The sequence below is a fragment of the Phalangium opilio genome, unplaced genomic scaffold (assembly GCF_054372755.1).
Source record: "Phalangium opilio isolate 3A_F unplaced genomic scaffold, DU_Popi_V2 ptg000009l_1, whole genome shotgun sequence".
NCBI classification, from domain to species: domain Eukaryota; kingdom Metazoa; phylum Arthropoda; class Arachnida; order Opiliones; family Phalangiidae; genus Phalangium; species Phalangium opilio.
In genome coordinates this window covers 2,866,889-2,973,732 of record NW_028324146.1, presented here as the reverse complement: position 1 = coordinate 2,973,732, position 106,844 = coordinate 2,866,889, and the positions used below count along the sequence as shown (strand labels likewise).

At 38.6% G+C, this 106,844-nt stretch overlaps 5 protein-coding genes across 20 annotated transcripts; 2 read left to right on the top strand and 3 right to left on the bottom strand.

Moving 5' to 3' along the window:
* Positions 1–607: 607 nt before the first annotated feature.
* On the bottom strand, positions 608–10,109 carry dmpd (F-box protein dampened). Its single transcript, XM_089846797.1, has 6 exons — positions 9,845–10,109; positions 8,787–9,078; positions 6,809–7,057; positions 3,353–3,548; positions 2,581–2,791; positions 608–1,549 (listed from the first exon to the last, which is right to left on the bottom strand). The coding sequence occupies exons 2-6, from the start codon at positions 9,048–9,050 to the stop codon at positions 793–795; spliced, it is 1,677 nt and encodes a 558-aa protein (XP_089702923.1). The 5' UTR covers positions 9,051–9,078; positions 9,845–10,109; the 3' UTR covers positions 608–792.
* A 1,946-nt stretch (positions 10,110–12,055) lies between these two features.
* On the top strand, positions 12,056–22,415 carry LOC149713165 (stomatin-3-like). Its single transcript, XM_089846658.1, has 7 exons — positions 12,056–12,300; positions 14,022–14,140; positions 15,272–15,421; positions 17,496–17,699; positions 18,680–18,735; positions 19,504–19,796; positions 21,159–22,415. Exons 1-7 carry the CDS (start codon positions 12,129–12,131, stop codon positions 21,347–21,349), a joined length of 1,185 nt encoding a protein of 394 aa, XP_089702784.1. The 5' UTR covers positions 12,056–12,128; the 3' UTR covers positions 21,350–22,415.
* A 1,408-nt stretch (positions 22,416–23,823) lies between these two features.
* On the bottom strand, positions 23,824–47,221 carry LOC149713163 (uncharacterized). Its single transcript, XM_089846649.1, has 12 exons — positions 46,842–47,221; positions 46,760–46,786; positions 34,861–35,014; positions 32,019–34,777; positions 30,757–30,879; positions 29,298–29,428; positions 29,108–29,195; positions 28,958–29,033; positions 28,000–28,075; positions 27,279–27,326; positions 25,848–25,909; positions 23,824–24,001 (listed from the first exon to the last, which is right to left on the bottom strand). The coding sequence occupies exons 3-12, from the start codon at positions 34,890–34,892 to the stop codon at positions 23,896–23,898; spliced, it is 3,501 nt and encodes a 1,166-aa protein (XP_089702775.1). The 5' UTR covers positions 34,893–35,014; positions 46,760–46,786; positions 46,842–47,221; the 3' UTR covers positions 23,824–23,895.
* Positions 39,051–40,319, bottom strand: LOC149713164 (uncharacterized). The gene is made up of 4 exons (XM_089843660.1): positions 40,042–40,319; positions 39,730–39,808; positions 39,493–39,663; positions 39,051–39,387 (listed from the first exon to the last, which is right to left on the bottom strand). The coding sequence occupies exons 1-4, from the start codon at positions 40,187–40,189 to the stop codon at positions 39,300–39,302; spliced, it is 486 nt and encodes a 161-aa protein (XP_089699786.1). The 5' UTR covers positions 40,190–40,319; the 3' UTR covers positions 39,051–39,299.
* Positions 47,222–53,623: 6,402 nt separating the features above from the next.
* On the top strand, positions 53,624–98,382 carry LOC149713162 (uncharacterized). Of its 16 annotated transcripts, none has more exons than XR_016370760.1 (5): positions 53,624–86,132; positions 86,197–86,270; positions 86,714–91,889; positions 91,958–92,034; positions 95,886–98,382. XR_016370760.1 is itself a non-coding variant. In XM_089846590.1 (3 exons), exon 1 carries the CDS (start codon positions 91,421–91,423, stop codon positions 91,856–91,858), a length of 438 nt encoding a protein of 145 aa, XP_089702716.1. In that variant the 5' UTR covers positions 53,631–91,420; the 3' UTR covers positions 91,859–91,889; positions 91,958–92,034; positions 95,886–98,382. The 16 variants fall into 16 exon arrangements, 1 of the variants encoding a protein (XP_089702716.1); XR_016370771.1 differs by having other exon boundaries at positions 53,626–78,527; positions 78,604–78,671; positions 78,765–91,889; XR_016370770.1 differs by having other exon boundaries at positions 53,626–78,895; positions 78,990–79,044; positions 79,113–91,889.
* The last annotated feature ends 8,462 nt before the right edge of the window (positions 98,383–106,844 follow it).

The following is a 106,844-nucleotide window of genomic DNA, read 5'->3' as shown; positions in this document are numbered from 1 at the left end:
GTAACTGTAAACACGTTGGGAAAACCCAAAATTGCGACTCCGAATCTAGTGAAAGAATATAAAACCACTTCCTGATTCATGCACATCATATCATTTTGGTGACCAGAGGAACTACTAATTATTCAATGGTCAAAGTCGTAAATAATGTAAGTTTCTACCGGTGGACACAAAGTCTTCAAGCGAGTCTCGGCTGTGCTTTAGTTTAAACAAATGCCACACTCCCATAATCGAGGGATGGAGTTGACTGGCCCTCTAAGCTTAGCAAAGGCGAGTTTTAGCTCCATGCACCTCATGGACGAGTTCTGATTGGCGCCTACCTTTGGCAAGATAAAATTTAAGTGTAGAAGATCAGCCAGAATGTTAGGGGTACTCCAGGAGCCGACATTTGCTTTAAACCATGCCTAAACTCCTTAAAAACCGGGCTCATGAACGCTGTATCTCTTAAGGGACAAAAAAGCGGGCTAGATTCCTCTCTACAACAACTTTGCTTTGTAAAAGCCCAATTTAGTGTTTAGTGTCTACATGAACAAAATTTCCCAGTTACTTAAGTTGCTAATATAATATAGGCCTAGCATTAAAATCTTAAAAGTAAAGTAGCCACATGAAGTGGTGGAAAAACAACTAGACAATTTTTATAGTTAAATAATACGTGATACACTTTACGAGGGATGTCATACGACCTCCGTAAGTATAGATTATATACGGACAACAATGATCGAAACACTTAAAAGTTAATATATAATTAATAATTAATAATCACGATTAAAAATATTTTTTATAATAATAAAATTCCTAAATTAAACTCGATATTTCAGCTAATTTAACTTTGGATAAACCAGAACCGGGCATATCGCTTGACATATTTTCTAGATTACGTTTTGTAGCTCGGGTGAAGGGTTTATTTGAAGATGGCTGAATTGATTTTGTACATCCAGCAACACCGGACTCAAAGGTCAAGGCGGCAGAAGCTACTTTTCCATGACAAGCCGCTGGTACCACCAAAGGTGGCGCCGCCTGATGAGAAATTGATGAACTACAGCCAGGTTTAGCGGGAACAAGAGAAGGTGGCGCCAGTTGACGTGAAATTGACGAACTACAGACTGGTTTAGCGGGAACAACCAAAGGTGGCGCCGCCAGGTGAGAAATTGATGAACTACAGCCAGGTTTTATTTCAAATTCCTCTTTCAAATGGATGGGTTTGAATTCTTCGGAAAAAGCTTTTTCCAGTTCGTCGTCTAAAGCGTCATCAGGCTCGATATTTATTCCGTAATCAGGATTTTCCGTAAAATCTTTGGAATCATTGATGGGAGTGATTTTGCCGCAGATACAGCTGGAGTTAGCGGGGGATTTTGATCTCCAATATTGAAGTTCCGTTTTGCATCGACTAAGCTCTTGTAAAACGGCGTTCAATTTTCTGGACGTGTTTTGAAATTTTTTATCATAATCTTCGTGGTGAGCTTTCAGTTCGTTAATTTGTCTCTGTTGATTGAACATTCGCCGTTGAGTGATTTTAAGATCCTTTTTCAAGCTCGTAATTTGATTGTCATTTCTAAATTGGAAAAAAAAATTCAAATTAAATTACTGATCTTGAGAAAGAACTGAAAAGTATTTTGCACTTAGATTAATATCTGCTCTACTCCTATGACCATAAGTCTATTATGTAAGGTCCCCATAAGTCTATTATGTAAGGTCCCCATAAGTATATTATATAAGGTCCCCATAAGTATATTATATAAGGTTCCCATAAGTATATTATATAAGGTTCCCATAAGTATATTATATAAGGTCCCCATAAGTATATTATATAAGGTTCCCATAAGTATATTATATAAGGTTCCCATAAGTATATTATATAAGGTCCCCATAAGTATATTATATAAGGTCCCCATAAGTATATTATATAAGGTTCCCATAAGTATATTATATAAGGTCCCCATAAGTATATTATATAAGGTCCCCATAAGTATATTATATAAGGTCCCCATATGTATATTATAAGGTCCCCATATGTATATTATATAAGGTCCCCATAAGTATATTATATAAGGTCCCCATAAGTATATTATAAGGTCCCCATAAGTATATTATAAGGTCCCCATAAGTATATTATATAAGGTCCCCATAAGTATATTATATAAGGTCCCCATAAGTATATTATATAAGGTCCCATAAGTCTATTATGTAAGGTCCCCATAAGTCTATTATGTAAGGTCCCCATAAGTCTATTATGTAAGGTCCCCATAAGTCTATTATGTAAGGTCCCCATAAGTCTATTATGTAAGGTCCCCATAAGTCTATTATGTAAGGTCCCCATAAATATGAGTCCCCAATTAGGTCCTATACTACCGGCATTGTACTCGTATTAACATTTTGAAAATTTGCGGTTACGATAAAAGCGCCATCTATAATTCCTAGGCTGTTTGCTTATACCGGACCTTACATAATAGACTTACACTATGACGTATTGATATAGTAATATACAACAAATATAAGGGTTAAGATTATGTTCTTTCATTAGTCCAAATTGATAAAAAAAATTCAGTTCACTTCAATCTCCCTCTAAACTCAATGAAGACTTACTTTCTAACGCTATCTCGCAAGTTTCGTAGTCTCCTTCTTACAGCTGGCGCAATAGCAACCGGGGCAGGCACTGGTAGCTGAGAAAACCCGGATGTAGCGTTATCGCTATTATAAGGTGTTGGCATTGGAGATCCTTTTGTCAGAGTGACGCAGGCACTGCTGGTTGCGGGGTATTCGTCTAAACAGTTCACGGACAACGGAGTATTGGACACTGCCATAAAAAAAAGTAAAAAACCAAAGGGATTATTAGTCAATTATATTATGTACTAGCTGTTATTCCCGCGGCGTCGCTCGCGTGTAATAAGAACTTCCATCAAAATGATATAAAGAATGGGTGATGACTAATATTTTTGAAGCACCCTAGGAGCGAAGGCACTCGGCGTTGCCCGTCAGCCCGTCGGGACATTTTTTATTACTTTTCACGCGGACATTATTCCGTAAAGAAGGGTTTTTAAGTTTTTGGCCACCATTTAAAAAGATGGCAACAAATGGAACCAGAAAGACCATTCAGCCCGTCTAAAGGTTAAAGCAAACCAGTGTACTTAATATTTGCGAAATGGGTTGAAACGCGCGGACTCTGTTGCATAGAGAAGATTTTTTTAGTTTTCTGGGCGCCATTTTTTAACATGGCGGCGGATTGGGGGGGAAATCTTTCTTAGTACGCGCCTACTACTTATGAGTAACTTTCCTGCAAATTTTCAGCCTTCTATGGCAAGCGGTTTGGGCTGGGCGTTGATTATCAGTCAGTCAGTCAGGACTTTGATTTACTTACGCGAAAACGTCGGAGTGTAGTCAAAAAAATCTGTGGTTATGTAAGTAATTTCTGGTAGGGTAGGTTCAATACGGTCCTTGAAGTATTCCATGGCCATGGTCGAGAGATCAAAAAGTTCATCCGTTACCTTATAGGCTCGGCTGATGTTTGGAGTAATCTTAATATAATTAATAATGCGATACACTTCATCCAGAATCTGCCAAACAAACAATTGTTTAATTAGGAATTAGTTTGCGCACCATTTAAGCAATTACGAATAAAATTGAATATACAAGACAGCTGAGTATCATTATGTAGCTATTTTCTCAAGATACCTAGGAAGAGCTAGACTTATCATTACGTAAGACGAATTTTACCTCGCAAGTAATCTAACTCGCTGCGCGTTGCACCTTGAGCGCGCCAGACCTAACAACTACGACCAATGAAACTATGACGTCAGAAATGAGGCGTGTCGGATAGAACCGGAGCCTCCGAGATGATCTAGGCCCATGCGTGTCGATTTTTATGTGGGGAAATATCCAGTTTCATAGAGGAAATATTTTCACCCAATATGTGTACTAGATGGCGCTCTTATTACAGTTGCGAAGGGGGGGTCTTCCATAAATTGTCGTTGATATTTTAGGGGGTCTCTTTTCTAAAACGTTTTTTTACTATCCGCGACCTCGGCTTCACCGCTCTACGTCTATGCCCTGCCCTAATATTGTAGCAGTCGACGGGGTCACGAGGCTGAACTTATTTTTATTTTACGGTACTAAAGGCGCCCCCAAGCGAGAAAACACGGCGAATTAAATTAGTTAAAAAATATTCTCGCTTCGCGATTGGCACAGGCCTAGATTATCTCGGAGGCTCCGACAGAACTCAAACCCGCGGTCCAAAAAACCCGCATAGAACTTAACATGGGAGTTATGGGGCCCAATGATTCATATTAGTCGTATGTGTCCCTGAAAAGAACTATTAGCGATCGAGGATACTTTTAAGTTAAAGAACTGAACTAGCGCCATCTAATAGCGAACGAAACTTAGTATTTGGGTGAGGAAATTATCCACAGCACGATGTCCAAATTTATTTTAATAAAGTTCACCCGTTTGTAACAATCCAAATCTTAATAAGCGTAATTTGTCGTTTCACAGATGGCGCTGTGTGTATTTGATAATCATTTCTATTTTCAACTTTGTATATTCACCAACGATAGCCTTAAAGCTTACATAGGAACCATCAGCGTTGCCAGACGTACCATAATTATGGTACTTTACAATAATTTCGAGTTAAATTTATCGCTGTACCATAATTTCGTTAGCGTACTATATGGTACGCATTTGTACCATAATTTCGCCAAACTGTACCATATTTGACAATAATTTCAAAATATTTTTTGGGACTACTCAAAAATCATCATGGCTATCTTATTTTCATCTTTTCGGTTTTTGCGATGAAGAAAGCTGAACGAACTCTTAAGCACAGCTCACTGCCTCACTCAAACGTATATACGGGCGCGCGCCTTGGGGTAGTTTTCAAGTAAGTGGGTGTGGCGGGAATATTGGCGGTGCCGCGTGAGTAGGCACAGAATATTGTCCGGTTCGGGGTTACAATACGGCAACGTGTTGGAATGGCCGCAATGGCGGGAAAATGGGAACTACATACGTCCAAGTTTACAGTATTATCATTATTAATTTAATGTTTTACATTACGCTTATATTTAATTAATATGATTTAAAATATTTATTATATATATAAAACTTATAATAAAGAATATACAAATTTAAATATATTTTATATATATTCAAATTTATGTATTTAAAAGATATAAAATCTATTAGCCGTAAACGTTGCTTGAAAAGACATTAATTCAAATTTCCCGCCTAAAATTTAACATTTCCAGCCCAAAAATTCACATTTCACGCCCAAAATTTCAAATTTCCCGCCCAAAATGGTGCGTACCAGAATTTTAACAAAAAAACCATAATTTTTGAGTCTCGGTACCATAATTCCGGTTTCAAAATCTGGCAACGCTGGGAACCATTCACATCTTAGTACTGGTAACATATTCATAGGCTCGTAGGGCAACAAAAGACTGCATTCAGAATGCCGTAAAATCTATGAAACAACTTGATGCTATCCCCACGAAATTATACTTTGCGTAATATGTGGGAGGAAGTCCATTTTGGGAATTTACTACCGGCTACTTCCATTTTAAAATATTTCAAAGATAAATATTTGACCTTGCAACCCCCATATGGCGCAATAATTTATTTAAAGGCGGTACTCAGCATTGGAGGCCGTAACATGAAGGAGGAGTCTATTTTTGGGCACTACTGGTGCATTCTACTGGTTACCTCCATTTTGAGTGGAGTTTGACCTTGTAACCCCAGATGGCGCAAAAAATACGTTTACAGGCGGTACTCAGCATTGGAGGCCGTAAAACGATGTAGGAGTTTATTTTTGGGCACTACTGGTGCCCTCTGCTGGCTACCTCCATTTTGAGTGGTGTTTGATTTTTTAACCCCCAGATGGCGTAAAATATCTTTAAAGGTGGTACTCCGCATTGTAGGCCGTAACATGAGGGAGGAGTCAATTTTGGTGCACCCCTACTGGCTACCTCCATATTCAAAGGACCTTGTAACCCCCAGATGGCGCAACAAATACCTTTACAGGCGGTACTCAGCATTGGAGGCCATAAAATGACGTAGGAGTTTATTTTTGGGCACTACTGGTGCCCTCTGCTGGCTACCTCCATTTTGAGTGGTGTTTGACCTTTTAACCCCCAGATGGCGCAAAAATATCTTTAAAGGTGGTACTCAGCATTGTAGGCCGTAACATGAGGGAGGCGTCAATTTTGGGGCACCTCTACTGGCTACCTCCATATTCAAAGGTATATGTTTGACCTTGTAACCCCCAGATGGCGCAAAAATGTTTTACAGGCGGTACTCAGCATTGGAGGCCGTAAAACGACGTAGGAGTTTATTTTGGGGCACTACTGGTGCCATCTACTGGCTACCTCCATTTTAAGAGGTGTTTGACCTTTTAACCCCCAGATGGCGCAAAAATATCTTTAAAGGTGGTACTCAGCATTGTAGGCCGTAACATGAGGGAGGAGTCAATTTTGGGGCACCCCTACTGGCTACCTCCATATTCAAAGGTATGTGTTTGGCCTTGTAACCCCCAGATGGCGCAAAAATATCTTTACAGGCGGTACTCAGCATTGGAGGTCGTAAAACGGCGTAGGAGTCTATTTTAGGGCACTACTGGTGCCCTCTGCTGGCTACCTCCATTTTGAGTGGTGTTTGACCTTTTAACCCCCAGATGGCGCAAAAATATCTTTAAAGATATCAGGAGGGGTCTATTTTGGGGCACTACTGGTGCATTCTAGTGGCTACCTCCATTTTCAAAGGTAAGTGTTTGACCTTGTAACCCCCAGATGACAATAGAATCAACTTTGAAAGTTTTTTCTGTTCTTACTTCTCCAGCAAAAAAGCAGCAATGTTTTCTCTCAATGTGTTTGCCGAAGGTCATGTGCAAGAGCGTCAGTCTCATATGCATAGTTTCAACAATATCACTTTCTTGAGCCAATTTATGCTTTCGCCTGGCTGATTCTCTTCGAGGCATCTGTCTTTTTATAGTTTGGAAACGTTGCTGCATCAATGTTCGCACTTTCTGAAACTCCGAATTTAGAATCGATGAACAAACTTCATTGAAACCACGAGAGACCTAGATCGGAAAATAGAACCAAATTACAATCATCATGGGGAAATGAATGAAATTGACCCTTAACCTTTTTTTTAATAGTTTTTAATGATAATTATAAAAAATCATCAAAATCATTAAAGGAAAAGTTCTGGCCCTTTTCTTAATATAAAAGGAAATAATAATTATCTCTTATTACAAAATAATTAGCATTTAATTAGCCTTAACGACCGCAATTAGTATAGTGGCGTCTGCTAAATCGAACCTCTTACTCCTACAAGATTGGTTGAGTTATCACAGCGTGGGAGATAAGGCGGTGGCACAGGGCAAATGACCAGTTTAAAAATTGCCTGGTCCATTTTAAAAATTAAATTGGAGGTGGGTCAGTGGTCCACGGGACCATTAAGAAAATTCAAGGGTAACCAGAGTCCAGATATAACCTAATTTTAACTATCCACTTCTTAAGTTTTAGCAGACGACATGCCCTGGTCAATGGTCATGGACCAGTTTATTTATTCCAGGTCATTGAGTTGAGAAAATTACCACTAGAGTGGCCTTTCATCTGCTAGGATATAAGACCCAACTAACCAGTCTGAGAAATAAGGACATTATTTAAACTAGTCCTTTGGACCAGTGACCCCCTACTGTCCTAAATAATAAACTGGTCTAAAGACTGGTCCCAGCCTTTGTTCTCCAATGAATTTGCAATTAATAAACTGGTCCCGAGGACCAGTAACCCCATGCACTTCTTGAATTTAAAAACTAGTCCAAGCAATTAATAAACTGGTTTTGGACCAGAGGAAGTGCACTGCTATTTCCCAGACTGCAACTAACTATATCACGCGCTTATGGCGCCATCCCGGTATAACCAAGGGAACTATAAGAAAAGGCGGGATATTTGACTGATTTCAAGAATACATGTATTTATACATTTCATATCTAGGCTTAGGAGATGGCGACACCATCGAGTGATAAACTTGGTAGCTGTCCGTTCGTCCCAATGTTTTCAAAAGTGTCACACGTACCCCAATAGGCATGTTAACGCAAATGCCACTCTAGTCGTAATTTTCTCAACTCAATGTTCCAGGTCATGGGGTCGCTGGCCTAATGCCCAGTTAAAAAAAAATCCTTATCTCCCACCCTGGCTGAGAAGTAAGGCCAAGGGTGAGGTAGGGCATAGCCCACTCGATCACGCGCGCAAGAGGTTCGATTTAGCAGACGCCACTAAATCAATGGCGGTGTAGAAGTCCTCGTTTTTAAGAGCGATTAAAATAAATGATAATTATTTTGTAATAAGAGATCATTTATTTGTTTTTGTCAGGGGTGTGCGGGTACCCGACCCGATACCCGAAACAGATTTTTTAGAACCCGAACGGGTACCCGAGTCCCAATTTTAAGCCTTTGCCAATACCCGCTGCCGAGTCTGACAAAATCCCCACGGGTCCAGTTCATGACGTTACCGCGCATGTTTCAATACTTTCACAATTAAATAATTTAATTAGTAATAAGTTATTAATTAATATTGTTTAAAGAATTACACTATGGGATAATTATTTTATATATTTTAAATACGTTGACTCCTCCCGGATTTCCCTGACCAGTAAACTAAATTCCCTCAATTCTCCCTGACCAAAAAGGTCCATTTAAACGGCTTCAATTTTCCCTGAGCTGTGGTAACCCCTCGCTCAGCTTGGAATAACCGAAGTAATCCTCGAATTGCTTCAATGATTGTCCGCATCATTTCAATACTTACAATCCGAATTTTTCCAATATGTTCAAAAGGTAAACAGCGTAGAATATTCTCAAGCAATTCAATGGGTAAATCTAGAATCTGGAGATCGGAAGTCGAAGGAGTGCTTTTGGACGTATCTATACTCGTAGCAGTGACCGATTCATTTTTAAGCTTTCTGCGTTTGGCCAATGGATGACTTGGTCCACTGCTAGTACTACCTTGAGATTCTTCTGAACTCTGGGATTCCCGTCTTATGGCTTTGCATTTTCTCGCTGGTCCAGGCATCGTAAGCTCGCTGATGAAATTGGGAATTCTGAACGATATTAAATAAGATGAGAAGAGAGTATGCTTTACATTGTCATAAGTAAATAGCAAACATAATATAATAATTATTTCTATATTCCTTTAATTATACCAGAAGTAAGATAAGAGACTAGAAGTATTGAGGTAACCAAATGCTTCACTTGGCGAAAGTGAATATTCTTGATAAGACACCAACGGTTGGCCCTCTGGTAGCGGTTTCTGAGTTTTCCCTCCAAAACGTGAGACGCTCGTGGCGGCAGACGGCCGAACTAGATTCAAGCACCCGCGTCCGTGTTCCGCGGCTTTAGGTTGAGGGGAAGGGGGTAGGAAATGTTTTTGGAACTCGAGCAATTTTTTTCTCAGTCTAGTGTAGGCGCGATGGAAGCGGCATAAAATCCTCAAATTTGTTCACTAATGCCAGGATCTACTATCAATGCTAGAGCCCTTCACTTCTAGTCTCATCTCACTTCTGATTATACTAATAATAATTAGCTCTGGTGGTCAAATCATTATCTACAACAGGCTATTGCATAATTGCACCCTTTAATCCTTTATGTACATAAGCATCTACATCGCTCAAGGTTTTACTAATCTAATAGATTGCAGTGTTTATACTGGCCCTAATATTTACGGACTATAACTAGGCTTTGCGATTCACAATGATTCAGATTCACATGACGACAGTTTAACCTAAGACTGTGTAAACAAACAAAGATACAAAACTTATCAAGTATATTTAAACACATAAAATCAATTTTACATAAATAATTACTTACATTTCTCATATAATAATAATAATAATAATAATAATAATAATAATAATAATAATAATAATAATAATAATGCAATTTATTGAAATAACGTAATGCTGAATGGACAAAAACAAAATGCTATGATGCTAGTACGTATAATCAGGAACAATGCAACTCTTGGGTTAGAAACGTATCTACTATCAAGGCGCGACTGCAGTCACTGCCATAGATATTAGAATACTGGTCACTGCACTGCACTAAACCACTAATTTTCTGCGTGTAAGACTGTCGTCTGCTTTAGCTTTAGCTTTGTGTTACATCATAGCCTACTGGATTACGCGACTCCGCGCGTCGCGGACTCCGAACCAGCGTTGCCAGATTTTGAAACCGGAATTATGGTACCGAGACTCAAAAATTATGGTTTTTTTGTTAAAATTCTGGTACGCACCATTTTGGGCGGGAAATTTGAAATTTTGGGCGTGAAATGTGAATTTTTGGGCTGGAAATGTTAAATTTTAGGCGGGAAATTTGAATTAATGTCTTTTCAAGCAACGTTTACGGCTAATAGATTTTATATCTTTTAAATACATAAATTTGAATATATATAAAATATATTTAAATTTGTATATTCTTTATTATAAGTTTTATATATATAATAAATATTTTAAATCATATTAATTAAATATAAGCGTAATGTAAAACATTAAATTAATAATGATAATACTGTAAACTTGGACGTATGTAGTTCCCATTTTCCCGCCATTGCGGCCATTCCAACACGTTGCCGTATTGTAACCCCGAACCGGACAATATTCTGTGCCTACTCACGCGGCACCGCCAATATTCCCGCCACACCCACTTACTTGAAAACTACCCCAAGGCGCGCGCCCGTATATACGTTTGAGTGAGGCAGTGAGCTGTGCTTAAGAGTTCGTTCAGCTTTCTTCATCGCAAAAACCGAAAAGATGAAAATAAGATAGCCATGATGATTTTTGAGTAGTCCCAAAAAATATTTTGAAATTATTGTCAAATATGGTACAGTTTGGCGAAATTATGGTACAAATGCGTACCATATAGTACGCTAACGAAATTATGGTACAGCGATAAATTTAACTCGAAATTATTGTAAAGTACCATAATTATGGTACGTCTGGCAACGCTGCTCCGAACAAAAATTTTTACAAGGGAGGAAAGATATCAGGCTTATCTTCGATCAGGGATAGATTTAATTTTAGAAGTAAGAATGGAGAACGGTTGGCATTTACTTCAGTCCGACTCATAGCCCAGTATAGAGCCCCTCCCTCCAACACGTAACGAAAATTTTGAATTGTCTTATTGGTTCACTTAAAGTACGTTTTGATGACGTTGCTGACGGGGACGGCGAAAATGATGCAATTCCTTTTAACCTCCGTCGCTATGACCCCCCCCCCCCCGCGGAAGGGGGTCCGGGACTTTGACGCGCGCCCACATTACTCTGTTCTCCATTCCTTCTTCTCAAATTACATCTAGCCCTGTTTCATTTTTTTCTGTATATGGCAACGTCATATCTCGTACCTTAGTGACATCCCCCTTCCGGGGACGAATAGTATTCTCTATTAGAATAGTACCCCCAACGCGGGGGATACACAGTTCACTCCCCTCTCCACCGAAATTACTCTTTTTCTAAAAATTCCTTAGGTTACTAAATAGGCTGTGATTATGCCCAAACAATTTTTTTATTAAACACATAGGTCAGAAACATTGAGAATATTACAAAGTGCAAGCGCAATGAACATTGAAACAGACAAATTGAATATCGGTATTCTATATTAAAACTCCATAAACATATTTCTTACAGTTCAGTATACTTTTATACTACTCCATGGTGGTAGATTGCTAGTGCCCGATGGAAACGCCCCCGAATCCCGATACCTTAGGTTGCCATAGAAACCACGTTTGTTTACACTATACCAAACAGAAGCTACAAAAACCGAGTGGGGAATCGCCTTTTCTAACCATTCGTAATTATCCTGAAATTACTGCAGAAACAAACTTTTTCTTTGAAAAATTGATGTAAAACTCTTAATAATTTTAATGAGATATTAATTTCCAAATTCGTTGAAAATGAACTGTCACTGTTAATAAAGTGAAATACTTCCTGTCTCACGAGAAGTCGGGGATTTTTCTCGACTAGGTTCATATTGCCTCTGTTTTTTCTCCCGGCCCCTTCCCTGTACTGGGACGAGAAAAATTTGACAATCCAAGGCTTAACGTGAAGAACAATTAACGTCCGAAGTATTGAGAAATAAACACAAATTTTTATTATAAAATGTTACCTTATAAACAAATTATGCAACATAAAAAATCAAAAGACACCAAAACTCAGGATGAAAACTTTACATTTGATTATTCATCTTGTACAACGTATTTGTCAAACTCTACAGATTATGGATCTATTTTTCATTACAATAACAACATTAATCATTCCGCAACACTAAATGGTAGGCAATTTTAGCACTAATCTAAATCGAAAATTTTAAGCGAACGAAAATCGTATGTTTTATTGAAATATTAAATTAATTAATTTAATAAAAAAAATGTTCACATACACAAGGGACATTGTGATACAGGCATAGAGTGCTGTCAGAAGCGCCGGTGTGACGTCACCCATGCTGTTTTCCCATAAAGAAAAAACAGTAACTGTCATGGCCGCCCATTGCTAAAGGCAGACTCGTGACGTTTAACCTTGGATCTGACTTCATAACTGACAGCACTCTATTGGGTTAAAATGAACAAAGAATAAGATCATAGCTTGATTTTAAATTCACATACACAAAAATGTTTTTGCTCCGTTTTATTAGCCGTCGATCTAAGACCACAATGGTAATGCAGCACCAAATGATAAATACAAAGACAATGAATAGACAAATAAAAATTTTTAAGTACATGAAAGAAAATAGGGTCTTTGCGCGTGACGTCAAGTTACCTTCCCCCTTTCCTCTCCCCTTGCCGGCTGCCCGCTCTGGCCACGTTAGGACGCCATGTTGACATCCCCTGAAAACCGGTTTTCGCCCCCTATTTCTTCTCCCTTTTTACTCTCGCGGAAACACCCTATAGAGTGCTGTCAGAAGCGCCGGTGTGACGTCACCCATAAAGAAAAAACGGTAACTGTCATGGCCGCCCATTGCTAAAGGCAGACTCGTGACGTTTAACCTTGGATCTGACGTCGCAACTGACAGCACTCTATAGGGCACTGACTAGTACATAGGACAATAGAGAGCTTTCAATTGGAGGAGGAGCTGAGTCTCGTGACATAATTTACGCAGCCATATTGGTGGGTTTAAAGCAGGAACCAAGCTAAGACCACCCAATATGGCTACCAGAACAGCGGTAAGACTTGGGAGGGTGTGACGTACTACTATCCCATCTGAAAGCTCTCTATAGGGACTTGGGAATTCTGGCTTAACTCCGCCCCTAGCGCCATTATGGTATGTTTTTTTTTACAGAATGAAAGCTATATAAGCCCCTCCTCTTGGTATGTTTTTTAGCATTAGTGGAAGGTAGCCTGACGTTGCATGACGTATGCAAACGTCATACCCTTCTATCTCTTAGCTCAGTGTCATCCCCCCTACCAGGCGCGTACAATATCCCCTCTTACAAAAGCGCGCCTAGAGGGAGGTATACACCGTCTACTCCCCTCTCTACCGACACTACTCTATAGGGAGCTGCCAGAGAGGTGTGGCTCAAAATGGCTTCTCCCCTTTCTACCAAAATGGCGGAAAACTTCACAGAGTGAAAGGCATGGGAGAAGGCTAAGTGAGGGTCTGACGCTTAGTAGGGGAGATTTCTCACTCCTTTGCCCACTTCCTTTAAGAAATTCCTAGAACAGGAGATAAATCTAGTGTAAGCCCTTGTTATAGCGGCCCTTAGTGCGCTGGTTAATGGAATGGTCTATGGTGAAATATTTCATGGGATTGCAAAAATTGCAACGTTGTACAATCAGTACTGCGTGTTACAATTAAAATGTTTTAAAACATAATTTCCTAAAGATTTGATTTGTGAATAAAAAATATTCTTAAAAATGTACTCTTATAATATTGACAACTTGACCTACTAAATATGTAAGGGTAACCTGGAAAAGTTAGCTAGATGATCTTAAAATGTTTTTTCGTCTGAACTAGCATGTATTTAATAATGAATTAAAGCAAACAAATATTTCTAGCGCAAGAATCAGCAAAGTCGGAGCCATATTATTCTAGAATAATCAGACAGATTATCGCAATACTTTGCGCAGCCGTTATTATCACGACATTACCGATTTCAATATGGTTCTGTTTAAAGGTAGATCAAAATTTATTTAATTTTGTCTATCTACATTACAAAGTTTCGCGACTGTGGAAAATCTGAGCAAACTTGTTCGCAAAAAGCAATTTTTGGCTTGTACTCCAATCGTTTGGATTAAAAGTACGCAGCGATCGGCTGTTGTTACGAGAAACGTCTAGCCTCCCAATGGCAGGGCTTCCACAAAGTTTCACGCAATTGCGGGTTCTCTTATAATGATTTATTGTGAATCAATCGCCTTATCGTAGTATTACGAAATATAGGAAGTATCATACTTATGGAAGATATCTTATAAACGTATGCTCCTGTAAATTACCGAAATATGCTCCTCCCCCATGCTTTTAAACTTATAACTTCATGGAGACTGCCTTATTTTCTCTTGACTTTCTTTTGTTATCCTGAAAACCGTATATACTAAGTTAAACCAGGGATAGATGTTATTTTAGAAGAAGGAATGGAGAACGGAGTAATGTGGGCGCACGTCAAAGTCCCGGACCCCCTTCAACTGGACGGAGGGTGTATGAAAGAAGAGGCGGGTCATAGCGACTGAGGTAAAAGGGAATTACGCATTTTTCGCCGTCCCCGTCAGCAACGTCATCAAAAGGTAGTTTAAGTGAGCCAATAAGATAATTTAAACTTTTCGTTACGTGTTGGGGGGAGGGGCTCTATACTGGGCTGTGAGTCGGACTGAAGTAAATACTAACCGTTCTCCATTCCTACTTCTAAAATTACATCTATCCCTAGTTAAAGGGATAGAAAAATAGTTAATTTAATTGATAAAGACTGATAAAGAGTGTTAAAACATGCATAAAAACATTAGTATAACTCACCACAACCTTCTCGTTAATTGGGGAGGTTTATGAGCATTCAAGTGGGGCGTGGTTGGAGAAATTTTTTGCGACCCCTAATTGGCCGCGGAAAATTCCCTTTTCAAATTTTTAAAATTTATTATAAATTAACTAGAAAGTTTTGGTGAGTTATCCTAATGTTTTTACCCATATTTTAACACCCTAAATCAATTAAAAATAATTTGATTTTCTTCATTATTCCTTTAAGTGTACCCTTTTTTCATTTAAAAAATTTTCAAGTTCATAGAAAAGAATGAAATCCTTTCACTTTTGTCTCTTTTAGAAAGTTCCCTCTTTAGAAAGACTAGTAGTCTTTAGACTAGGAGTGTTGCAAAAAGTGAAAGGTCCAGGTTACGTCATTATTCTGCCATGTCTGGATCATTATATTCGTGTGGATTTAAAACCAAAGAGTTTTCAAGTTCCTAAAAGTCAGGTAGGCTAAAAGTTAATTACAACGACTCATTTATATTGCAGGGCCTGAGCATGCGGATTTCAAACAATTTTAAATTAAACAAATAGATTTTGTCTCAGAATAATAAAATGGGCTCAAAAACGTTAACAAAACGCACATAAATATTTGCGTTTATTTTAAAGTTGCCGATACTAGCCTAGGCAGTCCTTTAAAGGGAATGAGAAGCTTCGTTTGAAAAACCTCTGATTTATATAACAAAAGATAGAATTAATTTCTGTGGATTCAAAAATATCAAGCTTTTAATTCTCCCATTTCTGCAGGTTATTTGGCCGCAATATGCATTTTAAAATGCTTAATTTGAAATTATTTTATGAAAGGCAGAAACGTTCCCCGTAGGCTGACGTCACAGATATATTTTTCACGTGAGATGGTGGCACTCTCTTCGCTATCAGACCCAGAGTTTAGACTTGCGAGAAGCTCGAGACGCCACGTATAGGATCCCCGCGCTTTTTCCCCCCTCAACATCATAGTGATGTCATCAAACGGGCGAACAAGCTCGACAAGACAAAATTATTGATATATCGAAACCGTATTTTCGTGATTTTTCAATGGATTTTAAAAATAGAAACTTTGGTTCGATTATATTAAAAACTTGATATTTTGACAGTAGAAACTCGAAAGTGTAACATAATACCACTTTCGTGGTAAAACATGATATGAAACTGTAAATTCGCGATCCCTTTAAAATACCGCCTATTCGAGCTTTCATCCAATAAACTTTCGATTTATATGCTGCTGCTGCATTTAAGCAAATATTGCCTCCTTTAGCGCCTCTAACATGCTGGCTAATCTTCTACCCATCAATTTCACATTACAAAAGGAAGGTCCCAATCCGAAAAAATTTCTGAGCCCGGGGCATCTTGTTTAAAAGGTCCAGCGCACGCGCATATCGAGCGGATAAACGTCACTGATACGACAGCAGGCGCCATCTGGCGCTGGATTATTGGGATATAGTTAGGCTTAACGGCTTTTTTAACTGTTATATATAGATAATATTTACACTATATTTTACGAAATTAAGTATAAATAATAACTAACAAAAACTGGAAACTTGAAAGTACAAAAATAAGACTATGAAGTTAAATCTTAGACAGAAAGCGGCCTTTATTAAAGGGAGCCACCGGAGGGTATGCTAGCCAGTCTGCCTATTCGTTTCAAATTTCGACGCTGCACTTTTGTGGCGCTGAATCTGCACGTCCAACTTTGTTTCAGTTTTCTGTGGGAGAAGCCTGGTTCTAGGTGGCCATGGGGGGATACTTTCTATTCACTCCCCTCGTAGCTAGAAGAGGGCTCGGAAATCCGCGGGAGGGAAATGCAAACCCTCCGATGGCTCCCTTTAAGTACTGCTCGAGCAAATTAGGTTTGATTGGCTGCTGCTAGAATTGAACTGACTCGAATGACCTGCTGTCGGACCTTTTACTCAGGATTCCTTTGGTTTTTTTCAGAAAGGCCTATTAATTTAAAGGGTCTCTAAAGAGGTCGGCGGACCGTTGGAATTTTTTTTTTTGAAAACGTCGTTATTGACGTCACAATCCCCGGGGGGTAAGCAAAACGAAAGTCTTTCCTTCTAGCAAACGCAGCGGGGGTCTCGGACTCTCGCGGGTCAGAATAGGGGAAACGCCGAAGCAGGGCCGATCACAACCAATCACAAGAGAGGGGAGGATGGGAGGGGTGAGTTTTTTAAAAGAAAAAAATTCAATGGTCCGCCGACATCTTTACAGTCCCTTTAAGAGGGCGGAGCTAAAACTATCCCTTGCTAAGCTTATAAGGTCAGTTAACTCCTCCCCTCGACTATGGGAGCATCTAGTGGCATTTGTTTCAACTAAACCATAGCTGAGAGTTGCTTTAATAGAAATGCACTTCTTCCTACACCCATTATTATTTTGATACTGCAACACCATCTAACACACTGCATGCAGTTTTGAAATTACGTCATCAACGAAATTTTCCTTTAACTGTGCAAATATTATCATTCAAAACTAAGCTAATTCTATCCTTTAGGCTTCCATTAATGCTAAATAATGATTTTCTTAAGGTTTTGACGCGAGATGGCGGTATTGTGGAAGTAGAAACAACAATTCACTACCAACTTGTAGACGTAATTCAGTCAGTTCTGCAAGTCAATAAAATTAACGACGTGGTTAAAAGTCTGGCCAAACAAAGCGTGTCTAGCGCAATCACCAGCAATGATCAAGACTATTTAGAGAAACAGAATGGTTTAGTTGAAAATGACATTAAAGTAAATTAAATACACAAAGAATGTATCGAGGATACCATAAGAATATTGAATTGTAACATTGTCCCTAGTACCATGAACTGGTACCTCTGTACGGCCTCCATTCTCTGTTTATGCCTCAAAATTTGTTTGTAGCCACTACCAACGAGATAAACAAGGCCCATGCGGGCGCCAATTTTTTTTATTTTTTTCCGGACCTTTTAAATCGCCACGATTCTCCGCTAGAGGCGCGTTTAAGTCTAAAAAAATTACGTAAACCTCACGTGACCAGCTGCCTGCTCTAAGTTTCGAACCTCTAGTGAAGGAGCGCGCGGCGGGATTTCATGTGAATTAAGCCTAATTAGTAAGTGTATTAAAGAGACTAAGAAGCGCCATCTATCAACCACACAAGTCAAATAGATATGAGTGAGGGACCCCCCCCCCCCCTTCGAAGCGAGCGTGCATGGTCCTTGTGTATCTCATTGGTAGTGTTGTAGCTCCATGGATTAACTAACGCTAGGGATAGTTCACTAACAGTGTTTCCCATGTATTGCTATTGCCAACTACATGTTCCGAATTATTCCTTGATTCCCCAAATTATTGGACCAAAACGGATGTAGATATAGTGCCATCTCTAGGCAAAATAAATCGTTTTTGCGGATTTTAAAGATGGCGGTGCCCAATTTAGGCAGGATTTCAATTTTGACGTCATAGAACACGTGACATTTGGTTCAATTTTCTTATAACTTCCTGTTAGGGATAGTAGCTGCTGTTAGGGGGCGTTCGGAACATGTAGACTTTATCTTTTAGGGGGGAAAGAACAATACCTAGCGTTAGTTAATCCATGGTAGCGCCGTCAAGGAACGACTTTTTTGGAATATTTGAAAATGGAGGTAGCCAAAATAGGCTAACCCTCATATTATTCTTATTGTATCCTAAACACCTTATTGGCAGTTCATCATAGCTCCAATAATAACGTCAAATTATTTTAAACTACGTTATAGGAACTGATAAACAAATCTACTCTTTCTTGGGGACTTGAGGTTACCAGAGTTGATATGTAAGTTTTAAAATGAGGAATGAAATGGTCAGACAACCAATTTTTAATCACTTTGGATTGATAAAATAACATCAGGGATAAATTTAATTTTAGAAGTAGGAATGGAGAACGGTTAGTATTTACTTCAGTCCGACTCATAGCCCAGTGTGGAGCCCCACCCTCCAACACGTAACGAAAAGTTTAAACTATCTTATAGGCTCTTTTAAACTACGTTTTGATTACGTTGCTGACGGGACGGCGTAAAATACGTAATTTCTTTTTACCTCTGTCACCATGACCCGCCTCTTCTCTCATACCCCCCGTCCCATGGGCGGGGGGGACTTGGACGCGCTCCCAGATTACGCTGTTCTCCATTCCTACTTCTAAAATTAAATCTATCCCTGATAACATCTTAAGTTCATAAGATATGTTCCATAAGTTTGTCACTGGTTACTGATAGCTTGTTATGATCAAAGTGGCATAGGTGAAACGTCATAGATTCTCGTAAAGCGACGCTGTCAAAGCCTTAGTACAGACTAAATGGGAAGATGGACTGCAAAACCGAGTGTAGTCAATTTCCGCGTCGTTCTCGAATTAGCTCTCAGAAAGTCTCTAGCTATACGAATTATAAGTAGTGTCATACTAATGAAACATAAACTTACGGAAGTTACGTCGTTAGTACAAAATAATTTCCCGAAAGACGTCGTCTGCCCCCTACCCCTATCCTATAAAGTACCATTACCGAAATATCAATATTTTAGTTCAATGAGCAATTGTGGCTAATTCTAGGGGTCCAATTAAAGTCTTAAAAGCTGCGGAACCAAAGACAGCCATTTCCGCGTTAGTATCTACATTGCGATCTGCCATAGGATGCCCGGAAGAAACTGAAACTGAAACTGACAGTCATTCAGCTATAAGCTTTCTTCAAGGAAACATTAACGCAACATCACCAGTGTCAGTTTTTGAAAAACTGAAACAAAAGGTGGAATACGCATCTTCCCAAGGATGTTTTCTGAAGTTGAGTGGCGTTATTAAACTGGACATCGAGGATCTGGGTGAAAAATACATCGCCATAAGTCATGGTAAGATCAGTGGAAATTATTCCAGTTCGTACCTTATTTAAAGGAAGCAATAAGGATTCAATGAAGAGGATTTTTTTCACTAGTGTGCGAGTCCCGTTTTTTTCGGGTTCGAGCCGAGTCCGAGTATCAAAACTAATTTCATATCGAGTATCAAAAATTCTTTCGAGTATCGAGTATTAGGTCAAATTTTGGTTTTTTCGAGTTATTATGGAGTCTCAAATATTTACTTGTCGAGTATTACAGGGTTCATACAACTTTCGGAAAACAAATTTCCCTGAATTTTTCCAGGTTTTTCCTGTATATGGACTCCTATAGAGCAAATGTTAAGGAAGGAGGGGGGGGGGCAAATGGGACTATTACATAATCAAAGGACATCCCCGTATCTCTAATATAACCAGAGTTATGAGCCTCCAAAGTAGTGTAATGTTAATCCTATGGAAGGGGTGTTGATGAACATTTTGCTTTATTACTCGTTTGACGCAAATTTCCCTGAGGGTTTTGTTAACTACTTATTTCCCTGATTTTTCCAGGTTTGTATGAACCGTGTATTACTAGAGTAAATTTCTAGAAAATAACGAAGATGTTCAATTATCTAATATCTAAGTAGTTCAAAAGATTGTTAGTGATCAATTAAACGCTCATGAGCTCATCGTCTGCTCAAGTTTTAAGCCCCAATTGGATTCGAGTATTTGTCGAGTATTGAAGAAGTTAAAAAGCTACTCTAACCTTTCTCGAGTATCTCAATATGTTGTTATCGAGTATCGAATTGAGTACTCGGCTCGATACTCGAACTTAACGAGTACGAGTATCGAATTGAGTACTCGGCTCGATACTCGAACTTAACGAGTACGAGTATTGAATTGAGTACTCGGCTCGATACTCGAACTTAACGAGTACTCGCACACCACTGATTTTGTTAGCTTTCGAGCCCATTTTATCATTCCAAGTGAACAACTTTGACCCCTTCACGCTTGCTTTAAAGACAAAACAGATATGTTAACTCATTGGTTAACATAGGTGAGGTGGTGAAGTGGTTAGCACTTTCGCCTCGCAGCAAAAGAGGGTCCCGGGTTCAAAACCTGGGAACAAACCCTTCTCCGTAGAGTTTGCAAGGTCTCTCCTAACTTGTTAAAGGTGTTTTCCTCCGCGGTCTTACCCGGTTTCTCCTTTCCATCAAAACTTGCTGAGGTTAGCGGTAATAGTTAGCATAGGGCGCTGTAGGTTAGCTGTGGCATAGGGGCTAGCCACCACCTCTCTATGCATTGACATCGTGACCCATTGAAATATAGTGTTATATACACACAATAAAGCTAAATTATTATTATTATTATTATTATTATTAATTCCTTAATTTGTTTAAAGGCAAAGGGTGGATGGAGGACTTTTGTGGAAGCCAAGACGTCACAGTTCACTTGTCTTTAAGTTCACTCGGTCTTTTACTTGACGGAGTGAAAACACCATATCAAGCCTACGCTGATGGTTCTATAAGAGTTGAAGGAGATTATAATCTCCTCATTGAGTTCGTGAAACATATCAATCAAACACAAGTCTAAATTAATTTAATTTTAAAAAGAATATTGGACATCCGAGTATTCACTTAGTGACTGAGATTATGTGTTTATCCTTGACCTTTGACATCGCGTTTTAGTATTAGTTCCAGCAACTAGAAAGTGGTATTATGTTACACTTTCGAGTCTCTACTTTCAAAATATCAAGTTTTTAATATAATTGAACCAAAGTTTCCATTCTTAAAATCCACTGAAAAATCACGAAAACTCAGTTTCGATATATATCAATAATTTTGTCTTGTGGAGCTCGTTCGCCCGTTTGATGACATCACTATGACGTGAGGGGGGAAAAAGCGCGGGAATCCTATACGCGTCTCGAGCTTCTCGCCAGTCTAAACTCTGGGTCTGATAGGGGAGAGAGTGGCACCATCTAACGTGAAAAATATATCTGTGACGTCAGCCTACGGGAAACGTTTTAGCCTTTCGTAAAAAGTGGAATTCAAATAATTTCAAATGAAGCATTTTCAAATGCATATTGCCAGTGAAATAAGCAGAAATCGGGGAATTAAAAGCTTGATATTTTTGAATTCACAGTAATTAATTCTATCTTTTGTTATATAAATCAGAGGTTTTTCAAACGAAGCTTCTCATTCCCTTTAAAGATACGACGCAATTTCTTACCTTTATTTTTGGAATCAGAACCTGTTTTGTTTGGTTACACATGGAAGTAGATGTATAAAGCCCTATCTCGATCGTGTTATTAAATATTTTTCTAAGTCACTTAAGTGTTCAATTAGTCTCTGAACCAAATTTTTAACCCCAAGTTACGCCTTGTTCAATATTGGACATTAAATATTCATCCGAACTACACCAGCTGCGTACGTCACAAACATTCGTGGGTTAATGCATGGTCCGCGATTCACCCCAGAACCACCAACACTAACCTATATAAACATTATGAATATCGGAGATTCGATTCTCACCTGAAATACGCCGTATTTTGGCGGCCTCTATCGAATTTTACTTTTAACTTATGATATTGCTAAAATATACAATTGTATTGATGTTAAGGGACCCATGATACTAAATAAAATACCAGCTTTTAAATATTCATGTCTGTATTCCTTTAAAATTTATTTTAGTGGTTGATATCTATATCAATAAGTGTGTCATTGGTTACAAACTGGAGCTTGTCATGAAGTGACGTAGGTCATAGATTCTCGTAAAGCGGCGCCTGGTGAGGCGCTGCTGTCAAAGGCTTAGTACAAGCAGAAGTCCATTAAATTAGCCTAGGAAGTAACCAAAAGCGGGGTTTAGGACTCCCCTCTATTGTGTAGCAATACTGAAGAAGGGCGACACATTCGCCACCTCGCGGTAATTTTTCTCAGATCTCCGGTTTAAGTGCGACTCGTACGCCAAAATTTGCCCTATCGAGAGAGAAAAAACTATTGGCCGAAAACGCCCCCTTCCACTGTAAAACAGAGCCCTCTTTAGCATAGGAGAAGGGATGGGGGTGTGAATTTTGGAATAGTCAAGGTCATTCAGTTTTTTATGAACCTATTGAAAAAAAAAACTATTTAAAGGGAGGGTGAAGTAGAAAATCAAGTGATTTTTTATCGATTCTTCAACTAATTACAAGACCAGTCTGCGTAGCCAAACATTCAGGAAATTCTTCCGAATGATTTAAAATTCAAATTAGGTTCAGATTTAAAGGATAATTTTAAATAAGGACCTCCGACCAATCGCGTAACCCCCTGCCTTTTTATAATTAGTAGAAGAATCGATAAAAAAACCACTTGATTTTCTTCTTCACCCTCCCTTTAACAACCGTGGCCGTTCCTTTTTTTATTTTTTATAAAGCAAACAATCTACCCTTTCGAGATCCAGCGTTCATGGGCTAAAGAAGTCAAGCCCCGCTCACGTCAAGAAAGACTTCCTAGAGAGAAGCTCGGAGATTTCTAACAGTGTTAGGAAAGGGGGAAAAATTTAACCCCCTATCCATGGAGCTAGGAGTTTTTATCCCAGCAGAGACGTACGCAATACCAGCCATTGTATTTGTTCACTTCCTAGGCTAATTTAATGGACTTCTGGTACAAGGTAAATAGGAAGTCCTGCAAAATCAACCGAGTGTAGTTACTCAATTCTCGCTTTTCGTTCTCAAACTAGCTTGAGCAGTAAGTCTCTAGCATTACAAAGTATAGGAAGTGTCATAGATCCTCGTAAAGCAACGCCTGGTGAGGCGCTGCTGTCAAAGGCTTAGCAATGAAGGCTAAATAGGAAGATGGAAGTCCTGCCAAATCAACCGAGTGTAGTTACTCAATTCTCGCTTGTCATTCTCGAACTAGCTTGAGTTGTAAGTCTCTAGCATTACTTATGGAACATATCTCATAAACTTACGCCATATCCGATAGATGGGCTTTATGGTTGAACGTGGCCTCCACCTCCATCTTTTAAAATGGCGGCCCGCAAAATAATCTAAATGTCCCGCTCCTAATATATTATATAACTAAACTACCAAGTTCAAAAAAGAACAAGTTTTAATTATAAGTAATAAATCTAATAGTTAAATAAAAAAGAATGTTCCTTGGGTTCTACAGAGTTATATATTCTTCAAATTGCATCATGAATTCTAGTACGAAATTTGGACCAAGCGGAGTCTTGTTTCTTTTCGCAGCTTCCAACTCTTCACGTCGTTTTCTGAAAAAAGTTTCAATATTTTTGTACCACGGATACAAACATTAAGATTTTTTAAAGGATAATCCAAGAATTTATAGGAATTAGTTTCAAAATCAAAGGATTTTATATTATTATTTTATCAGGGTTCATACAAACCTGGAAAACCGGGAAAAATCAGGGAAATAACTATTTGACAAAAACCTCAGGGAAATTTATAATTTTTAGTAAAATACAGGGAAATTTGCGTCAAACCGGGTCCGAGTAATTAAGCAAAATGTTCGTAAACATTCCCTCCATAGGATTGACATTACACTAAACTTTGGAGGCTCATAACTCTGGTTATATTAGAGATACAGGGATGTCCTTTGATTATATTATAGTCCAATTTGGCCCCCATCCAACCATACTAAAAACATAGGGCTACGACAAACAGGGGCCGAGTAATTAAGCAAAATGTTCATAAACATACCCTCCATAGGATTAACATTACATTAAACTTTGGAGGATCATAACTCTGGTTATATTAGAGATACGGGGATGTTCTTTGATTATGTAGGGGAAATATATGGGGAGAAAACCTGGAAATCTCAAGGAAATTTGTTTCCCAAAAGTTATATGAACCCTGTTTATTAATTTATTTCCAAGTGAACTTAGGATCATTTAAAACGTAGGGTTTTATCAGAAGTGAGATGAGACTAGAAGTACTGAGCTAACCAAATTCTTCACTCGGCGAAAGTGCATGAATATTCTTGATAAGACACCAACGGTTGGCCCTCTAGTGGCGGTTTCTGAATTTCCCCTCCAAAGAGACGCTCGCGGTGGTAGACGGCCGAACTAGATTGAAGCACCCGCGTCCGTGTTCCGCGGCTTTAGGTTGAGGGGAAGGGGGTAGGAAACATTTTTGGAACTCGAACAATTTTTTTCTCTCTAGTGTAGGCGCGAATAAAATCCTCAAATTTGTTCACTAATGCCAGGATCTATTACCAATGCTAGAGCACTTTACTTCTAGTCTCATCTCACTTCTGGTTTTATTAAATAGGAAATGAAATGGGAAATGTCAAGAATGTAGGATCTTATCTAAGACCATTTAACACAGATGGATTGGAATGATAAGCTAAAAATCCCCGTTCTTCTAATGGCATCGCCTGTCCCGAAACATTTCGACTCATAAATCATGTTATGGCTATGGTTTGAGCCGAAAAAGTTTCAATATTGGTCGTGGTAAGGCACTAGAGAGGCGCTGCCCTAAAAGAACCATGCGCTGTATCTACATTCTGGTCCATCTGTGTTCAATGGCCATAGATTTTACCAGGAATGTATGGAGGGGTTGGAATGGCTAATGGGGCTCTCGTTGTACCCTTGATGGTGGAAAGATAAGGCGAGTCCTTTTTTTAGGAGTGTAGCTCCTCCCCCTACGTCTGTTTAGCTGTCTACCGAAGGCGAAAAATGTCATGACTCGTTAAAATGGCATGGCAGAAGTGACCTTTTAGATTATTTAAAGTTAAACGCGCTGATCCGCCGCCGTTCGCGTTCATATTCGATTCTCTCAGCCTTGGCAGAGGACCTAGGGTAGAGGGTGAAGAATTATAGCAAACAAGTTTTTTTTGGCAGCCAATGAATGAATGAATGAAAATAATTTAAGTGGTAAATATGATTTTTACGTCATGCTATGACGTCACTAGCGTAAATTAAGCCACGCCAGTTGTTTCCAAGATCATTTCACTCCGATTAGGATTTGACCTTAGCCTATCCAACCCCTCCATACATTCCTGATTTTATAGATTGTTTTATGAATTCGTGTGTGAATATAGGATTGCATAAGAAATAAAGAACTACTGGATCCCCTATCACCGTGTAATTTTCATACTTTAATATTAGTCCGTTGCGCTGATAGTTGAGTTCCGCCAAAGCACGGTTTTGTTTTGACAGCTAGAAAAAGAAAACAAACACAATAATTTTAGAAGCATCTGAAGCGATTGTGCTTAAATCACTGTGGACCAGAATATGTCCTTTTATAATAGAAAAAGCACATTAAATGCAAATTAATACTTCCAAAATTTTAGAAGATACGAGCAACGTTTTTTTCTGGGCCTTACACATAAGGTTTTGGTTAGTTGCCTGCCAATTTTGAAAGTATGAAACAGTAGAATTTGACCTTCAAAGATTTTAAGAATCTCAATCATCTATTATGTGTAAGCTTCAATAAGAAACGTAATTGGTCGTATCTTATTTAATATTTTAGATGGATAAATGTTCCAATAATATCAGAAATATATTACTTTACACGAAGTTCACTTCTCCCTACCTCGCGCCGGCCATCATCTATGAAGTATTTTTACAGGCTAGAAACGGTACCGTTCCTCCCGAACAGCGAGGCAGAGAGGTGAAAATAAAAACACTAGCGTCGCGTAGTGAGAAAAATGTGCTCTTCTTACAATCGTATCATGGTTGTATCTTATGCAGCGGCTTCTCACTTGCGCCAAATACAGTTGAATCCCGCCGTTTCTAGGAAACGTCAGATTATCTTGGCAGTGGCCATTTATCACAGTTCTCTCGAGAGATGAAAAATTTTTCTCTTCGCGACTAGCGCACGTCGGGAGGGAGAAAAAATTCACGCCTCTTCACTCTTGCAAAGTTTTTTTTTCGGGTTTTCTCTTCATAGATGATGTTCACGGTACTAACCATTATTGAAGTGAACTTCGTGTAAGATAATATATTTCTGATAATATGAGATATTCATTCTTTTATATGCTCTTCTGTAGGAAAATTTAAAGCAAAGCGCGGGTCCAATGGATCCCCTACAAGTTGACTTTCCTTAAGAACTCCAGTTTTGGCTTGGCGAAGGCTAGTGGGCGGGATTTATAAGTGCACGTATAAATCCCGCCCACTAGCCTTCGCCAAGCCAAAACTGGAGTTCGTAAGGAAAGTCAACTTGTAGGGGATCCACTGGACCCGCGCTTTCCTTTAATATTTCTGGCATGGAGTTTTTCATAAAATATTTTTTTAAAATAGGCCAAAGTAGCGAAATTTTATCAGATATGTTCCATAAGTATAACACTTACTATACTTCATAAATCATAATGCTAGAGACTTACAGCTCGAGCTAGTTCGAGAACGACAAGCGAGAATTGACTACACTCGGTTAATTTTGCAGCTTATTCTGTACTAAGCTTTTGGCAGAGTCTCACCACTCACCAGGCGTCGCTTTACGAGAATCTATGACCTACGTCACTTCATGACAAGCACCAGTTTGTAACCAGTGACAAACTTATGGAACATAACTTATGTTAGTAGTTACCTTTGTAAGAAGTTTTTTGTTACGAGGCTCTTTTTCCAATAAAGAAATCTGAAAAACACCGAAGTCATTTAAATTATTTACTTTTCTAAAAATAAATATTGGTAACATGTTAAATTTTTACTGGCAAATAGCATCATAAAGTGTTATTAAGTTCCAGGGTTCATACAACTTTTGGAAAACAAATTTCCCTGAGATTTCCAGGATTTTCCCTATATTTCTTCCCTGAATTTTCCAGGTTTTTCCCTTATTTGGAGTATCCTATGGAGCAAATGTTAACGAAGGAGGGGGGGGGGAATATAGGGTTATAACATACTCAAAGGACATCCCCGTATCTCTAGTAGAACCAGAGTTATGAGCCTCCAAAATTTAGTGTAATGTTAATCCTATGGAGGGAATGTTCACGAACATTTTGCTTAATTACTCGGCCCCTGTTTGACGCAAATTTCCCTGATTTCCCTCAATTTTACTAAAAATTCTAAATTTCCCTGAGGTTTTTGTCAACTATTTATTTCCCTGATTTTCCCAGGTTTGTATAAACCCTGTGTTATGGATAGTTTTTTTTACTGCACATTCTAATTTGGTTGCTCATTATTATCAAATTCCTTTCAACAGAGCCACATCAACATTCATCATATTCAGTTTTTTACTGAACAGTAAGAGCTATGTGCCAGTAAAAATCCAATTTGCACGTTCACTTAAGTAAGACCAAAGAAAATTTTACCGTTTTTTGAATTTCCTGTCTTTTAATCCTGCAGTATGTCTTGAACAACTTCTCTTCTTGTTCATTTAAATCATCTCTAATTATATAAAATTTAATTTAGTGAATTATATATAACCTCCCAACTAACAACGAGTCGGGTTTAAATGTTCCCTAAGCCTGAAAATTGATGGGAAATGAACCTCCAAGACACCTAGCGAATGTTACCAAGCGTATCAGTTGAAGGTGGTTAACGTCACAGTTGGGACATGGATTAACTAACGCTAGGGATTGTTCACTAACCGTGTTTCCCATTGCTATCGCCAACTACATGTTGCTTGATTCCCCTCTTCATTCCCTAAATTTATTGGACCAAAATTGGATGTATGTATAGCGCCATCTCTAGGCCAAATAACGTTTTTGCTAATTTTAAAGATCGTGGCAGAATTTTAATTTTTACGTCATAGGACACGTGATATTTGGTCCAATTTTCTTATAACTTCCTGTTAGGGATAGTAGCTACTGCTGGGGGGTCTTTGGAACATGCATACTTTATCTTTTAGGGGGAACGAACAATCCCTAGCGTTAGTTAATCCATGGTTGGGCCTGCCAATAAACGGAGCCTCCCCTCCGTGCGGGCCACTGAAGAACTCAATGCTAAATTTCGCGCGCAATAAGGCGCCTGGGCGGGGACTGGCGAAACCCCGCCTCAAAAACTCTCCTCTCCCCCAAATTGAAATAGCTCTATTGCTTAAAATTTTGTTGATTTTGTGTTGCGAATATTGTCTCATAATTTCACACGATCTATCAACCTCGGAGTACTCAATTAAGACATGCCCAAAGCCATCTTTTAAAATATGGCAGCCCGAAATAAACTAAAATGTGAGGTCCCTATGCTATCCTACTAGTCTTAGATACGACTTCAAATAATTGACAGACTTAAGGTCGCGTTTTTCAATGCAAATTTCTAAGATTGACATACTCTTTGTCATTCTGAATTTCTTTAACAAGGGATGCCATCTTTTCTGTACTAGATTCAAATTCCTGGTATCCTTGAGCTTGACGCGAGAATCAAGAAAATTAGAATGAAGTTCTAATATCTAGTTAAAAACAAATTAGGTTAAGAACATACTTTTGCGCTTCTTTCTCAAACTTGGTTCATCTACGAGTTCATATTGTTCAGAATCATTTTCGGATAGATTAACCGCGATTTTGCGTTTCTGGTATAAATATGATTTAAAGAATAAGTTTGATATTCCAAAGTTACTTTATTTCTTTTAACTGTCACGAGATGGCACTGAAAAGTAAATTTTCTGACTTACTGATAACTTTTGTTTGACTGGTAACGTTGCCTTATTTTTCTCGACAACTTTTGGTCTTTTACTGGACTTTTTCATATCATTTGAACTGTTGTCATCCACTTTGTTGACTTTCTCCGTATTTTTTGTTGGTTCTATAGAATGAACGTTTATGTTAGTGAATCGCGTAGTAGCCACAAATTTTTTCGGTTTAAATTTAAATTTAAATTTTTTTCTGTACTTTCCCTGATTTTTTAGGCTAGATGTTGTATAATTTGAATAACATAATCATGGATAAAGAATGCGCGCGTGGAAATTTGTTTTCACTCTACAGGATAGGCAACTCCCTATCTCGAACGACAGCTTATTCTGTATATACTCTGTTACAACATCGGTTGTCAGCACGCGCAAACCCAGGTCTCTATGTAACGTAGCTTTCTGCGTGCTGAAAAAGACAAAAAACTTCAGGATCTTCAGGATTTAAAATATCCGCGAGTTTTTTTTAGCTCGAGCGCATGCACGGACCTCTAGGCCTTAGTTTCAAATACACGTATTTAAAACTAAGGCCTAGAGGTCCGTGCACTTGAGCTAAAAAAACTCGAGGATATTTTAAATCCTGAAGTTTTTGGTCTCTTGTCAGCACGTACAAAGCTAGGTTACATAGAGACCTAGCATTGCGCGTGCTGACAACCAATGTTGCTACAGAGTATATACAGAATAAGCTCCACCAATAGCATTCCGTTGTATTTTTACGTGAAATAAAGCGTTAGAAAATTTGCTTTTGCTCGCTTCTACGGGTGAACATTCCTAAACATAGGATAGCATTTCGAGTCGTTCTCAAGTCTTATGTTGCTACCTAGTACCAATTTTTATTACACGATTATTTTCGAGCCGGGCCTAGCTCAGCTCGGCTCGTGAACAGTCCTATTCATAAATCATCTCTTTGGAAGTTTGTTTTGATTCTATGTTTAGAAATATATTTATTCTAACGCGCAGAATGTCAAAATTTTCCCAATTCCCATAAATTGTTTTAACCAAAACAAAATTCCCCGACTTTTGTAAAAATTACTTTAAATTTTTGGTCAATTTTTAAAATTACTGACCATTCTTGATAAAAAAAAGCTAAATTGTGAATGCGACGTACAAAATAAGAGTTCTCTTTAGAAATACCAGGTGGCGTTTTACCATTTATCATAAACAAAAGCAGACCAATTAGCCTTATTCCTGATCAGCGCCACCTACCCATAGCGGCGACTTTGAGAACAACTGTAATTGGCAAGCCAACCAGATGTCGCTAAAATCTGGTGACGTCATTTTTGGTAAGACCCCGAGAGTGCCCGTCAGTGACGTCACCAGATTTTAGCGACATCTGATTGGCTTGACGATTACAGTAGTTCTCAAAGTCGCCGCTATGGGTAGGTGGCGCTGATCAGGAATAAGGCTAATTCAAAATCTTTATGAGAAATATTTTTTATTGGTTTACCAGCAGCAGCAGCGCGTGTTGGAGATTTTTCATTTCGTTTTAATTCGTCGAAATTAAGCCTCTTCTTCAGACCACTGATATCTGAGGAGGTCGAATTTGAAGACGTAGATGTCTCGGGTGAAACTTGGGAAATAGCATATAAAAAAATTAATATTTGTAATTGGACTGTACAACTTAGAATTCTCTCCGAAGATGACGATATAGGTTATAAAACTGCATTGAACAAACGCTTCGGGTGGTATTACTAGTCCAGTAGAGCTATCTCAGTTTTGACGTCCGTGCCTAGGTAAAACGTCACGGGATTAGCTTTGGCAGTGGGGAGGCCATGATTGGTACCGCTTTGGTTCTATGTTCAAATAGCGTGGGTGACGTCACACTAAAGCATCTAAGATAGCTCAATAGAACTTTACAACATTCGCGATTTAATTGGAATAACGAACGTAGTGTCAGTAAGAAAACTTAATTACCATTGTAAATGGATAAGTTCGTGTTTCCAATAAATAGAATGGAAATTTATTTTATAATAACCATGCAGCTAGGGTTCTGATGAAATTTTTATATTAAAAAAAATCCCTAACTTTTCCAGCTTATCCCTGACGAAATTTTGCCAATATCCCTGACAATTGTAAGGTGTTTAGGAGAGCCCACTTCATAATTACACCTGGCCCATTTAGCATTTCTCGAAGCACGCTTTTATATTCCAAAAAGGAATCCCTGACATTTTAGTAAGGAACTTTAAATCCCTGACTTCTTCCCACATTTTCCAAACCCCTGACTTCGTCCCACTCATTTTCCAAATCCCCGACTTCATCCCACTCATTTTCCAAACCCCCGACTTCATCCCACTCATTTTCCAAATCCCCGACTTCATCCCACTCATTTTCCAAATCCCCGACTTCATCCCACTCATTTTCCAAATCCCCGACTTCATCCCACTCATTTTCCAAATCCCCGACTTCATCCCACTCATTTTCCAAATCCCCGACTTCATCCCACTCATTTTCCAAATCCCCGACTTCATCCCACTCATTTTCCAAATTCCTGACTTCTTCCCACATTTTCCAAACACCTGACTTCGTCCCACATTTTCCAAATCCCCGACTTCATCCCACTCATTTTCCAAATCCCCGACTTCTTCCCACATTTTCCAAATCCCCGACTTCTTCCCACATTTTCCAAATCTCTGACTTATCCAGGTTTTCGTGGTTCCATACGAACCCTGATAACCTTAGTAAAATAATGCAGCTAAATCATCTAATTACCTCTGCGTTTTCCTTTATTATTATTATTATTTTTTCGTGATGTTGAATTTGATGAGCTACTAGAATCTAAAGGCGTATCATCAGAGACAGTACTAGTCAGTTCCGATAGGAGGTTTCGTTTGAATGTCTTAGCGGTGCCTCCTTTGACTGATTTACCCAAAATTAAAACTTGATTTGGTGATTTCTCTTCGACTAGCGGATGATTGCCGAGTCCCTTGTTGGCAGGTTGTGAGATAACGCTAGTGGGCTTTTTGTTACTATTAGCGCGAGTAACTACGGATAACTTGTTACTCGCCGGCGATTCTCTGTCTGGTGACTTGTTGCTAACTGGCGATTCTCTGTCTGGTGACTTGTTGCTAACCGGCGATTCTGTGTACGGTGACTTGTTGCTAACTGGCGATTCTCTGTCTGGTGACTTGTTGCTAACTGGCGATTCTCTGTCAGGTGACTTGTTGCTAACTGGCGATTCCCTGTCTGGTGACTTGTTGCTAACTGGCGATTCCCTGTCTGGTGACTTGTTGCTAACTGGCGATTCCCTGTCTGGTGACTTGTTGCTAACTGGCGATTCCCTGTCTGGTGACTTGTTGCTAACCGGCGATTCTGTGTACGGTGACTTGTTGCTGACTGGCGATTCTCTGTCAGGTGACTTGTTGCTAACTGGCGATTCTCTGTCAGGTGACTTGTTGCTAACTGGCGATTCCCTGTCTGGTGACTTGTTGCTAACTGGCGATTCCCTGTCTGGTGACTTGTTGCTAACTGGCGATTCCCTGTCTGGTGACTTGTTGCTAACTGGCGATTCCCTGTCTGGTGACTTGTTGCTAACTGGCGATTCCCTGTCTGGTGACTTGTTGCTAACTGGCGATTCCCTGTCTGGTGACTTGTTACTGGCCAGCGATTCCCTGTCTAGTGACTTGTTACTGGCCAGCGATTCCCTGTCTGGTGACTTGTTACTCGCCAGCGATTCCCTGTCTGGTAACTTGTTACGGGCCAGCGATTCCCTGTCTGGTGACTTGTTACTGGCCGTCGATTCTTCTCTGTCTGGTGACTTGTTACTGGCCGTCGATTCTTCTCTGTCTGGTGACTTGTTACTGGCCAGCGATTCCCTGTCTGGTGACTTGTTACTGGCCAGCGATTCCCTGTCTGGTGACTTGTTACTGGCCAGCGATTCCCTGTCTGGTGACTTGTTACTGGCCAGCGATTCCCTGTCTGGTGACTTGTTACTGGCCAGCGATTCCCAGTCTGGTGACTTGTTACTGGCCGTCGATTCTTCTCTGTCTGGTGACTTGTTGTTCACCGGCGAATCTCCATGGTAAATAACAGGCGATTCTCTGTTGGATGACTTGTTACCAAAAGTCGATTCTCTGTTGGATGACTTGTTACCAAAAGTCGATTCTCTGTTGGATGACTTGTCACCAAAAGTCGATTCTCTGTTGGATGACTTGTCACCAAAAGTCGATTCTCTGTTGGATGACTTGTTACCAAAAGTCGATTCTCTGTTGGATGACTTGTTACCAAAAGTCGATTCTCTGTTGGATGACTTGTTACCAAAAGTCGATTCTCTGTTGGATGGCTTGTTACCAAAAGTCGATTCTCTGTTGGATGACTTGTTACCAAAAGTCGATTCTCTGTTGGATGACTTGTTACCAAAAGTCGATTCTCTGTTGGATGACTTGTTACCAAAAGTCGATTCTCTGTTGGATGACTTGTTACCAAAAGTCGATTCTCTGTTGGATGGCTTGTTACCAAAAGTCGATTCTCTGTTGGATGGCTTGTTACCAAAAGTCAATTCTCTGTCTGGTGACTTCTTGTTCACCAGCGATTCTCCATGGTTACTAACAGGTGATTCTCTGTTTGATGACTTGTTACTAAGAGGCGATTTTCTATGGTTACTAACAGGTGATTCTCTGTTTGATGACTTGTTACTAAGAGGCGATTCTCTATGGTTACTAACAGGTGATTCTCTGTTTGATGACTTGTTACTAATATTTCGTTCTCTGTCAGGTGACTTGTTACTAATATTTTTCTCTCTGTCAGGTGACTTATTAAGAACACTTATCTTTCTGTCAAGTGACTTATTAAGAACACTTAACTTTCTGTCAAGTGACTTATTAATAACACTCGATTCACCATTGGGCAATTTATCGTTAAGTGTTGAAATATTGTTAGACGAGTCAGCATTCACTGGTATCTTTCGATAAGGCTGCTTATGATTATCTGGCGTTTCACTATCTTGAACAATAGCCTCGAGGGAAGCAGGCGATACCACATCATTGTGCGATTTACCAACCTCTACCAATATTCCATAGTATGGTTCGTTAGCGATGAATCGATTAGTTGAAATATCACAAGCTTTTGATGCCTTGTTCGAAGTCTCACTAAACACTTTGGATCTATTATTCGTTGACTTACTAGAAGCAACGAACCCACCATTAGGTGACTTATATTGAGATGCAATGTCATTACAAATGGGATAGGTCTCGACTCCTTGATTTTCACCACCATTATAACCTATCTTGCGTGTGTTATTGCCGGCAGGAGATGCTTTTCCCAGATAATTACTGCCACTAGCGGATTTTAAGTTCGGTGATTTATTACCACTTCTGTTTGAAGTATCTCCTTTGGGCAACACTTCACTGACTTTCACCAATACAGCTTCATGTTTCAGGGATTTATTACTCGCTGGGGTTGCCTGACATTCTGGTTTTTTAATATTCAAGCTGACATCGAAATCAAATGGCCTGATTTTCGTGGCCCTCTTGCTAAAATTGAAATGATTAGTCAATTACGTATTTAATCAGGAAATTATTAAAGTTACGTTAAGGTAAACTATGTAAAATCTTACTTGGGTCTACGATGAAAACGTAAGTTATCCATATGAATTTGAATTATGCACAGAAACTGGCTGTAAGTTTTTGACAACAATAGTCACGCTCTAATCTGCTGACAGTTGAGTAATCTTGTTTAAATCGAACGAGTGATCGGAGTGAATTCTCAGTGATGGACCCTAAAAGGCACACCTTTCACAACAGCACACTTTTCACAACGCCTAAAAATACCTATTTCGCATCACCTTTCAAAAGTTGTTTTTTATCACACTGCTAATTCCCGCAAATACAAAGAATTAACATAAGCATTAAAGTAAGCACTGAAGTAAGTCAACTAACACCGCCGGTACACACTTATTTTAATGAAATCAACAAAAACATGAAGGAACGAATTTATTTTATTAAAATCCTAAAAAAAACATATTCCTAGAAAGACCGAAGCGCGTAAGTTGGAAATCCGCGGCCGCGCCGGCACACCTTCTTTTCACAACCGGTACGGGAGGGACTCGTTTCCCCGTCGACTCCGTCGACTCAAGGCGGCGTGCCAAGGCTTAGGAAAAGGCACACCTTTTCAGCTTCGAGAATCTAACGCCAGGTAGCGCGCTCATTTCACTTAGACCAATGGGGTAATCCAGCCACTCTCAAGCGCCAAATTTAAATCGTTCAAACTCATTTTTCAAGTAAAGGAACCAAAAACTAATATTTCTCGCTTATTTTACGCTTCAAGTCGTTCTTGTACTATCCCATCACACCTGTCTTTTCTTTCACAACCTCTTCCGATACTAGCACACCTTTTTCATTTACTCCCAGCACACCTATACTTTCTTTCACAACCCCTTCCGATAGCTCACCTGGCACACTTTTTCTTAAACTATTCCAGATCACCTGTCTATTCTTTCACAACCTCTTCCGATACTAGCACACCTTTTTTATTTACTCCCAGGACACCTATACTTTCTTTCACAACCCCTTCCGATACTAGCACACCTTTTTTATTTACTCCCAGGACACCTATACTTTCTTTCACAACCCCTTCCGATACTAGCACACCTTTTTCATTTACTCCCAGCACACCTATACTTTCTTTCACAACCCCTTCCGATACTAGCACACCTTTTTCATTTACTCCCAGCACACCTATACTTTCTTTCACAACCCCTTCCGATAGCTCACCTGGCACACTTTTTCTTAAACTATTCCAGATCACCTGTCTATTCTTTCACAACCTCTTCCGATACTAGCACACCTTTTTTATTTACTCCCAGCACACCTATACTTTCTTTCACAACCCCTTCCGATACTAGCACACCTTTTTCATTTACTCCCAGCACACCTATACTTTCTTTCTCAACCTCTTCCGATTGCACACCCGGCACACTTTTTCTTTAACTATTCCAGATCACCTGTCTATTCTTTCACAACCTCTTCCGATACTAGCACACCTTTTTCATTTACTCCCAAGACACCTATACTTTCTTTCACAACCCCTTCCGATACTAGCACACCTTTTTCATTTACTCCCAGCACACCTATACTTTCTTTCACAACCCCTTCCGATACTAGCACACCTTTTTCATTTACTCCCAGCACACCTATACTTTCTTTCACAACCCCTTCCGATAGCTCACCTGGCACACTTTTTCTTAAACTATTCCAGATCACCTGTCTATTCTTTCACAACCTCTTCCGATACTAGCACACCTTTTTTATTTACTCCCAGCACACCTATACTTTCTTTCACAACCCCTTCCGATACTAGCACACCTTTTTCATTTACTCCCAGCACACCTATACTTTCTTTCACAACCCTTTCCGATACTAGCACAACTGGCACACCTTTTACTTACACTATTCCAGAACACCTGTCTATTCTTTCACAACTTCTTCCTATACTAGCACCCCTATCTCATACACTCCCAGCACACCTGTCTACTTTTTCACAAGCCGGCAAAACTCCTATCACTCCGGCGAAAAACTCTCTCCTTTCCCGGTAAAGTAATCCTTAGCTTAAGTTTTGCGACAGCTGGAAAATCCGCGCCGGCACACCTTCTTTTCACAACGGCCTGAACTTGAGCAAGCCCTTCGCCGGTACCCATCCCTATGAAAAGCCCTGCTTCGCGTAAGCGAGGCGCTTCTTATGAGTGCGCGCCGCGCACACCTACTTTCACAACGGCCAGGAACCATAAGCAATTTTCGCTCGGAATACCCGTGGAACACCGAGGCTTAGCAAAATACTAAACGGCACACCTTTTCAGCTTCGAGAATCTAACGCAAGGTAGCGCGCTCATTTCACTTAGACCAATGGTGTAATCCAGCCACTCTCAAGCGCCAAATTTAAATCGTTCAAAGTCATTTTTCAATGTAAAGGAACCAAAAATTAATGTTTCTCGCTTATTTTAAGCTTCGAGTAGTTCTTGTACTATTCCAGCATGCCTGTCGATTCTTTCATAACCTCTTTCTATACTAGCACACCTTGTTTTCTATTCCCAGCACACCTGTATTTTCTTTCACACCTTTTTCTTCTACTATTCTAGTACACCTGTCTTTTCTTTCACAACCTCTTCCGATATTAGCACACCTTTTTCTTCTACTATTCCAGCACACCTGTCTAATTTTTCACAAGGCGGCAAAACTAAGTTCTATCAGAAGTATATAATACTTCTCTCCGAGAGAGATGTACCACAAAGCGGGGTAAGTGTAACGTCACTCTTCCCCATTACTACACACTACGCCGTTTTGCGACGCGGCGTGGCGTGCCGTTTTGACGGCGTCAACGTCGGTGGTAGGTACGTTGCGCCACGCGACGGTTGCAGGGTTCACATTTTCGCGTCGTGGCGGGAAACTGTATTTTCAAAAATGGATTCGAGTGATGAGGATGATTTAGTTCTTGCCATAATTTTAAGTAGAAGAAGAAGAAGACGTAAAAATAGAGATTTATGGCTTCATCCTTATTTAACTAGGCGAAATCAGCTTTCGGAATTTAATACACTCTTGAGCGAATTTAGATTAGAGAACAAGGAATTGTATTTTCAATACTTTAGAATGTATCCATCTACAATGGACTTTCTATTAAGTTTAGTTGGCCCTAGGCTCAAAAAAATTCATACTCAGTTTCGTGAACCTATTTCTGCGAAAGAGCGGTTAGCACTAACATTGAGGTAAGATATAATATATAATAAAAATTTCCATTATTCTCTCTCGTTACTTTAATGCGTTACTTTAAAAATAGATATTTGGCTACAGGAGATAGCATGCAAACTGTGTCGTTCACAATGAGGGTAGGAAGGTCCACCACTTCTCAGATTATCAGAGAATCGTGTGGTATTCTGTGGGATGCACTTCAGAGTGAATATCTTCCTCAACCAAGTTTAGCACAGTTTTCATCGATTAGTCGGCACTTTTGGCAAAAATGGCAATATCCTAATTGTTTAGGTGCCATTGATGGCAAACACATTCGAATTCAGGTACCGATCTATTCACATAATGCTGATTCAATGTGAACTTCCCTCATTATTTTGCAGGCGCCGCCCAACTCGGGTAGTGACTATTTTAATTACAAGAAGTTCTTCAGCATAGTTCTTTGGTTTCCCACACTAATTATTGTTATTTCATGAAGGTTTTTAATGCGTCCTTATAACCGCCCTAATTTGCCAAAGGAGCAAAGAATTTTTAATTATCGACTTTCTCGAGCCAGGCGAATAGTGGAAAACACTTTCGGAATTTTAGCAGCAAGGTGTGCGAAATACGACACATAACATTATAATAATGCTGTGAAATTATAATAATGCTGCGAAATTTAAAAAAACTAGGTGGAGGATCCTACTCAGAGCCATTATTGCATCCGAAGACACAATGTTGGAAGTTGTGAAAGCTATATGCGTTCTCCATAACTTCCTAAGACAAATTGAATTGAACAAGAAGTCAAATTGCGAAAACCGATACTGTCCACCTAATTTTGTAGATCGTGAAAATCAAAATGGCGAAATCATTTCTGGTGAATGGAGACAAGAAGCGGATCTTGACGCTGTCAGGAATTTGAGAAGATTGGGTCGCCAGGGGGCTAGAAATCACACCATGGAAAGTGAAGATATTCGTGTAAAGCTAACCAATTTTTTCAACTCAGAAATTGGTAGCGTATATTGGCAAGACTCTCACATATAATTCTAATTATTTTCATTGAAAATAAACTAGTTTTCCGGAATGCGAATTATTTGTTATTTAATGAAGATGATAAGTTTTACATGGCTGATTATGAAATTTAAATGAGTATTACATGAGTATTCTTCATTCTGAACCATACTGAAGATCGAATAAAATATCTTCGATCTTTTTTCGAGCTAAACATTGTTTCATCGGTTCCAGAGCTTCAATTCTTGACACCAAAGACATACAATATAGTTCTACTGAACTTTTTGGTTTAGATTCGGTTGTAGGTTTTTTCTTGCATGCAATTGATTTAAGAATTTCCATCTCCAATTCCTCTTTTCTTTTTTTTTGTACTTGTTGGTGTTTTAACAGGCATATTGATAGCTGAAGTTTGTTCACTAAAAAGATAAAATATTTGGTGGAAATGGAGTTTACTGTAGGTTTTAAATGAGGAAGTTGACAAATTTTGGAACTGCTCAATAGGATTATACATAGTTAAGTACCTAAAATTAGAAGGTTCAACATCACATGTTACTTCTACATCTGGTGGTATTACGTAACCACCAACATTGACACCCTCTGGTAAATCCGCACCTTCTCCTGGAAGACCTTCCACTGTTGAGCTGGTGGAATTGTCATTGTTGGTGGAATTGTCATTATAGTTGGAAATTGTGCTGGAAAAATGATGAGAAGGTTGCTAGAATAATCAGTTTTTATTTTGGCTATAATAGTTAACTAACCTTTTATGTTTTATATGGTCATTTAAAAAGCTCAACTGAGCGAATAAAGGCCATTTTTGACTAGCAAATGCTTCTGAGCCTGTCGGTAGATTTGCATTTTTTTTCCCCTCGTATACCTATCTCTGATTGTTTTCCACCTTTTCTTTGCCTCACTCACTATACTCAGGCAACAAAAACAGAACTTAAAACTAGCATATTGGCTCATAAAGAAGCCATGAAAAAAATTCATACACCAGCAGTACCATTCCGATGATTCCTTAAACAAAAAACTAGCCAAGGCTTAACTATACTTTTGTACGATAAAATTCTTACCTGTTGAAGATACTGCTCTTGCTATTTCTCCCCATAAAATTTTCTTCTTTCTAAAATCTTTGAAGTCTGATCTGGTCAGATCGTATATTTGAGGTCTGTCCCTCACGGCATCGACTAGTTTCTCGTCGAAATTATCGAAGTGCGCCATATTAAAAATTACTTTGTACTTTTTTTCCAAAGAAAAAAACGACACGCACGCCACCAAAAGTTCGGAATTCGAAGCTTTGGCGTTTGTCAGCGTTGCGTTTGCGTCGCGTCAAAAGCGTACCGTTTTGGCAGCGTTTTCACAACGTTTCGAAAACGCCGCGACACGCCGCGACTCGCCGCGTCGCAAAACGGGGTAGTGTGTAGTAGGCTTTAGACCAATGGGGTAATCCAGCCACTCTCAAGCGCCAAATTTAAATCGTTCAAACTCATTTTTCAAGTAAAGGAACCAAAAACTAATATTTCTCGCTTATTTTACGCTTCAAGTTGTTCTTGTACTATCCCATCACACCTGTCTTTTCTTTCACAACCTCTTCCGATACTAGCACACCTTTTTCATTTACTCCCAGCACACCTATACTTTCTTTCACAACCTCTTCCGATTGCACACCCGGCACACTTTTTCTTAAACTATTCCAGATCACCTGTCTATTCTTTCACAACCTCTTCCGATACTAGCACACCTTTTTTATTTACTCCCAGGACACCTATACTTTCTTTCACAACCCCTTCCGATACTAGCACACCTTTTTCATTTACTCCCAGCACACCTATACTTTCTTTCTCAACCTCTTCCGATTGCACACCCGGCACACTTTTTCTTTAACTATTCCAGATCACCTGTCTATTCTTTCACAACCTCTTCCGATACTAGCACACCTTTTTTATTTACTCCCAGGACACCTATACTTTCTTTCACAACCTCTTCCGATACTAGCACACCTTTTTCATTTACTCCCAAGACACCTATACTTTCTTTCACAACCCCTTCCGATACTAGCACACCTTTTTCATTTACTCCCAGCACACCTATACTTTCTTTCACAACCCCTTCCGATACTAGCACACCTTTTTCATTTACTCCCAGCACACCTATACTTTCTTTCACAACCCCTTCCGATAGCTCACCTGGCACACTTTTTCTTAAACTATTCCAGATCACCTGTCTATTCTTTCACAACCTCTTCCGATACTAGCACACCTTTTTTATTTACTCCCAGCACACCTATACTTTCTTTCACAACCCCTTCCGATACTAGCACACCTTTTTCATTTACTCCCAGCACACCTATACTTTCTTTCACAACCCTTTCCGATACTAGCACAACTGGCACACCTTTTACTTACACTATTCCAGAACACCTGTCTATTCTTTCACAACTTCTTCCTATACTAGCACCCCTATCTCATACACTCCCAGCACACCTGTCTACTTTTTCACAAGCCGGCAAAACTCCTATCACTCCGGCGAAAAACTCTCTCCTTTCCCGGTAAAGTAATCCTTAGCTTAAGTTTTGCGACAGCTGGAAAATCCGCGCCGGCACACCTTCTTTTCACAACGGCCTGAACTTGAGCAAGCCCTTCGCCGGTACCCATCCCTATGAAAAGCCCTGCTTCGCGTAAGCGAGGCGCTTCTTATGAGTGCGCGCCGCGCACACCTACTTTCACAACGGCCAGGAACCATAAGCAATTTTCGCTCGGAATACCCGTGGAACACCGAGGCTTAGCAAAACACTAAACGGCACACCTTTTCAGCTTCGAGAATCTAACGCAAGGTAGCGCGCTCATTTCACTTAGACCAATGGTGTAATCCAGCCACTCTCAAGCGCCAAATTTAAATCGTTCAAAGTCATTTTTCAATGTAAAGGAACCAAAAATTAATGTTTCTCGCTTATTTTAAGCTTCGAGTAGTTCTTGTACTATTCCAGCATGCCTGTCGATTCTTTCATAACCTCTTTCTATACTAGCACACCTTGTTTTCTATTCCCAGCACACCTGTATTTTCTTTCACACCTTTTTCTTCTACTATTCTAGTACACCTGTCTTTTCTTTCACAACCTCTTCCGATATTAGCACACCTTTTTCTTCTACTATTCCAGCACACCTGTCTAATTTTTCACAAGCCGGCAAAACTAAGTTCTATTCAGTTTTCACATTTCTTCAATCCTAGCACACCTCGATATTATAATTTGACAGCACACCATATCTTTTAGTTTTATCTTGAAGTTTATTTTTTCAAAGGCTAGTGGGTGAGGGTCATAGGGGTGCTATCATACTATGATATGGAGATGAAGAATGGCGTGAAAACTAAAAAATAGGTGTACTGTCGTACTTTAAGCTTGAGGCATGGATAAAGAATGCGCGTGAGGGAATTTGTTTTCACGCTATAGGATAGGCAACTCCCTATCTCGAGCGACAGCTTATTCTGTATATACTCTGTTACAACATCGGTTGTCAGCACGCGCAAAGCTGGGACTCTTTGTAATCTAGCCTTGCGCGTGCTGACAAGAGACAAAAAACTTCAGGATATTTTAAACGATTTTAAATCCTGAAGATCCTGAAGTTTTTTCTCTCTTGTCAGCACGCGCAAAGTTAGATTACATAGAGACCTAGCTTTGCGCGTGCTGACAACCAATGTTGTAACAGAGTATATACAGAATAAGCTGTCGTTCGAGATAGGGAGTTGCCGATCCTATAGCGTGAAAACAAATTTCCGCACGCGCATTCTTTATCCATGGTTGAGGTGTGCGAGGATTGAAGGATGCTGTGAAAACTAAAAAATAGGTGTGCTGTCATACTATAAGGTTGAGGTGTGCGGGGATTGAAGACTGCTATGAAAAACATGAAGATAGGTGTCTTGATACATTCATATCAAACTCAAATACGTAGTAAAAAGTTTTTGAACGATTTAAATTTGGCGCTTGAGTGGCTTGACTACCTCATTGGTCGAAAGGAATAAAAAGCGCTCGTCGCGGTAGACTCTCGAAGCTGAAAAGGTGTGCCTTTTAGTGTATTGCTAAGCCTTGGTATTTCAAGGGAAAATTGCCTTATGGTGCATGGCCGTTGTGAAAGTAGGTGTGCGCTGCGCGCACTTATAACAAGTGCGTCGCTTACGCGAAGCCTGGGCTTATTATAGGGATGGGTACCGGCAGAAGTATATAATACTTCTCTTCGAGAGAAGTGTACCACAAAGCTGGGTGAGTGTAACGTCACTCTTCCCAACATCGGAACACTTAGAGCAAGGTTACTAAACCGAATCACATACACGATAAATAGTTCCCTCATCATTACTCTATTAGCGTTTAAATATTTGGCAAGACGCGCTTGTGCAATTTGTCCCACGTCAAGACGAGGTTTGTGGGATGATTGCTGGGGATTTAGTGCCAAACAACTATTGAATTCACTTTACGGTGCGATGCCCATTTGTAGATTGATGAGTGGGAAAGCAAACTAAAAGGGTTAGCCTGGGAAGAATGACGTTACATAACTAAAGCGTTAAGAGGATACAGAGTGTCATCCTTCTTCTATTATCCCCTTCTGGTACCGGCTAAGGGAAAGGTGTAGGTGTGCAAGTTTTACCCGTTGTGAATGGGATGTTTGCCGGCATTGGGATCCTTTGATAGTGTAAGATCGAGGTGTGCTAGCTTTGAAAGAAGGTGTGAAAAACCAAAAGATAGGTGTGTAGATCATATTATTAGATCGAGGTGTGCCAGGTTGGAACTTGAAAAAAAGGTCTGAAAAACTAAAAGATATGGTGCGCTGTCAAATTATAATATCGAGGTGTGCTAGGATTGAAGAAATGTGAAAACTGAATAGAACCAGAAGGGGATAATAGAAGAAGGATGACTCTCTGTATCCTCTTAATGCTTTAATTATGTAACGTCATTCTTCCCAGGCTCACCCTTTTAGTTTGCTTTCCCGCTCATCAAACTACAAATGGGCATCGTACTGTAAGGTGAATTTGGCACTAAATCCCCAACAATCATCCCACAAACCTCGTCTTGACGTGGGACAAAAATGCGCAAGTGCGTCTGGCCAAATATTTAATCGCTAATAAAGTAATGATGAGGGAACTATTTATCGCGTATGTGATTCGTTTTAGTAACCTTGCTCTAAATGATCCGATGTTGGGAAGAGTGACGTTACACTTACCCCGCTTTGTGGTACATCTCTCTCGGAGAGAAGTATTATATACTTCTGATAGAACTTAGTTTTGCCGCCTTGTGAAAAATTAGACAGGTGTGCTGGAATAGTAGAAGAAAAAGGTGTGCTAATATCGGAAGAGGTTGTGAAAGAAAAGACAGGTGTACTAGAATAGTAGAAGAAAAAGGTGTGAAAGAAAATACAGGTGTGCTGGGAATAGAAAACAAGGTGTGCTAGTATAGAAAGAGGTTATGAAAGAATCGACAGGCATGCTGGAATAGTACAAGAACTACTCGAAGCTTAAAATAAGCGAGAAACATTAATTTTTGGTTCCTTTACATTGAAAAATGACTTTGAACGATTTAAATTTGGCGCTTGAGAGTGGCTGGATTACACCATTGGTCTAAGTGAAATGAGCGCGCTACCTTGCGTTAGATTCTCGAAGCTGAAAAGGTGTGCCGTTTAGTATTTTGCTAAGCCTCGGTGTTCCACGGGTATTCCGAGCGAAAATTGCTTATGGTTCCTGGCCGTTGTGAAAGTAGGTGTGCGCGGCGCGCACTCATAAGAAGCGCCTCGCTTACGCGAAGCAGGGCTTTTCATAGGGATGGGTACCGGCGAAGGGCTTGCTCAAGTTCAGGCCGTTGTGAAAAGAAGGTGTGCCGGCGCGGATTTTCCAGCTGTCGCAAAACTTAAGCTAAGGATTACTTTACCGGGAAAGGAGAGAGTTTTTCGCCGGAGTGATAGGAGTTTTGCCGGCTTGTGAAAAAGTAGACAGGTGTGCTGGGAGTGTATGAGATAGGGGTGCTAGTATAGGAAGAAGTTGTGAAAGAATAGACAGGTGTTCTGGAATAGTGTAAGTAAAAGGTGTGCCAGTTGTGCTAGTATCGGAAAGGGTTGTGAAAGAAAGTATAGGTGTGCTGGGAGTAAATGAAAAAGGTGTGCTAGTATCGGAAGGGGTTGTGAAAGAAAGTATAGGTGTGCTGGGAGTAAATAAAAAAGGTGTGCTAGTATCGGAAGAGGTTGTGAAAGAATAGACAGGTGATCTGGAATAGTTTAAGAAAAAGTGTGCCAGGTGAGCTATCGGAAGGGGTTGTGAAAGAAAGTATAGGTGTGCTGGGAGTAAATGAAAAAGGTGTGCTAGTATCGGAAGGGGTTGTGAAAGAAAGTATAGGTGTGCTGGGAGTAAATGAAAAAGGTGTGCTAGTATCGGAAGGGGTTGTGAAAGAAAGTATAGGTGTCTTGGGAGTAAATGAAAAAGGTGTGCTAGTATCGGAAGAGGTTGTGAAAGAATAGACAGGTGATCTGGAATAGTTAAAGAAAAAGTGTGCCGGGTGTGCAATCGGAAGAGGTTGAGAAAGAAAGTATAGGTGTGCTGGGAGTAAATGAAAAAGGTGTGCTAGTATCGGAAGGGGTTGTGAAAGAAAGTATAGGTGTGCTGGGAGTAAATAAAAAAGGTGTGCTAGTATCGGAAGAGGTTGTGAAAGAATAGACAGGTGATCTGGAATAGTTTAAGAAAAAGTGTGCCAGGTGAGCTATCGGAAGGGGTTGTGAAAGAAAGTATAGGTGTGCTGGGAGTAAATGAAAAAGGTGTGCTAGTATCGGAAGGGGTTGTGAAAGAAAGTATAGGTGTGCTGGGAGTAAATGAAAAAGGTGTGCTAGTATCGGAAGGGGTTGTGAAAGAAAGTATAGGTGTCCTGGGAGTAAATAAAAAAGGTGTGCTAGTATCGGAAGGGGTTGTGAAAGAAAGTATAGGTGTCCTGGGAGTAAATAAAAAAGGTGTGCTAGTATCGGAAGAGGTTGTGAAAGAATAGACAGGTGATCTGGAATAGTTTAAGAAAAAGTGTGCCAGGTGAGCTATCGGAAGGGGTTGTGAAAGAAAGTATAGGTGTGCTGGGAGTAAATGAAAAAGGTGTGCTAGTATCGGAAGAGGTTGTGAAAGAAAAGACAGGTGTGATGGGATAGTACAAGAACGACTTGAAGCGTAAAATAAGCGAGAAATATTAGTTTTTGGTTCCTTTACTTGAAAAATGAGTTTGAACGATTTAAATTTGGCGCTTGAGAGTGGCTGGATTACCCCATTGGTCTAAGTGAAATGAGCGCGCTACCTGGCGTTAGATTCTCGAAGCTGAAAAGGTGTGCCTTTTCCTAAGCCTTGGCACGCCGCCTTGAGTCGACGGAGTCGACGGGGAAACGAGTCCCTCCCGTACCGGTTGTGAAAAGAAGGTGTGTCGGCGCGGCCGCGGATTTCCAACTTACGCGCTTCGGTCTTTCTAGGAATATGTTTTTTTTTAGGATTTTAATAAAATAAATTCGTTCCTTCATGTTTTTGTTGATTTCATTAAAATAAGTGTGTACCGGCGGTGTTAGTTGACTTACTTCAGTGCTTACTTTAATGCTTATGTTAATTCTTTGTATTTGCGGGAATTAGCAGTGTGATAAACAACACTAACTAGTTTTTAGTATGTGCGGGGGGCATATTGCATTGTGATAAAAAACGACTTTTGAAAGGCGATGCGAAATAGGTATTTTTAGGCGTTGTGAAAAGTGTGCTGTTGTGAAAGGTGTGCCTTTTAGGGTCCATCTTCTCAGTTCTCACCATTCAAATTTTTAGAGCAGGCTGGGAAATAAGTATTTTTAGAGCCCATGTATTTGAGTAATAAAAAAAATGGTACCGTTGAATATATTTTGAATTATTAAAGTGGTCACCAGGTCCAAGAATTTAATATTGATAGTGATCCAGCTGATTACAGTAAAAGTACCTTATTTTCCACTCTAATCCAGACTCCAGTGACAGCACGTCTTATCCCTTTTTTGACACCCCTGATCAAATAACAACCTGTTGGCAGGGCCGGAAATAAGAAAAATTTCTTATAGGACATCCCCTGTTTGACTGAAAAATTTATAGGGCATTGTCCACTGGAGTGTGTAAAAATAGTATCACATCTTCATAGTCAAAATACCAAAACTTCGTAAAATTTATTGGTCAAACTGTCCAGTGACCCCCTTAGTTTTAACAAAATTATGGGACATTTTTAAATTTTATTGGACAATGTCCAGTGTCCTGTACTTATTTCCGGTCCTGCCTGTTGGTCTTGTTGGATATGTTGGCATCAAAGAGGGTAGACAGTAGTACTGTCTACCCTCTTTGTTGGCATAGCCTCCTAGATCCCGGGGCTAGGCGGAAGAAGGTTGCTCGCGCAACAGAAGAGAGTTCAGAGTTATTATCCCATGCATAAACGAGTATCTTGAAATTAAAGGGCGCCACCGGAGGTTTGCGAGCGCGGTAACTTAGCTAGAACTTGTAAAAACAATTCCGCCGTTTGTACGTGTAGGTTTAGAGCTCCCACAAGTCTCTAGTGACGCCCTTTAAAAGTAGAAAATCGAAAACCTTAACATACTCGTTTGTGGGAGTGGAGGAACCACGTTTTATGGCCATTAATTATAATGAGATGTAAAAGGAAATTTGTTATTATAGTGCAAAGTTTCAAAATGTTTGTCATTCATAGTTTTTTTTCAAAGAAATTGAAACATAAATTAGTTTTAATTAAAGAATTTAGCATTAACATTGTATTCTACCGTATTGTTTCGGTTTCGAAGGTTTAAATCTCTTGAAAACTTTGTAAGATGTACATTGACGGGTTTTAATTAATAAATACAGAGTTTCAAAGTAATAACACTGAATTAAAGGGGCTATTTGACCCCCCTCCTTTTTTACCAACCCACTAAGCTAAGTTCTATGAGGAAGATCCTAGTTTGTCCCATCGTTGCCTACGCTATATCAGCGTAGGCAACGGTCCCATCGCTCGACAGGCCCCTTTAAAATCGCCGGATTTCGAAGGCTATGCTGTGGGGTGTGTCTTATGAAAACTGGTTTGGTTTGTAACTAGTTTCTCGATAGTTTTGTTCACACTAAACTTCGAAAACGTTTTGCAACCCTTCGAACGTTGCCTAGCCTACGTTGTAACTGGTTTCCAGAGTAAGTTCGACCATGTCTAAAGTCTGTCACAATTACCGGAGAGGCATTCCGACGCCAAGGTTTCATTCTTTTAGAGACGGCTGAGACGCCAGAGTCGAGGTGAAGTGATGATAGAAGCGCTCATTTAAATTTAATCAACGATTAATTGGATAAAATATGTTAAAATTAAGAGAATGGAGTTCCGAGAGAAGTGCGGACTTCTCTGAGAAGCCTTAATGCGCTCTCGGAATCGATAATCTAGTTATTTATTGGAAGTAGTAGAAAATAACTCCGTAATGGGGACGTGGCTAAAGCGAAACACTTGTAGAAGCTGCTGGGTTTGACCGAACTTTAAAAATTGTAAGTTGCATCCGCTCGGTTGCATCGTATTTTTATGATACGTGTTAAACATAGAATTTGAATATTTTGTCGTGTGAAACATGTATTCTAATGTTCCATACAATATTTTTGACCATTTAAATCCTTTCTTCGGCATTTATATATTCGTTTCAATGTCTTAAGTAAGGTTACGATGAACTAATATACAAGAGGAAGACTTTCTAGAATTTTAAAACCGGTTCATGGGATAGTACACGTACTCCGTTTTTTATCGTGGTTGAAAAACAAGTTCTGAGTTTTTTTTAAAGAAGGGTGAAAGATCTAAGATTTTTTATTGGGGAGTTGAGGAATGTTCCACTTGATTCCTATGGAACATTGTAGAATGGGGATTAGTACAATTAGGGAAAATGTCAGGAATTAGGAAGACATTTCTTAAACACAAGTCGAGAATGCTAGTTAATGATCGACCACGATGAATGTTTTTCAATTCGAAAATATCTTCGAATTCTAACCGAGAATTTTATCTTGGACAAGGGGCACGTTCCGAGAAATTCATCTCAGACAAGGGGCACGTTGCGAGATTTTTATCTCGGACTAGGGGCACGTTCCGAGATTTTTATCTTGGACAAGAGGCACGTTCCGAGAATTTTATCTTGGACAAGAGGCACGTTCCGAGATTTTTATCTTGGACAAGGGGCACGTTCCGAGATTTTTTATCTTGGACAAGGGGCACGTTCCGAGAATTTTATCTCTGACCAGAGGCACGTTCCGAGATTTTCATCTTGGACAAGAGGCACGTTCCGAGATTTTTATCTCGGACTAGGGGCACGTTCCGAGATTTTTATCTTGGACAAGGGGCACGTTCCGAGAATTTTATCTTGGACAAGGGGCACGTTCCGAGATTTTTTACCTTGGACAAGGGGCACGTACCGAGATATTTTACCTTGGACAAGGGGCACGTTCCGAGATTTTTTATCTTGGACAAGGGGCACGTTCCGAGAATTTTAAATTGGGCACGAGGCACGTTCCGAGATTTTCTATCTTGGACAAGGGCCACGTTCCGAGAATTTTATCTTGGACAAGGGGCACGTTTCGAGAATTTTATCTTGGACTAGAGGCACGTTCCGAGATTTTTATCTTGGACAAGAGGCACGTTCCAAGATTTTCTATCTTGGACAAGGGCCACGTTCCGAGAATTTTATCTTGGATAAGTGGCACGTTCCGAGAAATCTATCTTGGACACGAGGCACGTTCCGAGAATTTTAAATTGGACACGAGGCACGTTCCGAGATTTTTTATCTTGGACAAGGGGCACTTTCCGAGATTTTTATCTTGGACAAGGGGCACTTTCCGAGAATTTTATCTTGGACAAGGGGCACTTTCCGAGAATTTTATCTTGGACAAGAGGCACGTTCCAAGATTTTCTATCTTGGACAAGGGCCACGTTCCGAGAATTTTATCTTGGACAAGGGGCACGTTTCGAGAATTTTATCTTGGACTAGAGGCACGTTCCGAGATTTTTATCTTGGACAAGAGGCACGTTCCAAGATTTTCTATCTTGGACAAGGGCCACGTTCCGAGAATTTTATCTTGGATAAGTGGCACGTTCCGAGAAATCTATCTTGGACAAGAGGCACGTTCCGAGATATTTTATCTTGGACAAGGGGCAAGTTTCGAGAATTTTATCTTGGACAAGGGGCACGTTCCGAGAATTTTATCTTGGACAAGGGGCACGATCCGAGAATTTTATCTTGGACAAGGGGCACGTTCCGGGAATTTTATGGTGGACAAGGGGCACGTTCCGAGAATTTTATCGTGGACAAGGGGCACGTTCCGAGAATTTTATCTTGGACCAGATGCACGTTCCGAGATTTTTATCTTGGACAAGAGGCACGTTCCGAGATTTTTAAATTAGACAAGGGGCACGTTCCGAGATTTTTTATCTTGGACAAGGGGCACGTTCCGAGATTTTTATCTCGGACTAGGGGCACGTTCCGAGAATTTTATCGTGGACAGGGGGCACGTTCCGAGAATTTTATCGTGGACAAGATGCACGTTCCGAGATTTTTATCTTGGACAAGAGGCACGTTCCGAGATTTTTATCTTGGACAAGAGGCACGTTCCGAGATTTTTATCTTGGACAAGAGGCACGTTCCGAGATTTTTATCTTGGACAAGAGGCACGTTCCGAGATTTTTATCGTGGACAAGATACACGTTCCGAGATTTTTATCTTGGACAAGGGGCACGTTCCGAGAATTTTATCTTGGACAAGGGACACGTTCCGATAATTTTATCTTGGACAAGGGGCACGTTCCGATAATTTTATCTTGGACAAGGGGCACGTTCCGATAATTTTATCTTGGACAAGGGGCACGTTCCGAGATTTTTATCTTGGACAAGAGGCACGTTTCGAGATTTTTATCTCGGACTAGGGGCACGTTCCGAGATTTTTTATCTTGGACAAGAGGCACGTTTCGAGATTTTTATCTCGGATTAGGGGCACGTTCCGAGATTTTTATCTCGGACTAGGGGCACGTTCCGAGATTTTTATCTTGGACAAGGGGCACTTTCCGAGAATTTTATCTTGGACAAGAGGCACGTTCCAAGATTTTTTATCTTGGACAAGGGGCACGTTTCGAGAATTTTATCTTGGACAAGGGGCACGTTCCAAGATTTTCTATCTTGGACAAGGGCCACGTTCCGAGAATTTTATCTTGGATAAGTGGCACGTTCCGAGAATTTTATCTTGGATAAGAGGCACGTTCCGAGATTTTTATCTCGGACTAGGGGCACGTTCCGAGATTTTTATCTTGGACAAGGGGCACGTTCCGAGAATTTTATCTCGGACAAGAGGCACGTTCCGAGAATTTTATCTTGGACAAGAGGCACGTTCCGAGATTTTTTATCTTGGACAAGAGGCACGTTCCGAGATTTTTTATCTTGGACAAGGCGCACGTTTCGAGAATTTTATCTTCGACAAGAGGCACGTTCCGAGATTTTTATCTTGGACAAGAGGCACGTTCCGAGATTTTTATCTTGGACAAGAGGCACGTTCCGAGATTTTTATCTTGGACAAGAGGCACGTTCCGAGATTTTTCATCTCTGACAAGGGCCACGTTCCGAGATTTTTCATCTCTGACAAGGGCCACGTTCCGAGATTTTTCATCTCTGACAAGGGCCACGTTCCGAGATTTTTCATCTCTGACAAGGGCCACGTTCCGAGATTTTTTTATCTTGGACAAGAGGCACGTTCCGAGATTTTTCATCTCTGACAAGGGCCACGTTCCGCGATTTTTCATCTCGTTGAAGGGGCACTTTCCGAGAATTTTATCTTGGACAAGAGGCACGTTCCAAGATTTTCTATCTTGAACAAGGGCCACGTTCCGAGAATTTTATCTTGGACAAGGGGCACGTTTCGAGAATTTTATCTTGGACTAGAGGCACGTTCCGAGATTTTTATCTTGGACAAGAGGCACGTTCCGAGATTTTTATCTTGGACAAGAGGCACGTTCCGAGATTTTTATCTTGGACAAGAGGCACGTTCCAAGATTTTCTATCTTGGACAAGGGCTACGTTCCGAGAATTTTATCTTGGATAAGTGGCACGTTCCGAGAAATCTATCTTGGACAAGAGGCACGTTCCGAGATTTTTTATCTTGGACAAGGGGCAAGTTTCGAGAATTTTATCTTGGACAAGGGGCACGATCCGAGAATTTTATCTCGGACTAGGGGCACGTTCCGAGATTTTTATCTCCGACTAGGGGCACGTTCCGAGATTTTTATCTTGGACAAGGGGCACTTTCCGAGAATTTTATCTTGGACAAGAGGCACGTTCCAAGATTTTCTATCTTGGACAAGGGCCACGTTCCGAGAATTTTATCTTGGACAAGGGGCACGTTTCGAGAATTTTATCTTGGACTAGAGGCACGTTCCGAGATTTTTATCTTGGACAAGAGGCACGTTCCGAGATTTTTTATCTTGGACAAGAGGCACGTTCCAAGATTTTCTATCTTGGACAAGGGCCACGTTCCGAGAATTTTATCTTGGATAAGTGGCACGTTCCGAGAAATCTATCTTGGACAAGAGGCACGTTCCGAGATTTTTTATCTTGGACAAGGGGCAAGTTTCGAGAATTTTATCTTGGACAAGGGGCACGATCCGAGAATTTTATCTCGGACTAGGGGCACGATCCGAGAATTTTATCTCGGACTAGGGGCACGTTCCGAGAATTTTATCTCGGACTAGGGGCACGTTCCGAGATTTTTATCTCGGACTAGGGGCACGTTCCGAGATTTTTATCTTGGACAAGGGGCACTTTCCGAGAATTTTATCTTGGACAAGAGGCACGTTCCGAGATTTTCTATCTAGGACAAGGGGCACGTTTCGAGAATTTTATCTTGGACAAGGGGCACGTTTCGAGAATTTTATCTTGGACAAGGGGCACGTTTCGAGAATTTTATCTTGGACAAGAGGCACGTTCCAAGATTTTCTATCTTGGACAAGGGCCACGTTCCGAGAATTTTATCTTGGACAAGGGGCATGTTTCTAGAATTTTATCTTGGACTAGAGGCACGTTCCGAGATTTTTATCTTGGACAAGAGGCACGTTCCGAGATTTTCTATCTTGGACAAGGGCCACGTTCCGAGAATTTTATCTTGGACAAGGGGCACGTTCCGAGAATTTTATCTTGGACAAGGGGCACGTTCCGAGAATTTTATCTTGGATAAGTGGCACGTTCCAGAATTTTATCTTGGACAAGGGGCACGTTTCTATATTTTTTATCTTGGACAAGGGGCACGTTCCGAGAATTTTATCTTGGACAAGGGGCACGTTCCGAGAATTTTATCTTGGACAAGGGGCACGTTCCGAGAATTTTATCTTGGACAAGGGGCACGTTCCGAGAATTTTATCTTGGACAAGGGGCACGTTCCGAGAATTTTATCTTGGACAAGGGGCACGTTCCGAGAATTTTATCTTGGACAAGGGGCACGTTCCGAGAATTTTATCTTGGACAAGGGGCACGTTCCGAGAATTTTATCTTGGACAAGGGGCACGTTCCGAGAATTTTATCTTGGACAAGGGGCACGTTCCGAGAATTTTATCTTGGACAAGGGGCACGTTCCGAGAATTTTATCTTGGATAAGTGGCACGTTCCGAGAATTTTATCTTGGATAAGTGGCACGTTCCGAGATTTTTATCTTGGACAAGGGGCACGTTCCGAGATTTTTATCTTGGACAAGGGGCACGTTCCGATAATTTTATCTTGGACAAGGGGCACGTTCCGAGAATTTTATCTTGGACAAGGGGCACGTTCCGAGAATTTTATCTTGGAGAAGAGGCACGTTCCGAGAAATCTATCTTGGACAAGAGGCACGTTCCGAGATTTTTTATCTTGGAATACAATAGACTAGATTAATACAATTAAGAAGTTTGGTTTACCATATACGTAGAGTTACAGTGTATTCAAACAGGAATTTCAACGTGGATTATTCCAAAAATGACTGAAGAAATCTCGAAAATGCTGAACAACAGTAGCGTTTCTTCTCGATGATATGTTTGTGAATAGATATCTGTAAACCCAGAGTCCTGGATATTTATTTTTCTCCGAACATTTTACACAAATGTACTGATTAAAATAATGCATTCAAGACTGTGGGCTTACCGATCCGGGTACGAGGCACCAAGAAGTCACTGTAGATTTCCCCAAACTTTGATATGAATGTGGATTACCTGTAAACCCATATTAATTCTTCTCCGAACATTTTACTCAAACGTAGTGATTAAAATATTATATAGAGGGCTTACCAAGAAAACAGCACCAAGAAAGACTGCCAAAACGATTTTACTCGCGCTGATTATTACCGCAATGAGGTAGAAAATCATTGCGTTGATCCTGGGGAAACTCTCAGTGAGGAATGAGTGACTTAACTATGATTTCTTGGGGTATTTATACTAAATCTCTCCAACGTAAAATATACTGTTATTTACCTTTTTTAAATCCTATTCTGGAGATATGCGAAATTAAAAGTTTAGCATTTGCCCCTTGTTATTATGTTAACTATTTTTTATTTGGAACAGGGTGTTGATTTAAATAACGCCTAACCAGATTAATTACAGATTTTAAAAAAAAATAATGTTCATAACATTGCAATGGGACATATTTCGTTTAAATAAAAAATCTTTTTTTCGCTATTATAAAGATATTTCTACCATTGCCTTTACTCTGTGAAAAACCGAAGTGGACGAACTTGTTTTGAGGTAGGATAAGAAATACAGGCCTCCCATCTGGAAGCTGTATTTCCTGAGAAAAACAGAGCTCGTAATTGCATCTCATATATTCAACATGAGTGCTGATTTGTCTTGAGTACAAATCAATATCAAAATGATTTGACATTGGATGTTTGTTATATATTTTATATAAAGTTTTTAGGATAAAATATTTTATGGCTCGCTGGGTCATCTCCTGATCATGCACTAATATATTTTCGTATATTAGCACATGTCGTCCGCAACAAAGAGTGGCACTTTTATGTCAAAACATGTCAGCCATAATCGCGCAAATCAATTTTTGCTAGACCGAATGTAACGTGTCTGTAAGTTGTACCTGTTATTATCGTGAAGCCACGCAGATGTCTTTACAATGTCACTGATAGGAGTAGTTGGAATTGAAAGCACTACTTTTTCAAGGAAGTCAGAGGATAACTTCGAATTCCTACTGCTCCCTCCTTGTTGTTTATTAGTTCCTCGTCCAGAAATTCCCGGATTGCTAGAAAATGCTGCACTACTTTCCTGTCCCTCGGCGAGTCCCCAAGAACGACTGTTGCATTCCAGGATCGTGCCTTCCACATCTCCTTCGTCTCTTGCAACTTTTCCATCGGAGCATAATCTATTCGGAATACATGATTGCCACACTTGGGATCCTGTTTGAAGATAGTACAGGTATCTGTAAGGGTAAAAAGACTGTGTTAAGTTATGATTTATAACACAGTTTAGTTACGTTTACCTTGGCCATATACGGAAATAGTTGAGCAAATTTCCGAGATGTACTTCTCTGAAATCTTTGGTCCAGTTACCTCTACGAGGAACGGATTCGGGCTTAAAGTATTGGTTAATTTGCCCGAATCCGGGGCATCGGCAGAAACTCCGGTACCAAGGGCAGGAGTGGACAACATGGAGGTGGTTGACGTGGTGGCATATGAGGAGAAGGTTAATCTTTACGCTTTTAGCCAAGAGCTCTTGCACCAGTCTCCCCACTCGTCCAGCATCCCCGATGACAAGGATTCTGTTGATCATTCCAGCCTCTCGATAAAATGCTAAAGAGTGTGCTAAGTTCAACACTCGCGAGCTTTGGCCAGAAGGCCCATCCGTCCGGTCTTGGGAGTTTAATTGTACTTGACAGAACTCGAGGAATTTTAGGGTTAATTGGAGTATCTTCTTCATAGATGGTAGATAAATCCATTGGTTTTCTCTTAAAAATCTTATCCAGTTCTTCAACATTTGGGACTCCACTTCCGGGTAGCATTGAGTCAGTCGGTTCAAAAGACTCGAAAAATCGAGCCGCCTCTTTAGCGGCCGCGAAGGTGCATTCGTCGGTGGAGTCAACAGAGTAGTTTCTCTGGAGTCAATGTCGATTTTGGAGGAGAAGTTTCGATGCTGTCTTTGGATAAGGTCCTCTTCGGTATTCCATTGGAAGTCTTCGGTGCTACTTCCGGACTACGACATGTTAGATCTAGTACTTTTTTTCTCAGTTGAACTTGGAATATCCTCCCAGTCGGACATGATCGTCTTGAATGAATTCTACTGCGAAATGTCCGCACTTTTATACAAAACTCACTACTATCCAAGCTCTAAACCTACTCATTTGGACCGGGGGTCGTTTATACTTATGAAAGAAGGGGTTGAGCTTACGTAAACGCGACCGTGAAAAAGGTGTTAAAAAAATCAAACGCAATACGAACTGGACATTGAATTTGTCCAGGATTCTATGCTGTTGAAATAAACGTAACCAGCATAAGTCTTCCAAAGCATACGGTCATAAAGTACTGTATTTGGTGGGGGTTATATTCTATTGGAATGTATTCGTTCCTGTACGCAAAATTAATTTGAGAACCAGTTCTTGTCCGCGTTGGGCTTAAACCACCAGTTAGTGAAGATAACGTCGTTTTGGACTTTAAAAAAACATATGATCAGTGTAATTAGAGCAACTCCTGACATCGGCGTGGAGTATATGGTGGTAGGAATATCTACATTATAGGGATATTTTTATTTAAATAAAAAATATTGGAATTACAAAGTCGAGGACATTATTATTCTCGACACTAATATTTTTCTGACTATATGTAATTAATTTTTTTAAAACAACACCCTGTTCTGAATAATTAAAAAAATTGAAACAAAAGCACGGGTAAATGTTATACTTAAACTATGTATATCTGCAGAATTAAATGTAATTAACAGTATATTTTACGATGGAGAGATTTATTATAAAAAGCAAAAAAAATCTTAAAGAAAGTGTTTGGTCCTTCTGCAAAGAGGAATTTCAATGCGGATTATACCAATAAACCAAACATCTTAAATATTTTAAAGTTCAACCACACTATATTAATTTCATTAAGATATTAGATTTCCAATAACGTCTTGAAGAAATCAGGAACAACTTTGAACATCACTGTCGTTTTTCTCAATGATATGAATGCGAATAGATATTTGTAAATTCACCACCCTAGATATAAACTTTTCTCCGAACGTTTTACGGAAATGTAGTGATTAAAATTATTTATTAAGGGTGGTGGGCCTGCCAGGTGGATGGTACCAAGAAAGACTGCAAAAAGGATCTCGTTCACACTGACTATTAGCGCAAGGAGATTGAACAATCTTTAAAATTTCAACGTTTACCATTATATTGTTTCTACGATTGACTTTTACGAATAAAGGGGTGTATACCTCATGAAAAAGCTTCACTATAGCAGTGTAAAAGACTGCTTCAATAGTCGCGTTTTCATGACATACGCATCCTAAAACATAAGCCGCTTGACAGTAGTAGGGACTATACAGATAGCCACGGATCCAAGATGGCCGCCACCCCAAGATGGCCGCCAGACCCTCATCCACCAAACTTAAACCAAACTTTCCAGACAAGTCCGGACTAGCCCGAGCTCCTGCGTGTTATTTTCAACCCTCCCCCATGACATCAGCTTCTTAACTCAAACCAAAACTAAAACTATATTCAACCTTGACGTCATCCTTTGCCTGCTAATCCGAACCAGCTTTTCTCTCTGTAGGCCTAAAGTTAATAAAAAAACACCCAGATTTTAATACATCAGATATTTACTTTTTATAAGATGTATAGATATGCGTAATAAACAAATACAAAATATATATTACAAAGTAGTCAACGACAAGCAGGGATAAACAAACATGTTTCAAAGAGTTCATTGTTCACCCAGACCCCGTATCGTTATTTGACTCGGAAGCGCGATCGGTGAAGGGACGTTTGGGTTTAGTTTCTAATTGCTTCCGACTTCGGCGCTCAATTTCGTAAAGAGTTAACAAGACGTTGACTATTAACCCATAAACAAAAAAGAAAATGAGGCACTGCATATTGGGCGGGTTACGATAGTAAATGATATTTAAATAGCTAGTACATGATATATATAATATACTAGCGAGTTAAGCGGCATTTCTAATTGGTTCCTACTTGTCTTATTAGGCGGAGCGTAAGTAAAGGGATAATTTCACTGGCTAGGTTAATTAAGGCGGAGCTATACATAATTAACAAATTATATGTAAGAAAATACAAATATACGAATAAAGATTTTTTAATAACATAAAATATATAATATATACAATAAAATTAATACAAAATAACAAAAAATATAAAAACGAAAATATATACATAAAATATGGCCTGAAAAGAGACAGAGGGAACAATCGAATTTGGTCTCTTTTCACGCAACGTTTGTTGCGTGAGTCCAGGAGTGAGTCCAGGATCGTTAAAGAAAGACATCTTCGTAAAAATATTACTATTCTTTTGAAGATAATGACGTAAATGGTTTAAACATAAGAGCGTGGTTAGGCAACTGATAACTTTTTTTTTAAAACACGGCGCTTATATACTAAATATCGAGATTGTCAATGGCTCGATAGGTAAAGGCAGGGTTTACTGTTACGGTAACCAAAAGGTGACGAGTTCGAATCCTGGAAAAGCCACCGAACCATTGACAATCTTTTTGGTGTATAAAATAACGTTAGCCTAAGAAGTCGATGTTAGTTGACAAACAAGCGTTAGTCATGAATGACGACTTTTTTAACTTTAGCGTCCAATACATGTCTAGATATATATCCGAATAATACCCAGTCAAGTTTTAAAAATTATTTGCATCAGCCGTTGAACTTGAGTGGTGATTATGAAGTCGGTTTAGCGGAAATCATTTTTCCAAATCACTGGGTGAATATAAGCGAAGATTTTAACACGCGTCGCCCTTTATATCTTCCACCAAACGGTGGAAGGCGTTTAGCAGCTTGACGCTGTCCCGGTTGTTGGCGTCAATGACTCTTTTGAGTCGCTTATGGGAACACTCCCAGAGCTTATCGGCTTGGGCGTCCTTGATGTCCTTAAATTTATAGACGCTAACGTCTATAAAGTAGTCTCCCTTTCGCGTCGGTACTTTCGTTTCGAAATACTGTCCCTCGCTTCTTAAGCGATAGGATCCCTCGATCCTGTTGACCCCGACGACGTGTTTCTGAAGAACCTCCTGGACGAAGGTCTCGTCGTCGGAGTCGATTAGTACTTCTACCGGTTCGGGTTTTAAAAACTGATGTACTGTACGGCGGCCGCTACTGGATCCTTGTCGAGCACCGGGAGACGATGGTGGCGAATCAAACAGGGATTGCGATAAAGATTGAGATTCAGGACAGTTCATGGTTGCTAGTTCGATTGTGAAAATCCAATGCCGATGCTCGAGCTTTTATACCAAAATGTCAGGGCCATTTTTTTAGAATACAGGCCAGTACATGACGTCCACAACCTACTCTAAAAATTTGGCATAAATTTCTCCAGGAATCAAAATGTGAATGCCACGAAGCTTCAACAATGATTTTCAAGAACTAATTTTTGAAAATTTCTCGGGACAGAAGTTTATTTATTAGTTCATTTTTTAATTCGACTTCAAGCAATTTTTTGGGGATTGTCTACAATTTAGATGAGGCGCAAAAACAGTGGTTCGATATTCTTACGATCATGATCAATTTTAAAAATGTCAGATAGGTTGTATGACCAAATTTCTTTCATTGTTTTTTATTTGCGGAAGAAGCGTATATAATAATTGCGCTTGTCGTCTGTTTCCCAATAAAAACACTCACTTTGAAATCATTGATCATTGTAACAGAACTTCTTACAGTTTACGCAAATACAAAACTGAGAAACTGGAGTTGGTATAGACAGTTTATCCTTTGACTATTCTGTAGTAGCGTTTGTCCCTTGGTAATTAACTCCAAAAATTGGTTTTGTCTAAGACTGAAAATATTATAATATGAGTACTATGAACTCGAGTACTATGGACTATAATATGAGTACTATGAACTCGAGTACTATGGACTATAATATGAGTACTATGAACTCGAGTACTATGGACTATAATATGAGTACTATGAACTCGAGTACTATGGACTATAATATGAGTACTATGAACTCGAGTACTATGGACTATAATATGAGTACTATGAACTCGAGTACTATGGACTATAATATGAGTACTATGAACTCGAGTACTATGGACTATAATATGAGTACTATGGACTATAGCGATTTCGATAAAATCCAAGATGGTGGCCATGACGTCATCACAAATTCAATCCAAAACTTTTCGCGCCAAAATTTAAAATTCACCCAAAAATTACCTGATATTAAGTCGTGCCAAAAATGGTTTTGTCTAAGAGTGAAAAGCATTGGATAGTATAAATAACATAGCTTGGGAAAATAAAATATTATTACTAATAAACAATTAGTATTCACCCTAAAATATAATAATTATGAGTAGTTTTGTCTATACCAATTTTGATAAAATCCAAGATGGCCCCCACATGACATTATCACAAATTCAAGCCAAAACTTTTCGTGCCAAAATTTAAAACTCATTCCAAATTCGCGCTTGCTTGTCCATCTGACCTTGAGCCCTAAATTCCAGCGTGCTATTTCATTTGACTCTACTAATCCCGGGGGAGGGTTCGGTGTAACTGGCCCGGCCGGCCTCGTCTAATTTCCGCTCATAGAGCGAAATTAATTTTTCTCTCAAAAATTTCAAATGATTAGATTTGTTACTAATTGCGCGACGATATTCTTTTGGGTCATATTTTCGAGAAGAATTGAGGCAATCAAACAGCTTGTCGAATTCTATTTGAAAGTTTGCGCTTTATTGGGCTTCGGCTGGAAGCTTTTTCTTCAAAATGAAAAACATGACTCACATAGCAACGTTATGGCTGATCACCTGTGTTGCTAATTTCATTTTCATTTTCGTAAATCCTGTCACATTTAAATGCATCAGTGTCAGGTTGGGTACACTTTTGAAACTTTCCTTTTGAGTCTAAGTAGAAATGCCTATCGATATGAGTCTAAGTAGAAAAGCCTATCTATATGGGTCCAAGAGGCTCAGGCGGATCAAATTAATGCGTCGTGATTCTCCAAATTGTTCCGAATGTTTTTATTATATGAGAAGGACTATTTTTTATGTGTATTCCGATGATTACCGAATGGCTTACTCGATTTCCGTGATTACAATTAGATTAGGTGGGTTCGATAATCTTTACACAGATTTTTCCGTTATTGCTGCAGATTACTTGCTGATTCCTGTTTGAATTACAATGAATTCCGGTTATTTTTTGGTGTATGCCATAATTACCGTTGGATTCTTCGTGAATAACGACGAATGCAGTGTTTATTTCCATTTAAACTTATTACAAATTTATATTTTAAATTTTCAAATTCCTCAATTATGTGTGATTACTACACGAAATGTGTGATTACCGGGGGTGATTACAAAATAGTCCTAGTACATCATGCGATTATTTTCGATTTCCTCAAGATTGTACACCTAATTGTTTAAGTGTACCGATTGATAATTTAAAAAAGTCAATCATTTGACCACTCGTAACAAGGGCATATGTCTTTTACACGATATTTAAATTCACCGCAAAGAGTAAAAAAGTTCCGTGCCTCAAGCAGATACCGATTTTCGCTATAAGTGGCAAATCTGACATATTTTTTACACTGAACTAGAACACATTTTCTAAATTGGTCACAGTCGCGCGTTGTACAGAAGTAATTCAATTGTCCATAGTTGGGCACGTCCTTCAGTGTGCCTTCACAATGCGGACAATAAAGATGACCGTTACGGGGCATGGGGGCATAACCTTGCTCCTTAATGATCTCCACAAAGCTATCTACACAGGCCCTAAATTATTTATCACAAAAGTTTTGAAATGAAAGAAATACATACAAAATATTTATATCAAAATATTACTTACATTTTTTGAATTGAAGTACTCCAAAGACGGATCAGAATTCCTAATAAAAAAAATATTTCACCACAACTGTACAAGTTGAAAAGTAAACAACCAGTTCTTCTATTGTCATTTCTGCGTATTTCAAATTGACAACTTCAAGCACGGTTTTAAATTGCGGGTTGTTGCAACGTATGTATCTTGTTTGTAAATTATACCTGTTTTGGTCATGCAACCAAGCTGAAGTCTTAACAATATCTGTTATTGGCGTTGTTGTATGGAAAGTACTACTCTCTCAAGAAGGTCGTTTGATAATTTCGAGGTACGACCGACACTTCCGGATTGTTTATTAATTCGGCGTCCAGATACTCCTTGATCGCTAGAAAGTGGCTAAGGACCTTCTTGTCCCGTGGAGAGTCCCCAACTACAAGATTTGCATTCCACTGTCGGGCTTTCCACATTTCCTTTTCCTCCATAAGGTTCTCCCTCAGTGCATAATCGATCCGGAATATGTGTCTTCCAAGATTTTCCTGCTGCTTGAAAGTAGTACAAGTACCTGAAGCATACAAAGACTGTGTAAGGTAAAATTATTACATAATCATTGTAAGCTTACCGGGGTCATATACGGAAATACTGGAGCAAATTGTCGAGGTGTTGCTTGGCAAAGTCTTTGGTCCATGTACTTCTACGTGGAATGGATTCGGGCTTGAAGAATTCGTTGATCTGGCCGAATCCGGGACATCTGCAGAAGCTCCTGTACCATGGGCAGGAATGGACGATGTGCAAGTGGTCGACATGGTGGCAAATGAGCAAAAGGTTGATTTTAGAGCTTTTCGCCAGGAGTTCAGGCTGGGCACACTTTTGAAACTTTCCTTTTGAGTCAAAGTAGAAATGCCTATCGATATGAGTCTAAGTAGAAAAGCCTGTCTATATGGGTCCAAGAGGCTCTGGCGGATCAAATTAATGCGTCGTGATTCTTCAAACTGTTCCGAATGTTTTTATTATATGAGAAGGATCATTTTTTTTGGGTGCATTCCGATGATTACCGAATGGCTTCGTCGATTTCCGTGATTACAATTAGTTTAGGTGGGTTCGATAATCTTTACACAGATTTTCCCGTTATTGCTGCATATTACTTGCTGATTCCTGTTTGAATTACAATGAATTCCGGTGATTTTTTGGTGAATGCCATAATTACCGTTGGATTCTTCGTGAATAACGACGAATGCAGTGTTTATCTCCATTTAAACTTATTACAAATTTATATTTTAAATTTTCAAATTCCTCAATTATGTGTGATTACTACACGAAATGTGTGATTACCGGGGGTGATTACAAAATAGTCCTAGTACATCATGCGATTATTTTCCATTTCCTCAAGATTGTACACATAATTGTTTAAGTGTACCGATTGATAATTTAAAAAAGTCAATCATTTGACCACTCGTAACAAGGGCATATGTCTTTTACACGATATTTAAATTCACCGCAAAGAGTAAAAAAAGTTCCGTGCCTCAAGCAGATACCGATGTTCGCTAGAAGTGGCAAATCTGACATATTTTTTACACTGTACTAGAACACATTTTCTAAATTGAATTCCCAATAAACAAAATATTTCACCACAATTGTATTATCGCAACTACTATCTGTACTATTTAAATTGGAACTTATATATAATACATAATTACGCAAAGTGGACAATCTGACATATTTTTTACATTGTTCTAAAACGCACCTCCTAAATCGGTCACAGTCGCTCTAGTACAGAAATAATTTAATTGCCCGTATTCAGGCACGTCTTTCAGCGTGCCGTCACAGTGTGGACAGTAAAGATGACCAGTACGAGGAGACGGTACGACCGTTCGATGCCGCTAACACCTACGACGTGTTTGTTTAACCCGGCCTGCACGAACGTCTCGTCGTACGAATCTATCAATACCTCCGGGGGCGCCGGTCTTAAGAACTGGTCCAGCGTGCGCCGGCCGCGGCTTGTGCTGGGTGGGAGGTCCGGAGGAGATGGCGGAGTGTTTAATAGACTTGGATTCTTGGTATTGACTCATTGCTACTTCGATTGTGAGAATCTAGTGCAGTCACAGTGTGGACAGTAAAGATGACCTGTACGGGGCACGGGGGCAAAAATCTATCGACACAGGCCCTAAGCTATTTACCACAAAGACTTCACGATCGATGGTACTTTTCAAAGACTTTAAAGGTTTCCACGATTCTTGATTCAGGGAAAATCCGCAAACGGAAGAGTATATAATGTGATAGTTATGATTCGCTCCGCGAACTTATTGTCTACGGTCCAGCAGTGAGACACTCTAGCAGAATATTATCTTCACTCATCCAAGTGTGAAACCATTCAGATTCCCCATCGAAGTGAGAATCAATTTCGAGTTGCACCTTAGTAGTATATACCCTCTGATCGTGACACACATGCCCTTAAACGTACGCTGCTTGACTCGAATGTTGACATTTGGAAAGTTCATTAGGATATTATTTATGTAAACTTCCTAGTTTACATTCCGTAGCCAAGACGTGACTTCCACAATCTCTGGTGTCGATAGAGGTCAAATCTTTCCACCTACCAATTCCACCACCAAGATACTTTAACAATGTTGTTAGCCCACAAGTTTTTTAACATTTCACTACGCACAAGTTGAGCAATAGCATACTTCGATATTCTATTGTTTCCCGCAAACTTCATACGATTGTCTTCTATTTCCATTAGACATAATGTACCTAACCGAGGTATCGCGTTTGCAGCTTGTGATTTAATATCAAAAGGTTTGTTACAAACGTTACTCGCAAACCGATGATTAACATTGCAACGTGATTCAATATCAAAAACTTCGTTACCCCCGAAATTCGCAAACCCACGATTCATCTTTGAAAAAACGTATTTTTTTTCACCAAAGGTAAAAGATGGTTCACTATCTTGCAAATCCTCGTATGAATAATTGATGGCGTCCTTTAAAAATATCTTGTTTCTGTGGTTATACACGATACCGTCAAAGTTGTTCCAAATTATTCCTTCGGTAATACACGGGAACGGTAAAACAGAAAATCTAGTTTTAAAAGTGTTCAAGGTGGTTTTTAAATCACGCCAAGAAAATTTCAAGCACCGCACAGCTTCACTCGTAACACCAATATACAATAGTTTTAAAAAAGTTAACGTAAAACGTTTAAAAAAAATATTGTTTCTGCGTTTGGTTTTATAGATTAAGGGTGGGTTTAATTCATATAACAGTTTCACTACAGTGGTGTTGAACACTCGTCTGATCATGACAAACGTATCCTAAAAAACGAACGCATGTTGACAACGAAAATGTTGTTTTTTGTAATACTTGTGAACACGACCTAATTTACATGTAGTAGTCGGTACGTGCTGTCCACAATTTACCGTACCAATTTGATTTAGATATCTCCAAGAATCAAAGTGAGAAAACCAAGACGTTTCAACGATAATGTTATCAAAACTATTTTTTAAAATTTCACGGGACAGAAGTTTGTGTTTATTTTTGAATCTCCGATTTTTTACGATTTTTCTCAATTTCGATTAGACACAATGTACCTAACCAAGGCACAATATTATTACAACCGTGATCAACTTTTAAAATGTCGGATACGTTTTATGATGAAATCTCTTTCATTTTTGCTTGCGGAAAGAGCTGAGATAATAATTTGGTTGTCTTCCGTTTCCCAATATAAACACTCACTTTGTTCTCTTTGAGCTTTGTAACAAAATGTTTTACAGTTTATACAAAAAAAAACTATCGTCCACCGCGGTGTAACTACTGTCAATATTCTCGATTAACACTTTCCGTACTGTTTATAAATGGCTTTCTTAAATTTATCGCAGTTATTGTTTACACAGTAATGAATTTCGCCACCAATAGACGAAAAACTGGCAATTTCGTCTTGATAGAAAAAACGACAGATTATATCTTGACCACTTTGTAACACAGTTTGTCCTGTTGTATTTAATTCCAAAAATTGGTTTTCGTTTAAGACTGAAAATTATTAGATACCATTAATAATATAGCTTGCGAAAAATATCTTTACTAGAAAAACTATTTAATATGTATCCCAACGGTAATTATTATTGAACCCCAACGCTAATTATTATGGAACCCAACGCTAGTTATTATATGTTGTGCCTACTCTAGTGCGTGTTTATATCCTACCGTCCGAGTCTCGTGTGAACATTAACTGGCTAAATGCCCAGCGCTTTCGTCAACGTATCCTGGAATTTGAAAGAAAAAACTTTTTATAAAAACAAACCTTGGGTAAAAGGTTCTTTTTATATATTGTTATTATAATTGGGATTATCGGTTACTAATTTGCTTATAACTTCATCGAGAATTTTTCGAAAAATTCGAAAAAAATCTCTCGTTGGAATGTCGTCCAAATTTTTAAAAGCTATACGCAAATCGATTTGTTTACATTGCCATTTGCGACTCGTTTTGTCTATCTGCCGCTCAATTGAATAGAACCGGTTTACCTGCGCGTGTTCTTCTTCCCTATCGCTACCCTCCGAGTCGCTGCCGCTGCTGCTGCTGCTCATTTTTTAAATTTCTACCAAAAAAGAAAAAAAAATTGGAAAAAACTTGGTTTTGCAAATTCATTGTTAAATAGATACGTACTTTACTTGGCGGCTGCTGCGTGGCCTCCGCGTCGCCCTTTATATCTTCCACCAAACGGTGGAAGGCGTTTAGCAGCTTGACGCCGTCCCGGTTCTTGGCGTAAATGACTCTTTTGAGTCGCTTGTGCGAACACTCCCAGAGCTTATCAGCTTGGGTGTCCTTGATGTCTTTAAATTTATAGACGCTAACGTCTATATAATAATCGCCCTTTTGCGTTGGCACTTTGGTCTCAAAATATTGACCCTCGCTTCTTAGACGATAGGACCCCTCTATGCCGTTTACCCCGACGACGTGTTTTTGAAGGACCTCCTGCACGAAGGTTTCGTCGTCGGAGTCAATGAGTACTTCGACGGGTTCGGGTTTTAGAAACTGGTTGATAGTCCGCTTTCCCTTGCTAGTGCTCGGCCTTGTAAAAACGTCCGGCGAGGAAGGAGGAGTACTTATCAAAGACTGTGATTCTTGGTATTTACTTATGATAAACGATGTTTCGATTAACAATGTAGTTAACGATATTTCACGTCTCAATCTCGCCTTCGATGCTAGAGATGTACTTTCGTTTATTTGAACTCAGATTCAAAATAAGAAAACTTTATATATTAAATATTTTTTAAGTCGATTTTAATTTTTTTATTTTATATTGAACTACATACAGCCGTATCTTGTACATTGATTGTTTTTACAAAATACGATCGTTTTACTTCTACATACTGTCACCCTGATGTGGCTCACATAGTTGCAGTAAAAACACATCAAAACGTCGCCCATTTTGGGCACTCGGCAATGTTCAATTTGGGCGACTTGGCTCCCGTTGTAGACACTGCAAAAGTTAAAAAACTTATCAATTTTGAATCCAATGAAATTTTCTAATTGCTTCAACTTGGACTAGAAATATATCGTAAGCTAAATCTATTTAACCACTGAACTAACACGAGAGTTTAAATTAAAGTGTTCGGAAAGTTAAAAATAGACTGTACTCAGGTCCTATAGGTGTTTGCGCTCCTGTATCAGGTCCTATAGGTGTTTGCGCTCCTGTATCAGCTCTCTCAGCTCTCTGAAGGTCCCTTAACTCTTCCGGCCCATTGAACTCCTCAAATCTGTCCTCGCTAAATTATCATTAGTATCGCAATCAGTTACAGATTTAATTGTAGAGATAAAGCAAACAATATACAATAGGAGGACGCCGGCGATAAATTCTCCACAAACTCTCGAAGAATTTCGTCCCCTCGCAGAATGGGATGTACAATCTGCGTTCCCCGCCTAATGTATAGCTGTATTATTTTAAAACTTAAAATTTCTTTACTCACAAAGAGATTGATTGGGTGGAAGAGCTAATAGTGAAATAAATATGGGGATATTTCATAGATAATAATAAACCCTACACCTTCAGTACATAAGTTATCCCCTTACAAGATTTAGTAAATAATTGTTAGAAATATTTTAAACTTGCCATTCATTTGATTGAATATTAGACATTTTTATTTATTTCAGAGTTGGTAAATATACTAGAGAAAGAATTTGTGATGAAATATACTGATTTTCTTTAGCTTATATACCCTTTGAAAAACCCTGAGGTATAATAAAATACTAGTTCTAACTTAAATTAACTGGAGTTCTTATATGAATAAAGATTTTTTAATAACAATACCAAATAATATTTACAATAAAATAATACAGAGTAACAAGAATATATAAAAACAAATATATTTACATAAAAAACCCACCACCATTAAAAAAAGTGTCTAGACACCGGTAGAGCCGAACCCCCCCACTGTCACGAGACGTGGGATCAGAGTCTAGAAAGAACATAAAAAACGTGTTACATGCTGAATCCTAAATTAAAACTATATTATTTACCGCCACTTCCACCGGTCATAATAATAGAACCGTCTCAAAATATTGGCCCTCGCTACTAAGACGGTAGGACCCCTCAACGCCGTTTACTCCGACGACGTGTTTTTGTAAAACCTCCTGAACGAAGGTCTCGTCGTCGGAGTTTATTAGGACTTCGACGGGCTCGGGTTTTAGAAACTGGCTGATAGTTCTCTTTCCCTTACTAGTACTTGGGGTGTTAAAAGCGTCTGGCGAAGATGGTGGCGTATTGAGTAGACTCTGGGACTCTTGATATTTACTCATTTTCAATGCTGGTTCGATTGTGAGAATCTAGTGCCGATGTCCGAGCTTTTATACGAAAATCTCAGGGCCATTTTTTAGACTACAGGCCCAAACATGTTTTTTTTATTTTTAAAATTTTTTTTGTTACCTGTCGCAGAGACCTTTTTTATAACACTCCCTCCTTTGAGGGGTTAAAAAAACACAACCTCATTTTACTTTCATTAATATTTACTTATGATAAACGATGTTTCGAGTAACAATGTAGTTAACGATATTTCGCGTCTCAATCTCGCCTTCGATGCTAGAGATGAACTTTGGTTTATTTTATCTCAGATTGAGTGTTTATTTTATCTCAGATTGAGTGTTTATTTTATCTCAGATTGAGTGTTTATTTTATCTCAGATTGAGTGTTTATTTTATCTCAGATTGAGTGTTTATTTTATCTCAGATTGAGTATTTGCAATCAAAATGTACAGGGTCAATATATTTTTAAATCTAAAATAAGAAAACTTTATATATTAAATATTTTTATGTCGATTTTAATTTTTTTATTTTCTATTGAACTACATACAACACACCATGCCTGATGTTATAAATAATACAGCCGTGTCTTGTACATTGATTGTTTTTACAAAATACGATCGTTTTACTTCTACACACTGTCACCCTGATGTGGCTCACATCGTTGCAGTAAAAACACATCAAAACGTCGCCCATTTTGGGCACTCGGCATTGCCCAATTTGGGCGCCTTGGCTCCAGTTGTAGACACTACAAAAGATAAAAAACTTATCAATTTTCAATCCAATGAAATTTTCTAAATCTATTTAACCACTGAACTAACACGAGAGTTTAAATTAAAGTGTTCGGAAAGTTAAAAATAGACTGTACTTAGGTCTTATAGGTGTTTGCGCTCCTGTATCAGCTCTCTGAAGGTCCCTTAACTCTTCCGGCCCATTGAACTCCTCAAATCCGTCCTCGCTAAATTATCATTAGTATCGCAATCAGTTATCGATTTAATTGTAGAGATAAAGCAAACAATATACAATATGGGGACGCCGGAGATAAATTCTCCACAAACTCTCGAAGAATTTCGTCCCCTCGCAGAATGGGATGTACAATCTGCGTTCTCCGCCTAATGTATAGCTGTATTATTTTAAAACTTCTTTACTCACAAGAGATTGATTGGGTGGAAGAGCTAATAGTGAAATTTTAAAATTTTTTAAAATTTTAAAAATCTCCGGGGATTTTTAAAATTTTTTTGAAAAAAATTCATGCATTTCCTATAAAATTTCAACACCTTTTGAATGTCAGAATCTTAATGCAGAATGTCACGTTAATGAATCTGATAACGCAACGTATTATTGCCAATTTCCCATTGGTTTGATCCCTGATCCCGATTTGTAGTGCGTCGATATATGCGAAATCGAGGGAGATGATAATTGTTCCGACATCAAAACCGTTTGCAGCCCCAAATCTTCCAATAACAGTACTTATAAATGCGAGTGTTACCCGGGATTGGTCTTAAGTGAAAACGGACAATGCAAGGATGTTTGCGAACGAGAGGGGAAGGAAATTTGCGCCAAAAAATAACGCGCAAGATAGTTCCAAATACACTTGCAAATGTAATGAAGGAAAAAAAGTCATGCAAAATCTTTGCCAATTTTTAATTTTTTTTTAAAAAAAATGCATGCTTTTATTATAAAATTTTAACACCTTAACGAACGAACCCTATTGAATACAAATGTTCCATTAACATAGAACGTATTTTATCAAATTGAATTTAGTTGTTTTTGTACTTCTAAGTGTCAGAAGAAGTACTAGTATATTTGAAAAAAAATTGTTACACCCGAGTCAGCAGCACGGTCTAAACTAGAACAAATTTACAAACATTCGCTGGCGTGAAAAGGCCTGAAGTATTACCTAAATTTTGCCCTAGATAACTGACCAATTGTGAACTGAATTCAAATTTTGAAGCGTGAAAAGCTTTCTAAATGAAATCCATTGTTAATATTTAATTTTTCCAGCATCGAAATAATTTAGACCAAGTTGACCTCGCTTAAATTATTGAATGCAATTCGTTACGGAGTGTAGTTCCAAGTTGTTTCTCCCCGAAAGAGAATCATTAGGCTTGTTTTAATTGCTTATTTTGTTGCTTAAACTGTAGATTTTTTAAAACGTTTTCTAATGTGCTGGGTGAAAATGCTAACGGTTAAGCTGTGTTATGTCGTCCAGTATTTATAAATGGCTGTAATATTATCCGCTTATGAAATCATCACACGAGACACTACATTCTATCGCATTACTACTCTTGTAAAATGGCGTCTTTCTTTGAAAATCGACAGTTTTAAGGTGGGGGGATATCGGAAAAATTCAGCAAAGGAAGATCGTTTTATAACGTACTATACCATTTTTTATTTCACAATAATAATTTCCATTAAATATTTTTGGTTAATTTAAATTTTTAAGCGGGTTGAAATTTAATAAGAAAAAAATTGACAGCTATTAAAAGATATTTTTAATCAAATACTTTCTTAAACACTTTAGGCTAAACTAATTTCCAAACATTTCTTTAAAAAATAAGAACAGGTTTTTTAAAGACCTCTTGCCTGTTCCCTCTATTCAGAGATTATTAAAGGTTTTTTAAAACTCCCAGACATTAAGATCTGTCTTATTTAAAAGTAAACTTTAGTGCGATTATTTTATTTTTGAGGTCTGTCTTATTTAAAAGTAAACTTTAGTGCGATTATTTTATTTTTGAGGTTATCAAGGTAATTTAGATAAGAATTAATACGTCTTGAATCAATATGAACCTTTTTTTAATGTATACATTTGCATGTCAAAATACAATAATTAAAATAATAAAACCATATTTTATAAATAATTTATTTTAAAACTAATGTATTTTAATCACTAACAAAAAAATATATTTTAAAACTAATGTATTTTAATCACTAACAAAAAAATATATTAAATAACTAAAAAAATTAACATAGAAAAATAAAATATTAAATAACTAAAAAAATTAACATAAAAAATAAAATATAAAATTAATCAAAAAATAAAAACATCTGCATCCTTGTGTTGAGACTCAACCTAAATTTTACACAAAAACATTCAGTCAAAAATTTACACTTTTTAAAACGAATAATAGTACCAATTGAGAATTACCCCTCAATCACAGGACCACTCGTAACAGGGGCATATGTCTTTTACACGGTACTTAAATTCACCGCAAAGTGAACAAAAGTTCCGTGTGCTAAGCAAATGCCGCTGGTCGCTACGCGTGGCAAAACTGATATATTGTTTACACTGCACGAGAACGCATTTTCTAAAATAATTACAGTCGCGCGTCGTGCAATAGTAATTTAATTGGCCATAGTCGGGCATATCCTTTAATGTCCCTTCGCAATGTGGACAATAAAGATGCCCGTTACGGGGCATGAGGGCAGAGCCTTGCTTCTTAATAACGTCCACAAAGCTCTCGACGCTAGCCCTAAATTATCACCAAAGTTTTGAAAAGAAATACATACAAATATATTTATATCAAATATATTACTTACATTTTTTTGGAGAATAAAAGCGCTTCAAAGACGGATTAGAATTTCTAATAAAAAAAATTTCACCACAATTGTATTATCGCAGCTACTTTCTGAACTATTTAAACTGGAACTTATATATAATTACGCAAAGTTAATTATAACCCTATTCTAATATACTACAGAATAGATTAACAGCCTTAATATTAAAAAACATATAATTCGGGTAATTAGCAAAACTAAGGACCAGTTTGATATTGTAATTCTTGAGCTCACTGTTTGTCTTTATTCGCCGGCCGCTTTAAATCTTCACCGTCGCTTGACCATTCAATTATTTTAAATCAACGTTACTAAAAAGGGTAACGCGTCGCTGTCGATCAGTCCTTGCATAATGTCTGATAATGTTAAACACCAGGTGGTATTGCAATATAGGCGAGCTACGCCCGCTATATACATGGCTTTCTTTAAATACCATCTAGCTAAGGACTGTCGAAAGTGAGTCTTTTCTTTAGGGCACGGTCTATTTATCCTCGTGAGTTGCAGCAAGCATAGTTTAAAACACATGTCTAAGACACGTCTATAGAACGTTTCTTCGTGAAAACAATATCCCCCGTAATACCAATAACGCGCCGCACATTTCACCGAAGCGTGATGTATGGCCCCGTACGGACACTCTATTTTAGAAAAGGTTTGCGGAGGAACTATCCACGCTGTAAATCTACTCATTCGGACCGGGCTATCGTTTTGGGGGTTGTTTATAGTCGTAAAAGATTGGGTTACGCTGACAAAAACGCGACAGTTAAAAAGGTGTTTAGAAATTAAACGCAATGCAAACTGGACATGGGGTTTTTCCAGGATTCTATGTTGGCGAAATAGTCTCAACCAGCATAAATCCTCCAGCGCATTGAAGGTATAATCAACTGCCATATCGTATTGTATTTCGTAGCTTTCTATTCTATCGCGTTCTTTTTGCTCCTGTATGCAAAATGGGTTTGAAAAGCAACATTTGTCCGCGTTGGGGCTAAACCACCAGCTAGTAAAGATACCATCGTTTTCGACTTTAAAAAACATATGGTCCGTGTAATTGGAACAACCTCTAACGAGAGCGTGGAGTAAATTCGCGTCAGGTCTATAATGGTGATTATAGACGTCTTGAATCGTAAACACTAGGAAAGAGGCATTGTATGCCCCTGGCACCCTACGCCAAATGTTCCTTTTCTGAGCGTCCGTTAAAGTATTTTTATCCCAAACATCTCTAAATAAATCATCCCAAGTAAAATCCTTTAAATCAGGATTGTCATAGAGCTTTCTATTCACCCTCCATATCATCGAGCGACCGCAAGGAATTAAAATAGACATTACTTACAAGTGTTTAAGAGCTTGTAAAGCGAAAGAGAGCGTCTAGAAAATTTTCGAATGAAGAAAGTAACGAGACTCTGGTCTTTAAATACTCAAAAAATTGATATTATTTACGCCCCAAAAATACATTTTTATTTATTGTGGAGTTGATACTAAAGATTATAAAGGATGTGCCATACCTGCCTATATAAAAAATACCCCTATCAACTGCCATATCGTATTGTATTTCGTAGCTTTCTATTCTATCGCGTTCTTTTTGCTCCTGTATGCAAAATGGGTTTGAAAAGCAACATTTGTCCGCGTTGGGGCTAAACCACCAGCTAGTAAAGATACCATCGTTTTCGACTTTAAAAAACATATGGTCCGTGTAATTGGAACAACCTTTAACGAGAGCGTGGAGTAAATTCGCGTCAGGTCTATAATGGTGATTATAGACGTCTTGAATCGTAAACACTAGGAAAGAGGCATTGTATGCCCCTGGCACCCTACGCCAAATGTTCCTTTTCTGAGCGTCCGTTAAAGTATTTTTATCCCAAACATCTCTAAATAAATCATCCCAAGTAAAATCCTTTAAATCAGGATTGTCATAGAGCTTTCTATTCACCCTCCATATCATCGAGCGACCGCAAGGAATTAAAATAGACATTACTTACAAGTGTTTAAGAGCTTGTAAAGCGAAAGAGAGCGTCTATAAAATTTTCGAATGAAGAAAGTAACGAGACTCTGGTCTTTAAATACTCAAAAAATTGATATTATTTACGCCCCAAAAATACATTTTTATTTATTGTGGAGTTGATACTAAAGATTATAAAGGATGTCGCCATACCTGCCTATATAAAAAATACCCCTATAGTTTAATATTAATATACAATTATTTAAATTTAGATCATATTAAAAAAACCATTTTTCTCCCTCCCAAAATAATTACTTTTAACCTTCATTAAAATTTTTTCTTTATATAATGCGATCTTATGTGAATTATTCAAATTAAATTATTCAGAACACGCCCAAACAAGCTTTTGCATACGAATAATATTTGTCCCCTCGGGCTTCTATCAAAGTAACTCCTTTTTAACCTTTTATATAACACGATCTCTTTGAATTATTTGTATACGAAAAAAAAAACTTAGACCTTGGAGAGATTTCTAATTTTATGCCTAATTGACTTTTTGCTATTTATTGAATTTTAGAATCTTGAAAGTATTGGCTTATTCAAATTTAATTATTCGAAACACACCCAAACAAGCTTCTGCATACAAAAAAAGATTTATAATAAGTCCCTATATTTGCATCGAGGTTTAAAAAAATTATATCAAACTGAAAATCTTCACCATTAAAGACAAAGTCCCGACTAGATTGCGTTACTCTATAGATTGTGCGGATAATTCGCTTACTGGTGAATTTATCAATTTTTATAAATTTAATATTAACGGGGGTCGTCAATCCGGGGGAGCCTAAAACAAATCGAACCCGATTATACCCGGGGTTCTCGGTTACTAATTTGCATATAACTTCGTCGAGAATTTTTCGAAAAATTCGAAAAAAATCTCTTGTTGGGATGTCATCCAAATTTTTAAAAGCTATACGCAAATCGATTTGTTTACAGTGCCACTTGCGACTCGTTTTGTCAATCTGCCGCTCAATTGTGTAGAAACGGTTTACCTGCGCGTTTTTCTCTCCCTCACTACCCTCCGAGTCGCTGCCGCTGCTGCTGCTGCTGCTCATTTTTTAAATCTCTATCAGAAATAAAAAGAAATTAGAAAAAAAATTTGGTTTGTAAATTTATTGTTAATAAGATACTTACTTTGCTGGGGGGCTGTTGTTTGGCTTCTTCGTCTTGTTTGACGACCTCCACCAGCTTCTTGAAGGCGTTAAGGAATTTAACGCCCTCTTTGTTGTTTTTTTTAAGACTGTTTTCAGTCTTTTGTGATCGCACTCCCAGACCTTATCAGGCTGGGAGTTTCTAATGTCCGGAAACATATAGACCGCGACGTCTACGTAAAAATCCCCCTGGCGTGGGGGGACTTTTGTCTCGAAGTACTGCCCTTCTTTTCTGAGGCGAAAGGAGCACTCAATACCACTGGAGCCGACGATGTTTTTGTGCAGGACTTCCTGCACAAATGACTCGTCGTCCGAGTCTATCAGTATCTCCGGGGCAGCTGGTCTTAGAAAATGGTCTAAGGAATGACGACCGCTACTCGGTCCTGGTCGAGCACCGGGAGACGTTGGCGGTGAATCGATAAGTGACTGGGAGAGGGACTGTGATTCCTAATACTTGTTCATTGTTGATAGTTCGATTGTGAAAATCCAATGCCCATGCTCGAGCTTTTATACCAAAATCTCAGGGCCATTTTTTTTAGAATACAGGCCCAGACATGGTTTTTTATAACACAACCTTATTCTACTCTTATTAAGAGTATAAAAAAATATAATTATGTCTGATACGCAATTTTTTAATTTAACCTAAAATACATTTTTTTATTGCGGAGTTGATACTAAAGATTAAATAGGACATTAATATATCTATCTATATAAAAAATAACCTCTCTAGTTTAATATTAATATACATTTATTTAGATTTAAATCATGTTAAAAAACAATTTCCGTCCCTCTCAAGGTAATAGTTTTAACCTTCACTAATAAATTGTTTTTCTTATATAAAGCGATCTCGTGAGAATTATTCAAATTTAATTATTCGAAACACGCCTAAACAAGCTTTTGCATACGAATAATATTTGTCCCCTTGGGCATCTATCAAAGTAACTCCTTTCTAACCTTCGCTTAAGGGTTTTTTTATATAACACGATCTCGTTTGAATTATTTAAAACATGCCTAGACAACTTTTTTGCATACGAAAAAAAAAAACTTAGACCTCGGAGAGATTTCTAATTTCCATGCCTATATATCTAATTAACTTTTTGCTTTTTATTGAATTTTAAGAATCTTGAAAGTATTGGCTAGACACTATTAGATTTGACCTCGCTAATTTAGTATATAAGCCCTGTGTTTCAAAATGAAAGTTATCAGTTGTTTAACAACGTTATCTTTCTAAAGACTTAAAAAGTACCTCTTTAAAATGTCTTTTTCCAACGCATCTCGTTTGCCCTGCCTGCCTGTCAACAAAATCCATCCGGCAGCGCTTACTCCCCGTCGTGCCACTCCCCAGTCGGCCGGACTGGACTTATATTGTCCAGTCGATACCGTAATTGACCCTCACGGTATCAAAATTTTGTCGACTGGGTTAGGCGTTATGCTGCCGGCGGACAGCTACGGCCGCATTGTTGGCCGTAGCAGCTTGACGGCCCAAGGGCTGTTTGTTGCCGAGGGGACGATAGGTATGTTTATTAGGTATTTTATAATGCCCAAAAGTATAATATTTCTTAACAATAATAGACTCCGACTATCGTGGCCCCCTAAAAGTGGTCATTGCCAACGTCGGGGACACCGCCTACACTGTTCGGCGTGGCGATAGAGTCGCCCAATTGATAGTTACCCCGGTTATATTGCTAAGACCGGTGGAAGCGGCGGTAAATATTTTAACTGGAGTTATTTCAGTTATTTCGAAAGTGTAATTCAATTTTACTATAGTAAAAACGAATCCACCCCTTGACAAGAGAAAAGGCGGTTGGTTTTATGCAGAATACCAAATTAAAGAATTTATTTTGAAAGCTGAGAAGGTAAAAAATTTATTTGACCCTTGACATAAGAAAAGGCGGTTGATTTTATGGGGAATAATAAATTAAAGAATTGATTTTGATAGCTGACAAAGAAAATTATTTTATGAAAGTAATTACAATGTTGCAGTTATAATAAAGTTTTTATCATATTTTATATTGCAATTAAACTAAAAATATGTATAATTTAACACAGGTTTAGCGAAGTATTTTAATAATATCTTTTGATTACAGATTTTTACGAAAAAAATACTTTTAATGGATTTAATTCCAAACCAACCGCTAACATTGACAGCTTTAGCCATGGACTATATCGAATCAAATAAAATTACGCATTACGGTTATTTGCAAGAAGACGCTTTAAATATCCTATCCTTAGAATATCACAATATATTGTTGAAATATTCGACAAAATATTCATCAATATCGAATATATTTTTTGGTCGTCAATCAGTGCTAAAAATTGATTTGCGCGATTATGGCAGACATGTTTTGACATCAAAGTGCTACTCTCGCGCGCATCATAAACACCAGAATTGTTGCGGACGACATGTGCTAATATACGAAAATATATAAGTGCATGATCAGGAGATGGCTCAGGGAGCCATAAAATATTATATCCTAAAAACTTTATTTAAAATATATAACAAACATCCAATGCCAAATCATTTTGACATTGATTTGTACTTTAGACAAATCAGCACTCATGTTGAATACATGAGATGCAATTACGAGCCCTGTTTTTCTCAGGAAATACAGCTTCCAGATGGGAAGCCTGTATTTTCAATCCTACCTCAAAACAAGTTCGTCCATTTCGGTTTTTCACAGAGTAAAGACAATGGTAGAAATATCTTTATAATAGCGAAAAAATTTTTTATTTAAACGAAATATGTCCCATTGCAATGTTATGAACATTATTTTTTAAAAAATCTGTAATTTATCTGGTTAGGCGTTATTTAAATCAACACCGTTCCAAATAAAAAAATAGTTAACATAATAACAACCGGCAAATGCTAAACTTTAACCTCGCATATCTCCAGAATCGGATTAAAAATGGTAAATAACAGTATATTTTACGTTGGAGAGATTTAGTATAACTACCCCAAGAAATCATAGTTAAGTCACTCATTCCTCACTGAGAGTTTCCCCAGGATCAACGCAATGATTTTCTACCTCATTGCGGTAATAATCAGCGCGAGTAAAATCGTTTTGGCAGTCTTTCTTGGTGCTGTTTTCATGGTAAGCCCCACTATATATTATTTTAATCACTACATTTGAGTAAAATGTTCGGAGAAGAATTAATATGGGTTTACAGGTAATCCACATTCATATCAAAGTTTGGAGAAAACTACAGTGACTTCTTGGTGCTTCGAACCCGGATCGGTAAGCCCACAGTTTTTGAATGCATTATTTTAATCAGTACATTTGAGTAAAATGTTCGGAGAAAAAAAAATATCCAGGACTGTGGGTTTACAGATATCTATTCGCAAACATATCATCGAAAAGAAACGCTGCTGTTTTTCAGCATTTTCGAGATTTCTTCAGTCATTTTTGGAATAATCCACGTTGAAATTCCTGTTCGAATACACTGTAACTCTACGTATATGGTAAACCAAACTTCTTAATTGTATTAATCTAGTCTATTGTATTCCTAAAAACGCTTAGACGAACGTTAAATTAATTAAGAAGTTTGGTTTACAGAATGCAAAAACACTCACCGTGGCTTTCGAATTCAATCTCCAGCGCGGTAGAGCAAGTAATGTTATTGAGAATTATATTATAGAGTAGTTGAACAACTTTTTTCCCTCTCTCACTCTTATTCAGTGCGCTCGCCCTACACCTCCGTGGCGCGCTAAACTAGTTTGGATTACTTTCGCTTTCTCTCCGAAGTTGACTGAGAGAGTACGTGGGAGGAAATTTCGAACGGTTTAAAAGAAAATTCTTGAAACCATGTATAAATTATCAATAAAAAATGTTTTATTTTTACAAAATTACTTATTTGATTTCGGTACAGAGTAAAAATTCATACGGGTGACACATTTTTAATACTCGTGACTTAAACAAAATAACGATTCGGCTAACCAATACGGTAACAAAGTTACTTTCTTTAATATCTCGTAGATGATGTGACAAATAAATAATAATGGCGAAAAAAATACGAGTAGAAAATATATATCGTTTGTTAGCAAGGCTATAACGAATGACATAGGGATAGTAATCGGCATTAACAATACCAAAAACACCGCGATAGGATACTTTGACGGTGTGTTTAAAAGCATAATTACTATAATACTTACGGATATTAATACATGCTCAAAACAAAAATCAATTGGAGCATCTGGTGAACCTTTCATCTTGTCCTGTTTTATCGATGAAATGAGGCTTTTCACCAAAATCCGTCACTTATAGTACACTTGTTTACTTTGGGGGCGTGGTTGTTTACTTTACTCTTAAATTGCAGGGTTTAACTACTAACAACAAGCGTCCCATCAATCGTACCTTTCAAAAAAACGTCATGTCACGTGTACGGGTGTTGTAGGGTATGGGTAAATGTATTAAAAGCGTTTGTTTTGCGATAAATATATTAGTTTGGAAACATTGTTGCGATAAGATGAACTGTGAAAAATCTCGTTTGAAAACTTTTGAACAAGTTCGTAGTAATAATGTTAAACCCTCGGACCTAACGCGAGATGCTTTTTACTGTTTGAGTGATGCAATCAACGATGGTGTACGATGTAATTTCTGCAAAATTACTTTATATGATTAGAAAGCTAATGATAATGTAAATGAGGAACATCATAAATACTCCCCGGAATGTCAACATTGAAAAAAAACAAATTCGATAAAGAATGAAATAAAATTTGTATTGATTTACAACATGATCAAAAACTAAATTTTACGATAGTGGTAATGACTACCTAGATATGCAGACATCCAAGATGGCGGCCATGACGTCATCCCCAAACTCAAACCAAACTTCAACCAACATAATTGGTGCCAAGTTAAAAAAAAACTTACCTAACAGACTACTATCAACCTTGTCGACCATGACGTTATCCTCTTAACTCAAACCGAAACGTAGACCTAAACCAAAACTAAATTATAAATGCTAAACTAAATTATAAGCGCCAAATTCAAAAAATAACCTTGAGCCCCACCCTTAACTATACTATTAAGGAGGGTGTCAACAATTTAATGCATCCAAACAAGTCTGGACCTGTCAGTGCTAGACGAAGTTACACACTTACACAAGTACCCCGTTTAAATTTTTCCAGAAAATTTGTGAGGACTGCTATTGTTTGTCGCTAGGAGCTAATTTTCGGAAAAGAAGATTTCTTTTTGGCATCGTCAAGAGGCCAAAAAAATCTTCTTTGAGATAAGTCAAACCAGTTTTTTTAAGTTGTAAGTTCTAAAGTTAATTAATACAACACAGAGTTTAAAACAACAGATATTTACTTTTTTTGAAATATACATATATGAGTAGGAATGTATGGAGGGGGATTTGAATGGCTAAATGGGCTCCCGGTGTTCCCTTGATGGTGGAAACATATGGCGAGGCCTTATTTATTTATTTTTGTTGAAAAGTGTAGCTCCTCCCCCATCGTCGGCATAGCCATCTCCTGAAGGCGGTAAATATCTAGTCGTTTCAAGCTAGGGACCGAGCGGATAGAGGGTGGAGTTAGCAGAAGAATTTTGACTTTTTTGGTAGCCAATGAAAATATTTAAGCGGGAAAAAATCGTACTTCGTCAGTCTATGACGTCACTAATATAAAATAAGCCACGCCAGATGTTTCCAAGATCATTTCACGCCTATTACGATTTGACTTTAGCCATTCCAACTCCCCTCCATTCATTCCTGATATGAGTAATAAATAAATACATAATATTTATTACAAAATAATCAATGTCTAGTAAAGACAAACAAATATCTCTTAAAGAGAGCATTGTCTACGTAGACGACGTATCGTTATTTGATGAATAATCACGATCTGTCGAAGAACGTCTAGGTCTGGTTTCTAATCGATCCCGAGATCGACGCTCAATTCCATAAAGCGTTAACAAAACGTTGACTATTAACCCATAGACAAAAATGAAAATAATGCACAACATAGTAGCCGGGATAAGATAAAAACTGCCATTTAAATAACTAGGGAGTGATATATATATATATATATATATATATATATATATATTCGTAAAATACTAACCAGGAAGGCAGTATTTCTGATTGGTTCATACGAGTCCTATTAGGCGGAGTCAAGGTAAGGAAAAAGTAAATAGCTTATTTCATTGGATAAGTATTTTTTTTTCTATTAAGGATGAACTAAAAATAAACCAATAATTGAAAGTCATATGTCGGAGAAAAAACACCAATATACGAATTAAGATTTTTTTAATGACAAAAAATAAAAATTAAAATATACAATAAAAATAAAAATAAAAATAAACAATAATATAAAAAATAATCAAGCACATTAAATTTAAACGATCTGTTAAAATCATTCGAAAATAATTTACGTAATACTCAAAATATTCAATGTGTTTTAAGCATTCAACAAATGATTTCGTACTGTTTAATTGAATTTTTAAAATCTTTTTAATGCATTGTAAAACAAAAATACAATAATAAAAATGATATATATTTTTTAGAAAAAAGTTAATATATTATTTAGAAAAGAGTTAAAGATTTGGAGGAAAATGAAATATGTCCGCCCATCCCGTATTCCACTCGTCGGGATGGTCTCGACAGGGGAAATGTTGGTTTATATCGGGGAAGTAAAAACCCATTATATGTTTATACCGGGGACAGGATAGAGTCGAGCAATAGTACGCCCTTACGAAACTTTTAATGTTGGCTATAACGTCCTATTTTTACAAGCGCAACATGGATCGAAAATCAGAGAAGAAGATTCTAAATACATAGCTATTTTTACTTAACTGTACTTTTAATGTTAAAATTAAAATTAAAATATCACTTACCCTATAGAAGCCTCTTCTTTAGGTAACTGTTCGGCAATTTCTAAGGGTACTTGGGTTCTATAAAATCGAAAACACACTTAAGAAACTAGAAGCTTAAAACAACTAGTAACTTTTATTTTAGCAGCACGGTCTAAACTAGAACAAATTTACAAACATTCGCTCGCGTGAAAGGCCTGAAGTATTACCTAAATTTTACCCTAGATAACTGACCAATTGTGAACTGAATTCAAATCAGGTAATTTTGAATACCATGCGTGAAAAGCGTTCTAAATGAAACCCAATGTAAATATTTAATTTTTCCACCATTGAAATAATTTAGACCAAGTTGACCTCGCTTAAATTATTGAAGGCAATTCGTTACGAAGAGTAGTTCCAAGTTATTTCTCCCGAAAGAGAATCATTAGGCTTGTTTTAATTGCTTATTTTGTTGTTTAAACTGTAGATTTTTTTAAACTGTCTTCTAATGTGCTGGGTGAAAATGCTAATGCATCGCTGTGTTATGTCGTCCAGTATTTATAGGAAGCTGTAATATTATCCGCTTTTGAAATCATCACACGAGACACAACATTCTACCGCATTACTGCTCCGGTAAAATTGCGTGTTTCTTTGAAAATCCACAGTTATAAGGTGGGGTATTCGGAGAAAATTAAGCAAATGAAGGTCGTTTTATAGCGTACTATACCATTTTCTATTAAATATTTTTGGTCAATTTAAATTTTTAAGCGGGTTGAAATTTAATAAACGAAAGGTAGACAGCTGTTAAAAGATATATTAATCAAATACTTTCTTAAACACTTCAGGCTAAACTAATTTCCAGGCATTTCTTTAAAAAATGAGAACAGGTTTTCAAAGACCTCTTGCCTGTTCCCGCTATTCAGAGAGATTATTAAAGTTTTTTTAAACTCCCAGACATCAAGATCTGTCTTATTTTAAAGTAAACTTTAAAGTTATCAAGGTAATTTGGATGGGCATTAATACGTCTTGCATCAATTAGAACCTTTTTTAATGTATACATTTGCATGTCAAAATACAATTACCCAAATAATAAAACCATATCTTATAAACTAATATGTATATTAACTAACTTAAAAAATTAACATAGAAAAATAGATATAAAATTAATCAAAAAATAAAGTTTATTAATCAAGATCTTGAATAGACGTCTTTTATGGTCCAACTTGTTATATCGGATTGAGGGTTGAGAGATAAAACCTGTGTCTTGGTTTATGAGGGTCAAAAGAGGGTTTAATCTGCCAAGAGCTGAAGCCCCGAAAACAAAAACAACGGCATCCTTGTGTTGAGATTTAACCTAAATTTTATACAGTAACATTCAGTCAAAAATGTACACCTATTAGACCGAAAAATACTACAAATTGAGAATTACCCGTCAATCATTTGCCCACTCGTAACAAGGTCATATGTCTTTTACACGGTACTTAAATTCACCGCAATGTGAACAAACGTTCCGTGCGCCAAGCAGATGCCGCTGTTCGTTACGAGTGGCAAATCAGATATATTTTTTACACTGCACGAGAACACATTTTCTAAAATGGTCACAGTCGCGCGTTGTGCAAAAAGTAATTCAATTGTCCATAGTCGGGCACGTCCTTCAGCGTGCCTTCGCAATGCGGACAATAAAGATGACCGTTACGGGGCATGGGGGCATAACCTTGCTCCTTAATGATGTCCACAAAGCTATCGACGCAGGCCCTAAATTATCACAAAAGTTTTAGAAAGAAATACATATAAATATATTTATATCAAATATATTACTTACATTTTTTTGAATAAAAGCAGTCCCAAGACGAATCAGAATTCCTATTAAAAAATATTTCACCACAATTGTATTATCGCAACTACTCTCTGTACTATTTAAACTGGAACTTATATATAATTACGCAAAGTTAATTATAACCTAATTCTAATATACTACAGAATAGATTAACAGCTATCGTTCCGGGGGTTGTTTATAGTTGTGAAAGATTGGGTTAAGCTGACAAAACGCGACGGTGAAAAAGGTGTTTAGAAATGAACCGCAATGCAAACTGGACATGGATTTTTTCCAGGATTCTATGCTGGCGAAATAACCGCAGCCAACATAAATCTTCCAAAGCATTAAAGGTATAATCGACGGACATATCGTATTGTATTTCGTAGGTTTCTATTCTATCGCGATCTTTTCGCTCCTTTACGCAAAATTGGTTTGAATACCAGAACTTGTCCGCGTTGTGGTTAAACCACCAGCTAGTGAAGATACCGTCGTTTTGGACTTTAAAAAACATATGCTCCTGGTAATTAGAACAACCCCTGACCAGAGCGTGGAGTAAATTCGCGTTAGGTCGGTAATGGTGATTATATACGTCTTGAATCATAAAAACTAAGGAAGAGGCATTGTACGCTCCTGTCAACCTACGCCAAATGTTCCTTTTCTGCGCGTCCGTATAAGTATTTTTATCCCAAACGTCTCTAAATAAATCATCTCAAGTAAAGTCCTTTAAATCGGGATTGTCGTAGAGTTTTCTATATCCATATCATCGAGCGACGGCAAGGAATTAAATTAGACATTACTTACAAGTGTTCAAGAGCTTGTAAAGCGAAAGAGAGCGTCTAAAAAATATTCGCATGAAGAAAGCAGCGAGACTCTGGTCTTTAAATACTCAAAGTAATTGATATTAGATACGCCCAAAAATACATTTTATTTATCATGGAGTTGATACTGAAGATTAAGAGACATATTAGCATACCTATCTATATAAAAAATGGTATAAAAAATACCCCCTATAACCTACAATTAATATTAATTTACTTAGATTTGAATTATGTTGAAAAAATAATAGTTTCTCCCAAAATAACTTTGGAAACTTTAAAGAATGCGAGACTGACTCGGTCAGATTCATTTTGAATAATAAACATTTTATTAATGTTGACATGTTATTTATAATCATTAAACAACATATATTTAAACAAATAAACAAAAAATAAACAAAAATATTAAAAACAAAAATACAATAAACCCAAAAACCCAAAAACCCTTAATAAACACAATTAAAAAAATATAAAATATTTAAACAATATAAACAAAACCCTTTTCACCCAAAAATCCCCTATTAATTAATTGCTTTTAAAAAAAATTCTTTCAAAGTCCGTAATCCGTTGCCGAAACCGCTGGGCATTCAGGAGGTCAAAGTTTACGCGAGACTCGGAGGGTAGGCTGTACACACGCACTACAGTAGCAAACACGACGGATGAATGCGCACGCGCACTTTTTCGTTTCCCGACCGCTCTTCATTGGTGGCTGGGCACGTTTGGATCAGATGGTCGTAAACATCCGTGCCCTTGCTGGTCGGGAAGTCGGGAAACCCCTGACGCAGTGGTTTGTGGTTGCACGGTTTTTTGGAAACCATTGGACACGATGGACTGTGCTTCCGATGTTCCCTCGATGGATGGTCCGTGCAACGCCACTGGTACAAGGCGTTGGTCGTCATTCCTTAGACCATTCTCTAAGACCGGCTGCCCCGGAGATATTGATCGAGTCAGACGACGAGTCATTTGTGCAGGAAGTCCTGCAAAAAAACATCGTCGGGTCCAAATGTATTGAGGGCTCCTTTCGCCTCCGAAAAGAAGGGCAGTACTACGAGACGAAAGTCCCCCCACGCCAGGGGGATTTTTACGTAGACGTCGCGGTCTATAAGTTTCCGGACATTAGAAACTCCCAGCCTGATAAGGTCTGGGAGTGCGATCACAAAAGACTGAAAAGTCTTAAAAAAAAACAACAAAGAAGGCGTTAAATTTTTTAACGCCTTCAAGAAGCTGGTGGAGGTCGTCAAACAAGACGAAGAAGCCAAACAGCAGCCGCCCAGCAAAGTACGTATCTATTTAACAATAAATTTACAAACCAAAATTTTTTCTAATTTTTTATTTCTGATAGAAATTCAAAAAATGAGTTCGAGCAGCAGCAGCGGCCGCGACTCGGAGGGTAGTGAGAGGGAGGAACACGCGCAGGTATACCGTTTCTACTCAATTGAGCGGCAGATTGACAAAACGAGTCGCAAGTGGCATTGTGAACAAATCGATTTGCGTATAGCTTTCAAAAATCTGGAAGACATTCCAACAAGAGATTTTTTTAGAATTTTTCGAAAAATTCTCGACGAAGTTATACGCAAATTAGTAACCGAGAACCCGGACTATAATCGAGTTCGATTTGTTTTAAGCTCCCCCGGATTGACGACCCCCGTAAATATTAAATTTATAAAAATTGACAAATTCACCAGTAAGCGAATTATGCGCACCATCTATAGAGTGACGCAATCTAGCCGGGACTTTCCCAAAAAAACCCTTACACATTTAAACAACATTAAAAAACACAATATAAACAAAAAAACCCTTTTACCCCAAAAACAATTCCCCTATTAAGTAATTGTTTTTTTAAAAAGTTACTTTTCCAGTTCCAGGCAGCGTTGTCGAAAGCGTTGGGCGTTGAGCCATTTAAAATTTACGCGAGACTCGGAGGGTAGGATATGAACACGCACTACAGTAGAAAACACGACGGATGGATGCACACGCGCACTTTTTCGTTTCCCGACCGCTCTTCGTTGGTGGTTGGGCATGTCTGGATCAGATGGTCGCAAACATCCGTGCCCTCGCTGGTCGGGAAGTCGGGAAGCCCCTGTTAAAGAGATAATTTCATTGGCTAGGTTAATTAAGGTGGAGCTAAAAATTAAGTCTATAATTATAAGTCTGAAGAGAATATACAAATATACAAATAAAATTTTTTTTAATAGCAAGAAAAAAGCAAATAATATATATACAATAAAATATAGAATAACAAAAAATACTTATATAAAAAACCCACCACCATTTAAAAAAAAGACTTGACACCGGTCGAGCCGAACCCCCCACTGCCGCGTCACGTAGGGGTCAAAGTCTAGAAACAACATAAAAAAATGTGTTACATGTTTAACCCTAAATTAAAAATAAAAATATTTACCGCCGTTTCCACCGGTCTTAACAAAAGAACCGGCGTAACTATCAACTGGGCGACTCTATCGTCCCGCCGAACAGAGTAGGGGGTTTCCCCTACGTTGGCGATGACCACTTTTAGGGGGCCACGATAGTCGGCGTCTATTATTGTTAAGAAATATTATACGTTTGGCATTATAAAATAACTAATAAACATACCTATAGCCCCCTCGGCAACAAACAGCCCATGGGCCGTCAAGCTGCTACGGCCAACAATGCGACCGTAGCTGTTCGCCGGCAGCATAACGCCTAACCCAAGTAGTAGGGACTATACAAATTCGCATGGATCCAAGATGGCCGCCACCCCAAGATGGCTGCCAGACCCTCATCTACCAAACCCAAACCAAACTTTCCAGACAAGTCTGGACTAGCCCGAGCTCCTGCCTGTTAGTTTCAACCCCCATGACATCATCTTCTTAACTTAAACCAAAACTAAAGCTATATTCAACCTTGACTGTTAGTCCGAACCAGCTTTCTGTAGGCCTAAAGTTGATAAAAACACAGATTTTAAGCCATCAGATATTTACTTTTTATAAGATGTACAGATATGCGTAATAAACAAATACAAAATATATATTACAAAATAGTCTACAACCAGCAGGGATAAAGAAACATGTTTTAAAGAGTTCATTTTTCACGTTGACCCCGTATCGTTATTTGACTCGGAAGGGTGATCAGTAGGGGAACGTCGTGGTTTATTTTCCAATTGTTTCCTGCTTCGGAGCTCAATTTCGTAAAGAGTTAACAAAACGTTGACTATTAACCCGTAAACAAAAAAGAAAATGAGGCACAGCATATTGGGTCTGTTACGATAGTAAATGATATTAAAATAGCTAGTACGTGCTATATGTAACATACTAGCGAGTTAAGCGACAGTTCTAATTGGTTCCTACTTGTCTTATTAGGCAGCGAGTAAGTAAAGAGATAATTTCATTGGATAGGTTAATTAAGGCGGAGTTAGAAAATAAGCTTATAATTATAAGTCTGAAAAGAATAACAAATATACGAATAAAAGTTTTAATAACATACAATATATGCAATATATACAATAAAATATAAAATAACAAATATTTATATAAAAAAACCCACCACCATTTTAAAATAAAGACTAAACACCGGTCGAGCCGAACCCCCCACTGCCGCGTGACGTAGGGGTCAGAGTCTAGAAACAACATAAAAAAAACGTGTTACATGTTGAACCCTAAATTAAAAAACTTAAAAAATATTTACCGCCGTTTCCACTGGTCTTAACAAGAGCACCGGCGTAACAATCAATTGGACGACTCTATCGCCCCGCCGGACAGTGTAGGCGGTGTCCCCGACGTTGGCAATGACCACTTTTAGGGGTCCCCGATAGTCGGCGTCTATTATTGTTAAGAATTATTATACTTTTGGGCCTTATAAAATAACTAATATCCATACCTATCGTCCCCTCGGCAACAAACAGCCCTTGGGCCGTCAAGCTGCTACGGCCAACAATGCGGCCGTAGCTGTCCGCCGGAAGCATAACGCCTAACCCAGTCGACACAATTTTGATACCGTGAGGGTCAATTACGGTATCGACTGGACAATATAAGTCTAGACTGGCCGACTGGGGAGTGACACGACGAGGAGTAAGCGCTGCCGGATGGATTTTGATGACAGGCAGGCAGGGCAAACGAGGAGCGGTGGTGAAAGACATTTTAAAGAGGTACTGTTTAAGTCTTTAGAAAAATAACGTTGTTCAACAACTGATAACTTTCATTTTGAAATGCGGAGTTTATATACTAAACTATCGAGGTCAAATCTAATAGTGTCTAGCCAATACTTTCAAGATTCTTAAAATTCAATAAATAGCTAAAAGTTAATTAGATATATAGGCATAAAATTAGAAATCTCTCCGAGGTCTAAGTTTTTTTTTCGTATGCAAAAAAAGTTGTCTAAGCATGTTTTAGTAGTAGGGACTATACAGATATGCAGACATCCAAGATGGCCGCCACCCCAAGATGGCGGCCAGAACATCATCCACCAGACTCAAACCAAACTGTCCAGACAAGTCTGGACTAGCCCGAGCTCCTGCCTGTTAGTTTCATGACATCATCTTCTTAACTCATCCCTGGCTTGCTAACATTGGGTGTTACCCTTTTTTCTCTGTAAGCCTAAAGTTAATAAAAACACAGATTTTAAGACATCAAATATTTACTTTTTATAAGATGAACAGATATGCGTAATAAATAAATACAAAATATATAGTACAAAATAATCAACAACCAGCAAGGATAAACAAACATGTTTTAACGAGTTCATTTTTCACATTGACCCCGTATCGTTATTTGACTCGGAAGTGCAATCGGCGGAGGGCCGTTTGGGTTTATTTTCCAGCTGTTTTCTGCTTCACCGCTCGATTTCGTAAAGAGTTAACAAAATGTTGACTATTAACCCGTAAACAAAAAAGAAAATGAGGCATAGCATATTGGGCGGGTTACAAAAGCAAATGATATTTAAATAGCTAGTACGTGATATATATGTAATATAATAGCAAGGAAAGCGATATTGTTGATTGGTTCCTACTTGGCTTATTAGGCGGGGTGTAAGTAAAGAGATAAATTTCATTGGATAGGTTAATTAAGGCGGAGCTAAAAAATAAGCCTATAATTATAAGTCTGGAAAGAATATACAAATATGCAAATAAAGATTTTAATAACAGATATTATACAATAACATTAAAACAAAATAACAAAAATATATAAAACTAAAATATTTACATAAAAAAACCCACCACCAATAAAAAATTACTAGACGCCGGTCGATCCAAACCCCCCATTGCCGCGTAACGTAGGGGTCAAAATCTAGAGATAACATAAAAACATGTTACAAGTTGAATTCTAAATTAAAAAACTTGAAAATATTTACCGCCGTTTCCACCGGTCTTAGCAATATAACCGGGGTAACTATCAATTGGGCGATTCTATCGCCACGCCGAACAGTGTAGGCGGTGTCCCCGACGTTGGCGATGACGACTTTTAGGGGTCCCCGATAGTCGGCGTCTATTATTGTTAAGAATTATTATACTATTACGCATTATAAAATAACTAATAAACATACCTATCGTCCCCTCGGCAACAAACAGCCCTTGGGCCGTTAAGCTGCTACGGCCAACAATGCGGCCGTAGCTGTCCGCCGGCAGCATAACGCGTAGCCCAGTCGACACAATTTTGATACCGTGAGGGTCGATTACGGTATCCACTGGACAATATAAGTCCAGTCCGGCCGACTGGGGAGTGGCACGACGGGGAATAAGCGCTGCCGGATGGATTTTGATAACAGGCAGGCAGGGCAAACGAGGAGCGGTGGAAAAAGACATCTTAAAGTGGTTGGGACTGGTGTTTCAGAAACAGACGTTAAACAACTGATAACTTTCATTTTGAAACACGGGGCTTATATACAAAATTAGCGAGGTCAAATCTAATAGTGTCTAGCCAATACTTTCAAGATTCTTAAAATTCAATAAATAGCAAAAAGTTAATTAGATAAATAGGCATAAAATTACCAAAATCTCTCCGAGGTCTAAGTTTTTTTCGTATGCAAAAAAGTTAACTAGGCGTGTTTTAAATAATTCAAACGAGATCATGTTATATAAAAAAACCCTTTAGCGAAGGTTAAAAAGAAGTTACTTTGATAGATGCCTAAGGGGACAAATATTATTCGTATGCAAAAGCTTGTTTAGCCGTGTTTCAAATAATTAAATTTGAATAATTCTCACGAGATCGCTTTATATAAGAAAAACAATTTATTAGTGAAGGTTAAAACTAATTACTTTGGGAGGGACGGAAATTGTTTTGTAACATGATTTAAATCTAAATAAATGTATATTAATATTAAACTAGAGAGGTTATTTTTTATATAGATAGATATATTAAGGTCCTCTTTAATCTTTAGTATCAACTCCACAATGAAAAATGTATTTTAGGTTAAATTAAAAAAATAGCGTATCAGACATAATTATATTTTTTTTTAAACTCTTAATAAGAATAGAATAAGGTTGTGTTATAAACAACCATGTCTGGGCCTGTATTCTAAAAAAAATGGCCCTGAGATTCTGGGTATAAAAGCTCGAGCATTGGCATTGGATTTTCACAATCAAACCAGCAGTCATGAGTCAATTTCCTCAAAGCCAATCTTTATTCGACTCGCCACCATCGTCACCCGGGGCTCGACCAGGAGCAAGTAGCGGCCAGCATAAAATACCTCAGTTCTTAAAACCGGACCCTATAGAAGTGCTGATCGATTCCGACGACGAGACGTTCGTCCAAGACGTGCTCCAGAAACACGTCGTTGGCGTTAACGGAATTGAAGGGTCGTACCGGCTGAGGAGCGACGGCCAGTACTTCGAGACAAAAGTCCCCCCGCGAAAGGGGGATTATTTTGTAGACGTGAGTGTCTACAAATTTAAGGACATAAAGGACTCCCAAGCCGACAAGCTTTGGGAGTGCTCCCACAAACGACTGAAGCGAGTCGTTGACAGCAAGGACAAGGACGCCGTCAAACTCCTCAACGCCTTCCATTCGGTTGGTGGAGGACATAAAGGGTGACGCTCAGGCCACGCAGCAGCCGCCCAGCAAAGTAAGTATCTTATTAACAATAAATTTACAAACCAAAATTTTGTTCCAATTCTTTTTTATTTCTGATAGAGATTCAAAAAATGAGTTCGAGCAGCGGTAGCAGCGGGAGTGACTCGGAGGGTAGTGAGGGAGAAGAACACGCACAGGTAAACCGGTACTACACAATTGAGCGGCAGATCGACAAAACGAGTCGCAAGTGGCACTGTAAACAAATCGATTTGCGTATAGCTTTCAAAAATTTGGATGACATTCCAACGCGAGATTTTTTTCGAATTTTTCGAAAAATTCTCGACGAAGTTATACGTAAATTAGTAACCGAGAATCCCGGGTATAATCGGGTTCGATTTGTTTTAAGCTCCCCCGGATTGACGACCCCCGTTAATATTAAATTTATAAAAATTGACAAATTCACCAGTAAACGAATTATGCGCACCATCTATAGAGTAACGCAATCTAGTCGGGATTTTGTCTTTAATGGGGAAGATTTTCAGTTTGATATAATTTTCCTAAACCTCGATGCGAATATAGGAACTTATTATAAATCCATAAAAAATAGAACTTTGGTTAATTTGGATTATTTCGTTAAACAAAATAACCAATTTATTTTTATGGAGAATAATGATAATCTCTGTTTTGCTCGGAGTTTAGTTCTGGGTAAAGAGTTGGCCGATCGCAATTTTTATCAACAAAATAAGCAAGGTCCTCCCTTTAATCGGAACAATTTTGACAAACTGAAACGTAATAGCACCCTTGTGGGTAATATTGCAAAAATCTTGCACCGAAAAGCCGGAGTCCCCGAAGGTTTCGTTACTCTAGAAGATATTCAAAAATTTCAAAATTATTTAGCTCCCCATTATCGGATTGTGATAGTTGAGGCGGCGAATAATTTTACCATATTTTTCAAAGGACCCCAAGCTCCTAAATTTATCTATTTATTAAAAATTGGCGACCATATCCACCCCGCGAAAACTTGGCACGGTATGATGGGGGGTTGTGTCTCTTGCGATTTATGCTTAAAATCCTTTTACAAATACGAATTGTTAAAAGAGCATAAATGCCCCGAGGATACAAAACCCTATATATGTTTTCGGTGCCAAGGTGAAGCTTTTCATTTAACCAACGAGGATGTTTTAAAACGTTGCGACGAATGCCACCGCTATTTTTTCCCGGGCCCCTGCTACGAAACTCATTTACTTAATGGCACCTGCGCGAGCCAAAAACGATGTTTAGAGTGTGGGCGACTGATGGGTGACGATCACGACTGCAATCCCGAATGCTCTCAATGTAAAATAGTTCATCCGCCAGGTGAACATTTTGTTATGCCTTTGGAAACCAAAATGAAAGCCTCGCGGTTTATTTATTACGACATTGAGACTATTCTGAGAAATAATATCCACGACCCATTTTATTAGTTTGCGACGTAGAGACTGAAGCTGGCTTTGAAACTAAAATTTTTTACGGCGCCAATTGCGTCGAGCAATTTTTAAATTATTTATTTAGCGTAGAGCAGGTAGTTTTGACTAAACAAAAACGTAAAACGTACCAACCGCGCTTTACTAACACACAAGTCGTAGCTCATTACGCGAAAGCTTTTGATAACTTCTTAATTCTCAACGCTTTAGTTCATAGGCACGTCACCCCTGCCGTTATTTTTGACGGTAGTAAAATTTTAATGATTCATCTTGAGGGACCGCAAATTAGATTCCTCGATAGCTTTAATTACATTAGTCAACCTCTGCGTAATTTCACCAGCATGTTTAGCCTCGGCGATGTGGCGAAAGGATTCTTTCCATTTGATTTTCATACCAAAGAAAATCTTAATTACATTGGCGTCATCCCTGAAGCTTCGTACTTTAACGTAGCTCAAATGAAGGCCAATGATTATCGAGATTTTCAAGCTTGGTACGCGTCAATGGAAGGATCTATTTACAACATCAAAGAGGAGCTTATTAAATATTGCATTCAAGACGTCAAAGTCCTAAGACAAAGCGTCGAAGCTTTTAGAAAAATTTACGTAGATCAAACAAAATTAGACCCTTTTTGCTTAAAAAATATTACTTTGGCGGGTGCTTTAACCACTATTTATCTTAACAATTACTATAAACCTTACAGCATGGGTATTGTTCCTTCTAACGGCTATAACGCAAAATTTAATCACAGTCAGATTAGCTTAAAATATCTCGCTTGGGTGGAGAAAACGGAAAATATAAAATTGCGAACGGCTTTAAGCTATGGGGGTGAATATCGGGTGGGGCGCTATTTAGTCGACGGCTATAGCGAAACTCCGCCCAAAATCTACGATTTCCACGGTTGCTACTTTCACGGTTGTCCATGTCAAAAACTTAATGCCTACAATACCCAACTCAAAGCCAGCAACAGATTTCTGTACGAGCGGACTCTAGATAGAGAGCTGTTTATTAAAGAGAAGATGGTCGGATATGAATATTCCTCGATTTTTGAGTGTCAATTTGCTAAGCTTTTAAAAGAAAACGCCGAAGCTAAGGCTTTCTGCAAAAGTTTAACTTTTCGACCTCAAATATCAGCCCGTAGCGCTCTCTATGGGGGACGAACGGAAAATTTTGTTCTTAACTGCCACGTGCAAGGTGAGGAGAAAATTTTCTACAAGGATATTATTTCTTTGTACCCGAAAGTTTGTCGCGATTGTCCGTACCCTAGCGGGCACCCCATAATCTATAACAGAGATTTTGACAAATCGCCAGGCTGGTATTTTGGTGTTATGAGTTGTCGTCTGCTGGCCCCTCAAGATCTCCGCATCCATTTAATTCCCTTTCGCAGCGGTGGTAAATTAGCCTACGCCCTCTGTCGCACGTGTTTAGAATTGCGAGCGGAAATCTGCGATCACACTGTCAATGAACGGGCTTTCGAATCAGTCTTGCCAACGGTTGAAGTCTATGCCGCTATGGAGCATGGTTATAAACTCCTCGATATATTCGAAGTTTATCATTATCCAAAAACGGAATACTTCTTCGCGCAGTACATTACTGATTTTATCGCCTTGAAAGTGAAGAATTCCGGATTTCCAGCTCACGCGCAAACGCCTCTGCAAAAAGAAGCGTATATCGCCGATATAAACACGAATGAAAAGCTTTCTCTGACCGTGGCGGATATTCAATCAAATCCTTCCCTGCGTAATATCGCTAAAATTAATTTAAATTCTCTTTGGGGTCGCATGGCGTTAAATATGGGAAAGATTCGCAGCATCTTTATCAACAATTATTACGAATTGATACGATACGCGAGCGATTACACTCTGGAATTAGTCGATTTACGGCCAGTTACGGAGTCGATCGCTCTCTTATCGTACAAAGCCAAAAGCGATTACGTTTCGGACTATAAACTGGGGTCGGCGATTGTGGGTAGCTTTGTCTCGTACTAGGGGCGACTCGAATTGAACAAGATGCTGCTTCAATTAGACCGCGCAGCTTTGTATTGTGACACCGACTCAATAATCTACCGCCATCTACCGCCATTTACCGGGAGAGTTTAGCATTCCGACTGGCAATCATATTGGTTGCTGGGCGGACGAACTCGGCGGTGATTGTATAACTTCCTTTTGTAGTACCGGCGCCAAAAGTTACTCGTTTCGCACTAGCAAAGGAAAAGAAGTTAAAAAAATTAAAGGATTAACTCTAAATCGAGAAAATTTCGAAAAACTTGACTTTGAAACCTTTGAAAGTGTGGCGATGAACCCGGAAAAAGAAGTTATAGTCAATGTCCCTTTTAATTTTAAACGGGATAAATACAAGCTGCAGCTAGAGGCCTTTAAATTAACGAAGAAATTTCACCAAACCTCGAATAAGAGATTGTTGAACGCTGATTTGAGAACCAGTCGTCCGTACGGTTTCAAAGAGGCGACACCTGCTTCGACATCTCTTTCGCATGAATTACGAGGCTTGGCGAAGACATACTTTTGAGGGCTTGTGGGAATCTTGCGTTCCCATTGAAGCCCTGGCCAAAGACGGTTTCTATCTTGCAGATGTAGAAACACAGACGACGCGCTGCGCTTTTAGCGGCATCGCCTTGTACCAGTGGCGTTGCACGGACCAACCATCCAGGGAACATCGCAAGCACAGTCCATCGTGTCCGATGGTTTCCAAGAAACCGTGCAACAATAAACCACTGCGTCAGGGGTTTCCCGACTTCCCGACCAGCGAGGGCACGGATGTTTGCGGCCATCTGGTCCAGACATGCCCAACCACCAACGAAGAGCGGTCAGGAAACGAGAAAGTGCGCGTGCGCATCCAGCCGTCGTGTTTTCTACTGTAGTGCGTGTTCATTTTCTACCCTCCGAGTCTCGCGTAAACTTTGACCTCCTCAACGACCAACGCTTTCGGCAACACTGTCTGGAACTGGAAAAAAAACCTTTTTAAAAAAACAATTACTTAATAGGGGATTTTTTTGGGTAAAAGGGTTTTTTTGTTTATATTGTGTTTAAAAGTGTTTATTTTGGGTTTTTGGGTTTATATTGTGTTAATTTTTTTTGATTATTGATGTTTTTTAAATATATTTCTATGTTTCTATATAAGATGTGCAACAAAATAAAGAATGTTTATTAATTGAAATGAATCGGACCGAGTCAGTCTCGCATTCTTTAAAATTCCAAACACCCGCGCAGTTTCTAATTGTGGGACCTACGCAAGCCGGGAAAAGTTGTCTTTTAAGCAATTTATTGCAAAATCATGAGCTTATGTTTGACCCTCCGCATAAAAAGGTTATTTATTGCTACGCGGCCTAGCAACCAAACTACGAAAAATTGAAACAATTGATTCCGGGAATTCAATTTATTCAAGGTTTGCCACCTTCCGATCCGGACTTTTGGGAAACTCATCGCGATTCCTATCTGATACTAGACGATTTAGCTAGCCAATTATTTAAGCAAGCTCATATTGCCGATTTAGTATGCGTGACGTCGCATCATTTAGGGTATATGGTAAATATTATTACGCAACAACTTTTTCACAAGGGTAGCCAATCGCGAATAATTTCTCAAAACTCTTCCTATTTTATAATAATGAAAAATCCCCGCGATGTCGCTTCTATTAGGTATCTAGCGCAACAGATCAGTCCCGATAACCCAAAGCGTATTACGGACGCGTACAGACTAGCCACTAGAGAACCCTATAGTTATTTGTTAATTGATTTAAAACAAGAAACTCCGGAAAACTTACGATTAAGATCGCGAGTTCTACCTCACGAATCGCCTATGTATGTGTATGTCGATTAAATTTAATTGTCATTTGAATAATGGCACCGCGCGTTAAACGTCGATCAGGAAAACGCTCCCGCCTAGTAGTAGCGCGTCCCTCGGCAAAGTTTGCCAAATTTGTCCCTTATTTACAGAGTTTACGTCAAACTAGTTGTAAACAACGACGAACGCTTTTAAACAATAGTAGCGCGCCTCAATTAAAGAGTATTCAGACCATTTGTAAGAATTTAAAGGGTGGGGGCATTTTTTTGAGTAAAGACCGCAAAAAACGCTTAGCAAAGTACAAAAAATTATTAGACAACTCGGATCAAGTACCTTGTCGCAGAAAAGCAAAAAATGTTGCTGTTGCAGCAATCAGGAGAATTCCTCACGGCGTTGCTTGGCGCAATCCTGCCTTCAATTGTTCAAGCCATAGCGGCTAAACTATGAAACAAATGGTCCTTGTCCCCGCTAGCGCGGTCACTTCGGCAGCGGCGTAAGAACATTCGGCCTTGGATCGAGAGATTGAGGATATTTTAAAATCGCCATTGAATGCCTTTGATAAATTATAGAAATATTTAGACGCCTTTAATAAATATTTAAGTATCGAGAAAAAAATTCCCTTACCAAAATTTGAAGTGGTGACCCCCTCAATGGCGACTGCAACTTTACCATTAACGAGCACACCCGTACCGTCGGTTACACCCTTACCGCCATCTCGAAAAAAACAATTTTCATGGCCAAGCTACGCGACGTCCTCTCCTTCAACAAGCACATCGGATAGCTCGTTTACCACGCCGCCGCGTTATAAAACTAGCCTCGGCAAAAGGTCTTTAAAAGCGAATCCGCACTTCGAACACCAACACCGGAAGATTTCTGCCAAAGATACGGGGCTACTTACGTCGGCGATATGATTAAACAGCAAGCCGAAACGTTAGCCAACAGTTTACAAAAGACATTCTTTACGCCGGAAAGAGCGGACGAAGGCGCTGTCGGATATGCAAATTCCGACAACGAGGAAGAAATTGCCGAAGAACAAGAGAATATAGCGGAGGGAAACGCGGAGAGAGACGCTGAAAGTTTAACAGACTTAGAAAACCTGTTTGATAACATCTCCGCCAAACAGAAAAAAACAAACAGAAAAAACCTCGAAAGAAAAAAATGAACTTCAAAACCTAGGCCCACTGGTGCCATCTAACGAACGGAGGAAACGACCCTAGAAATGGCGTGATATTAATTAATAAAATGTAATATTAAGACAAATAAAAATTGTTTTTATTGCGAACAATATCTGTGTACATGTTTTTTTAAATGTAAAGATAAATATAATAAAGCGACATAATCGTTAAGTTTAAGGTTATTAGCGTTGATGGCGTCTAATATCGTCTTTCTACATAGACCGACGCATCTTAAAGTTAAGAACAGACTACAATGCAGACCACACAGTTGAAAAAATGGATGTTGAATTTGTTGTTTGTTGTAAACAACTCGTTTCCCGTATCGTTTTAAATTAACCTTATAGTATCGTGGTGAATTTCCGTACGTGCAAAACATTTCCACCGTGTCATTGCTACAAAAACACGCTACCCAATGCTGTCCAGCCTCTCCAGCGGGTTCATTATTGAATATAAAGCAAAATTTGGATTGTTTAGGACGATGAGGCAGCTTATCCACTAGAAAACAGCCTAAATAATAGGGTTTCGTTCTTTTTTCGCATGTTAAAAGAGCGTTTAATTGCGAAGTGTTCATAATTTAGTCTTGATAAGGCCCGTTTCGGGTAGCGAGACTTTTTGCAGTTCAGCACCGTAGAAGACGCCTAAGATCTGTTCTCCTTTCAAATCAGCTACACGATAGACGGGTGGTGACCTTGGTATGACATCAACAACGCGAAATATTTCGTCAGTGAATGTCCCTCCCGAGCTGATTTTTCGAAAAACCCGACTTGCTATAGAAAGACGCACGTGGTCGCCAACTATAAAGGCCGGTGCGTATCGATTAATTCCATTTGATTTTCCGTACAATTTATTCCAAATGATTGATTCGCCATCTATATTAACGTGAGCCGGCGCTATCCCAATAGTTGAATGAACCCGTTCATTATACGCTCGAGTAATTAAAGGTAAATATTTAACGTAATTTTTATTCCCCGTGGCCGTAATAACCCGGGCAATTTGTTCCTTGATAGTTCTAATAAAACGTTCGGCTAAACTGGCCTTGTGTTGACTCCGGGCAAAATGTATTTGCACATTGTGGCGTTTCAAAAAGGAATCAAAGTTGCGCGAACTAAATTCTCCACCAAAATCGGTGTAAATTTTAAAGGTATCCTCTCTCGAAATATTTTTTTAAAAGCTTCGATAATCTCGCCAGATGTTTTGTTTTTGAGCGGTACTGTCCATCCGTAGCGGCTTAACACGTCAATGACGCACAGGACATAACGAAAATTTTTATTAAAATGTTTTAATTTTGGTAGATCCAACAGATCAGCTTGAAAAACGTCGTCGATACTCGAGGCGTACACTTGATTGGTCTTGAATTGGAAACATCGAAATCGATGTTCGTGTAGGCGGGTTGTTTCTCGAGAAAGGCGACTAATTTTGCTTTTGGAACGTCCGGTAAAGCTTTTTGTAACCTCGCTATAGCGATCCGTAGGCGGCCGGATTAGCCACATCGTAATAAATTTTTCTAATTTTAGCATCCATGCCTTAACGAGTGTAAATAACGACTAAATGGTTTCCCAATAAACAACTTTATTTAATATTCATATAGGTATTTTATAAAAAAACAATATCAGTTAATCAATTACTATATATTAGTACATTTTTTTTTAAAAACCGTCCGTCAAAGTTAATAACCATATATCAAGGCATTCTTTAAATCGGCAAAACTGTTGACAAAATAAGAGTAAATATCCTCTTGATCATCAATCCATCCATGTTCAGTCTCAAATTGACGCAAAATTTTCTCTCGATCCAGCTGAGGCAACGCTTCGTGCAAATTACGTTCGACTCGATCACTGAAATTTGTGTCAAATTCCGAGTAGTTTTGAGAGTGGCATATTTGTTTTCGACACTCGATGTTGTTGCAAGTGGAAGTGAGGTTAAACAAAGTGGTGGTGAGCTCGTTTAAAATTAATTCGCGCATTCGACAAACAGCTATCCCTTTAGCCTTGAGAGCTTCGTCGATGAGCGGCTTTAAATCGAGCAAAGTCTGCCACCCTGTTTTGTCCAGGCTGAATCCTTCGCTGGTACTAAAGTTGAGAAATTAACGACTGCCACTTCCTCGTTCATAGTAGCGAAGATCGATTAGACGCTCGTCTTTCGAATTGACGAAGCATTCCAGCTTGATGCGCTCTTTGACGGGCAACCAAATATGATAGCAAGGTATTTTTCCGTCAAAAAAGGACGTGAGTTCATTTTGAAACCGAAACAAAGCGTACCAAGCGTTAGGTTTTAATATAGTTTTCGTACGCGTATCCGATCTTTGAATTAAAATTTAAGGTTCAATCGACTCGACGACGCAAATGTCTAGCTTTGGCGTGACGGTGTGAACTCGATGCATAGTGACGCTCGACTGATATTGTATTTTTAAAGTTTTAGTCTTTTATACGTTGGGGTGATTATAAATAATTTCTCTATTTTTAGATATAATTAATTGATTGTTCGGAAATTCGGCCATGACAATGCACGTGACGTTTTCGGCTAGCGGAGAGCTAAATCTTAACGATAATCTCAACTTACCAGTCTGGGGCATGGAATTTAAACCTAAAGAAGCGAGATGTTCTCTACTCAAATCAAAAACGACGATATAAAAGCCTTTCTTATATAAATCGTAAGAGATAATATTTCATCGATCAAGACCTAATGTTTCGAGCCCCTCGAATAAAGAATTGTAACATCTAACGTATTGATCATCGGCAAAATTAGGCGTGAAAGGTATGTCCGAATAATTTTGAGTTTAAAGAAAATTGCATGAAATCGAGATTGAAATGTTGGAGGTCTACGGGGTTGGAAGATGCCTCCCCCACAAATTTACTATTGGTAACAAAAGCCACGACAGTTCGAGAGGGTAATTGTCCGGTAAACAAGCTGTCCCTAATAAAATTTTACATTTGCGCGTGGGCTAATTGCAATTCGGGATTAACCTCAATCTCGCGCGTAAACAAAGTACATTCCGTTAAATCAGTCATATAATTTTTACCCGTTTCATTGTGAATAATAGCGAAATCCGATGAACTTCGATGAAGTCTAATACGAACCTCGATATTATCTAGTAAGAATTTGGGCGTTTTAAACAGATCCAGAAATAATTCGCCAATTACATCGCACGTCTTTGATTTTGCTACGCGTTTACTGCGACGGCCGATACCGTTATCTTCTTTATCGATATTGGCGTCTTCTAAAGCCGTCGCAGGATTGATAATAGTATCCAAATAATATAACATGGAAGTTAACCAGGAATTGGCCGCCGTTTGCCCATAATTTAAAAGTATTTTAAAATAGGCCATATATGGATACATATTATTAGGTTGCTGGACGGCGACGCCGCCATTAAAGACAAAGTCTCGACTAGATTGGGTTACTCTATAACTGTGCGCATAATTCGCTTACTGGTAAATTTTTCAATTTTTATAAATTTAATATTTACGGGGGTCGTCAATCCGGGGGAGCTTAAAACAAATCGAACTCGATTATACCCGGGGTTCTCGGTTACTAATTTGCGTATAACTTCGCCAAGAATTTTTCGGAAAATTCGAAAAAAATCTCTCGTTGGAATGTCTTCCAGATTTTTGAAAGCTATACGCAAATCGATTTGTTTACAGTGCCACTTGCGACTCGTTTTGTCAATCTGCCGCTCAATTGTGTAGTACCGGTTTACCTGTGCGTGTTCTTCTCCCTCACTACCCTCCGAGTCACTCCCGCTGCTACCGCTGCTCGAACTCATTTTTTGAATCTCTATCAGAAATAAAAAAGAATTGGAACAAAATTTTGGTTTGTAAATTTATTGTTAATAAGATACTTACTTTGCTGGGCGGCTGCTGCGTGGCCTGAGCGTCACCCTTTATGTCCTCCACCAACCGAATGGAAGGCGTTGAGGAGTTTGACGGCGTCCTTGTCCTTGCTGTCAACGACTCGCTTCAGTCGTTTGTGGGAGCACTCCCAAAGCTTGTCGGCTTGGGAGTCCTTTATGTCCTTAAATTTGTAGACACTCACGTCTACAAAATAATCCCCCTTTCGCGGGGGGACTTTTGTCTCGAAGTACTGGCCGTCGCTCTTCAGCCGCAAATCGATTTGTTTACAGTGCCACTTGCGACTCGTTTTGTCAATCTGCCGCTCAATTGTGTAGAAACGGTTTACCTGCGCGTGTTCCTCCCTATCACTACCCTCCGAGTCGCTGCCGCTGCTGCTGTCGCTGCTCATTTTTTGAATTTCTACCATAAATAAAAAAAATTAGAAAAAAAATTTTGGTTTGTAAATTTATTGTTAAATAGATACGTACTTTGCTGGGAGGCTGTTGTTTGGCTTCTTCGTCTTGTTTGACGGCCTCCACCAGCTTCTGGAAGGCGTTAAGGAATTTAACGCCTTCTTTGTTGTTTTTTTAAGACTGTTTTCAGTCTTTTGTGATCGCACTCCCAGACCTTATCAGGCTGGGAGTTTCTAATATCCGGAAACTTATAGACCGCGACGTCTATGTAAAAATCCCCCTGGCGTGGGGGACTTTCGTCTCGCAGTACTGCCCTTCTTTTCTGAGGCGAAAGGAGCCCTCAATACCGCTGGACCCGACGATGTTTTTTTGCAGGACGTCCTGCACAAAGCCTTCGTCGTCCGAGTCCAGCAGTATTTCGATGGGTTCGGGCTTAAGGAAAGGGGTGATGGTTTTTTTCCCTTACTGGTAGTAGGGGCTGCAAAATCTTCTTGCGACGACGGCGGTGAATTAAGAAGACTTTGAGATTCTTGAAGATATTTACTCATGGTTGCTAGTTAGATTGTGAAAGTCCAATACCGATGCTCGAGCTTTTATACCAAAATCCCAGGGCCATTTTTTTAGAATACAGGCCCAGACATGGTTTTTTATAACACAACCTCGTTTTACTTTTATTAAGAGTTTAAAAAAATATGTACCGATATGCGATTTTTTAATTTAACCTAAAATACATTTTTTTTGTGGAGTTGATACTAAAGATTATAAAGGATATTAGTATACCTACATATATAAAAAAAACCTCTATAGCTTAATAATAATATACATTTATTTAGATTTAAATCATGTTAAAAAACAATTTCCGTCCCTCCCAAAGTAATTACTTTTAACCTTCACTAATAAATTGTTTTTCTTATATAAAGCGGCCTCGTGTGAATTATTCAAATTTAAGTATTCGAAACACGCCCAAACAAGCTTTTGATACGAATAATATTTGTCCCCTCGGGCTTCTACCAAAGTAACTCCTTCTTAACCTTCGCTAAAGGGTTTTTTTATATAACACGATCTCGTTTGAATTTTTTAAAACATGCCTAGACAACTTTTTTGCATACGAAAAAAAAACTTAGACCTCGGAGAGATTTCTAATTTCTATGCCTATATATCTAATTAACTTTTAGCTATTAATCGAATTTTAAGAATCTTGAAAGTGTTGGCTAGACACTATTAGATTTGACCTCGATAATTTAGTATATAAACTCAGCATTTCAAAATGAAAGTTATCAGTTGTTTAACAACGTTATTTTTCTAAAGACTTAAACAGTAACTCTTTAAAATGTCTTTTACCTCCGCTCCTCGTTTGCCCTGCCTGCCTGTCATCAAAATTCATCCGGCAGCGCTTACTCCCCGTCGTGCCACCCCCCAGTCGGCCGGATTGGACTTATATTGTCCAGTCGATACCGTAATTGACCCTCACGGTATCTAAATTTTGTCGACTGGGATCGGCGTTATGCTGCCGGCGGTCAGCTACGGTCGCATTGTTGGCCGTAGCAGCTTGACGGCCCAAGGGCTGTTTGTTGCCGAGGGGACTATAGGTATGTTTATTAGTTATTTTATAATGCTGAAAGTATAATAGTTCTTTACAATAATAGACGGCGACTATCGTGGCCCCCTAAAAGTGGTCATCGCCAATGTAGGGGAGACCCCTTCTCTGTGCGGCGGGGCGATAGGGTTGCCCAATTGATAGTTACGCCGGTTCTATTATTAAGACGCTGGCTTTTCTATGCAAGATTTTCGCAATATTACCTTGAATGGTGCTATTACGTTTCAGTTTGTTGAAATTGTCCTGGTTAATGGGTGGACCTTGCTTTCTTTGTTGATAATAATGACTATAAGCCAACTCTTTACCCAGAACTAAACTCCGCGCAAAACAGAGGTTATCATTGTTTTCCATAAAAATAAATTGGTTATTTTGTTTTACAAAATAATCCAATTTAACCAAGGTTCTAATTTTAATGGATTTATAATAAGTCCCTATATTTGCATCAAGGTTTAAAAAAATTATATCAAACTGAAAATCCTCGCCATTAAAGACAAAGTCCCGACTCGATTGCGTTACTCTATAGATGGTGCGCATAATTCGCTTACCAATAAATTTATCAATTTACGGGTCGCTCTTTATATCTTCCACCAAACGGTGGAAGGCGTTTAGCAACTTGACGCCGTCCCGGTTCTTTGCGTCGATGACTCTTTTGAGTCTTTTGTGCGAACACTCCCTGAGCTTATCCGCCTGGGCGTCCTTTATATCTTTAAATTTATAAACGCTAACGTCTATATAATAATCGCCCTTTCGCGTTGGCACTTTGGTCTCAAAATATTGACCCTCGCTTCTTAGACGATAGGACCCCTCTATGCCGTTTACCCCGTCGACGTTTTTTTGAAGGACCTCCTGCACGAAGTTTCGTCGTCGGAGTTGATCAAGACTTCGACGGGCTCGGGTCTAAGAAACTGGTTGAGACTCCGCTTTCCCTTGCTAGTGCTCGGCCCGGTATAAACGTCCGGCGAGGAAGGAGGAGTATTTATCAAATACTGTGATTCTTGGTATTTACTTATGATAAACGATGTTTCGAGTAACAATGAAGTTAACGATATTTCGCGTCTCAATCTCGCCTTCGATGCTAGAGATGTACTTTGGTTTATTTTAACTCAGATTGAGTATTTGCATTCAAAATGTAACTGTTCAATATATTTTTAAATGTTAAATAACGAAAATTTGCATTAAAAATTTATTTTATTTAAAAGTTTATTTTTAATTAACTGGTTCTATATAGTACACCGTGCCTGATTTTGTAAATTACACGACTGTATTTTATACATTTTTAATTAACTGGTTCTATATAGTACACCGTGCCTGATTTTGTAAATTACACGACTGTATTTTATACATAAGTTGTTGAAACAAAATACAGCCGTCTTTCGTCTACAAACTGCTACCCTGATGTGGTTCATGTCGCTACAATAGATGCACATCATATAGCCGCCCATTCTGGGCACTTGCAATGACCAATTTGGGCGACTTGGCTCCAGTTGTAGACACTGCAAAAGATAAAAACTTATCAATTTTGAATCCAATGAAATTTTCTAATTGCTTTAACTTGGACTAGAAATATATCGTAAGCTAAATCTATTTAACCGCTGAACTAACACGAGAGTTTAAATTAAAGTGTTCCGAAAGTTAAAAATAGACTGTACTCAGGTCTTATAGGTGTTTGCGCTCCTGTATCAGCTCTCTAAGCTCTCTGAAGGTCCCTTAACTCTTCCGGCCCATTAAACTCCTCAAATCCGTCCTCGCTAAATTATCATTAGTATCGCAATCAGTTATAGATTTAATTGTAGAGATAAAGCAAACAATATACAAAAGGGGGGACGCCGGAGATAAATTCTCCACAAACTCTCGAAGAATTTCGTTCCCTCGCAGAATGGGATGTACAATCCGCGTTCTCCGCCTAATGTAGAAAAAACGGTGTTTATCATCTTATAGCTGTATTATTTTAAAACTTAAAATTTCTTTACTAACAAAGAGATTGATTGAGTGGAAGAGCTAATAGTGAAATAAATAAATAATAATTAAATATAGGGATATTTCTTAAAATAATTTGTCATAAATAATAATAAACCCTACACCTTCAGTACATAAGTTATATCCTTACAAGATCTAGTAAATAATTGTTAGAAATATTTTAAACTTACCATTCATTTGATTGAATATTAGACATTTTTATTTATTTCAGATTTGGTATATATACTAGAGAAAGAATTTTTGATGAAATAGATGAAATATACTGATTTTATTTAGCTTATATACCTTTTGAAAAACCCTGAGGTATAATTAAATACTAGTTCTAACTTAAATTAACTGGAGTTATTTCAGTTATTGCGAAAGTGTACTATAGTAAAAACGAATCCACCCCTTGACGCAAGAAAAGGCGGTTGATTTTATGGGGAATAATAAATTAAAGAATTGATTTTGAAAGCTGACAAAGAAAATTATTTTATGAAAGTAATTACAATGTTGCAGTTATAATAAAGTTTTTATCATATTTTATATTCCAATTAAACAAAAAATATATATAATTTAACACAGGTTTAGCGAAGTATTTTAATAATATCTTTTGATTACAGATTTATACGAAAAAAATTCTTTTAATGGATTTAATTCTAAACCAACCGCTAACATTGACAGGTTTATCGAATCCCCCGGGCGCGGCGGTGGAGGTGTATATAAAGTCTCGGGATTTTTGGATATTTTATTCGTTCTTCTCTCGTCGATCGTTA

What these genes read in the sequence shown, in the direction of transcription:
- LOC149713164 (XM_089843660.1), bottom strand. Translation starts at nt 40,189, where the DNA reads ATGGCGCACTTCGATAATTTCGACGAGAAACTAGTCGATGCCGTGAGG. An exon ending in AAGAGCAGTATCTTCAACAG is followed by an intron (nt 39,809 to 40,041) that starts GTAAGAATTTTA and finishes ATCTACCGACAG; the next exon opens with GCTCAGAAGCATTTGCTAGT. An exon ending in GTTGAACCTTCTAATTTTAG is followed by an intron (nt 39,388 to 39,492) that starts GTACTTAACTAT and finishes TTATCTTTTTAG; the next exon opens with TGAACAAACTTCAGCTATCA.
- LOC149713163 (XM_089846649.1), bottom strand. Translation starts at nt 34,892, where the DNA reads ATGGATAACTTACGTTTTCATCGTAGACCCAA. An exon ending in CAGTCAAACAAAAGTTATCA is followed by an intron (nt 29,196 to 29,297) that starts GTAAGTCAGAAA and finishes TATTTATACCAG; the next exon opens with AAACGCAAAATCGCGGTTAA. An exon ending in TTTGAGAAAGAAGCGCAAAA is followed by an intron (nt 29,034 to 29,107) that starts GTATGTTCTTAA and finishes TCTCGCGTCAAG; the next exon opens with CTCAAGGATACCAGGAATTT.
- dmpd (XM_089846797.1), bottom strand. Translation starts at nt 9,050, where the DNA reads ATGCCTGGACCAGCGAGAAAATGCAAAGCCATAAGACGGGAATCCCAG. An exon ending in GCTGCTTTTTTGCTGGAGAA is followed by an intron (nt 3,549 to 6,808) that starts GTAAGAACAGAA and finishes TTTGTTTGGCAG; the next exon opens with ATTCTGGATGAAGTGTATCG. An exon ending in TTGCGAGATAGCGTTAGAAA is followed by an intron (nt 1,550 to 2,580) that starts GTAAGTCTTCAT and finishes TTTCCAATTTAG; the next exon opens with AAATGACAATCAAATTACGA.
- LOC149713165 (XM_089846658.1), top strand. Translation starts at nt 12,129, where the DNA reads ATGTTACCTTATAAACAAATTATGCAACATAAAAAATCAAAAGACACC. An exon ending in TTCAAGTTCCTAAAAGTCAG is followed by an intron (nt 15,422 to 17,495) that starts GTAGGCTAAAAG and finishes GATTTTCTTAAG; the next exon opens with GTTTTGACGCGAGATGGCGG. An exon ending in GAGGTTACCAGAGTTGATAT is followed by an intron (nt 18,736 to 19,503) that starts GTAAGTTTTAAA and finishes GGCTAATTCTAG; the next exon opens with GGGTCCAATTAAAGTCTTAA.
- LOC149713162 (XM_089846590.1), top strand. Translation starts at nt 91,421, where the DNA reads ATGAGTCAATTTCCTCAAAGCCAATCTTTATTCGACTCGCCACCATCG.